Below are 121562 nucleotides of genomic sequence, written 5' to 3' on the forward strand. Positions count from 1 at the left end.
GGGGGCTTCCCCCGGCCTGGGGATCCCGCAGAGAAGACCGGGAGCTCCCAGAAGCGGCCGCGTGTGGCGCGTGGTCCGAGCCGGGGGCCGGAGGAAGCGTCTCCTCCGAGCTGTTGGGCTTTTATGCCTAAACCCGAAATAGCTCCGATGTGCGGGGGCCGGGCGCAGCGAGACGGCGGCTTGGGCACAGATGGGGGACGCACAAGCAGAGGCGCGCGGAGACAGACAGGGACGCGTGGAAATAGAAACAGACAGACAGGGACACAGACGCAGCTCCCGATGATGAGTGCGCTCTGCCGGCGGCGATCCTTGCCTGAAAGCCTGGAGGAGGGGGAGGCTGGTTCACTTCACCTTCGCACCCACGTGAGGCTATTGCTGTGTGGCCATGGGTCAATGACAAACTCTCTGAGCCTTGGTTTGTCCTCTATGAAATGGAATGATCATCCCTACAGGGTCCATGTGAGAATGAAAGGAGATCATACCACACTGAATTCTCACAGGACAGTGTCTGGCACCCAGTAAGTGCTTAATACCACCAATATCTGAACCTGAGAGAGTCTGTTAGAACCCAAGTCAGATCATGTCCCTCCTCTGGTCAGAGCCCTCCACGGCTTTTACTTTCCTCAGAGGAAAAGTCAGAGTCCTCGTGAGGAGGCCCATACAGTCCTGGCACAATGTGCCGGGTCACCTCGAAATCCACACCTCTCACTCCCTCTCAGCTTCTGTTTTATCCACACTGGTCTCACCTGTTTCTGGACACACCATGCACACTCTAGCCTCAGGGCCTTTGCACCTGCTGATCCTTCTGCCTGGAACTCTTCCCTTCAATATCCACAGGGTCCTCACATTCTTCGGGTCTTTGCTCACATCTCACCTTTTCAGGCATTTCTCCTGGAGTGTCTCTCCATCTCACCCCTGTTTAATTGCTAGCCCTTCAGGACTCCCAATCCCTCTTATCCTGCTCTATTTTTCACAGGTCTTATCACCTGATAGCATACTATGTAATTTATCTATTACACTTACTGTCTCTTCCCGCATTAGAATATCAACTGCAGGAGGGCAAGAATATTTTATATGTTTTATTCCTTACCATATCTCCAGGGTGCCTAGAACCGAATCCAGAACATAGCGGGCTCTTAGTATCTGTTCGATGTCTGGTTATTAATTTGAGGACATAATAGCATAATTATAAAGTTCCTAGCAAGGTTTGCTACTATTTTACCCCCTACTATGGCTTTCATTTTTTTTTTCTTGCCTTATTGCACTAACTAGCATTTCAGTTCTGTGTCAACCAATAGAAATGAATGTAAACATTATCTCACCAACCTCGGCAAGCGTTGGACAGACAGTTGTTGAACAAATGGATGAATGTATAAAGATAGCTTGAAGGTCACATCCACTTCTCAGCCAAACTGAGACAGTTCGTGTTCCGAGCTCCCACTGATGCTTATTTTGCCCCCATTAAAGCATTCCTCATTCTGAGTTGTAATTATCTGTATCAGTGGTACCCATTCATTATGGTCCCCCACACAGGGTCTCAACGGATGCTGAGTGAATGAAGGAATGAATAAGATAGACACGGGGGAAAGAGGCACCCCCTCTCTCTGTATGAAGTCAGATACATGCACTGACAGCCCATGACAGGCAAAGAAACGGCCATGTAATAAGGGCCAGGCTCAGACTCCAACATTACACCAACAGGGTTGCCTGGGTGGCTTAGTCAGGTTTGCGCCTGACTCTTGATTTTCACTCAGGTCATGATCTCAGGATCCTGAGATCGAGACCCACACTGAAAATGGAGCCTGCTTAAGATTCTCTCTCTCCCTCTTCCTCTCCTCCACCCCCAACCCCCACCTCCCCACGGCATGGATGCAAGCTCTCTCTCTCTCTCTCTCAAAAAAAAAAAAAAAAAAAAAATTACATTGACAGGCTTGCATTCAAATCCTAGCTCTGCCATTTATTAGCTGTATGTTCTTGGGCAAGTCACCCAGCCTCTCTGAGCCTCGGTTTCCTTATCTGTAAAGTAGGAATGATAACCATACTTATCTGAGGGCATTGTTGTGAGGATAACGCAAAGCAATGCCTGTGAGGTTCTAAGCACCATGCCTGGTTCATGGTGGGTGCTCACAAAACGGGAGCCACCATCCCAGTAATAATAGCAATTACCATCATTATTGACTCACAGACATGGAAGACAGCAACACATTCACAGAAACCTCACCTCTGCCCATTCTCCCCCTAGACTTACCAGCTGACTCACTGTTCTGCAGACTTCAAGCATATTCAGACCTCAGGGCCTTTGTACTTGACCCAAAATACCAGGCTTGGATATCCTGTGTTCCTCCCAACTCCTCCTGATTGCCTTGACTCTGCTTTCAGAGTTTCAGACTCTGCTTTTAGACTTATAACATTCTAGAGGCGCCTGGGTGGCTCAGTGGGTTAAAGCCTCTGCCTTCGGTTCAGGTCATGATCCCAGGGTCCTGGGATCGAGCCCTGCATTGGGGGGGGGTTTGCTCAGGAGGGAGCCTGCATTCCCCCCCGCCCCGGCCTGCCTCTCTGCCTACTTGTGATTTCTGTCAAATAAATAAATAAAATCTTTTAAAAAAAATAGACTTATGGGGCGCCTGGGTGGCTCAGTGGGTTAAAGTCTCTGCCTTCGGCTCAGGTCATGATCCCAGGGTCCTGGGATTGAGCCCCACATCGGGCTCTCTGCTCAGCGGGGAGCCTGCTTCCTCCTTTCTCTCTCTCTGCCTGCCTCTCTGCCTGCTTGTGATCTCTCTCTGTCAAATAAATAAATAAAATCTTTTTAAAAAATAGACTTATAACATTCTAATGAGATAAAGAATGTACCTATTTTTTTTCTTTTAAAGATTTTATTTATTTATTTGACAGACAGAGATCACAAGTAGGCAGAGAGGCAGGCAGAGAGAGAGAGGAGGAAGCAGGCTCCTTGCCGAGCAGAGAGCCCGATGTGGGGCTCGATCCCAGGACTCTGGGATCATGACCTGAGCCGAAGGCAGAGGCTTTAACCCACTGAGCCACCCAGGCGCCCCTGTGCCTACTATTTTTATCAGCTGTTGCCCACCCTTTAATTCGGACACTGAAGTCTGGATGTTGATCTGTTCTGTCTCCAGCTGGCTCTCAGATCCTAGGACAATGCTGGCATACAGTAGGCACTCAACCTATATCTCTTAAAAGAACGGATCAATCCAGTTGAAGCCCTTACCTCCTCAGGCCTCTGCTCAAAGCAGCTCATTCTGGAGGGTTCCCTGATATAGCTGCTTCCCTCCATCCCATTAGCCTCTCTCAGCTTTATCTTCCTCCTCAGCCATCATCATCCCTGACATAATGTACATTTACATCTCTGTCCACAGCCTGAGATCCACGAGGGGAGGGGATTTTTCAGTCTGGTTTTAGCTGTATCGAGAACCGGTTTCAAAGACCTGTGACCCGTACAGTCACTCACAAGCCCGTGCTTGGAAGGTTGAATGCACTGTCCTTGTTGTCTGAAATGCTTCCTTACTTTGACCAAGGGCCCTGCATTTTTCCCCTTGCCCTGGGCTCTTCGAATCCTGTAGCCAGATCCCCAGAGTCTGGAGCAGCCCTGGATTTGCAGAATAAAGGAAGGAATGGAGGAGTGGATGGCCAGCGGAGCCCTGCATTCCAGGGAAGAGGGGCAGAGACACACACACCGCCCACCACTGTCTGGACACCTGAGCACGTTTGCAGAAATCAGCCTTGGCAGAACCCCAGGCTTGGAAGGCAGGGCATCACGAACAGGCCTGAGTGCCCAAGGTAGCGGGGTGCCTCTAAGCCTGCCTTCCCCTCCCCTGGGCAGCAGGCAGGCTGGGGAGAGGGGGGTCCAGATGGCAGAGCACGCTGTTCTGGGCAACTGGTACCAGGCTCAGGCGAGAGAAGAGAGAGGGGCTGCTTTCCTTACCCCAGCTTGTCAGTGGGATCAGCTAGTGGCCCAGCCTGGGAGCCCTTGGCCTGGCTGGACAAGAAAGCACCAGCTTCACCCAAGCCCACCACCCTCAGAAGGATGCTGCCCTAGATGGCCAAAAAGAGGGAAGGAGGTGAGGATAAAGGCCCTTATTCACACTTTGGCCCTGAGCATTCAGGCCTGAGAAGGAATCGTTACTAACTAGCTCTATGCCTGGAGCTAAAGCAGGGCCAGGACGGCTCGCCAGAGACCCCAGGGCCTTTGTACTTGCAGTTCTCGTTGACCCAGTTCTCGTGGATATGCATGTATGTGCGCATGAGAGTATACACCGGTGTCCGTGTGTGTGCGGCCGAGCAGGTGGGACTTTGGGTGAGTCTGTGAGTGCCACACAGCTAAAACCAGACCACACCTGCAGGAGTATATAAATACATGGGACAGGGCGAAGCCACATCAGTCTATGAATGACACTGGACGTGCCTCTGTGTGATTACAGAACGTGTATGCAGGAAGAGAGGAGAACACATTCTTGTGGACACAGCAGGAGGCAGCATTTCACAGTAGTTAGGAATGCAGGTTCTGGGTTCAAATTTTTGCTAAGTCACTCACTAGCTCTGTGGCCTCAGGCATGTTATTCAGCTGTGCTGGCTCCCGCCCCCGTATGGTGTTTGTTTAGTATGATTATGTCCGTCTGGGTTTAAGGGCATGTGAGTGAGCTTACGTGTGTGTGTGTGTGTGTGTGTGTGTGTGTGTGTGTGTGTTGTATGTGAAGATGAATTCGACTCTTCCAGGAAGTCCTCCTGGATCCCAACTGGAAGTGGGCCCTTCCATTTTGCTCTTTCTACACAGCCTTCTATTTCGATCACAGATCACAGTCCTAATCATAATCTGTGGTTATATATTTATTTGTTCACGTTGTTTCTTTTTCTGTCTTCTCCATTAAATAGCACCTCTGTGGGAGCGGAGAGTTGTGTTCTGTTCCCGGCTGTGGCCCCAGCACCTGGCATATAGTAGTGGATACTGAATAAATGTTCATGGAGTAGCTATTCATCACAGTAGAGCTATGTCTGTGTGGTACAGACAGAGAGGCTGGAGCCGGCTGTGGATCATGGGTTCCTGGGGCGCCCTGTGCTCAAATCTGGTCTTGACTTTCTTCCTTTCCCCTTCCTTCAGTCACGCTCACTTGATGGGAACGATGATACTCCATCAACTCCCTGTATTGCCTTTGACAAGCTCTTTCCACTGTTCCAGGTCTCGAGGACTCACTTGCCCCATCTGTACAATGGGAGGGAGGATGGACTGGTTTATGATAAACCTCCTTCCTGGCTTAAAGTACTATGAAAATTGTCTTAATCTAATACCCTCTCTAATTCAGTCAACATTTATTAAGCATCTACTGTGTATCAGGCACTGTTCTGGCCCAGCCCATATATAACGAGCTGAATGAAGTAAATGAGTAAGGCAGATACCAACCAGAAATCTCCTTCCATCTGGCACACTCTTACCCCCAGTCACCCTCTACGCCCTAAGAGATTTTAGTCTCTACAGTCTGAATTCACCAGTGGGTTTTGCTCTCTTTACACCCGGATCTTGCTCCTGCACCCGCCTTAGGTACAACCACAGCAAACACTGGCTCTTTTTGCCGGTGGCTATAGTCCCATTCCCTGGCTGCAATGCTGAGGCATGTAGTAGGCGCTTGGAAATATGTGTGAAATGAGCTAGGAAATCAATGACAGAGCAAAGGCAGGCTTGCATGCATGACCTCAGGGAATCCTCGCTGTCGCTACCCACTTTGCAGATGAGGAAACTGAAGCTCAGGGAGTCAGAGCTGATGCCACTGGGGTCCCACCGCAGCTAAGTTATGTGTGGCTGTGGGATGCAGCAGAGAAAGCTTGGGTAGCCGCCCACCCTCACCTCACAGGTACCGGAGGCTTAGCAGAAGATGCCCTGATGATGGTGGTGTGAGAAGCCCAGGTCGGTGCAAAGCAACTCAGAGGGCTCTGTCTCAGCACCCAGCCGGACATGCTGTGCTGGCAGATTAGGAAAGTCTTGGCGCTGAGGGGGAAGCTTCCGGCGCCCTGTCCCCAATTTGGGGAGCTCGGGCTCCCAGGATCCCGGGCTCCCAGGATCCCGTTTCACTGGAGCCGATAGGCTCCAGTCTCGGAAGCCAGGGAAAGATCTCAGCGGAAACCCGGGAATTTCCGGCATCTGGGGTCCTCCCCGCACACCCACAGCCCGGAGGCTGCCCTGAAACCCTCAAAGGGCGTACTGGTGGGCCCCGGTTTTCTTGGGGGGCGGAGGAACCCCACAGCGTCCTGGTCCCCTCCCTCCGGGGTGCCAGGTCCCCGTCCCCAACCACAGCTCTCAGCCCGGAAGCTTACCTTGCAGAGGGGCTGGGGAGGGGATGCCCCGCCCTCTCCGGCCTGAGGGGCGGGAGGGGACAGGGGTGTCCAGACCCTTTGTTTGCTGTTATGTGTGTGTACGTGTGTGTGCGCGATTGTGAGACCCGCGGGGGTGTGGGTTCGTGCGCGCGCGTGCCCGGGGCCTTGACGGCCGCGGAGATGCTGTACTGCCCGGGCTGGAGGGGGAGGGGGAGGAGAGGGGACTTCCCCCGCCCCCGCCCGCCCACTCGCGGGTTTGAAAGATGCAGGAGAGGGAGGGGAGACAGCGGGCGGGCACTTTTGTCTGGATGGCCCCTCCTCTTCCCTGGACAGGGGAATCCCCCCATCTTGAGAACTTTAATCCGTCCCCTCCAGCCCCCTTTCTCCGAACACGCCCTCGGGGGTAGTCTGGGAAAAAGCGCCTCTCACCCAAGGGGTCGGAGCTCCTATCCCACCCGCCCCCACGGAACGCCCTTTAATCGGAGATAATCCTGGCCCTAGGCTGCAACATGGCCTTTTATCCCAGCATCAAAACGAGGACTGGGATGCACGCAAGTGTGCAGCTGGGGTCGCCCAAGCTCGCAGTAATGGAGTCTTTAGAGCCCCGGCCGCGTAAGGGGGCTCGAGACCAAAGAGGAGGGGCTACGAACGATTCTAGAGTACCACCACGAGGAAAGCTTCCATCCGCACCTCCAAGATCCCCTTCCCGTCCCCCGGCGGCGCTGGGCTGGAGCACAGGCCTTTGACTAGACATTAGCGACACCCAGCGGCCGCACGGGGAGACGCCGCGGACAAGAGCCCGAGATCCCCAGAAGAGTTGGGTGGCGGGGATGGGGGGTGGGGGTCCGGGTGAGTTTAGAGGGGGCGTATGTACGTGAATCCCCGCTCAGGAATGGCAGAGGATGGTGACGCGAGGGGGGAGGCTGTGGCCCGAGCCAGGGAAACACTAGCGCCCAAGGCAGGACCACATCGTCCCCACATCCGACCCCCCAAGGGCAGGGCCATATCCCTCCTCCATTTAGACCTTCCCAGGGCAGGGTGCTGTACCCCTAGGATTGGGAAAATGCTCTGATCAGACACCCCTCCCCAGCGTGGGGTTAGGTCCTCTTCTCCGGGTGCCCGGGGAGAGGTCTTCCCGCCCAAGCCCGCCCCTGCAGTCTGCTCGGGCTGACGTCACTGCGGCGTGGCTGGAGGGGACAATCCCTGGCTTCAGTCTCGCCACCTGCCCCGCCCCTCGCGGCCGCCGCAAACGCCCACCCGGGGTGCAACGGGAGATGAGGGGGGGGCTCGAAGTTGGAACGCCAGCCCGTATACCTCCAGGAGATGCCCCGCCGAGGCCCCGCGCCCCATGAGGCGGGGTCTTTGCGGGGACTCCCGGGGGCCTGAACACATGCGCCTGACCCTTTAAGGCAAGCCGGGTCGCCACTGCCGCCACCGCGGTTACTAGGGATATAACGTCATGCGCGGGCGGGGAACGTGCGCGCCAGGGCGGAAGCGGAAGGGGCGGGGCTCCGCAGGCCGAGTCTCCGGCGCTGCCACCGCCAGAGTCAGACCGGGGGCCCGAGCGGGCTGAGCCGCTGAGGCAAGATGGTGGACTATAGCGTGTGGGACCACATAGAGGTGTCTGACGATGAGGACGAGACGCACCCCAACATCGACACGGCCAGCCTCTTCCGCTGGCGGCACCAGGTAGAGTGCGCGCGTCCATCCCCTGCCTCCCTCCCCCGCCCCTCCCCCCAGCGCCCGGGACTCCGCTCCAGAGTTCTGACCCCTAGTAGTGCCAGGGACCCCGCCATTGACACCTGGGATTCCCAACGCACAGTCTGGACTTTCAGTATCGCTTGGGGTTCCTCGATTCAACTCCGGACCCCAGAACTGCCAGGGCGCCGAGTCCCTACTAGAGATCTCGGGCCTCCCCTTCGGTTTCTGCATGGAACTCCCACTTGACCCCTAGGGAACCTTTCTCCGAGTCTAAACTGTTAAGCTTTGGGGGTGCTCCTCAGTCCCCTCTGGGACTTTCCACTTGCACGCAGAACTCTGCCTCAGAGTCTGGATCCTGATCCTATTCTGGGAGGCATTTCTGATCTTGGATTTACCATCCGCCCCTCCCAAAATGGTAGAATGCTCAATACTTTGAATTCTTTCTGAGATCTTCTTTCCTAGTTCTTGACAGGGATTCCCCTTCAGATCCAGAGATCCTGCTCCTCCTCCCAACAGAACAAGGAACTGTGTTCTTCCCCGAGATTTCTGTTCCTGGCTTTGGAGTCCAACCCATAGCCAGGACCCCTTCCCTGGAATGCACATGGGTGCTACACCAGGGCCTTCAATCTCATTCAGGCCTGGAGTTTTGGAACCCGTTTCCCCTCCAGACCAAACAACCGGTTCCACTGTGATGGAGCCTTCCTAATACCAGCCACTCTTAGCGTCTCCTACTGTGGACCCCATTTCCCATTATACCAGGAAACCCTACCCCGCAGGGCTTCCGGCCGGTCTTTCCAGAGCCCCTGCCCCTCCTTGGTATTGCAGGCCCAGGCACCACCCACCCCCAACAGTTTCCTGTAGGAGCCTCTGGCAGCCTTGGAATGCCTTATACCAACTCCAGTCCAGCACCCAAACCCACCCGGCCTTCTTCCTGACCCCAGCTCAGTCTGCTGCTCTCAGACACCCAGACTGTACCTGCTCTCACTAGAGAACCGCCCAATTTGATTCCAAATTTACCATCCCTTCTTTTACCTATTTGCCCCCAAATCCAGATCCCAGAACCCTGTCTGGGTGTCCTCCTGCCTCTCTCCCTGCCCAGCAGTGCTCACAGGCCAACAAAACAGCTCTCATAAGTCCTAGTAGTCCAACCTCTTGGTCCCGCAAATCTGAGCTCCTACACCGACGTACTGGTGTATACTATACTCTCACACTGAGGACGAGGGATCTCTCAGAACCTTCCAGTTAGGAATTCCTCACCCCACCCTTGCATAAGGCAACTCCCAGTCAGAACCTCCTAGAACAGCCTTTCCCCATTCCGTGGTGTCTTTTGTCCCTACATCTGGTCTCTAGTCCCATTTCCAATCCTTACCCTACGGCAGCAGTCTCTAGGGGAGTGTACCTGCCAGGCAAGCCACGGAGTAAGAAGAAAGTTCTAGCACTTCCATTTCTTGCTGTGTGTAACATTTTATTACGAAATGCTTAAGATCTGCGCAGAGCTCTAATAAGTCTATTCTTGGGAACACCTACTTCTCTCACATAAAGAGGTTAATCTATACAGCTGTATTGAGAACATTTTGGTCCTGCTGGGTGGCAAGTCACCCTTTATCCACATGGGCAAAGTGAGATTCGGGATTGACTGTAGCAAGGGCATCCTCCCCACCATGCCTTCCTCCCTCCTGGCACAGGACCTTTTCCCGTCCTGCTGAGGACCCTGGAGCTGTAGTGGACCATCGTAGGGGGTGGGGGAGGGGGAGGGGAGATAAGCATCTCCAGCTGTGACAGGCAAGCTTGGGCTCTAATCCCAGCCCTACTGTTTACTGCTGTACTCTCCCTGCCTCCGGAGACCAACCTGAGAATGAAATGAGATTAGGTTCGACAAGAACTTGGCTCAGGGCCTGGGAGGGAGTAAGCAGATGGGACCCGGGAGGTGGGATTAGTGAGAAGGTAGCCTGGTGCGCTTCTGAGTATCAGCCTGCACGCCCGGGGTCCAATCCTGGCTCCGGAATCCAATCCGTTGGCTTACTGTGTGACCTCCGGCGGGTTGTTTGATCTTGTCTCTCAGTTTCCCCAAGCTGGGACTACTAAGGGTATCTGCCTGAAAGGGTCTTTAGGTAGGAGAGGTTACTTTATTTAACTTGTGTGATGTCCTTGGGATAGACATCATCTGGTGAGTGATAAACTCTCTGTAAACTTGAGCCGTTAGCATCATTGTTGTTATTCGGGTGATCCGTGCTCCTGGGAAAGAAAAATTCCAGAGGTATCCAGAAAGGGACAGGGGAGTCTCCCAGGCCCTGCCATGCCCCGCCCCCACCCCCCACCCCCAGCTGCTGTTACTGGTTTCTTGTGACTCCTTTCGTGGAACTGGATGGCACCAAGGTTCTGGGAGCCTCGGGTTTTCTATCTGTAGGGCAGATGGCTGGGGACACCTGCAGCCCCCCCCACCCCACCCCCCCGTCTGCCCTGCCCAGCCTGCTCCAGCCCCTCCCAGAGGTGTAAAGCCCAGGCTGGGCAAGCTGCCGCCCCCATCGGCTCTGAGAGACCTTTATTTAGCTTCAGTCTCCCTGGCGGCCACTCAGAGGACACCGAGAAGAGCTCGGTGGCGGCCCAGCAGGAGTCAGCAGGATGGTAGGTTCCTGCTGCCACCTGAGGCCAGCGATGATGCCAGCCTCTTGACGGCAGGGAGCCTCCTGGGCAACAAAGGCCCATCCCAGGAAGGGGAACGGGCAGGGCCCAGGGCTGCTTTCTCTGGTCCCTCCACAAGAAAAGGCCCTTCTCGGCCTTTATCCACATGGGCAAAGTGAGATTCGGGATTGACTGTAGCAGTCCTGTGGGGCGTGAGAGAAGGCTCCAGGCTTCCTGGTTCCCGCCCACCGCCCGCCTGGCTCCGTGCTAGAACCTGGGGATACGGCCTCCAAGAAGGCCCAGAAGTGAGTCGGGAGACCATTCTGGTGGCAGTGGCTGTGACGGCGGTAACATGGCTGTGACGGCGGTAACAGTGGAGCGTGTTCACTACTGAGTACTGGGTTGCCAGCAGTTTCCTGGGACTAACTCCCGAGGCCCCGTTTCCCAAAGAGGAACCCCAAGGCTTGGAGAGTTTTAAGTGTCTCAGCTAAGGTCACGTTGCCAGTAAGTGGTGGAGCTGGGCGACTGGACTGTGCGGCGCCGACCGCTCCCAGCTACTGAGCATTTACTCTGGGCTGGAAATGGACCTAAACGCTTCAAGTACATTTTCTTGTTTGAGGCCCAGAATGGCCCCCAGAGAGAGAGAGAGAGAAATTGTCCCCTTGGATGGTAGTGGCAGTCGCTAGCACGGGAAAGGGGCTTGCTGAGTATCTAGCACAGCTCTGGACTGTCGACTTGAGCTTCTTATCTCCTTTGCTTCTCCTAGTGCCATCCTGTGAGGTCGGGGCTGTTGTCACCTTTGACAGCTGAGGAAACGGAGGTCCCTAGAGGTTAAGGGATTGACCCAGGGACACCTGGCCTTTACTCGGTGGCTGTGGGTTATGACCCCACATTCGGGGCCCTGCACCTGTCGTCCAGCATCTTATCATGTCATCTGGGGATCATGAAGGGGCCTTGGGGGCACAATGATGTGGCATGGGGGCACTTGGACAAGGCTCTGTCGAAGCTGAGACCCGGGGGCAGAGTAAGTGGAGCAAAGGGAAGAGAGCTCCAGGTGGAAGGAACAGCCTGTGCAGAGGCCACGAGTCAAGAGCGAGCTGGGGCATTTGGGGAACCATGAGGGCCAGCATCTGCCTGGGACCCAGAGTTGGGAGAGGAGAGTGGGACCCAGGCCCCCGTGGGGCCTTGGTGCTATCTGAGCAGCTTGGGGCAAGGGTCAGGGTTCCTGTCTGAACCCAGGCACTCTAGGTGGGGGTGGCGGGAGGGCTGCAGACAGATGTGTGGATTTCAGCGCCTCGCAGCTTCTGAGTCCAGCTTCAGGGAGCAGTGACGGAAGGTAAGGGCGCCTCTCAGGGCTCAGGCAGTGGTTCGAGATTGAGCAGGTACTGCTGAGAGCCGGTGGGGGTGATGGAGCCCAGCTGGGCTGGGGACCAGACGGGGCCATGCTGTGTGACATGGGGTCCGCTGGGGACCTGAGCGAGAAGGGGAATGAAAAGGGACCATCTGAGCTTGGGGAACAGCCGAAGAGGCGGTCTGGGGAGCAACAGCTGGGGAAGGGGGACAGGAGGCTGGTGGTCCCCGAGCTAAGGCTGAAGGAGGTGTGCCGGCCTGGAGACAGAGTAGAAGGGGTCCTGGCAGCAGTCCAGCAGCAGTGCCCTGAGGGGAGCGAATTGGAGAGACATCTAGAAGTGGAAGTAGTCAGGACTGGGTAGCAGAGAGGGAGGGAAGGACAGGGCCAGTGAGCAGGCCTCAGCTGGGGGCAGAGGCGGCTGGAGGAGGTTGCTGGGCAAGGAAGGACACCCGAGTGTCCCTAAGGGCAGCTCTAGGGAGGAGGGGGAGCCTGAGACCCCCATCCAGTATTTCATCATTTTATTCATCCAACAAATGTTTCCCATGTGTGCGGTGTGTGTGAGATACAAGAGTGAGCAGATCCCCGCCACCATGGAGCCAGTATCCCCGGAGCGGGACAGCGTCGATAACACAATAAATAATTATCACCAGGCGTTAGTAGGTAATGAGTGCTGAGGAGGAAGGTGACACAGGGCGAGAGTAAGGGGAGGTTGCCAGCAGGGTGGTCAGGGGAGGGCCTCATCTGTAAAGTGACCTTTGAGCAAAGATGGTAAGGATATAAGGGAGTAAGTGGTATTGGGAGGTGGAATCTGAACAGAGAGCTTTCCAGGCTGAGGAAACAGCCAATGCAAAGGCCCTGAGGTTGGAAGTGGGTTGGAGAAAGGGTGAGGCAGCCAGTGTGACTGAGGGGAGGGGAAGACCGTCCAGGGCCTTGTGGGTGGGTCATGGGTAGGACTTGGGCTTTTGCTGAGTGTGGTAGATGGCCCGGAGGGTGCCTGGGTGGGGGGTATGACGACGTGCACAGACGCAGTTGTGTGCAGGTGTACTGGTGGGGGTGGAAGCCGGCCATCCGGGCCACAGAGGGTGGCGCATACATTCCCTGGGCCATCCCAGGTGCAGTGAGTAGAGCCCTGGGTGGGGTGGAGCTGAGGTCCAGGGACTAGCCCTTCCCCCCCAGTGACGGGCTGTGTATCTACCCCCAGGCCCGGGTGGAGCGCATGGAGCAGTTCCAGAAGGAGAAGGAGGAGCTGGACAGGGGCTGCCGCGAGTGCCGGCGCAAGGTGGCTGAGTGCCAGCGGAAGCTGAAGGAGCTGGAGGTGGCCGAGGGCGAGGGCAGCAAGGTGGAGCTCGAGCGGCTGCAGGCTGAGGCTCAGCAGCTGCGTAAGGAGGAGCGGAGCTGGGAGCAGAAGCTGGAGGAGATGCGCAAGAAGGAGAAGAACATGCCCTGGAACGTGGACACGCTCAGCAAGGACGGCTTCAGCAAGGTGGGGGGGGCGGGGCTTCCCCTCCCGCAGGGGCGGGGTGCTGCGTGCTGGTCAGGGGTAGGTGGTGGGCGGCAGGTCAAGGTGGGCACGGGCTGGTGGGGGTGGAGGGATAGGTGTGCGGGGCTGGGCGGATGAAGCACCCCACTGGTACCGCCCCTCTGATCTGCCCGAAGGCCCTAGTCCGAGGCCACACCTGCCATACCCTGGCTCCCGCCACACTGATGCTCATGACACCGGCACCGCCTCCGCCGTGGAAGGGATGGGCACTGCGGCCTCGGCCCGCCCGGCCGCGCTGGAGGTGCCCTGCGGCCTCGCCCCAGCCCACTCCCCCTCTCGCCCCACCACAGAGCATGGTCAATACCAAGCCAGAGCCGGCGGAGGAGGAGTCGGAGGAGGTGAGGGAGCAGAAACACAAAACCTTCGTGGAGAAGTACGAGAAACAGATCAAGCACTTTGGTGAGTTGGGCGCGGGGTGGAGGGGCCCGCTGCTGCTGGGGCGTGGGGTGCGCGTGGCAGGGGCCGGCCCTCTGCCTCCGGGGCCCTTCAGCACCTTGCCGACGCCTTCCCGTAGGCATGCTTCGCCGCTGGGATGACAGCCAAAAGTACCTGTCGGACAATGTCCACCTCGTGTGCGAGGAAACGGCCAACTACCTGGTCATCTGGTGCATTGACCTGGAGGTGGAGGAGGTGAGCAGAGGCTGCCCCGGGGCTGGGGAAGAGCCGTTGTCCCGAGACTGCCCCTCGGTGACCTGGTGCGTCTGTTCCCTCTCGCAGAAATGTGCGCTCATGGAGCAGGTGGCACACCAGACCATCGTCATGCAGTTCATCCTGGAGCTCGCCAAGAGCCTGAAGGTGGATCCCCGGGCCTGCTTCCGGCAGTTCTTCACTAAGATCAAGGTAGCGTGCCCAGGAGCCGGGCCGGGCTGGGGTGTGGCCCTCTGTGGCGCACCAGCCTCAGTCTGCAGCAGGGGTGTCCGCGCGTCCGCTCGGGCTCCCGGCCGCGGGATCGGAGCCTGCTGTAGCAGGGGAGGGCAGAGGTGTGGAGGGGCCGGTGGCCAGCTCCCAGGCAGTTTGAAAGACAGGGTTAAGGGACAGAGTCAAGGACGCCTCAGGGCTCCTCAGCTGAGCGCCTGGAAGAACAGGGCGGCCCATGCTGGGGCTGGGGGGACTGAGGCCAGGGCAGCCCGTGCGGAGTGGTCCAGAGTGCGAGCAAGCCATGTTGAGTTTGAGGTGCCTGCCGTCCCCACAGGCGGTCGTGGAGGAGGTGAGCGTCGCCGGTCTGTGGCTCGGGGGATGGGGTAGGCAGGTGGTTGTTAGCGCAGAGATGGCAGAGCCGGCAAGGAGACTGCACGGGCCTATGCGGGCTGATCTGGGCGCGGCCCCGTGAACAGCTCTCGGCCCCCGACCCTGCAGACCGCCGACCGCCAGTACATGGAGGGCTTCAACGATGAACTTGAGGCCTTCAAGGAGCGTGTGCGGGGCCGCGCCAAGCTGCGAATCGAGAAGGCCATGAAGGAGTACGAGGAGGAGGAGCGCAAGAAGCGGCTGGGCCCTGGCGGCTTGGACCCCGTTGAAGTCTATGAGTCTCTCCCTGAGGTGCGGCTCCCCTGTCCCCAGGTGGGGGGCTGGGGGGGCAGCAGGGAGGACCCCTGGGGACTTAGGCCCTGACCCCCAGCCCTTCTGCACCCGCAGGAACTTCAGAAATGCTTTGACGTGAAGGATGTGCAGATGCTCCAAGATGCCATCAGCAAGATGGACCCCACCGTGAGTAACGGCACCCCAGGGCCACACTCCAGCCCCACTCCCGGCTGCCCCGGGAGAGTCTGTCACCCTGTGGCCCGCACGGGAGGCAGCCAGGCTTCCTTTCACACACTTCTACTGTGTGACCACCCCCAGAGGTGAACACGGCGTTTTCAGCATGTCCCCTGCCGCCGAGTGTCACTGCCCCTGTGAGCCATTTACGAGCCTAGTGGTCCCGCCAGGTTGCCTCACCTTCATCCAAGGAAGGGGCGTTCCTCCCCAGCCTGGGTTACCCCATCAAACCACAGTTTCTTTGGAGACTGACCTGGAGAATGCTTGGGGGCGCTGAGCACGTGGTACACGTCACCTGTCACTGTACTTGCCCGGCGTGGGGCTTGAACTCATGACCCCAGATCAAGAGTCACGTGCTCTACTGATGGAGCCAGCCAGGCGTCCCCAGCTGCTGCTGCTTTTAGGAGCAGTGATGGTGCTGGTGGACGGGACTCTGTATCTTCATAGATCTCGGTTTGACCCGTGCCTGCTGCTTGCCTCACTGGTTGGCCACACTAGTTTCCTCATCTGTGAAATGGGTCTAGTTGCAGGACCTGGCCCAGGATTTCTAGAAGCTTCCATGAAAAAGGATCTCTAGACCGAGGCTCCATGTCTGTCTTTAAAAGTAAAGTTTTATTGGAACGCAACTCTCATTCTGGACGTACACTGTTTAAATTTGCGTTAATGTTAAATGAAACGGAAAGGTCTGTTCCTCACCGGCACTGGCTGTGGCTGAAGGACTTGGCAGGCACACGTGCAGATTGCAGACCATTCCCATCATTGCAGAATCCCCTAGACAGCTCTGGTCTAGAACAAGCAGTGAGCAGGTTGAAAGATGTGCAGGGGGTAGGGGGGTGCAGGGGGTGGGTGGGCAGCCCGGCCTCACTCGCCATCCTTCTCCCCACAGGATGCGAAGTACCACATGCAGCGCTGCATTGACTCCGGCCTCTGGGTCCCCAACTCCAAGTCCAGCGAGGCCAAGGATGGGGAGGAGGCGGGCCCCGGGGACCCCTTGCTGGAAGCCAGCCCCAAGCCAGGCGACAAGAAGGATGTCAGCGCCTAACTCGCCTCAGCTGCTGCCCACCTGCCTGCAGGCCCCCGTGTGCCCCTCTTCAGAAAACAGAAATAGATGCCGTCTCCCCAGCTCCTGGCTTCCTCCACTTTCGCCTCCTGCCCTGCCTGGGGCCGGGAGAGGGCCTGTCCCTGCCCCCACTGCCCCCACCTCCAGTGCTCATCCAAGTCTCTGCTTTGAGTCAAGGGGCTTCACTGCTTGCAGGAGGCTACCCCTCCCCCATCAGCATTATGCCAAAGGCCTAGGGGTCCAGGGAGGGGTGGAGGTCGCTAGGCTGGTTCCTGGGGTGGGGGTGGGGGTCTCCAGCCCAGAGGCCTGCTCTAGTCACTATGGGCTCTGTTTTCACTGTTCATCTGCTGTCGGAGTCTTCTATATGGTAAACAGCAATGATCTTCCAATAAAGGATTTCAGATGCTCAGGGGGGCGTCTCGAGGGCTGTGGACACAGCTCTTCTCGTGGAGTGGGGGGAAACCCAGTGAGTGTTGGAGGCCTGGCCTGCGGTGCCTCAGGCTTTATCCTCCAGCTGTCTGGGCAGCTCCCTCTGTTCGGATTCCAGGCCCTTGCACGTGCTGTTCCACTGCCTACAACATTCTTCCCCAGGGTTCCTTTACCTTGGAGTTCTCAGCCCCACCCCGCACTCTATGGCTTGGCCCCCAGGCCCCCTGCCCCATTCAGGAGCATCGTCCATCTCTGATCACTGCCCTTTGCATCCATGGCCTCCAGTTGGGTCCAGATCCCATCCCCTCTGGCCTGCAGCCCACCCCTGCCACTTCCACTATCCCCCCCCCACCCCAGTCCACATCAGACCCCAACAGGCAGTGGCTAGAGGGGAGCCAGGAGTCAAGTCCCATCCCTCCCTGAGAGCAGAAGCCTGAAGTCCTCTCTGCAGCGCTCTCTGCCCCAGTCTCTTCCTGTCCCCCCGCTCCACTCTCCCCCTCTCCTGCTCCCTCCTTGCAGGTCCTGAGCACTTTAAATTTCTGTATCAGTGTGACCTTGGGCAACTTACTCAGCCTCTGTATACCTCCCCCTCTGCACAATGAGTAATGTTAGTGCCTTTCTCCTGGGGACTTAGTGCTAAAATGAGATCATGCCACAGGCAAGCAGGGCGCCTGGCACTTAAATGCTCAAAATGTGGGCCTTGGCGTGTGCCTGTCCCTCTCCCCGGACACCCCTGCACCCCTCGTGAGGCTCCTTTAAAAAGTAATGAAATATTTGGGCCACGTGAAAGGGCTTAAAGAATAGTACAGTGAGCAAGGACACCATTTTAGGATGAAGCCCAGCAGGGAGGCTGTCTGCCTGCCCCTTCCAGGGGGTCGCACCCTGGCAGCTGCTTACCCCTCGGACCAGAGCTCGGTGCCGCTTCCTCCCCAGGGCCCTCCCTGGCCCACCTGAGTTGCCCCTCACGTGCAGTCAGGCAGGTTGTCTCACCTGCCATGTGCCAAGCTTTGCCGGTCTGTGTGCTGTCCTCTCCCTCGGGCTGGCCCTGAGATACAGTGCCCTGGATGGATCCGGCCTCAGTGGGCACTCGGTAAACCTCCGCTGAAGCGAAGAGCCAGTAGATGCTGTTGTGTGCAAGCTGATTGCCACCAGGGGGCAGTGGTGAGCTGCGGGCATCCCCTAAAACTTTTATACGGTGGGCATGGCGACCATCTGGAGGGCTTGGGGAGGAGGAAGGCATTCCTAAGGCCCTGGGGAAACCTTGGCCATCCAGGATAGGCGACTTCATTATTTACTGTGAAAACTTTCAAAGGTGGAATCCATATTACTGGTTTTTCCTTTTGCCTCAGGCTCTAATATAACTCAGTACTGTTAATGAATCTCTACTTAAAATTTCAGTATTTTGTTCATGGGTGTTCTTTTGTTCACATTAATTGTGCTTTTTAAAAAATACTTCATTAAAGTATTTATCTTGGTTACTGAGGTTTTGGGCGCCCTCTTTACTTTTCATGCCTCACCTCCTGCACCATAGTGTCGGCTCTCTTAAGAAAGGATTTAAAACATCAAATGCTATTAAGAGACACTCAAGGGGCGCCTGGGTGGCTCAGTGGGTTAAGCCTCTGCCTTTGGCTCAGGTCATGATCCCAGGTCCTGGGTTCAAGCCCCACATCGGGCTCTCTGCTCAGTAGGGAGCCTGCTTCCTCCTCTCTCTCTGCCTGCCTCTCTGCCTACTTGTGATTTCTCTCTGTCAAAACAGATAAATAAAATCTTTTAAAAAAAAAAAAAAGAGACACTCAAGAACTAGCTCTGTCTGTCCGCCCTCCACCCAGGTGGTTCCCCGCCCCCAGTCACAGGCGCCCAGGGGAACCAACTGTCCATGCTTTCTTGTGACTCTTTCCAAGATTTTCTTTTTACAAAATTGAATGCATTTTGTTCTTTAATTGAATGTGTTCTTATCCCCTCTCCTCTTCTTTACCTGAAACATAGCATGTTTCACTGTCTGAAATGCATCTTGCTTTTTTGACTGAACAGTTGACCTGCAGACCCACCTTTATCAGTCCATCACCACTTCCTCATTCTTTCTACCCTGTGTGGAAAGCTATAGGGTGTGTCTTTCTTGGGGTTGATTTCATTCAGGGCTTTCCAGTCTCTCTTTTTACAAGCAAGAAATACCCTTGTGCACCGTTTCCCGTAAGCACAGGCATCCTACCTATAGGAAAAATTCCCAGAAGCAGGATTGCTGGGTCTTAAGTGAGAGAAACAGAGTTCAACTCAAAAGGGTTTCACAGAACAAACTGTAATGAAGGGATTCGTGTCAGGGATGTCAGCGGGGTTGTGGAACCAACAAATTCATATGGAACGTATTCGTTTTCTATAGCTGGTGTGACATAACTGCAGACTTAGCGTCTTCAACACAAACGTACTGTCTTCCAGTTCTGTTGCTCAGAAGCCTGACATAAGCCTCACTGGGTTAAAATCGGGACATTGGCAGAGCAGCAATCCTTCCAGAAGCTCCGAGTAGGATCCATTTCCTTGCCTTGCCCAGCTTCTAGAAGCTGCTTCCATTCCTTGGCTCCTGGCCCTTCCTCTATCTACAAAGATGGCAAAGATAAGTCAGGGGGCGCCTGGGTGGCTCAGTGGGTTGGGGCCTCTGCCTTCAGCTCAGGTCATGATCCCAGGGTCCTGGGATCGAGCCCCGCATTGGGCTCTCTGCTCGGTGGGGAGCCTGCTTCCCTTCCTCTCTCTCTGCCTGCCTCTCTGCCTACTTGTGATCTCTGTCAAATAAATAATAAAATCTTAAAAAAAAAAAAAAAGTCAGGCCTTCATATCATATCACTCTGATTTCTTTTTCTGTCTCCCCCTTCCATTTTTTTTTTTAAGTTAAGATTTTTAATTTTATTTATTTGAGATAGAGTGGGAAGAGGGGCAGTGGGAAAGGGACAGAGAGAATCTGAAGCAGACTCCATGCTTAGTGCAGGCCTGACTCGGGCTGGATCTCATGACCGTGAGATCTCGACCTGAGCCAAGACTAAGAGTCAGTCACCCAACCGATTGAGCCACCCAGGTGTCCTCCCCACCCTCCAACCCCACCCCCGCCTCCTCCACCTTTGAGGATCCTTGTGATTACCTTGAGCCCAACAGGATAATCTTCTTACCTGAAGGCCATCTGATTAGCATTCTCAATTTCCATCTGCAATTTTGCTTATTTATTTTTTAAAATATTTAATTTATTTATTTGTCAGAGAGACAGAGAACACGAGCACGGGGAGGGGCAGAGGGAGAAGCAGGCTCCCTGATGACCAAACTGCCCGATGTGGGACTCGATCCCATGGCCCTGGGATCATGGCCTGAGAGGAAGGCATCTGCTTAACTGACTGATCCGCCCAGGCATCCCTCCATCTACAATTTTTTAAAAAGGATTTTATTTATATATTTGACAGAGAGAGAGAGATAGTGAGAAAGAGAGCACAAGCAGGGGGAACGGCAGGCAGGTAGGCAGGCAGGCAGAGGGAGAGGGAGAAGCAGTCTCCCTGCCGAGCAGGAAGCCCAATGTGGGGCTGGATCCCAGGACCCTGGGATCATGACCAGAGCCTAAAGCAGCCACTTAACTGACTGAGCCACCCAGGCGCCCCTCCATCCGCAAATTTAATTCTCCCTTTTTATGCTTCTCCCTAACGAAGCATAACCTATTCACAGATTCCAGGGATTAATTAGTTCCTAATGGGCTTTTTGGGGGGTCTGTTACTCTGCCTGCTACAGGGAGGCACCACATCCAGGGCTCGGGTGCAGGGGCAGGAAACAGAATTAGCAGAACTCATTGAGATCTGGAGCCACAAGGAAGGCACTCCTTGCAGAACATGTGGTCCCAGAGGTACAATCACTGCCCAAACTGTGCCCAGCAGGAAGGGAGCAGGGGACTAGATATCACTCCATGGTTCTCCCACTTCTGGTCTCTGGCCAGGCTTCCCCGTTGGCAGAACCCACCCGAAGCTGGGTGCAGCACTTTGACTACTTCTGGCCACAAGAGGAAGTCCTCAGTATCATAGGCAACAAATACCTAGACAACAACAAATAGCCTAGAACAAGTTCCTCCAGTCCTTGATACGCTTTATTTGGCTAACTTCTTCCCTCCCTACCACTTAGCACCTTGCAACATATCATAAAACCCACTTACTAGTATTTATATCGTTTACATCCACTCCCCGGAGGCAGGGATTCCTGTGTTTTGTTCATGGCTACATCGTCAGATCCTAGAGCACAGCACACAGTAGGCACTCCATAAGTGTGTGTTTTTAAATTGTGGTGAAATGTACATTCCATGAAATTAACCATTTTGGGATGTGCCATTCAGTGGCTTTAACTACAGGAAACTGTTGCCGTTAAACACTTAATCCCCCATTCATAAAATATCTGTAATTTTGTGGGACGCCTGGGTGGCTCAGTCAGTTAAATGTCTGCCTTCAGCCCAGGTCATGATTCCCCGGGGTTTTGGGATCGAGTCCTGCATCAGCTCTCTGCTCAGCGGGGAGCTTGTTTCTCCCTCTACCTCCACCTGCTGCTCTACCCACTTGTGCTCTCTCTCTCTAGCAAATGAATAAATGAAGTCTTTTTAAAGAATCTGTAATTTTGTGACTGGTTTATTTCAACTAGCATAACATTTTCAAGATTCATCCGTGGTGTAGCATGTACCAATTTCATTCCATTTTACAGCTGAATCATTTTGCATCGTAGGATACAATTTCTTTGCATATACAGCCCCAATGTGGAATTGCTGGATTACATGGTAATTCTACACTTAACTTTAGGAACCACCAAACCATAAACATATTCTGAATTCAGTAATTCAATGTCAGGGACCCAGAAGCAGAGTAAGAACTTGTCCTCAAAATCCTTTTCTGCCTTTTCAATTCAGAACCATGTGAGTGAATTACTTACTTAAAATAAGCAATTCTTTAAGAAAAGAAAGACGATGTAAGAACATTTCTTGGCACCACTTGGAAACCACATAACTGTCCATCCATGGGAGAAGAGACAGATAAACTGTAGCCTACTTTAAAAATTTTTTTTAAAACTTACTTATTTATTAGAGAGAGAGAGAGGGAGACAGAGCTTGTGTGGGGGAGGAGCAGAGAAAGAGGGAGAAGCAGACTCCCCGCTGAGCAGGGAGCCCAACTGGGGATTCGATCCCAGGACCCCGGGATCATGACCTGAACTGAAGGCAGACGCTTAACTGCCTGAGCCACGCAGGTGCCCCAACACAATGTTTTCCAGGTTCATCCAAGTTATGGCATGTGTCAGAGCTTCATTCCTTGTAATGACCAAAAGTTCCCCCGTATGGCTAGACCACATTTTGTTTATCCATTCATTGATTGATGGACACCTGAGTGGTTTCTGCCTGTCATCTAGCTGATGTTTTCATGTATTTCCAACCCCTCGTTGAGTGCCTGCGATATGTCCTAATCAAACAATTCTGCAAAATAGATCTATATGCAGGGGAAAGGAAAGATCACCAAAAACTATCATTAATTGAAAAAGGTAACGGCCCTCACTCTGTACTCCGGTTCCAAGATCTCACGTGTACTTCCCTGTTTGAGGTCTCTGACATATCTCAGAGTTTGCGACTCCAATTAGCCCCATTCTGCAGAGTAGGAGATGGGTATGAGCAGTTAAATGTTTGCCCAGGATCCCACAGTGGCTGAGCTGGGATACAAACCCAGAGTTTCTGGTTCCAGCCTTCGTGTGTGTAACTCTTGTTTCCTCCCAAGTAAGGAATGCCCAGTTTAAGGCTGCTCGTGGGAATTTCCTGGAGGCATGTATTCACATATGTACCCAACAGGGTATGGCACTTCCTTGGAAGGATTCCCAGGAAACTGACCAGCCTCATGGCTGTTTTGGGGGAAGGCGCTGACTGTTCCATGAACCCTCCAATTCAAAAGAACACAAAGGGGTTTTTTTTTAAATTCACCGACTGGACTCTTGGCTTTTGCCTGGGCTGGTGGGAGCTCTGGGAGGCCCCTCCCTGCAGGGTCAGGGGAATCCCCCAATTCTAGCTTCCTCCTAAACACCCGCGAGGGACTGGTGACCAATTGTTCTATTTTGCTCAGGACTGTCCCAGGACAACCCCGAAAGTCCCTAGTGGTAATCTCACTCAATCCTGGGCAAACCCTGATGGTTGGTGGGGTGACCCGGAGTGCCCCTGCTGGGCCTGGAAACGTCTGTGATGGAGGAGTTTGCAAAGGCGGCCTTGGGCCCTGGGGGCAGGACACTAGCCTTGCCCGCAGTCTCTGTAGTCTCCTTCTTCTTCAGCTGTCAGGTGGGTGTGCTGGTCCCACTTTAAGAGAAACTGAAAGAGCTTGGTGAATTCTAAGCACATGCAGTCTGGGACAGTGTGAGCCGGAATTATCTTCTTATTACTGGGGTTATTAGCATCATTATTATTATCAGTCATCATAGCCACCTGCCACTTCCTGTCCCCCTGGGATGCTGGACACCAGTGCCAGGCTCAGCCCGTGCTCTGTGGAGGCTGCCTCACTTCACCCAGCTGCCTGTTGAAGAATCTGGCAACTTCGACTTCCTGCTGCTGCGCTCTCAGGGGCAGAGAGGAAGCTGAGGCCGGAAGGCCATGGTCAGGCTTTCCACAGCAAGCAGGACAGCCGCTCAGGCCCAGAGGGCTCCCTAGATCATTCACCACCATCCCCCCCACATCTTTAAGACATCTCCTGGGTGCCAGGCATAATTCCAGATGCCGAGCATATAGTGGAGAACCACACAGACCCCTCCCTTGTGGAGCTGACATTTTAAAGTGGAAGACAGGCATTAAAATCAATGCTCACAGAAACTTCCAGAGAAATGTCATAAGGACTGCAGAGAAAAATACAGCAGGGGAAGAGACAGAAAGATGGGATTGTTGGTTTAGATCAAGGAGCTTCTGGGGAGGGCTGAGGGTTTATTTCTTGGCCTGGGTAGTGGGTTTATTACTGTTCTTTAAAACTGGGCCCACAGGTGAAGCCTGGGAAATCTTTCTTTAGTGCATGGTAAAGGAAAACTTTCTCTACTTGCAACACTTCTGATACCCAGTATGTGGGTTTTCCGCACCAAACAACTCTCCAATTTTCTGTGGCAACCAGCTGGGAGGAACTGAATCAGATACAAAAGATGGGGGATGACTTAAAAGGATTCTTTACTCGGACAGGACCAAGCAGGCAGAAGATAGGCTCAGGCCTAGGTCGAAAGCTGGTCGAGAAGAAAGCTCAGATGAGTGAGGTCAAGGAGGGCGTCGTTGTCACCTCTCCGTGCCTCCATTTCTTGCTCGGAGAAATGGGGACAACACAAGCCCCCAGAGGACTGCTGCCTTGATCAAATGAGATACTGCATGAGAACACTCAGCGCATAGCCTTCTCGGTAAATGACAGCGACTTGCCGCTGTGTGTTGGTTAGAACTCCGGTCAGGGGGGACTTCCAAGCTGCTACTTTGACAGCCTCAGAGAACGGGGCTGGAGGTGATCAGGCGGAGGATGTGAATAGGCGGGCCGGAGACACCGCCCGGGCGTGCGTGAGGGGGTGTCTCGGTCCAGCCAGGTGCAGCTGGCCCGGCGGAGACGAGGGAAGCGAGGCAAGATGGAATGGAGTCACACGGAAGGGGCCTGGAAGACGGAAGGGCGGCTGGCTGCAGCCTTGATCGCCAAAATGAGAACAAGAAGTTTACGCCAGTTCCGAAAGCCTCACTTGGGCCAACAGCCCGCGTAGGAAACCCACGCCGTTTGAACGCCTGCACTGTCGAACCCCGCACACCAGCCAGCGCTTCCGCATCTCCTCCGCTCCCCTCCAGCAGCCAATCACTGACTCCATGGTGCCATCCCAGCCAATCGCGGTTGAGGGTAAAAAAAAAGGTGAGGGTGAAGGCCAATAGAAGCGCCGCTATTGCAACGAAAGGACCAATGCCTACGTGCGACGGGTCACAACAGCAGCCAATGAATATGCCCATTTCAGGCGGCCAATGGGAGGCGGCGTCTCGGCGGCGATTTGGCGGTGGCTGCCGGCAGAGCGGGGCGGGGTCCCGGGTTCGAGCCAGAGTCCGGGGGGAAAGGGTGAGCCTGGAACCTCCGGGAGGTCCCCTGGAGGGCAGCGGCCGGCGGGAGGCGCGGTGGGAGGCGCGGCGGGAGGCTGCGCGTGGCGGAGGGTGGACGGAAACACCCGCTGCCTCGTGACCGGTCGATGCCTGGTGGGTGCGCATCGCGGCTCCTGCCCCAGCCAGCGAAGTTTTGGGGGGTGTGTTGGGGGGCGGTGCGGGTCTCCTGGGTGCAGACGTCACTCCTACCGCATCGGCAAAGCTGGTCTGCACTCAGTGGGGACGAGGACGAAGGAAATGGGCACCCCCCGAAACCCCATCCATATTTTCTCAAACGTTAACATATAGTAATAGCGAACATTTATCGAGTATGGACCGCATACCGAGCCCTGAGCTGAGCGCTTCCCCTCCCGCATCTCACTGAATCCTCCCGGCACCGCTCTGGGGGAAACACTGCTCTGTGCCCCTTTTCCAGACGAGGAAACGGGCTCACAGAGGAGCTGATTCCCGAGGAATCGGACATTGTGCTACGACGACACTCTCTTCTTCCCGTCACGGTTTATCTTAACCTGGAGGACTTGGCGGCCTGACCCTGGGCCTGGCTCTCGAGGAGTCCCCCAGCTGGACTGAGGGGCGACTGGAAACAACCCCTCCTAGGCTGGGGGGAGTCGGCAGGGCGTGGGGTCACTCGTGCGGGTAGGTGTGGGACGCATGAATCTTGGCCTGCTCGAGAGAGATCATCAGGACGATGAAATCAATAATAATGATTTTATTTTTGTTTTTGTCATATTTTGTTATTTTTTCATGCCTGCATTAAGGGCTAGGTGCTGTGGGGATGTCACAACCTTCTTTTCATGGCAATGCTCTCCGCATCTTCATTTTCTGATGGGAAAACTGAGGCCCGATGTGGCTAAGTGATTTGCCTGAGTTGACGCGGAGAGAGCCAAGATTCGTTCCCCGGTCTGTCTGACCTGCCTGCCTGGTGATTTGGGGAAGCGGGGGTGCAAAGCAGGTTTTTATATTAATGCAAGTTTGTCCAATAAAGGGGTTCATTGTTCATGGCAGATCTAACAGGTGTGAACGTGTACCCCAACTCCATCAAACAGATGTAGAAACAGGCTCAGGGAGGGGAATTGGATGCCTAAAGTCACACAGCGAGGGGGTTCTAGAATTTTCCCCTCAGGCCTAATGTTTGGGGGCTGATGGCCTATCTCTTTCTAGCCAAGCCAGCTGTCAAAAGCATGTCTCTGTGCCACTGGGGTGCCACCACCAGGGACAGCAGGCCTGATGGCAATGGAGCTCAGCCCATGGCCACCAGGGGAGGCCTGAAGGTCCTTCTGCACTGGGCTGGCCCTGGCGGCGGGGACCCCTGGGTCACCTTCAGCGAGGCCACACTGACCGCAGAGGAGGTCTGCATCCACATTGCACAAAAAGTCGGTGAGTCTGGGGCATCAGCCCTGTGGCAGGGGTGGAGGTGCTCAAGGTAGCTGGGCCCATCCGTCTGTCCATCTGTCTGCCCGTCTGCCCGTTCATTCAGCAGACATTAAGTGAGCAACTACAAGCCCCAAATCACTGTCTTCTTAGAGCTGATAAGAAGGAAAATCAGCAAGAAACTCAATGAATAAGAAAACCGTGTGGAAGGGGCGCCTGGATGGCTCAGTCAGTTAAGCGCCTGCCTTTGGCTCAGCTCACAATCTTGGGGTCCTGAGATCAAGCCCTGCACCAGGCTCCCTGCTAGGGAGAAGCCAGCTTCTCCCTCTCCCTCCCCCCGCCCCAATTATGCTCGTTTGCTCTCGCTCTCTCTCTCTCTCTCAAAGAAATAAATAAAATCTTTAAAAAAAAAAAAAAAACCTGTGGGAGAACAGAGATAGATGATGGAGAAAAATTAAAAATTCAGGAGAGGAGTACCTGGCTGGCTCGCTTGACAGGGTATCTGACTCTTTTTTTTTTTTTTTTTTAGATTTTATTTGTTTATTTGACAGAGATCACAAGTAGGCAGAGAGGCAGGCAGAGAGAGAGAAGAGGAAGCAGGCTCCCTGCAGAGCAGAGAGCCCAATGTGGGGCTCAATCCCAGGACCCTGGGATCATGACCTGAGCCGAAGGTAGAGGCTTTAACCCATTGAACCACCCAGGTGCCCCGTGGGTATGTTACTCTTGACTACAAGTGAGGTGGGAGCCACAGAGGACTGGGCGCAAAGGAGGGGCATGACTGGACTCAGGCGTCACAGGGGCTCTCTGGCTGCTGTGCGGGGAATAGACTGTGGCAGGTGAGGGTGGGAGCCAGGAGACCAGGGTGGCAGTGACCTCCAGGTAGGAGATAAGGGGGAGAGGTCAGCCAGGGCCAGATCTTACAGTGCCTTAAATGCCAGAGGGAGGCATTGAGAGTTTACACTTTCTCCTGAGAGCAGTAAGGAACTGCGGAATGCCTGAGAGAGCCCATAGCAGAGGCACCAGAAGTATCCTGTTTTCCTCCTGAGGAGGAGAAGGTCTGTCCAATTGGACCTTGCTTATATGCCCCTTCCTCTAGGAAGTCCTCTCTGATGCCCTTTGCCACAACCAGATGGGGGCCTCATGGTGGATTTCTGCCACCCTTTGTACTTTCCCATGGGTGGCTGATCCTTCATGAGCTCCAACGGGTGTGTTGGGTGGTGAGAAACATGCCCAGCAGAAGAAACAGCATGTGAAAAGCTCCCAGACAGCTTGATGTGTGTGAGGAAGCAAAAGATCTTAAGAGTAACGAGTGTCGCTTTCAAGAATTTGAAAAGGGAAGTAGTACTTGAAAGTGGATCATATTGTCAGACTCCAGGTCATAGTTATTATTATTATTTTTAAGATTGATTTATTTTAGGGAGGCGGGAGAGGGGCAGGAGGCGAGGGAGGAGAATCCCATGCGGACTCCCCGCTGAACGTGAAGTCCGACTTGGGGCTCCATCTTACATGCCTGAGATCATGACCTGAGCCTAAATGGAGAGTCAGACATGTAACCGACTAAGCCCCCCCAGGCACTCCCTGCCCAGGTCATGGTTAGTCTGTGCTGAGGGGATTGGACTTTCTTATGGGGGCAATGGGGAACCATGGAAGTTTTTAAGCCAGAGAGTGAAATAGATTGGTTCTTTAGGAAGTTGTCTCTCAAGGAGGCATCCTCCTGTGAGAGGCAGTGCGTATACTTGGACTCAGCAACTTTGGAAAGCTTGGTTCTTTAGGAAGTTGTCTCTCAAGGAGGCATCCTCCTGTGAGAGGCAGTGCGTATACTGGGACTCAGCAACTTTGGAAAGCCATTGGTATCATCCAACATTGTTGGAACATACGTTCCTTGAGGCCGCATAGTTCCACTTCTAGATAGGCCTGGTACAGACGCTCAGCTCATGTGTTCTAGGAGACACATACCAGAATGTTTGGAGCAGCTTCATTTATCGTGGTGAAAAATAGGAGACCATCTCAGGGTACCCTGTATGGGAGAGGACACAAACTAAGGTTGTAGGCTGGAAAGCTACACAATCAGGAAAAAGGAAATTTAACCAAAGTTACACCTAATCATATGTGAAGTTTTTTCTTAATTTAATTTTTTTTAAAGATTTTATTTATTTATTTGACAGACAGAGATCACAAGTAGGCAGAGAGGCAGGCAGAGAGAGAGGAAGGGAAGCAGGCTCCCCGCTGAGCAGAGAGCCCGATGCAGGACTCGATCCCAGGACCCTGGGATCATGACCTGAGCTGAAGGCAGAGGCTTTAACCCACTGAGCCACCCAGGCACCCCTTTAATTTATTTTTTAAAGTAATCTCTACACCTAACATGGAGCTTGAACTCATGACCCCAAGATCAAGAGTTCTATTGACTGAACTAGCCAGGCGCCCGTTGTGTGAGGTTTTTTGTTTTTTGTTTTTTGTTTTAAGAGATTTTATTTATTTATTTGACAGAAATCACAAGTAGGCAGAGAGGCAGGCAGAAAGGGGGTGGGAGGCAGGCTCCCTGCTGAGCAGAGATCCCGATGTGGGGCTTGATCCCAGGACCCTGAGATCAAGACCTGAGCTGAAGGCGGAGGCTTTAACCCACTGAGCCACCCAGGCGCCCCATGTGTGAGGTTTTAAAAGCTGTTGTGATTGGGCGCCTGGGTGGTTCAGATGGTTAAGCATCTGCATTTGGCTTGGGTCATGATCCCAGGGTCCTGGGATCGAGTCCTTCATTGGGCTCCCTGCTCCTTGGGGAGCCTGCTTTTTCTGCCTCTGCCTCTCTCTCTCTCTCTCATGAATAAATAAATAAAATCTTTAAAAAACAAAACAACAACCTGTTATAACATGAAGAAGTAAATTGTAGAAGGACATCTATAGTGTAATACTGCATTTATAGTTTATAACATTTGAGACTAGGTCATAGAGGATATGGGAATGATAAACTCTAGTTCAGGAGTGTGGTTAACCCTTTTTTTTTTTTTTTTTAAGATTTTATTTATTTGCCAGAGAGAGAGAGAGCAAGTGAGTACACACAAGCAGGCAGAGAGGCAGGCAGAGGCAGCGAGAGAAGCAGATTCCCTGCCGAGCAAGGAGCCCGATGCGGGACTCGATCCCAGGACCCTGGGATCATGACCTGAGCCGGAGGCAGCAGCTTAACCCACTGAGCCACCCAGGCATCCCAACCCTTTTTTTTTTTTTTTTAAGATTTTATTTATTTATTTGTCAGAGAGAGAGAGCATACAAGCAGGCAGAGAGGCAGGCAGAGGCAGAGAGAGAAGCAGGCTTCCTGTCGAACAAGGAGCCCAATGCAGGACTCGGTCTCAGGACCCTGGGATCATGACCTGAGCCGAAGGCAGCAGCTTAACTGGCTGAGCCACCCAGGCATCCCAGGAGTGTGGTTAACTCTTGGGGAGAAGAGGTGGATATAGGCAGAGGCAAGTTTTATGTCTTGTGGCTGTACTTTGGTGATGATAAATTATTCTCAACAGATTGTCTTAGATAACAGTTTCAAGTGATATGTATAAAAGGATGTCTCGGGTGGCTGGGGCAGGGAATGGCCGCGAGTCTGGAGTCTGGGGTTAGGGCTGGGCTTTGGATCTGAAGGATCCCAGAGATGGAGGATATGGAAAGAGCAGGTCTTGTGACCCATCTGATGTGGATTGCAGGCAAAGTTGAGGACAAGAACCAAGTCCTAGTTTAAAAGAACCAGCCAGAAAAGAGGCGAGCTTGGGGACCTGGCATGAGGTCCCTTTGGAACATGGCACATCTAAGGGGGCTTCATGTCCAGGAGGAGACATCCGGGAGGTGGTTGGGTGTCCCTGCAGGGCTGGAGCTCGGAGACCAGGCGACGTGCCAGCGGTTTGTAGTTGGGCCGGTCGGTCAAGGGTAGGTTCTTGCTGCAGTAACAAGCAGCCCCCCAAATTTCCCTGGGTCAAGACAATGAAGGTTTACCCAAAATCCAGTGCAGGTCAGATGATTTGCTTCTGTCTCGTAGCTTGGCACAAGGGGTCTCTACCATCCCTGAGCCAGAGGAGATGGTAAGAGTTTATTTCCAGGCCTAGAAATCTGCGGATCCCTTTCACCAGCATCCCATTGGCCAGAAACTGGTCCTGTGGCCCCATCCCAGCTGCAAAGGAGGATGGGAAATGTAGTCTCTGAAGCCACAGCTCGGTCACCATATTGTATTGTCCTCTGTGGGCAGAAGGAGGCCCAGGGAGGGAGGGCCTGTGATGGGAAACATCAGGTGTGGGGTCCACAAAGCAGCTGGCAGCAGATGCTGCCCCCTGACCCTCTTTCTCCCTTGTTCCAGGCATCACTCCATCCTGCCTCAATCTCTTTGCTCTCTTCGATGCCCAGGCCCAGGTCTGGCTGCCCCCAAACCATGTCTTGGAGATCCCCAGAGACATGAGCCTGACACTGTACTTTCGCATGAGGTGGGTGATGGGCCTTTGGGAGTCTTGTCCCCTTTGGTTCTGTCCCCTTGCTCCCCTGCACCACGCCTTCCTGGAGCTGCATCTGAGTCCATGCTAGGTCCCAGCTGTGACCTCTCCATCCTGTCTTGCAGGTTTTATTTCCGGAACTGGCATGGCACAAACCCCCAGGAGCCGGCTGTGTACCGCTGTGGGCCTCCAGGGCCCAAGTCTTCCTCTGAACAGGCAGAGCAGGGCATGCAACTACTGGACCCGGCCTCCTTTGAGTACCTCTTTGAGCAGGTGCATTGTAGGGCTGGGGAGGTGGGACTGTTCGTGAGGGACTTTGGTGCCATTGAGGATCCCCCCCAACCTCGCCCCAATTCACTAAGGCTAATAGATTTCAACTCATGCCACCTGGGATCCTTTGGCTGCCTGGACCGAAGGGTTCTGGGACAAAGGATTGCCTGGGAAAGGGGGCTGTGGTCAATTCGTGACGTCTACTGCGGGCCGAGGTTGGACAGAGGAGGCACACATGCTGTGTATTTGGCCTTTCCTGAAAACAGGGGTCCCCTCCCATCCCCAGAGTGGACAGAAGCTGGGGAGTAAACAGGCTCTTATGCCTCCCTTTCTGCCCAATCTGTCCCCCCACCCTCCCGCCCCAACTCCCAGGGCAAGCATGAGTTTGTGAATGACGTAGCATCGCTGTGGGAGCTGTCCAGCGAGGAGGAGATCCACCATTTTAAGAACGAGAGTCTGGGCATGGCCTTTCTGCACCTGTGCCACCTTGCCCTGTGCCGTGGCGTCCCCCTGGAGAAGGTGGCCAAGAAGATCAGGTGTCTGGGAATGTGGCGGGAACGGGTATCTGGGAGCCGCAAGAGACCTCGCCTACTGCCGTGTGTTCATTCAGCACTTATCTAGTACCTGCTGTGGTACCAGCGTTCGTTCTGGGTATTGAGGCCAAAAAGTGACCAAGTCAGACAGCGGTCACTGCCCTCCTGAGCGCACATCTGGTGAAGGAGGCATCAGTAAACAAAATACAAAAGGGGGAGGTCCGGTGTTTCCGACAGTGATAAATGCCGAGGGGAAATTCAGCAGGGAAGGAGGAAGAAGGAGCGAGAGGGAGAAGTGTAGGATTTCAGCTTGGAGGGTCCGGGACTCCCTCAGAGAATGTAGCATTCAAATTCTAAGGTGCGAAGGAAGGGAAGGCAGGAGGCTTGCGAGTGTCTGGGAGAGCATTCTAGACAGAGAGGACAGATAACTCTCTGTTTAGAGGACAAAGAGCTGCTGCAAAGATCCTGAGGCACGCCTGATGCATTGGAGGATGTGTGGCTGGAGCAGAGCGAGCTTGGAGAATTCCTTAGATTCTAGGGAAGGAAGGTCCCAGGAGTGTGGGGAGCTGGGAGCCAGATGTGGGCATGGCCATTGCTGTGAGGGCCCTGGTAATCAGGGTAGACTGCCTGGAGGAGGCAGTAGGAGACATGGTTCTTGGAGAACCGGTAGTCCCTCTTAAAGCACATATCTTTCTGTCCCTGTTGTATTATAACTCTGGAAGACTCTGGCTGGGACAGTAAAGTCCACAGTGCTGGGAAACCCAGAGGATATACCCTCTCTAGCCTGGACAGCAGAGAACGCTTCCTGGCGGGGAGGTGACATTTCTGCTAAGACCTGAAGGTTGAGTCAGCTTTATCCTGATGTGGAATACATTGGCAAAGCATTCCAGGCCGAGGGAAAAGCATATACAAAGGCCCAGAGGCAGAAGGCAGCAAAGGCCTGTTTCTTGGGGATCTGAACTTGGAATATGAGGGCCAGCTTGGCCAGCAACCCCGGACTCCTGACCAGCCCTTCCTGGTTGCCCCCCACCCAGCTTCAAGGACTGCATCCCACGCTCCTTCCAGCTGCAGATCCGGCGGCACAACGCGCTGACCCGACTGCGCCTGCGGAACATCTTCCGCAGGTTCGTGCGGGCCTTCCAGCCGGGCCACGTCTCGCAGCAGGTCATCATGGTCAAATACCTGGCCACGCTCGAGCAGCTGGCACCCCGTTTCGGCACGGAGCGCCTGCCCGTGTGCCACCTGGAGCTACTGGCCCAGGCCGTGGGGGAGCCCTACTACTTCCGGGACGCCGGGCAGGCTCCCCCAGAGCCTGGGCCGGAGTTGGCCACCGGACCACCCACTCACGAGGTGCTGGTGACGGGCACAGGTGGCATCCAGTGGCGGCCGGTGCGGGCAGAGGTGAGCAGGGTGCCTCTTCCGTCTAGTGGTCCAGGTCGGGCTGGGGCTGGTGCTCCTGCTCAGCCTTGGCCTTGGCCTTGGCCTCTGAGGGTGGCTGCAGGGAACCCTTTCCCCGTGTGGCTCTGGGATATGTCTGTTTATCCCCCGGGGTGGTTTTTTGGGGAATGTCCTCTGTCTGTGTCTCCCCCCTGGGGACCTCTGAGGAACCCCTGTCTGGTATTTGGGGGTGAGAGGGCCTGGCTCTTCCTCTCTTCCTCCCTGAGGTTCTGGCCTCTGGTGTGCGGCTCTCTAGGGGGAGGGTCCCCATCATCCAGTCTGTGACACAGACTCGAGTGCGGCTGCCTCAGGAGCATCCCCGGTCCCTCCAGCTCCCGCTTCTCTGCAAGGAGAATGTGCGGGAGACTGAACGGGTATAGCCCTGCGTCACGCACCTGCCCCATGTGCTGGCTTTCCAGGGTCCCAGAGGCGATGGCAGCAGCAGGAATCCCCATGCTGGCCCATTTGGGAAGAGAACCAAGGCCCCAGCAGCAGGCGACCAGCCAGCAGACAGGCCTCAGGAAGCACTGTGGACCTACTTCTGTGACTTCCAGGACATCACACACGTGGTGCTGAAGGAATGCCACGTCAGCATCCACTGTCAGGACAACAAGAGCCTGGTGGGGCCCAGGGTGGGGGCCTGGCAGGGGTGGGGGCTCCTGTGGGCTGGATGCCTGCCTGATGTCCCGTCCCCACCCTGTCCCGCCCTTGGCCTGCAGGAGCTGACCCTGCCTTCCCGGGCCATGGCCCTGTCCTTGGTGTCACTGGTGGATGGCTATTTCCGCCTGACCGCAGACTCGAGCCACTACCTGTGCCACGAGGTGGCTCCGCCACGGCTGGTGATGAGCATCCAGGACGGGATCCATGGACCCCTGCTGTGAGTGTGGGTGGGGCAGTGGGGGGAGCCGGGGGAGGAGTGGAGGGAGCAGGGGAGGGGCGGGCGGAGCAGGCAGGAGGAGGAAGGGCACGTGGGTGACACAGCCAGGTGGTGGCTGCCTAGAGCTCATGGTGAGGCTTGAATGAGGCATGTGCGTGTTTGTGTGTATTCACGTCTTTGCGTTCATGTTAGTGTGCACATGTTCACCCATGCGCGTGCACGTGTGGGAGTGCGTGCGGTCGTGTGTACATGCGTGCAGATTGGGCACGCCAGCGGTGTGGGGGAGAGGGGGCGCCTGCAGTAGTGTGGACATGTGGCACAAGGGACCGGGTTTGGGACAATCACCGCGCACGTCTGCAGGTCGAACAGCCCGCCTGGCGCGCAGCTGTGCTGCACGGTCGCCTGCCCAGTTGTCCTTGCCTGGTGTTGCGCAGCGCGATGGGCTGGTGATTTTCGTGGAGCCGTGTGTTGCGCAGATGCTGGCGGCCATTCACACGTTCGCGTGAGCATTCACATCCCTGCAGGCGTGTGTCTGTCTTGGTCACTGGCGGTCCCTGCGGTTCTCTACAGACTCGCGGGGCGGAAACTGTGCAGTGTCTGGCCATCAGGGGTCCTTCTGCGTGCCGCTGGGTCACGGGGCTGTGACTCTGAGCTCATGTGGTCATCATACCTGTGCGTGGCTGTCCCCCGGCCTACCTGTGACAGCGGGACTGGCCGTTAAGGTGTTTTAAGAGGTCCGACCCCTGGGAGCCTCCTCTCTACACTGGAGGAGGGTGGAGGGGCCATTCTGCCTCTTGAGGGCCGAGGTGGCACAAGGTCACTGCCTGGTGTGTGTCACCTGACAGGGGTCTCTGGGCCCCATCCACGGGCATCCTCGTGTGTTCAGGCGGCTGTAACGGTCCCGGTGACCCGGTGATGCCAAAACAGCGGACATCGATTTCTCACAGTTCTGGAGGCTGAAAGTCTCAGTGCAAGGTGCGGGCAGGTCCAGTGTTCGGCGGAGAAGCCTCCCGCACGGGTGCACAGAGAGCCAGCTTCCGGCTGGGTCCTCACATGGGGGAAGGGGCAGGAGCGCTCTCTGCGGTCCTTTTCATAAAAGGGCACGGATTCTATCCGTGGGCTTTCCACACTGGCGACCTACTCAGCCCCCAGAGGCTCTGCTTCCTCGAGCCGTCACGCTGGGGGGTAGGTTTCCACACGGGAGTTCTGGGGAGACGTGGATGTTGGGTCAACAATAGAATGGGAGCCCCAGTGTCCGGGGCGGGGAGGTATGTCTGGGCCCGGGTGGCAGTGTCACGGGTCCTGCCCATCTGTGTTCCTGGTGGTCGTCCCCTCTGGGTCTGGGATGTTGTGGCCCCTTATGCGCCCTGTCGCAGGGGTTGCGATTGTGCATGTGTGGCAGGCTGCCCACCCTGTGTCCGGGTGGCTGGCTGGGCATGTGCCCTCCGGTATCTGATCGATGTCTCCTGTCTCTGGGCACGTGTTACCGTGTCGGAGGTGCTGCCTGACCATCGCCCCGCATGCGGGTGCCTGTCCCACTACCTCTTTCATCCCGTGGGTATTTCTGGACGCGCTCAGACTCCACATCCACACAGAAGTGCCGACATTTGTCCCAGCCGGGAGTGCTCCCCTACGGGCAGATTCTCTGTATCCCTGTTGCCTGGCATGTGCCCCATGGTACCCCCCAGATTCTCTGACCGCGGTCCCCTGGTCCCCCCATAGGGAGCCATTTGTGCTGGCCAAGCTGCGGCCCGAGGACGGCCTCTACCTCATCCACTGGAGCACCAGCCACCTCAACCGCCTCATCCTCACGGTGGCGCAGAGAGAGCAAGTGAGCCTGGGGCAGGGGTCCTGGGCCGGGGCTGGATGCGCTTCTGGTCTGGACCCCTGCTCACCGCCCTGCCCCCTGGCCCCCACCGCAGGCCCCAGGCACACAGCACGTGCACCTGCGCAAATTCCCCATTGAGCTGCAGGCCGGGGTCTTCACACTAGAGGGCTGGGACCGGTCCTTCCCCAGCGTGCGGGAGCTGCGAGCCGCCCTGCAGGGTTGCTGCCTGCGGGCTGGCGATGACTGCTTCGCCCTGCGCCGCTGTTGCCTGCCACGGCCCGGAGGTACGATATGGGGGGCCCTGGACGGGGTGAGGGTGGGCGTTGGGGTCCCCATCCCCAACCCAGGCCAGCCCTCCGTGACGGCACCTCGACCCTCCAGAGATCTCCAACCTCATCATCATGCGGGGGTCTCGGGCCAGCACTGCTCCGCCCAACCTCAGCCAGCTCAGCTTCCACCGGATCAGCCAGGATGACATCACCCAGGTGTGTGGGGTCGGAGCTCCCTGGGGCCGGGGGGTGCTGCGGAGGGCAACCCTGGGTGCTGGTCATGGAGCTGCCCCGTGCCCTGTTCCCTCAGCTGTCCCACTTGGGCCAAGGCACGAGGACCAACGTGTACGAGGGCATCTTACGAGTGGGGGGCAGAGGCCCCAAGGAGGACACGGCAGACAATGAGGACCCCCCCACGCCCAGTGGGGACTGTGGGCAAGAGCTCCGAGTGATACTCAAGGTGCTGGACCCCAGTCACCACGACATCGCCCTGGTGAGTGAGCCTAGCCAGGGGGCCGTGGGGAGGGGTGTGGGGGTCAGGGTCTGTGGCTACCTGACCTGCCCTGTCCCCACAGGCCTTCTACGAGACAGCCAGTCTCATGAGCCAGGTCTCCCACGTGCACCTGGCCTTTGTACACGGCATCTGCGTACATGGCTCTGAGAGTGAGTGAGCCCCACGTGCCCTCTCGTGTCCCCGTCAGCAGGCCACCCCCCGCCTATGCCCGCTCCCTGGGTTGGACCCTGACCCTCAAGCCTGTGTCCTCCTTACCCTTAACTCTGTGCTCCACCTTGACCTGTACTGGGATCCCTGACTACACACCTCGATCTGTGACCACTTGACCTTCGACCTGTGCCCCAGCCGCAGACTATTTCCCCACAGTCCCCGACTACACCTGGACTCTTAGTTTCACCTTGATGCCTGGCTGCGCTCTGATCCCTCGCTCCGTCTGCCACCCAGCCTCTGTCTACCCTCTGACCCCACCGTGCGGGTGCCAGTGTTGTGGGGCGCCCTAGTCCTCCCAGATCTCAGTCCCTGCTCTACCCCCACCCCTGCACTTACCCTGCATGTACCTCAGAAGTCCTTGTCCAGCCAGTAGCCCCCAGATCCTCAACCCCATGTGTCTGTCTCTCTTGCTTTCCTTCTAACACTGGTCGACACCCCATGAGCACCCCAAGCCCGTGGGATCCTCTCATCACTTAAGCCCCAGCCCCATGCTCCATGCCTCCACTTCTCCACCTGCCCCCAGGTCCCCAGTCCCATCCTCCCCTTTGTCCCTTACATGGCAGCTTTGCCCACCCCCCACCCCCACCCCAGACTGAGATGCCAGCATTCACCTCTGCCTCACCCTGCACCCACATGGCCTACCCTCCCTCCTGTATCTCCTCTTGCCCCACAGTCACTCGTCGGTCACCCCCAGCATTTCTGCCCCAGCACCTTCCCTACCCACGGTCCCAGCCCCCATGTCCTGCCCCCACCGTGTCCAGGACGGGGGAGGCAGGTGGGCGGCCTGTGCAGTGGCTGGGACTTTACAGACATCATGGTGGCAGAGTACGTGGAGCACGGGCCCCTGGACGTGTGGCTGCGGCGAGAGAAGGGCCACGTGCCTGTGGCCTGGAAGGTGGTGGTGGCCCAGCAGCTGGCCAGTGCCCTCAGCTACCTGGTGCGTGGCCTATGGGCGGGGCCTGGGTTGGTGGGGCGCGCTGGGGCGGTCATGTACACACTGGCCCTAGGAGGTCTTTCCATGAGCCTCTTTTGCTCACACACCCCTGTGACTCCCATCTCCCCCAAGAGAAGAATGCCTCAACCTTCTATGTCCCATGGGGGCCTGAGCTCAGCAACTCTGTCACTCTCTCTTGGCATTGGTCCCAGCTCCTCCTGGTGCAGTCACCCCAGTTTCCAGAGCACCTCTGTGTGCCAGCCTCTGTCCTAGACCCTGAGGACATAGTAGAGAACAAAACCAAAGTCTCTGTCCTTAGGGAGCAGGTATTTTAGTTGGGAGGGGCAAACAAATGATTAACTAACTACTTTACACAGTATTTTAGAAAGCAGTGACAACCGTGGGAGAGTAGCAGGCATGGAGATAAGCAGTTGCTACAGGCGAGGGAAGAGGTGGAGTTTAAAATAGATGCTACGGTGACCCGGAGGTGAGGAAGGAGCCGTGGGGGCACTTCAGGAAGTGCATTCTAGGCAGCGGGAATAGCCAGTGCAAAGGCCCTGGGGCCGGACCTTGCCTGGCATGGTTGGAGGACAGCAGTTGGACCTGACCACGAGCTTTGACCACCAGCTCTGGGAAGACAGGAAGGACCTACTGGGTATCCAGTGCCAATGATGTACTTGTATCCCCATGATGGCTTTTGTTTTGTTTTGTTTAACCATGGTTATTTTCTTCACGTGGTCTGTCCCTGTGGAGACCACATGGGATGGGAGCGGGGGCAGCATCTATAGCACCCCCCCCAGTGGTCACACCCCCTTTTCACCCCCCCACAGGAAGACAAGAGCCTGGTTCATGGTAATGTGTGTGGCCGGAATATCCTACTGGCACGGCTGGGGCTGACGGAGGGCACCAGCCCCTTCATCAAGCTGAGCGACCCCGGTGTGGGCCTGGGTGCCCTTTCCAGGGAAGGTGAGGACCTGGGCTGGCTTGGGTTCAGGGATAGGCTTCCCCCCAACTCTTTTTCCATCCTCACTGACCTCTGACCCTGGCCCCCAGAGCGGGTGGAGCGGATCCCCTGGACAGCCCCTGAGTGCCTCTCTGGCGGAGCCAACAGTCTGACCACTGCGGCCGATAAATGGGGCTTTGGTGCCACCCTCCTGGAGATCTGCTTCGATGGGGAGGCCCCTCTGCAGGGCCGTGGCCCCTCCGAGGTATGTCTGGGGCATCTCTGGGCCCTTCCCACAGAGGGGATTGGTACCTCCAAGGAGTCTAGAGGGCATGTTCAGGGTCCTGGGCTGCCTCCCCTCTGGCTATGTGGCCTGGCATATATATGTGGCCTCATCTCTCTGGGGCTCCATCTGATTGTCTGTCAGCTGGGGCTGACAGTCTCTACCTCATCAGGTTGTTGTGACACACAGCAAGTAAGTGACATGCTTCAATTTTAAGCAGAGCAACTAAGGCCGTCATGGGAGAAGCCCTAGGCTGTGGGGGTGAGGGAGGACCAGAGGACCCCCCTGAACCAGCTGAGGGGTCAGGCAAGGCTTCCCAGAGGAGGTTTCAATCCAAGTACAGAAATGTTGCAGTGACCCAGGCTTGGAAGTGCAACCTAGGCAGAGGTCATGGCAGGTACAAAGGCCCTGAGGCATCAGATTGCGGTTTGAGCTTCCTGGAGGCAGAGTGAGGAGGAGGCAGGGCAGGAAGGGCCTCGTGCGGGCTGCCCCCGAGCTCTGCAGAGTCAGCTGGACTTGGGATTCAGCCCGGGCTCTGCAGTGGTGTCCAAGTCTGCTTCCCTCCACCAAGCCACAGTGGCATCGTCTGTAAAATGGGAATGACGGAACAAGGACCCAGCATGCTCTGGGGGCTTGGCTGTCTTTTGGAAAAGGGGTTTGGGGGCAGGGGATGGGCGGGGGTTACTGACTCCCGCGGGTCCCCTTCCTGGCAGAAAGAGTGCTTCTACCAGAAGCAGCACCAGCTTCCTCAGCCCTCCTGCCCGGAGCTCGCCACACTCACCAGCCAGTGCCTGACCTATGAACCAGCTCAGCGGCCCTCCTTCCGCACAATCCTGCGGGACCTCACTCAGCTGCAGCCCCAGAGTGAGCCCCACCCCATTGCTGGGATCCCTGCTGGTGCTGACCCCGGGCCCCTGAGGTTTCTACCCTATAACCCCTGTCAGGTGTGACGGTGTCTGACTCACTTCCGGGTGTGCGGACACCTGTGCTTGCCTTAATGGTTTATGTGGGGAGAACCACGGCTTCCTTGGACAGATCGGGCGCTTGCAGCTTTCTGGCTTTCGTTTTCTCTCATCTTGAAACACCCTTTAACCTATGTGAGGCCGTCCCGGGTGTCCTAGGCTGCAGCCACTTCTGCATTTTGGACACGAGGTAGAATTTTCCAACCGCTGAAAAAAAAAAAAAAAAAGTTTCCTTATATTTGAGATAGGATACTGGCAGAGCGGTGGCCCCCTTTCTGTGCCCCCGGGGGTGGGCCTGTCCGGGAAGAGGCAGGAGTCCAGTGACATCCACCGCGGCTCTTCTAGATCTTGCTGACGTCTTGGCTGTGAACCTTGACTCACCTGCGTCAGACCCCACCGTGTTCCACAAGCGCTATTTGAAAAAGATCCGAGATCTGGGCGAGGTGAGGGGCTCAAGGGGCTGGGGCGGGCCTGAGGTTAGTTTTGGAAATATAGGTGGGGCCTGGCCTAGAAGAGAGAGAGAGAGAGAGAGAGAGAGAGAGAGACATACATACATACATACATACATACATATATACATATATATCCCACCCCACCCACCCACCCCCGCCTCAAGGGAGTCCGAGTCCCGGCCCCCACAGAGGAGGTGGGGCCTGGGATTTTCCAAGCGCACCCAGCCAGGGGGTGGGGCCTGGGGAGCCGGGGCAGGGCCGACCCGCCTGCGCCTTCCCGGGCCAGGGCCATTTCGGCAAGGTCAGTCTGTACTGCTACGACCCCACGAACGACGGCACCGGCGAGATGGTGGCCGTGAAGGCCCTCAAGGCGGACTGCGACCCCCAGCTCCGCACCAGCTGGCGGCGGGAGATCGACATCCTGCGCACGCTGTACCACAAGCACATTGTCAAGTACAAGGGCTGCTGCGAGGACGCAGGTGGGCGGGGCCGGCGGGGCCCGGGGCCCATTGGAGCCGCGGGCTGGAGCCTCCGGCTGGAGAACGCGGGCAGGGGTGGCTGCGGCCCGGGGCTGCCTCCTTCCCACTTTGGCCCTCTGCGGGGCGCGATGGGTGAGAGGGACTCGGCGGCCCCCTCACCGGGGTTTTTAGGATGGGCTGGCCCGCCTGAGGGCTGGACCTAGTGTGGGCGAGTCAGGGCCCCACGCTGGGGAGGGCGAAGCTGCGGCGCTCGAAACGCGCGACGCCCAGCCCCTGTCTCTGTCGCCCATTGCCTGCACGGGCCACCACCCTGCCTTGCTTCAGGAGAGAAATCGGTACCGCTGGTCATGGAGTATGTGCCCCTGGGAAGCCTGCGAGACTACCTGCCCCGGCACAGCGTGGGGCTGGCTCAGCTGCTGCTCTTCGCCCAGCAGATCTGTGAGGTGGGCCCGCTGGCCCCCGGTCCCGGAGCCCGGCTCCCTCCTCCGTGGCCCCGGCCCGATGGCCCCACACCACCCGCTCACCTGTCCCCGCCCCTGCTGCCGGCCCTGCTCCCTTCTGCGGCTGCCGCCTGCCACCCTGCCCGTGCTGGCGTGGTCCCAGCAGTCCCGCCCCACTCCGCAGCCCCTTCCCATCCGGTCTGGCAAGCCTCAGGCTCTGCCCCCGACCACTGACCCTGACTCGCCCTTCCCCCAGGGCATGGCCTACCTCCACACACAGCACTACGTGCACCGAGACCTGGCGGCCCGCAACGTGCTGCTGGACAACGACAGGCTGGTCAAAATCGGGGACTTTGGCCTAGCCAAGGCTGTGCCCGAAGGCCATGAGTACTACCGCGTGCGCGAGGATGGGGACAGCCCCGTATTCTGGTGACGGGACAGGAACCCGCTGGAGTGGGGGGTCAGGGGTACCTGGAGCAGACAGGGTGAAGGAGGTAGATGCCGGGGTCTCAGACGACAGGGCCTGGTCTCAGTGAAACTGCTCCCCCCCACAAGGGTGGGGCCCTGACTGGTACCAGAGAGCCCCTAAGCCCCAGGTAAGGACTTCACCTGGTCTGGCCGGAGGCATGAGTGCCCCCCCCATTCCCCCACCCCCCAGGTATGCCCCAGAGTGCCTGAAGGAGTGTAAGTTCTACTATGCCTCCGATGTCTGGTCCTTCGGGGTCACCATGTACGAGCTGCTGACCTACTGTGACTCCAGCCAGAGCCCCCCCTCGGTGAGAGCCAGGCCCTCAGCCCCACCCCATACCAGAGGCGCTGGAAAGGAAGGCATTGAATTCCCAGCTCGCCCACTGTAGGGAGTGCTTAAGCCACGTGGGCCTCACAGTCCCACCGTGTAAAACGGGCCCCCTTGCCGCGTCGGGGGGCTCTGATTGTGACAGAAACCCAAATAGAAACAGCTTATTCAGGCGTTTGCAGCCGGGGAGGCACAGCTTGACTTAGATCCTCAGCTGTCCTCAGGAGACCCATTTTTCTCCATCTCCGCTCTGCTGCTCTCCGAGGAGGCATCTCTCAGGCAGCCCCCCCCATCCCCACCCCACCCCTGCCCCCTGCTCCGTTGTGGCAGCAGTGGCCCCCTAGCTCTGCAGGTGCAGCCTCCCAGCTGAGGGGACCAAAGGGTCTCCTCCCCACCGGCATCATTGAGGGCTTTCTGATTGGCCCAGCTTGGCCCCCCGAACCATGGTTATTGGCCAGACCTGGGCTAGGGGAGGAACCAAGGCTGTGCTCCGAGTTTATTCCCAAAGGCCATGGTCAGAGGGGTGGGCAAAGGATTCTGGACCGATGAAAACAGTTTGCTGAGAGGCTTAACAGCAACCCCCCCCCACCTCGACTTACTCCATGAGTGTTAGTTACCTACCTTCCACATAACCCAGTGGTAGATGTTATTGCCCCATTTTACAGATGAGTAAACTGAAGCCCAGAGAGATGAGGTCATAAATCTGAACCTGGGCACCACATCCTGGTGGAGGCGGGCGGGGACTGCTGAGCCGGCAGCTTCTGACGGCTGTCTAGGTGGCCCCGCCCCCTGAAAAGAGCTGCTTTTGTCTCTGTGTAGAAATTCATGGAGCTCATAGGCCTCACCCAGGGGCAGATGACGGTGCTGAGGCTCACTGAGCTGCTGGAACGCGGGGAGAGGCTGCCCCGGCCGGAGAGATGTCCTTGTGAGGTGAGACCCCCCCCCCAACTTTTCACCTCCCTGCCATCAGACCGCAGAGAGAGCAGCCCCCGCAGACCCACTTTCTTTCCTGCCCAGATCTATCTCCTCATGAAGAACTGCTGGGAGGCGGAGGCCTCATTCCGCCCCACCTTCCAGAACCTCATACCCATTCTCAAGACAGTCCAGGAGAAATACCAAGGCCAGGCCGCCTCAGTGTTCAATGTGTGCTGAAGCCTAGCAGTGTCTCTTGGGGGACCGGAGCAGGCGCCCACCCAGAGGGCCTTCCGGGCCCCAGAGGAACCCGACAAGGAGAGGCCTGCCTCACCGTTCCCAGTGCCTTACTCCTGACCGGAGCCGCCACGTCTGTGAATGGACTTTCCTTCTGTCTTACTCCCTTGGGTTGCTGTAGCAGTCTTACGGATGGGATGGCTTATAAACAGAAATTTATTTCTCACAGTTCTGGAGGTTGGGAAGTCCAAAACCAAGGTGCCAGCACGTTCACGTTTTGGTGAAGGCCCTCTTCTTGTTTCACAGCCAACACCTTCTGGCTGGGTCCCTACAGGGTCGGGGCGGTGGGGGGCGCTGGGGATCTCACTGGAGTCCCTCTTATAAGGACACTTAAGCCCAAGGACACCATCATGATTTAGCACCTGCCAGAGGCCCACCTCCTGATACCGTCATATCAGGCATTGGGATTTCAATGTGAGAATTTTGAGGGGACACAACCCTTCAAACTGTCACACCCTCCATGGTTATGAGCCTGGTGTAGGCCCCTGAGGGACCCAGGACAAGCAAGGACCTAATCAGGCCCTTGAATCCAATCTTCTGGCCTCCCCACTCCCAGCCTTAGTTAGGGCCCGGCATTTCCACTAGCTGGTAATAAACTCATATTTTCTCTGCTGGAGGCCGTGTTCCTTGGGCCCTTCTTCAGCCGGTGTTTGCTGTCCTGGGCTTTGCAGCTGGAGCAGGATGCTGCAGAGGAAGCCAGACATATCTCCGACCTTTGCTTCGACCGAATCCCCAGCTAGCAGGCCAGTGCCTGGAGCACAGAAGGCGCGTGGGAACTACTCTCATAGAGATCAACAAAGAATGCAGGGCTTGGAGGGGCTCTGCACCAGGTAGATAAGCCTTCCGGGTTCACGCTTTCCTCCCTGTGTGACTTCAGGCAAATGGCTCTCCCTCTCTGGGCCTTAGCTCTCAGCTCTGAACTGGGCATGGTCATGCTGGCTACCTCGGGGGACTCACAGAAATAGCTAATGGGGTTCTTTAAGTCAGACGCTTAGTGGACAGATATGCAAACAATGTACTTAATAAACATTTTATATTCTTGTTAATCTGGTGTTTGCCAAAGTGTTTCTTTTATTTTTTTTTTAAAGGAAATGATTAATTTTGCTTTTCTCCCCCTTAAGATGTATGTGTTAGAGCACGAGCGAGAGGGGCAGAGGGAGAAGGAGAGAGAATTTCAAGCAGACTCCATGTGTGTGGAACCCAGCACGGGGCTTTGATCTCATGATCCTGAGATCAGGACCCTGATATCACCACCTGAGCCGAAACAAAGTGTCTAACGGTTAACCCGTTGCGCCACCCAGGTGCCCCTGCTGAGGAGTTTCTACTGAGACAGGATGTGTGTCAGGCCACATTGTGAAAGGCCTGAAATATTTTTCTTTCTGCTTTGGTTTCTCAAGACCTTGTGGCCTGCAGCTCCCCTTTTCCAGATAATTCCATACGGATGTGTTGAGGTTTGCTTTTTATAACAGTTTTCTATTAAATATGCATTACAGTTATAAATGGGCACGAGGTAGGTGATACTAACCCATGCGGTGAACTGTCCCTCTACAAGCCACTACTGTCATCTCCCTGAAGGCAGCTAATGTCATCTGGTTTCCCGTTCTTGCTTCCAGAGACTATCTAGAAAAAGGAAATCTGTGCGCATACTAGGCTTTCTCAACTCTTGCAAAAATAGTAGCATGTGGTGGGCCCTGTGACTCTTGATCTTGGGGTTATGAGTTCAAGCTCCGCGTTGACGTGGAACCTACTTTAAAAAGACACATTTTTTTAAAAGGCATTTCGGATTTTATTTATTTATTTGAGAGAGAGTGAGAGAGAGCACGAGAGAGGAGAAGGTCAAAGGGAGAAGCAGACTCCCCGCGGAGCTGGGAGCCCGCTACGGGACTCGATCCCGGGTCTCCAGGATCATGACCTGAGCCAAAGGCAGCTGCTTAACCACCTGAACCACCCAGGTGCCCCCCCCAAAAAAAACATTTTTTAGGGGCACCTGGGTGGCTCAGTCGTTTAAGCATCTGACTCTTGGTTTCAGCTCATTCGTGGGATCAGGTCTAAGAGATATTATTTCGGGAGTCTGAGAAGGCTCAAGATTTTTTTCACTAGAAATTGATTGCTTCTTCACTTTCCATTTTTTAAAAAAGGATTTTATTTATTTATTTGAGAGAGGGAGAGAGCGCATGAGCAGGGGGAACAGCAGAAGGAGAGGGAAAAGCAGGCTGCTGGCTGAGTAGGGATCCTGATTCGGGGCTTGATCTCAGGACCCTGGGATCATGACCTGAGCTGAAAGCAGATGCTTAACCGACTAAGCCACCCAGGTGCCCTAAATAGCCTCTTTGAAGAAATGTCTGTTCAAGTCCTTTGCCCATTTTTATTTTTTTTTATTTTTTTTATTTTTATTTTTTTAAAGATTATTTATTTATTTATTTGACACAGAGAGAGAGATCACAAGTAGACAGAGAGGCAGGCAGAGAGAGAGAGAGAGAGAGAGGGAAGCAGGTTCCCTGCTGAGCAGAGAGCCCGATGCGGGACTCGATCCCAGGACCCTGAGATCATGACCTGAGCCAAAGGCAGCGGCTTAACCCACTGAGCCACCCAGGCGCCCCTTTGCCCATTTTTAAATGGGTTTTTTTGTTGTTGTTGAGTTGTGTTGTAGCTGCATCCCCCACCCCAAGAATATTGAGCCCTCATGCTAAGGCTTTTAGACCCTCCTAGAAGTCCCCCCATTGTCCTCTTGAAATGTTGCCTTGCAATCCCATTTTATCACCTCAAGGACAGTACCTGCCTGGAGATGCCCTGTTAACTTCCTCTGTAACCTGCAGGAATTTCTCTAATCTGGATATAATCCCTCACCAGATAACATAAGTTCCCCCAGCCATGCCAAAGTGATGCGTTCCTATGAAACCTTTTATAAGTCAAAAATGGCCTAAAGTGAAGAAGTAATTATCATGAATTTATGTGGAAAAAATTGTTAGTGTTCCCAGACCCAGAATAAATGGGGAGAAAGCCCCGATGCTCGCAGACGCAAGTCAGAGCTCCGGCGGCTCGCTGCTGGGATGCTGAGTGTCACCCCGGGAAAGGACTTGGGGCACCCCTCCCACTGCGTAGTTGGGCGCCGTCCTCTATAACGTCCACTACGAATCCAATGCTGAATACTATTTTCGCTTTTAATCTTTTCTCCTAAAAAGGAAAATTCTCTTCAGATTTCCTTTGGTTAAAAAAAACAGGTACTAATGTAAGTCTTTCGTAAAAGCCAAGTGGTGTAACGGAACTTTAGAAAAGGGAGGGAGACCAGGGTTACTTACAAATACTTTTGATTTTGGTTTTAGGCACCCTCTCAGGACTTTAGGGGAATGGACGGGGGTGTCCCCCCCACCTCCCTACCTCCCCACCCAGGGCAGGGCAGCAGGGGAGAGACCCAACTGGAGCGGGGAGATATTCCAGCTGAGAGAGCACGGGGTGTTGTCTCGGAATGGGGACAGTGGGTGGATGCTGGCTGCCCTCGAGGACCTCAGCAAGGTTCCTCTCTGGAGCTCAGATCAGAGGCACGAGACAAGGTCCGAAGCTCTGGAGATGGAGCAGATGGAAATGGGAGTGCCCACCTGGGCCCCCAGAACCTTTTCTTGGGGTAGAGAAAGCTGCTTCCCCCAGGGGAGGGGGTAAGGGGAGGCAGGGGGGGTTGTGAGGACGGAGGGAAGGGCCAGTTATAAGTAGCACCTTCGGCTGGATTCGGCCCAGGATTTGGCTGTACTCCAAACACCCCACCTCAGCATGACACACAGGAAGTGGGGGGATCCTCCAAGATCTTCCAAGTTAAAGCGCCCCCACAGTAGCCACTCAGACAAGTCAATGCAGAGCCAGGCACCCGGGCCCCTTCAACGTGGCTTCTGTCCATTTTCATGTCTTTACTCATCTTAGGGGACCCTCACTATCTCCCCCAAGTCTCTTATTTGCCTCATCCTGGGAATATCAGGTCCCCACGCTAATGCCTTTAGACCCTGCCTACAAGTCCCTCCACTGTCCTCGTGCAATCCCACCTCATCACCTCAAGGACATTGCCTACCTGGAGATCCCCTGTTAACTTCCTCTTTGGAAACCGAGCACCCCCTTCACCCAAGTTCAGCAGGAAGGAGGCGTCTCATCACCTCCTCCAACGCACCCCAGGCTTCCTAGTACTGAGCACAAAGGAAGCCAACTGTGTTAGCATTTCCTGTCGATCACGATCACGGGGGCCAGCGGTGTGAGTCAGGCCTGCCCCGTCCAAGACCCACCAGCAGCCTCTACCTCGCTGGGGTCCCCCCACTCCGGACCCCCTGCTCTTCTCCAGGGCTGGCCCGAAGAGCCGCCCCTGGACTTCTGCAGTTTTAACCCTGTGACTGGGCTTCCGTCCCGTGGGGGCCACACCCACTCCCCCACCCCACCCCCGGCTGCCCTGGACCGCATTAGGGCGACTTTCTCCTACAGGCTGGCCACCATGGTGCTCCCGGGGCTGCTGCCCGGGGCCTGCGGGACTCCACTCATCTCCCTGCTTCTCGTCTGCTGTCTGCTGCCCCCAGGTGAGGCAAGTCAGGCTGGGGAGGACTGGAGCTGGGGTACTGGCCCCGGGCCGGCAGGGTGGGGGTGGGAATTGATGAAGCAGAGCTTCCCTCACCCCGCTCCTGGCCCTGTAACACTTCCCTAAACTCGCATCCGAGAGGTACTCACCCAGCGGCCTCAACAGAATGGCTGTTGACCTCAGCCTTCAGGGCTCCCTGATGCCTCATCCCTGCAATGTGACTTGCCCCGGCCCCACCCCCCCATAGACTCCTTCCCTGGACCTTTGTCTCTACTTTCCCCTCTGCCGGGATCTCTTCCCTTTCACTCAGAACACTCCTACTTTCCCTTCAGAGCTGGCCCGATTTGCCTCCTCCTCCAGGAAGCTTTTGTTGGCTCACTTCCTCCTCCAGGCTGGATCAGGGTCTCCCCTAGCCTTCCTCAGGGCTTTCCCCAATTCCTGACCAATCATCCGTCTTCCCCACTGGACTGAAGCACCACAAACACAGGGAGGTGGTGTTGAGAGGTGGGGGCTGTCGGGGGCTGGGGAGAGGCACCGGCCAGTAGAGTGTCCCTCTGCTCCCACAGGTGCCCCAGGACAGCAGTTCCCGCTGAGGGTGGAGGTCCAGAGCCCCGTGGTGCCTGCTGGGGGGTCCTTCTTGGTCAACTGCAGTACGGATTGCCCCAATCCCAACCTCATCGCCCTAGAGACATCCCTATCCAAGGAACCTGTGGGCAATGGCCTGGGCTGGGCGGCCTTCCAGCTCTTCAATGTGACTGGTGACACCCAGGTCCTCTGCTCTGGCTTCTGCAATGATGTTCAGACGACAGGCTTCTTGATCATCACAGTGTACCGTGAGTGACGGAGCCTGGAGGTGGGACCGGCCTGGGGCAGTAGCTGGGAGGGGAGATGGCGAGGGGTGTGGGGGAGCAGGGAACCCTGAGTCTGCAGAGATGGACCAGGGCTCTGACCCAGAGTGTGGACCTGAGCGCGCGCGCGCGTGTGTGTGTGTGTGTGTGTGTGTGTGTGGAGAGAGAGAGGGGCACATCACAACCATATGCCAAGGCAACAGCTGTGGAATCAATTTACTTGGGTCCCATCAAGCACTTTTTTTGATGACATCTCCTTCTTTTCTTTCTCTATTTCTTATGGCAGGTAATAAGTCATGTATGTGGTTTCAAATCAAGAGTTATAAAAAGGCATTAAAGTCAGAACCTCCATTCTTCCTAGTGCTGGCTGCGATGTTTTCATGTGGACACTGGGCGCTCTTTCAGTCCGTAAGCAGCCCCAGGCTGGGGGAGGAACCCCGAGGAGCCTCATTCCGCAGATGAGGACAGAGGGCTCAGTGGGGTCAAGTCGCTTGTCAGGGCTTACAGCCCACAAGTGGAGAAGCTGGTCATCTGGCTCTCAGGTCCTTGCTCCTAACAGCTGAGTCTTCCCCAATCCCCGCCGTTACCAGTTTCTTTCTTTTTTTTTTTTTTTTAAGATTTTATTTATTTATTTGACAGAGAGAGATCACAAGTAGGCAGAGGCAGGCAGAGAGAGAGGAGGAAGCAGGCTCCCCATGGAGCAGAGAGCCCGATGCGGGGCTCGATCCAAGGACCCTGAGATCATGACCTGAGCCGAAGGTAGAGGCTTTAACCCACTGAGCCACCCAGGCGCTCCTGTTACTAGTTTCTTATGCTTCCTGCCAGAGTTTCTCTGCATTTAAAGGAATCCAACAGATCAGAAAAGAGAGCATGCCCCTCCTGGTCCCTGCCATTTGGCGGAGCCTTCATAGAGAAGTGTGGTATATGCATGGGATCGTGTGTGCGCCTGTGTCTGTGTCCCCATGTGCGTGTCTGTGCGTGTCCATACATACGTGTGTCATCATCTCTGCGGGTCTGTGTGGAGTGTACACAGGCGTTAGTGTCTGTCTGCATGTTTGTGTGTGCCTGTGGCGTGTGTGGGTGTGAATGTGAGTGTGGGTAAGTCTGGCTCAGGATCTGCGCCTGTGTGTGTCTGTGTGAGCGTGTGTTTCTGTGTCGATGTGTGTATCTGTGTGTGATGGGCGTGGAGGTCTGCGTCGGGACACGTCTGTGCTTTTATGTCTTTGTATCTGCATTTCCGTGTAAGGTGCAGATCTCTGTGTATCCCAGACACCTCTGTCCAGCGTTCTGTGGAAGCCTGTCAGTCCTGGCTCACAGGAGCCGAATGCACTCATCCCTTCGAGACCCTGCGTCACGTTGGGTAGCTTAAAAGCAGCCAGAGTGGGAGTATTTACACTGCAGAAATTGGCAAACGCTCCATGTTGGGGCTGTCCCACCCCACCCCAGCCCTGAGTTCCCAAGCGTTACTAGCATTAGCCCACATGCCACCATCTCTGACCCCTGGTGCCCGAGGTTGGATGGGGGCCCTTTTTATTAAATACTCTAAAATTGTAAATACAGGCTTCTCCTACTATTCCAAAGGAAAGCACTCCTGTGAAAACTTTTGTAGGTCAAAACGATGTAAAGTGGGTGGGCCTGGGGGCCTCAGTCCTTAAGTGTCTGACTTCAGCTCAGGTGATGATCCCAGAGTCCTGAGATAGAGCCCATCAGGCTCCCTGCTCAGCAGAGAGCCTGCTTCTCCCTCTCCCTCTGCTGCTCCCCTTGCTTGTGTGTATTCTCTTTCTCTCTCTCCCTCTCCAAAGTAAATAAATAAATAAATAAATAAATAAATACATAAAATCCTTTAAAAAAATGATGGAAAGTGAAGAAGCAATCAATTTCTATTGAAAAAAATCTTGAGCATTCTCAGATGCCAAAAATAACATCTCCTAGGCTTTTCTGATACATCTTACGGACACATTTTGCTCACAGGCTCACAAAATAAATGGGGAGAAAGCCCCGATGCTCGCAGACGCAGGTCGGAGCTCCAGCGGATCGCTGCTGGGATGCTGAGTGTCATCCCAGGGAAGGACCGTGGGCGCCCCTCTCACTGGACATGATACCTGCTGCCCTATAACCCCTCCCTGCAAAACCAACACTGAATGCTATCTTTGCTTTTCGCCAATTTTTTTTTAAAAGGTTGATTTATTTATTTGAGAGGGAGCACAAGCAGGAGGGGCAGAGGGAGAGGGAGAGGGAGAGAGAATTTCAAGCTGAATCTGCACTGAACACAGAGCCCAACGTGGGGCTCGATCTCATGACCCTGGGATCATGACTTGAGCCGAAACCCAGGGCTGGAGGCCTAACCGACTGTGCAGAGGCGCCCCTGGCCATTTTCCTTTCCTTTTCTTTTTTAAGAGATTTTATTTATGTGAGAGAGAGAGAGTGAGAGAGCACAAGCAGGTGGGAGGAGCAGAGGGAGAGGGAGAAGCAGGCTCTCTGATGAGCAGGGAGCCCGACATGGGGCTGGATCCCAGGACCTGGGATCACAACCTTAGAGGAAGGCAGAGACTTAACTGATGGAGGCACCCAGGCGCCCCCTGGCTATTTTTCTTAAAAGTGAAAATCCTCTTCCGATTTCTTCTGCTTAGCGAAAACAGGTGCTAATTAATGTTGGGCTTTCACCAAAGTGGAGTCATGAACTTTTGGAAAGCGGGGGACACCTGCAGGAAGATGTTAGCTATTTTTCACAGCAGCCTGTGCACTGGCCTCTGTGTGATAGCTGAGATCCAGGCTTGAGTTGTCGAGGGCCCAAGATGCTTCCTGAAGGGGGCCTGGGGTTTGGTCCGCATGCCTAGGAGGGGCACTGCAGCTGCCGCTGGGAGCAGACCCAGCCAGCCTGGGGCTGTGCAGTCCCTCAGGGCAGTGCCAGGTCACCCTGAGAGGCCGCCCCAGAAGAGCCTTGAGTGCCTGGGACTGACTGAGGAGGCCAAGGCCAGAGTCCAGGCCAGATGCTGGGAGGTGGGCTGTGGGAGTCCCAGGCTGTGACATCAAGGAGGCAGGGGAACACACAGGGGCCTGGAGTTTGGGTGACTCACCTTCTAACCCCAGCTGGGCCCCTTTCTGGCTCTGTGTCCTTGGGTAGATCACCTTACCCTCACCTCTCTGGGCCTCAGCTTCCCTATCCGTAAAAAAGAAGGATATAGAGATTTCGCTTGGTTGCTGTGTGCATGAAGGAGAATGACATTTGGAAAGTCTAAGGAAAACTAAATAAACAGGAACTTTTATAAGTACTAATAACATTGTAAGTGGTCATAACTTAGTCCCTTTTCTTCCCCCCCTTTTTTTCCTCAACTGTGAATTTCTCAGGAACAGAAAATCTGACTTCTATTTCAGTTCCTGGCAAGGGATCCCACAAAACAGGAAATAATAGTCATGATGTTAAGGACAATAGCAAACACTTCTGGCACAGTACTAAGCCCTCCCCATTTATTAACTCAAAGTTCAGTTCTGACCCGGGCCACCCTCAGCCTTCTCTCCGCTCCCTGGGGTGGGAGTTGTAGGGCCGGCTGGTGAGTACAACGCTCCCCCCTCCCAACCCCGCCCCAGGGTTCCCGGAGCGAGTGGAGCTGTTACCCCTGCCCCGCTGGCAGCCCGTGGGCGAAAACCTCACCCTGCGCTGCCAGGTGGCAGGCGGGGCGCCCCGGAGAAACCTCACCGTGGTGCTGCTCCGCGGGGAGGAGGAGCTGAGCCGGCAGCCGGCCGTCGGGGAGCCCGCCGAGGTCACGGCCGCGGTGCTGGCGGGCAGAGAGGACCATCTCGCCAATTTCTCCTGCCGCACGGAACTGGACCTGAGGCCCGGAGGGCTGGGATTGTTTCAGAACAGCTCGGCCCCCAGGCAGCTCCAAACCTTTGGTGAGGGAAGAGACTGCAGAGGGTGGGTGATGAGCTGAGCCAGAGAAGGGGTACCCTGGTCGGGAGGTTTCTTGCAAATGGAGGGGACTGGACCTCAGCGGCTTCTGGGAAGGGATGCCCTTGGCCACTGAGGACGGTGTAGCCTCAGTTGGGACACTCCAGGCCGCGGTAACTAACGAGAAGTCTAAGGGGGTGTGTCCTGGGAAGGGGGTGAGCCAGGCCGCAAGATATCCTGGGAAAGAAGGACCCTGGTTCGGGACAGTGAGCATTCCATGGGGAAAGGGACGCCCAGGGCTCTGGGAGACCCTCCTCCTGCTCACGTCCGCCCTCCTCCCCAGCACTGCCCGTGACCACTCCACAGCTCACTGTCCCTCGGTTCTTGGAGGTGGGAACGACTTGGTCCGTGAACTGCACCGTGGACGGGTTGTTCCCCGCCTCTGAGGTCCAGGTCCACCTGGCGCTGGGGAACCAGACGCTGAACTCTACAGTCGAGAACCATGGGAACACGATCACGGCCACAGCCACAGCCACAGCGAGCATGGAGCAGGAGGGTGCCCAGGAGATTGTCTGCAACATGACATTGGCGAACGTCAGCTGGGAGGCCCGGGAGAACACAACCATCTACAGTAAGAGGGGGCGGAGCCAAGACAGCAAGCCAGGGGAGACAAGGGGCGGGGCTTCGGTATCCGGAGTGGAGTGACATATATAGGGCGGAGACTAAACTGGAGAGGTGGGGTCTGAGCCCGCCGAGAGGAAGGCGTTGTCGTGTGGGCGGGGCCTAAATTACCCGAAGGGTGTATATATAGCAAGATTACCCCAAGCTGGACTGGGGCCGCGGGGGTGGCGGGGGGAAGGGGCGTCGCACCGAGTAGCATAAAGGCATGGCCTGGATACCCCAAGAAGAAAGAGTCAGGTGGAGGGCGGGGACAGATCTATGTGAGGGGCGTGGTCAGTAACCTACTGGGCAATGTCCCGTCTTTAGGCTTCCAGGGGCCCATCCTAAACCTGAGTGAGCCCAGCGCCCCCGAGGGGACCGCGGTGACTGTGACTTGCTTGGCCGGACCCCGAGTCCAGGTCACGCTGGAGGGAGTTCCAGCTCCGGCCCCTGGACAGCCTGTCCAGTTTCAGCTAAACGCCACCGAGACGGACGACAGGCGCATTTTCTTCTGCAGTGCGACCCTCCGGGTGGATGGGGAGATCTTACACAGAAACAGCAGCGTCCAGTTGCGTGTCCTGTGTGAGTAGGTCACTCTGATCTTTAAACCCTTGCTCTCCTGGTTTGGTGGGAAGTCTCTCCCTTGCCCCACTGTGCCTCGAGTGTGTCTTATCATTGGACTGATCCACAGACGGTCCCAAGATTGACCAAGCCAAATGTCCTCAACGCTTGACGTGGAAAGATAGGACTATCCATGTCCTGCAGTGCCAGGCTCGGGGCAACCCGGACCCCACGCTGCACTGTTTCCAGGAAGGCTCCCGGCTTGAGGTGCCCATCGGGATCCCATTCCTCGTCAGGTTAAACCATAATGGAGCGTACTCCTGCAAGGCGACCAGCTCACGAGGCACACAGACTATAACCGTGGTGATGAACGTTTGGGGTGAGCCAAGACGGGGCCGCGGGTATAGATGGGCAAGCCCGGGCGGGGGCGTGGGGCGGCAGAGCGTGTGTATTTATTTCTTGTTTCTCTGCATAGATCGGAACGCCCGCGCCGTCAGCATCGTCCTGGGGGTGTTAGCGGTCCTGGGCGTGGTGACGATCTGCGCTGCCTTACTGTACGTCTTCGGGGTCCACAGGCATAGTGACATCTACCATGTGAACCAGGGGAGCACTTCGTTGCCCCTGACGTCTAGGCAGCCCGAGGAGGCTGTGGGGGAGGATCCATCCTGAACTTCCAGCTGGGGGAACGCTGGACCAAAGACGATGAGGGGTTTGGCTGTATCCCCGGGTTCCGCACCAATAAAGCTCTCAAAATCCGGAGTCTGTGGCTTGATTCCACGTGTGCTGAGGAGCTCACCCACTGCGCTTGGCGTCCTTTGAGTGACATCTCTGTGGCAGCAAGGGGTGGAGCCTGTGGTGCCCAGACGCGGCTTGAACTCTGAGAGGCGGGCTGGGCCTTAGCCAATGGGCTGAGGGGGTGGGAAGGGAGGCGGGGCTTGTCCTGGCCAATCGCCGGGCGTGCCCTCGTTGCCGCTCTATGCCGCTCCGCCCAGGCTCGCTGGTCCCAGAAGGCGCCGGGTTTCCCAAGATGGCGGCCGACGTGTCCGTTACTCACCGGCCCCTGCTGAGCCCGGAGGTTGGGGCCGAGGCTGAAGCTGATGATGCCGCGGAGCGCCGGGCGCCCGAAGAAGAATTGCCGCCGCTAGATCCAGAGGAGATCCGGAAACGCCTAGAACATACCGAGCGCCAGTTCCGTAACCGCCGCAAGATACTGATCCGGGGCCTCCCGGGGGACGTGACCAACCAGGTATGGGGGGGGGGAGGGAGCGTGGCGGGAAATACCACCGTGCGCGTGCGCGGGGGGGACCGGGCGACACCAACGCTGGCCTGCGCTGGGGGGCGTCGGCGGGAGAGTCCAAGCGCGGGATCAGTGCGGGATCGGGAGAAACCAAGAGCAGGATATGGGGGTGGGGGTGGGCAGTGATGGAGGGAGAAACCAACTTTGGACTGAGGGAGGACGTTGCTAGGGGCGACCACAGGCTTGGACGAAACCAAGTAATTGAAGGGGGGCGGGGAACTGGAAGGGGGCCGGGCAACTTTGGCCTGGTTGGGGGATTGTGAATGAGCTGCTATATTGGGACTGTGGAAGTAGGGATGGCAGTTGCTCCCTGCTCTGATCGTGTATTGCCCCACCCCCTCTACCATGGGTAGGCGGGATGTATCCAGAAGTTTCAGGGTTCACTGGAGTATGCCTTTCCATAGCACGCATTTATCGACCCCTCTGCGTCATCCGGAAGTTGTAGTAGCTCCTGGGGTCTTTTTTCCCCTAAAGCTTCTGGATTAATTTGGAAAAATAGAGTCTAGTTCCCCCAGCTCACAGACCTGCAGGCCTCCCCCACTGTTCTCTGACCCCTCCCTTGACTGGTCTGGCCAGGGCTGCCCTTCTTTTGGGGCCTACATGGGGTAGGGCTTCCCAGTGCTCTTTGGACCCAAGGAGATTGCATCTAGTCGGCCCTGCCCTGCCACAGTGGGATGGGTTCTTTCTCCCTACTGCTGAGAAATCTCTGCTCTCTGACCCACGTGCACATCTGCCACTGACTCTCCCTAACCACGAGTAGGCGCATGGCTGGTGGGGTCTCAGAGTGTGGTGAGGAGCAGACTTGAGGACAGACCTGGGGCAGGTGCCACTAAGCATGGTCTGTTTTTTTCCTAGAGCTGGCTCTCCTAATGCCTACCATCTCTCAGCTGGGAACACTCTATCTCCTTCAGGGTGCATGGTGTGTGTCTGGCAGTAGCAGGCCCCAGAGTCTGCCCACGAAGCTAGCTTACCAGAAGGCCAGCCCTGTCAGCAGGAGGGAGTTGGGAGGCATGTGAAGCTATGCACTGTGGTCTTATTAAGTACACAGGGTCCCCAGTTAGGTACCCCCTGGCTGGCATTCTCTCTGCTGCCCTGACCAGCTGCATGACCTATGACATGTTTCTTTGCATCCCTGAGCCTCAGTTTCTTCATCTACAAAATGGGTTAATGCCCAATTTGTTGGGATGTTGGAAAGAGTCAGACTTGCAAACCGAGGTTGAGATGGATTGAAGTTACTTCCCTAAGGACATACAGCAGACCTGGGACTTGAACTCAGACCCGTCTGACTCTTCAGTTGTGTTGTGTTAGTTCAAAGCATGGAGTCTGCAGCTAGGCTCTGAATCCTGGCTGTGAGTGTTCCCTCGTTTGTGAGATGGGGATGCTGATTGATCTGCTTTCATAGCTGGTCCATGTGGAGGTGGCTCTGGGTGGGTGCCTTCAGCCCCTGGTGACTCTATCCTTTGGCTTCTGTCTCCACAGGAAGTGCACGATCTGCTCAGCAACTATGAGCTCAAGTACTGTTTTGTGGACAAATACAAAGGGACAGGTTTGTGGGGCTGTGGGTTGGGCTAGTGGCAGGAGGTGACAGTCCCTGAAACTGGGAGGGTCTAGGCCCAACATTTCCTGTCCTGAACCTCAGGCCCAACATTGTCCCCTAGGCCATACAGGACAGACTGTTGTCCCACTCTGGCTCTCATCCTGGGTGCCCATTGTGGGGCAGCCTTGGCCTTCCTCCCCTGGGCTGCCTAGCCAGATACCTGAACACTGGGCTCCCCACTTGCCCACGCCATTCCCCCCAGCCAGCCAGTCACCCAGGCCTAGTCTGGCTTTCTCCTTCACGTCCTCCAGAACAGTTGGCATCCCTTAATTCCCTCAATTTCCATCTGACCCATGCCCCCTCGATCTCTGCCAAAAAGGCAGCTTCCCTCTGATCCGTCCGCCTCTATGATTTCATGCCTTCCCCCCAGTGGCCAGCCCTGATCCAGTTGAAAATCTGACCAAATCCAGGCCTAACCTTCATTGTTCTTCTCTCTCTTCAACATCTCTGAGGCTCCTGCTGACACTACGGTGCAGGGATGGGCCCCAGCCTCACCGTCCCCCTGGGCACCCATCATGTTCCCGGCTGTTCCCTCTGCCAGTGCTCTTAGCTGTCCACTGTGCCATCCGGGCGGCATCGGGCAGCTCCGCGTTGTGCCCCGAACGCCCCGCCCACCATAGCACTGTCACGCTGGGCTCTTGTCGCTCTCTCACTCACCTGCCTCCTACACTTCGTGGCTGGCTCCATGAGAACAAGGAGGGGTCTTGTCAGCCTTGGCGCTCCCTCTCCCCCCCGCCCACCAGGCATGGGAGGCTCTCTGTGGGTGTCTGTGCCTGCCAGGTATTGTGCCAGTATTAAATCTTCTGGGGCCTTTTCTTGCAGTGTGTAAGATGGGTGAGGAGCTGAGGACAGGTAACTCCTTGCGACCCACCTGGCAGGCTAGGAAGGTTGTTCAGATCTTGGGTGCAGGAGGCAAACGGACCTGGGTTCAGGTCCTGGTCTGGCCACCCTCTGTGGCCCCAGGCAAGTGATTTACCCTCTGGAGCCTCGGTTTTCTCACCTGCAAATTGGGCATGACCTGCTTGGGTTAGCCATGAGGCCAAACCTGTTAAAATACCTAAAAAGCTGGGGTGCCTGGCACCTAATGGGTGCTTATTAATATTGCTAGAGGCAGTGCATCAAAAGTATTCACTGAGCACCTAGTATGTGTGTGTGCCGGGCATCAGGGATCCAGAGGTTAACTGACATTCTCATTGATAGAGTCTTCCAGCAGTGGTCACTGAATGTTGTATGCCAGGTACCGGGTACATAACTGTTAACCGAGCGGAGAACAATCTAGTCTGCAGACAAGGGTGTTATTCAAACAGCTGCAAACATGGAGGTTTGCACGCGTGCATGCATACACACACACATGCACACACACACACACGACCAGAAGCTCCGAATGTGCAACAGGAGAAGTCAGGCTAGGCTTTGTGGGGAAGTGATGTTTGAAGGGCAGGTCGGGTTAACCAGGCAAAGCAGCATGGAGGTCCGGCTTCCAGGCTCAGGGTAAGCGGGAGCAAAGGTCCGCGGCCGAGTGGGCGTGGCACAGTCCAGGAAGTAGCAGTGAAGAGATGGGAGAGGAGGTCAGCAAGGCCAGTGGGCCAGGCCACACAGGATCCACTGGTCCCTGTAATGAGAAACCAACCCCTAGACAAGGACGCGATGCCATCTGATTATCCTTTTGAAAGGCTCCCTGTCGCTGCTGGGTGGAGAGCAAATGAGGCATGGCCGTGGGACCGGATATGAGAGGTGTTGGTGGCCTAGAAAGGTGATAAAGGAAGGGTGCAGAGCAGGGCACTGGGGCTTGCCTGCCTGGGTTCAAGTCCAGGCTCCTCGATGGGGGCAGGGGGCACTGCTCTGGACCTGTTTCCTTGCTGGCCCAACGGGGGTGGTCAGGAGTAAGTTCTCTCGTTTCCCATGAAGAAACTGAGACCCCAGAGCTCCCCTGAGCCATTCAGGGGCTGGACTGGAAGCCCAGGCCCCAGCGACTACATCCTGAACCACTGCTACACAGCCCCCGAGTTAGACGCGTAGGACCCAGCAAGGCACACAGTGGGTGAACCCTGCTGTGGGTGGGGATTGGGGACAGAGCAGGGAGCAGGGCTCAGGGAGGCAGGAGGCCCCTGCAGCCGGGCCTCAAGGCTGCCAGCCATTCCCTCGGCCGGTCTCTGACACATCCTGGTTGTTAGGTATTCTGAGGTCAACACAAGGTATAGAGGGAGGTGGGGGGGGGGCTTGCCCCTCAGGGTGCCTCCTGAGCCTGCACTCCCTTCCGCTGCAGCCTTCGTGACCCTGCTGAACGGGGAGCAGGCAGAGGCTGCCATCAGCGCCTTCCACCAGAGCCGCCTGCGGGAGCGCGAGCTGTCGGTGCAGCTGCAGCCCACGGACGCGCTGCTGTGCGTGGCCAACCTGCCCCCCAGCTTCACGCAGCAGCAGTTCGAGGAGCTGGTGCGGCCCTTCGGCAGCCTGGAGCGCTGCTTCCTGGTCTACAGCGAGCGCACTGGCCACTCCAAGGGCTACGGCTTCGCGGAGTACATGAAGAAGGACTCGGCCGCCCGCGCCAAGTCGGACCTGCTGGGCAAGCCTCTGGGCCCGCGCACCCTCTACGTGCACTGGACGGACGCCGGGCAGCTGACCCCCGTGCTGCTGCACTCCCGCTGCCTCTGTGTCGACCGCCTGCCCCCCGGTTTCAGTGACGTGGACGCCCTGCGCCGGGCGCTGTCGGCGGTCCACACGCCCACCTTCTGCCAGGTGAGCCCTGGGCCTGGTGCAGGGGCCTGGGGGGTCGGGGCCAGGGACAGAGCGCCTCGGAGGGGCCCTTTGGAGTCACCTGCCTTTTCTAATCTCCTGGGTCCCTTTTCAGTAAAGCAGCGGCGGTGCCACCTTGAATGGGGTTCTTGTTAGAAAGGCCACGTGGTGTAGTGGGTGACAGCCCAGCCCGGAGCCAGATGGCTGGGGTTCAGATCCCTGGGCACCCTTTAGTGACTTGCTGAACCTTGGTGGCCTTGAACCTCCTATCAAGTGCAGGTGAGGCCGCCTTTGAGAAAGCTGGGTGCGAGGCCGGTCACCTCTCTCTCCCATTCCTGTGTTCCTCAGACGTTTGCAGAGGGGCCTCGTGGCTCCCAGGTCTGGCCTTGGGGAGGCTATCCGGAGACAGCCACAGTCCCGTGTGAGCCTGGAAGTCAGGACGTCAGGCTTGGCTGAATTCCAGACCTGCCCTGTGGCTTTGAGCAAGTCAGTCACTCTCTGAGTCACAGTTTCCCTCCATAAAAAGGGATTCGGCACTCACGTCAGGTCGGCAGAACAGTGTCTGTTTCATCCAAGTGGCATGTGTCATGCACTCCGGTGTGTGTGCCTGGCCCTGTGACAGGCACGGTGGCGTGAGAGCAGGCCAGACCCACTCCTCTTACCCACAGAGCCCCGCGTAGGCACTCCTTCAGTACCCGCTGAGCGCGTTGCTGAGAATCCCTTCATCCTAGAACAGCCCACGGAGGCAGATAATAACCCCGTTTTCAGGCAGCACAAGTTCAAGAGCCCTGCCGGGGGCTGTACAGCCAGGGAGGGCGTGGCAGGGCCAGGATTGGAAGGCCGCAGCCTGGTTCCAGGGGCCCCCAGGCAGCCTGATGGAGCTGCCGTACAGGCTCTAACCCCAGATCCCCCCAGTTCTGTGGCCAGGGGCGGCTCCCGCTTCCCTCGTGTAAATGGAATGTTGGGGCCTAGGGACTCCACTGTCTTAGGAAGCCCGCTCCTCGCTCACTCGGCATTTGGTCACGCTGCTGCCTTCCGTGGCGTACCTGCCACATGCTCGGTCCGGGTCGGGGGCTCAGGACACAGATGACTTAGGTTGGCAGCTCTGTCCTGTCTTGAGGGGGTGGGACAACAGGGCCGTGACCAACGATCAGTTCTCATTCCGAGCCTCAGTTTCCCCATCTGGAAATGGGGCTAGCAGTGCTTTGTGATTGGGTTATTGTAAATGGCTCCTTGTTCATGGTTCCACTTAGAGTACATGTCCTGGTTGAATGGAGGCCGGGCTCAGGAGTGGGGCACGTTGAGGTTTGAGCCTTACTCTCCCTCTTTAGGAACCGTGAAGCCTCGCTTGCCCTTTGACCCCTCCCTCTCTTCCCCTGCAAGACGGCACGTGTTGTTAGAAGATGTGCGTCTGGGCCTTGGTCAGAGGCGAAGCTAAAGTGCTCAGTAGAGGCAGGCTGACGGCCGGAACCCCCTACCTGGGCACCCAGAGCGGGGGCATGCTGAGAGCACCGCCCTTCCTTGCCCCTGGGGAGGACTGTCTCCTTGAATCCCCACAACCACCCTTAGAGGTGGGTTTGCTTGGCCCCAGGTCACAGATGAGGAGAGCAAGGCCCAGGGCTGGGCATGTGCAGTGATGTGCCCACACCAGCCTGCCAGTAAGAGGGGCCTGGGTCGAGGTCCAGCAGCTGACCCCGGGGTCCCCCAATCCTGAGCGCGGCACCCTCACCTTTCAAGAAGGCGGGACGCAGAACTGGGAACTGGCCGTCCTGGTGGGGAGCGTCATTCTCAGCATCGCCAAGCTGAGCCCATCAGGCAGCGCCCTAGCAGCCCGCTCTGCGCGCTCTGCCAGCCCCTCACGGGCCGGTCTCCAGCAGTGCTGTAGATGCGAATAAAGCAGGTATCCCAAGGCTCTGGGTGTTGTCAGAAGCCTCCTCCGTTTTATTTATTTTTGCGAATGGGCAGGCCAGTCCTGTTTGGAAATTCAGCAGGTGCAGAAAGGTCAGTGGCAAAGGCGGCTTTGCCCGCAGCCCCTGCTCAGAGCCGGTTGTGGTGTCTCCTTCTGGCGAGATTCTACCACGCATTTCAAGCAGATGCGTGCGGATGTCCTTGCGCTGCCCTCTGCCTGACCCAGATACGGCCGGGCCTGCTTCGGTTTGGTTCTTCCGCTTGGTCTCGGGCATATTTTCATGCTCAGACACGAGAGAGCTTTCTTACTGCTGTCAGGGATGCCCCATATTCGTTTCGTGGGGCCTGCTGTCCTCTGTGGATGGACGTGCATCGCTGGGGACCAAGGAGCATCGCTGTTTCTTGAAATGGCCAGAGGCGCCCAGAGGTGGTTTCTTGAGGGCAGCAGCATGACCTTGTCCGCTCCCAGCTCCGGCTCTGTGGCCCCGGGCCAGGGACTGCCCTTGTCCGAACCCATTTCCTACCCTGCAGAGTGGGAGTGTGGCCCGTGCCAGGCTCTGCGACGTGCTGGGACAGTCCCCGTGGCACCCAGCCTGTGGCGGGCACAGTCTGACCGGGTGCTCGCCTGGGATCTGCCTGCCCTGGGACAGCACCCACTGTGCCCATTCGTTCCCTGAGCAGGTGGCAGGCTCACATGGTGGCACAGCTGACCTGACCTGAGGGGGGCTGGAGCGGGGGCACCCGTGGCCTTTATCTTTGTGTCTTGCTGCAGAGACAGACCCGGGTGGTGGGGGAACGGACACGTGACACACAGCACATGCGGCATCCTCCCTGTCTCCAAAAACGTCTCCATCCCGGGACACATCTGACCCAGAGTCTGCATAAGGGGCTGTGGGCCTAACCCACAGGCTGTTGTCAGGAGCGGTGGGGGGCCCTGACTGGCTGTATGACTTCCCTCTCAACTGGCACATCTGGTCTTGAACCTGAGCTTGGAGGCCACGTGTTTCACCCCCAAGCTGTGTCCTTCCTCTCCAGCCCTGGCTGTGTGTCTTCAACCTGAGGCTCAGTGGAGCGGTGTCAGAGCCACCCATCTCTCCTCCCCTCAGCACCCCTTCACAGCTCTGTAACTCCGCCTCCCTGCGCCTTCGTGTGCTTCACGGTCCCCATCAGAGTCCCCAGGTGGCGCTGGTCTGAGGCCCAGGGGACTTGACCCATGTGAGGTGGATCCCAGCTTTGCGCTCTTACCAGCTGCGTGACCTTGGGCATGTCGACCTCTGAACTTCAGTTGTCCGCTCTGAAAAATGGGTAGGATGCAGCCTCCTAGGACCATCCAGAAGATTCGATGAGCTGTTGCAAGAACAGGGCTCAGAAGAGTATAGGGCTAAAAATCCACCCCGTCTGGGGAGGTTCACTGTCACGAGGAGCCAAGTCTGGTCACTGTTGTCACTTCACATGAGGGCAGCCACTGCCACTTGGGTGCTCACGTCTTCCTCCCCCCCCCCCCCCCCCCGCCAGCTGGCATACGGCCAGGATGGGCAGCTGAAGGGCTTCGCTGTGCTGGAGTACGAGACGGCAGAGATGGCCGAAGAGGCACAGCAGCGGGCGGACGGCCTGGCGCTGGGGGGCAGCCACTTGCGCGTCTCCTTCTGTGCCCCCGGGCCCCCCGGCCGCAGCATGCTGGCTGCGCTCATCGCTGCGCAGGCCACGGTGAGTGCGTGCCTGGGAGGTGCGCCCCCGGGGGTGGGGGTGGGGCACCCAGGGGCCAGACCCTCCTCTCTGGAAATGTCAGGGTGTCAGCTGGACTCAGGACGAGAGGGACAGGTGAGCCCGCGTCCCTGCGGCCAGGCGGGGCTCTAAGCCGCTCTCTCTCTCTCTGCAGGCCCTCAATCGGGGCAAAGGGCTCCTGCCCGAGCCCAACCTCCTGCAGCTGCTCAACAACCTGGGGCCCTCCGCCTCCCTCCAGCTGCTGTTGAACCCCCTGCTCCATGGCAGTGCAGGGGGCAAACAGGGTAAGGTGGGGTCAGGCAAAGTGGCAGCCAGGGTCCCCAGCTGTCTTGGAACCCGGCACCTCTGTGGACTGTTTTCCCATCCAACCGCTAAGTGACTCGAGCCTGTGAGCAGGGGCTGGAGGAGAGCACCACAGAGGGAGCAGGTGCCCCGAGCCCCTCCTGGGGGAAGCAGAGCTAGCTGCAGAGAGGATGGCTAGTGAAAGGGCCATCCCTCCCTGCGGCACACTCTCCTTCTGGCCCTCTTTTGGGGGACGTCGGTTGCTTTCAGGGAGCTTCAAGCCCGGGGCTGTGCTTCACTGGGGCAGGCGTTTCCATCCTGGGTTTGCTGCTCACTTCCCGATCTCCCCAGGCCTCCTGGGTGCACCTCCGGCCATGCCGCTGCTCAACGGGCCCGCCCTGTCCACGGCACTGCTGCAGCTCGCCCTGCAGACCCAGAGTCAGAAGGTAACTGCACGGCCCGGGGCCCTGGGCCCTGGGCCCTCCGTATCCATACACACGCTCCGGCCCCATGTTGGTCCACGTCACACCCCGGTCACATCTGCCAGTGGCTTGTCATCGGTGGGGTGAAGACAGGTGCTCAGGACTCCGGCGATGACTCAGTCTGAGAGAGAAAGTCCAGGCTTCACAGGAGTCGCTTGCTGGTGTCTCACTCCCACCTTCTCAACGCACAGACACAGAGACCCGTACAGACCAAGATACACACACACACACCCGTACACACACATCCACACACACGCTGCTGACCTACCCGGTTTGGTTCATTAGGGTCAAGTCAGTGACGTGGGGGTGTCTGACCATCACTGACGGCCTCAGGGGCTTGTGGGGCTGAAAGTGGCTCCACGTGTGGCTGTTACCCTGTGTTGGATACTGTGCTTCCTTGATAATCAGCAAGGGGACCGGGTGTGGGACAGTGTGTGCCTGGGAAGGACCGTCATCTTATGTGTGTCTGACGGTGTCTAGCAGTGCGGGGTGATGGGCCCTGACACCCTGAGCGTAAGGTGCATGTCCCTGGGGTCTTCCCAGGGCCTGGTGTGCCGGAGGCCCTCTGTCACCACTGGGTGGCTGGAAGGGTGATGGCTGGGATGTGGGAGCCCATGTCCGTGTGTGCCTGTGACTGGCTGGGCCTGGAGTCTGGGTGTGCTGGGTGTGGTGACCCCTGCCTCCTGCCTGGGCCATGATAGTCCATCTCCAGCTGATTGTGCTCTGTCTCCAGAAGCCTGGGATCCTGGGAGACTCTCCCCTGGGCACCCTTCAGCCTGGGGCCCAGCCGGCCAACCCCCTCCTCGGGGAACTGCCTGCAGGTAACACAGATCCTGCCCCTCCTCATCTTTCTGGACCCGTTCCCTCTCCCCCTTTCCGAGCCCCTTTCCTTACCGGGTATGGGTGGATGACCCCATCTCTCTCTGGGTCTCAGTGGCCCCAGCCGTCAGTTGGGCCCCCGCCTCCCAGGGTGGCTGGAAGGATCCTGGGAGGTGACACGCTTAGAGGGCTCTCCGCAGTGCTCACCTCATACCTGCTAGTCCCAGTCCTAGCGGAGGCCCAGGACCCCCAGAAGATGGGTCCTTTCCGGTTGGGCGCCAATACCTCCTTCTCCCTGTAGGGGGGGCCCTGCCCCCAGAGCTGCCGCCCCGGCGAGGGAAGCCACCACCTCTGCTGCCACCACTCCTTGGCCCCTCTACCGGTGACCGGGAAGCCATAGGCCTGGGTCCCCCAGCAGCCCAGCTCACTCCACCCCCGGCCCCAGTGGGACTCCGAGGCGCCGGCCTTAGGAGCCTCCAGAAAGACAGTGGACCTCTGCCAGCACCCCCTGGGGTAAGGCCCCACCCTGTACCCAGTACCAATCCGGCCTCCTGCCCTGCTAGACCCCGCCTGCCAGGGGCCCTCACGAATCCAGCTCTTCCACCACAGGTCTCGCTGCTGGGGGAACCCCCAAAGGACTTCCGGATCCCCCTGAATCCCTACCTGAACCTACACAGCCTACTCCCGGCCAGCAACCTGGCGGGTAAGGAGGCCCGGGGCTGGGGAGGCACAGGGAGAAGCCGCCGCCCGGCTGAGGGCCACCTGCCTAACCCCCCAGCCCCTGGAGGTGGCGGCGGCGGCAGCAAAGCCTTCCAGCTCAAGTCCCGCCTGCTCAGCCCTCTGGCCAGCACCCGTCTGCCCCCTGAACCAGGGCTGCCTGACAGCTGTGGTTTCGACTACCCCTCGGTGAGTACCTAGCCGCCGTGTGGTCAGCCCTCCCGGGGGCCGCTGCTGTGGCCCTTTGTCCCCTTAGAGCAGGTCATTCTTCAGACCATTATTTCTCGAGTGCTGATGGCCAGGAGAGCTCTAGGGAGATTGTGGGAAAGGTGCCACACACAGTCCCTGCCCCGAGTCACAGGTCTGTCTCTGCACATCAGACCTGCTTCCTGTCTGTCTCTCCTGAGAGGCGTTAGGCTGTGCTTCTGGCTCTTAGAGACAAGGCGCGGTGTCCTGTTGGTTTCTTTGTCCTCTCCCTTCTCCGACTCCTGTCCCTGTCCCTGGAGAGCTGCTCCTTCCGTGATCCCAGCCCCCCATCCCGGTCAGCCATTGGAGCCTGGCCACTGGCAGGCCCCCTGTGTTGTTTGGCCCACGCTGGGTTAGAAACAAATAACAACTGAGATAAATTTCGACACCAACGTAGAAAAGACCTCACACACCCCAGATGGGCAGCTGCTCCTGAAACACTGTGAACACCTTCCCGCACGGGGGCCATACGCCTTCACAGCAGCTGCCTCCAGGGCCGATGTGGAAGCCCTCCCTGCTGTGGGGCGCACACCCTGTTTCCTTCCAGCTGCCCAGCCTGCACTTGGAAGTTGCCCACACACAGTTGAGTGTGCCTCCTGCTGGAGGGGGCCAGACTTCCCCGGGAGCAGCAGTGCCCTGGAACTCAGCCAGGGGTGAGGCTGGCGCGGACTCCGACCCAACATGCTTCTCCCCCTTTCCTTCAGGATGTGGGACCTCGGCGGCTCTTCTCCCATCCACGGGAGCCCACACTAGGGCCTCACAGACCCAGCCGACACAAAGTAAGGGCTGCCCTGGCCAGCTTGCCTCCTGGGTGTATCAGTTAGCTCTTGCCGCATAACAAGCAGCCCCACCACTTGGTGGCTCAGAACAGCAGATACTTGATTTCTCCGTCGCGGAGGCCAGCGGGTGGTTCCCTGGCGGCTCAGCTGGGGCTTGGTCATCTGCATTGGTTTTAGTCACATACCTAGCAGTTACTGGGCGGGGTGCTGGGGGGCTCAGCTGGGACGATGACCAGCCCCCGGAGCTCGTTCTCCAGCATACCACCCTGTGAGGGCAGCCCACGTATGGTGGTGGTGGCCCCGGGGCTCCCCAGAGGAAGCAGGGAGGCCAGGCCCCTCTGCCTTTACCGTCATGCTGCTCGTCCCAGTGGCCAAAGCTAGTCACTGGTGCAGGGGGCATTTTGGTGTCCAGGGAGCGGGTGGGGGGGGCATTTCGGAGGGTCTGCAAAAGCAGGTGGAACTTCAGTCCTCTCTCTCATTCGGCCCGCCCCCTCTCTGCAGATGTCCCCCCCACCCAGTGGTTTCGGAGAACGGAGCAGCGGGGGCGGCGGGGGACCCCTCTCCCACTTCTATTCGGGCTCGCCCACTTCCTACTTCACCAGTGGCCTGCAGGCTGGCCTCAAGCAGAGCCACCTTAACAAGGTGAGGAGCTTCCCCAGCCACCGGTTTCCCCAGGGACAGCCAGAATGCAGGGGCTTCTGTGACCTTTGGTGCTTGGGCCCTGGCTGAGGTGGTGGCAGAGTGGGGTTCTGAGCAGGGCTGAGCTCAAACAGGCCATCCTCCCCACACCTGCGTTGTCTTGTCCCTAATATCCAGCCTTCCTGGTCACCTTTCACTCCCTCTCCAGTGGCCTATGGTGTGGGCGATATTAGCCCCAGTAGACAGAGGACGAAACAGGCTCACAAAAAAACTCCTCCTCCCCTAGTCTCCTAGCTGATGAGTGGCAGAGGCAGGATTTGAGCCCCAAACCCCTTCCCTTGGCCCTTGGGGACCGCTTCCTCTCCCATTCCATCTTTCTCCCATGTCTCCCAGGCGGTCGGCTCCTCTCCACTGGGCTCCGGAGAAGGGCTCCTGGGACTCGGTCCCGGGCCCAATGGCCACAGCCACCTGCTGAAGGTACGGGTCATGAGGTGGGGTGGGGTGGCAGCGAGGACATGCCAGGCTGGGGAGCAGTGGCCCCTGGATGGCACCTGACTTGCCACCCCCTCCCCTCTGTCTCTAGACCCCACTGGGTGGCCAGAAACGCAGCTTTGCCCACCTGTTGCCCTCACCCGAGCCCAGCCCCGAAGGCAGCTACGTGGGCCAGCACTCCCAGGGCCTCGGGGGCCACTACGCAGATTCCTACCTGAAGCGCAAGAGGATTTTCTAGGGGGCCAGTGCCAGAGATGCTCAAGGGCCTGCACCAAATCACTTTTGGGTTTTCTGGTGTTCTGTTTGTGTTTTTTCTTTCCCCCTTTCAGTAATAGAAAAATCTCTGAAAGACTTTGTTGACCAACCAGCCGGAACCCAAGGAGTGTGGGGGAGTCTGGGGGCCGCTGTGCACCTCTGGCCTTCTCCCGGCATGGAAACTCTACAGCCTTAAGAGAGAGGGGCCCTTGCCTGCTCTCTGTCCCCTCCCCCATATCCACCTGTGTCTGTGTCTGTCTCTCTGGGAGTCCTCTCCTGCCTTGTCACTCCTGTATTTTGGCCTTTCGAGTGCCTTGGAGGTTCCCCTGACCTCCCGTGAGGATCAGAGACTATCCCCCTTTTTTAACTTTGACAATTGACTTTTGTTTCCTTTTCTAATTTGTATTATTTTTTAAAGAATCCAGGACGACCCCCAGCTCTGATTCCTTCAAGGTCCAGCATGTCTGGGCCTTCATTCCACTCTTTTCGGTTTGAAATGGCTCAGCCCTCTTTTTCTCATGTCTGCTGCAGGCATGGCTGTGTCCTGCCCCTGCCTGCCCACTCTGGCCTGTATTCCAGCTGGGGGGCCCTAGGCCCCTGCCACTGTTCCCTTGCCTTCTGATGCCTTAAAGCCGGGTCCCAGGCCCTGCGGTCAGAGCCTCTTAGATGCCGAGCTCCAGGAGCTTGACTCAGGACCAAATGGCTCTGGCCTGGGGATTGGGCCCCTCTACCCAGGGTCCCCACTCTGAGGACAGTAGAAGGCCAAAGCCTTGGTCTTGGCAAAACAACCCTATCATCCTTCCTGCCCAGGCCTAGGTGCAGAGACAGGTTTTCTCTGCCAGCTTAAACCAGTCTTGCTGTCAGTCTGTGGGAGTCGGGTATTGTGCATCTCACTGAGCCTCTGCTGTCTACCCCCTCCCCCACTACCCCCATGTTGAAGATGAGCTCCGCCTCTCCATCCCCAGGCTAGATCACCTGGAGCTGGCCTCCTGGCCTTCTGTTGGCCCAGTGCCCAGTCCAGCAACTTCATGCAGATAAGCTCTGCCCCTGCCCACCAGCAGGACCTGTCCGCCTGGACCCTCCTTCTGGCCTGCTGGGCCACCAGCTTTCCTCCCCTGACTCTGGGGGGTCCACATCCACTCCAGGGGGGTGTCGTCTCCCCAGTCCTCCCTCACAGACCTTCCTTTGCTGAATTAAAGTTTGTAAGTAAATGGTTTTAAAGAAAGCAGAGCTGGCTGGTTCTTGGGACAAACAGTGGGCCTGGGTGGGTAGTCGGGGATGGCCCCGCAGGTCTTTTGTGGGGGCGAGCCTGCCTGGCTCTCTCGCACTCTGGCAGTCCCTTCCTGGAGTCCTTCCTGGCACGCGTCCCACTCAAACGACAGTGCTTGTATTCGGGCAATTACGGGCCTCTTGGGTTGCGGGGCTGCCACTGGGCATGCCCAGTCCCGGGTCACGTGATGCCTGTCATGGCCGCCTCCGTGGCCCGGGGAGGCGTGAGTGCTGGATTTCTGCTGCGGGCGGCCAGGGGAGCCTGGTGGAGCCGGCCTGGGGGCTCCTGGGGGTCTGGGGAGGCAGCGGCGCCAGTGACAGCCAGAAGATTCCGAGCGACAGGTACCTGGGGCGTTTTGGGGGACAGCGTTAATCCGCCAGACGCCTGCGAGGCGCGCCGCGGCCGCTCACCCAACTGTGTTTTCCAGGCTCGCGCCCGGCGGGGGAAGAAGAAGCTGGCGGCCCCGACCGGCCCGGGGACGTGTGAGTGTAGGGGGCCAAGTCCCCTGTTCTTTATCCCACGAGGCTCCTCTGGTCCCCACCTTGCCCTGCAGCCTCATCTCTGTGTCCCCCCTCTTCCTCGTCCTATTCCCCTGGCAGTCAAGGGGAGGGGAACCAAAGCTAGACGTTACCTGCTCACCGCGCCCACCATCAGGTTTGGTATCTGCACCCCCATCTGTCCCCAGGGTGAACGTGGTGTTCGTAGACCGGTCAGGCCAGCGGATTCCAGTGAGCGGCAGAGTGGGGGACAATGTGCTCCACCTGGCCCAGCGCCATGGAGTGGACCTGGAAGGTGGGAACCCGGCACTGGGAATTGGGGAGGTCCTTACCCATTGTTTTAAAAACCCTGCAAATCAGATATTGTTCTCCGTTACTTAACCCTCCCGTGGCTTCCCATGAAACGTGGCTAAAATCTAGACTCTTCACCATGGCTCAAACCCTGACCAGCTCTGACCCTTCACTCTCTCAGCAGCAATTTATTGAGCATTTCTTAGAGGTCAGTAAAATTCCTGCTCTCCAGGAGCTTGTATTCTCTCCTTCCTCTTTCTAATCTAGGCAAACTGGCTTTCTTGCTTGTTGCTCAAACGAAAAAGCCAAGTTCATTCCTGCCTCGGGGCTTTTGCATTTCCTGCTCCAGACATCTGAAGTGCTTTCCCACCAGAACTTCTGGCTCCACCTCATCCATTGGGTCTCATTCCTGACAATCTCATCCCCTCAGCCCAGCTGAAACCCTCAGCCCCAGCCCCTCCATCACCTCAGTGTGCTTTATTGTCTTCCTAGCACTTCTCAGTGTCTTGTTTCATTTTTGTCACCTATCCTCAGAATGAGATCAGAAACCATGGTGCTACTTACCGGTTGCCAGTCATGTTATTTAGACATAACCGGTATTAAATCTGTATTTGCTGAATAAAAGATAATCATAGCAGACATTACGTTAAGCGCATTAAATGCCTACTGACTGGCTGAATCTTCATGACAAGGTTATGTGATAAGGGAGACTGTTATCTCATTTTATAGGTGAGGAAGCAGCCCCAGGTTAAGTTGACATGCTTCAAGGTCAAGTAAGTGGCAAAACTAGATTCAAAGCCCGCTTATTTTAGCCACTGATCGGTGCCGCTCTTCTGTGTATATTGAACACCTACTGTGTGTTAGGCAGCAATGTACAAAACAGACAAGACCCCTGTCATTTCACGTCAGTTTCAACTTCACAGGGACCATAATCCCAGGAGTAAACATGTAATTACATCGTGAGCAGCTGGAAAGGGCAGTCTGGAAGAAGGAAAAAAAAAAGGAAAGGGTTATTTTTGAGGTGACTGTAATACAGAGCCTGATTTAATATCATCGGGGGTGGGGATGTTGGGGGCTGGCCGTGGCAGGCCTACCTCAAGTTCTGTTCTGGAATCCAATCCTAGGAGCCCACAACAGAGATTGGAACGTGTGTTTCAGAGGCAAGTGGCCTGTGTTCAGGTTTTGCCTCTTACCAGCTCTGTGACTCTGAGCAAGGTCCTTGACCTCTCTGGGCCTCTGAGGCCTCATCTATGAAAGGGGACAGTTCATTTGCTGTCTCACTGGGCTGCTCTTGTACTTAGTGCTGAATGCCCGGCCCCTGGTTAGTGTGCTGTTGCCTCGTTGGGACTCTTGTATTCGATAATCTCTCATTGATGAGGACGCCACTGAGGTGGGAAACGGGGCTGGGGACGAGATTCCTTGGGGACTGCCTGGAGCTGCAGGGTTCAGACATTTTATCTCCAGAGGGCAGGGAGGGTGGGCCAAGTCACCAGGTCCCCCCTGGGTGGTTCTTCTGGGTTAGGAGACTGCCTTGCAGCTTCATCCTCATTATCCAGCAAGTTGTGGAAGAGACAGAAATCTGTCCCATTCGCTTATAACATGTCTCGAGCTTCCACCTGCCAGGCTCAGTGCCAAGTAACAAGAAAGCAGGCCAGATAGATGGGACACAGGTACACCCAGAGATTCAGATGGTGACCTGAGATCGTGGTAAACGCTGTGCAGAAATTAGAGTCCCCACGGCCAGGCAGGGATGGAGGGTGGTGTGGGGAGAGGATAAGAAACAGGAGATGTGTGGGGGCGCCTGGGTGGTTCGGTGGGTTGAGGCCTCTGCCTTCAGCTTGGGTCTTGGTCCCAGTGTCCTGGGATCGAGCCCCGCATCAGGCTCTCTGCTCGGCAGGGAGCCTGCTTCCTCCTCTCTCTCTGCCTGCCTCTCTGCCTACTTGTGATCTCTGTCTGTCAAATAAATAAATAAAATCTTTAAAAAAAAAAAGAAAAAAAGAAACAGGAGATGGAACAGTTGAGTCCCTGAAGGCAAGAAGGTTCTAGCCATGGTAAAGGAGTGGAGAGAAGAACATTCTAGGGCAAGGGGACAGCAAGGGCAGAGTCCCTGTGGTGGGGATGAGTTTGGTGCGTTGGAACTGAGCAGGGGGGCCAGCGTGGCTGAAGTGAAATGAGTGAGGGGTCGGGAGGATCTCAAGGAATGAGCTGAAGAGTTTGGTTTTATTCTGGCTGCGAAAAGGCCTTGGAAGGTTTTGTTTTATTTATTCTTAAGATTTTATTTATTTATTTGACAGAGACAGCAAGAGAGGGTGGGTGGGAGAGGGAGAAGCGGGCTTCCCATAGAGCAGGGAGCCCGATGCGGGGCTGGACCCCAGGACCCGGATCATGACCTGAGCTGAAGGCAGACATTCAACAACTGAGCCACCCAGGTGCCCCAAGGCCTTGGGAGATTTTAGACCCGGAGGGACATTATCCTCAAGCACAGTTCTTAGCGACCAGTCCAAAGGGTGGGAATGCGTCCGGGGTGAAAAGCCGGAAACCCCAGCTTCTGTATCTTTCAACCCTTATTTTCTGGTCTCTTCCCCTGCCACAATGGGTGTTGAGGAAGGGGGTCCCATCGTCAGGAGCAAGAAGGAGAAGGAAGCCCGTCTGCCCAGCACAGTGACAGGGTCCCGGCTAGGGCTTACATGCTGCGGGGACCCTGCCTGACCATTCCCCTCTCAGCCACACTGAAGTCAAGTCCACGCTCATTTACAGTTCTGTGTGCACCGTCTGGTCCACAGCCTGCTGGGGGGTACTTGGGAGATGAGACACCCTAGACAGCCCTTTGCAAAACGTACACCCAGCTTGGGAACAGCTACTCGAATCAGTGGGGGCGGGGGTTGTCCTCAGTGCGGGCCCCTGAAGGACAAGGGGCCAGCGGGGAAACAAAGGGCCTCTTCCCTCTTCTGTCTGTGCCGCAAGGTGCCTCCGTGACCCTGCCCCTCACTGGCACCTCATCTGTCCCCTGCAGGGGCCTGTGAAGCTTCCCTGGCCTGCTCTACCTGCCACGTGTATGTGAGCGAGGACCACCTGGACCTTCTGCCTCCTCCCGATGAGAGGTGAGCGGGGCCCACCCCTCCCTGCTGTCCCAAGGCCCTCCAGTGGCCCCAGCCTCTCTCCTCCCTGCCCTGTGGGGCCCCCCGCCAGCTAGACAACGCGCCCCCCCCCATGACTGCTCTTCTCGCTCCAGGGAGGACGACATGCTGGACATGGCCCCCCTTCTTCAGGAGAACTCCCGGCTGGGCTGCCAAATCGTGCTGACTCCTGAGCTGGAAGGGGCTGAATTCACGCTGCCAAAGATCACCAGGAACTTCTACGTGGATGGCCACGTCCCCAAGCCCCACTGACACCGGCAGCCACGTGGCTCTGGGGAGCCCGGACCAGAGAAAAAACCAAGTTGCCAGCCCAGCCCAGAGCATGGACAGGCTGGAGAGAGATGCTGGAAGCAACCAGAAGGCTGGAGCCCCTGCCTCAGAGAGATCCCATGTCCAGGCTCTGGTTTTGGGCGCCGCAGGGAGACCCAGCCCTGCTGGGGAGGCCTCCCCCCAACTCATGAGAATCAGTGTGGAGATAGGGTGAGGTCTGACCGGAGCAACAGTAAAACCGTCTCACGGACCTCCAGTGTCTTGAGTGTCCTTGGGGGGGGCAGGCCCTGGGGGGGTCTCTGGCCGCATCTTCTGGAGCCCCACATCTCCCCCCCACACACACACAGTAGCGCTGGGGCCATAGGGGTGGAGGCGGGGGGGACGATTGAGGCAGAGACCTGGAAGCTTCCGTCCCGGAGAGCTCGGGAGCGGAGCGCACGTGCAGCCGCGTGGAAAGGCCCCGCCCCCGCAGCCGCAGAGGGATTTGGAGGGACCCAGGCTGGTCTGGAGGGGTGTAAAGACCACCCGAGCAGAGCTGCAGGGGTGGGACCAGGGCAGGCCGGAGGGGTGGGGGTGGGGGTGCTTGGAACCGAGTGCCTGGCGCTGCCTGCCAGCCCCACCCCACCCTCCGCTCGCCCCGCCCCCCTCCCAGGTGGGGCTCATCGCAGCCTCTGCTAGAAGCGCCCCCACCAGGCACGTTCTGTTCCACTCAGGTGGGGCTCATCGAGTGGGCTCGGGGTGGGCGGGGCCGGGCGTGACTAGGGAAGTGGGACTGGGCCGGAGCGTGATGGAGGCCGAACCCGTCCCAGACTTCTCGAAGCTGCAAGAGCTGCTGGCGCCGCCGTGTCTGGACCCTAAGCCGCACCGGGCGTCCCCTGCTCAGCAGGCACCAAGGACCCCAGGATGCCCCAGACCCAATGGCAGGTGCGTTCAGGAGCGGCCCCTTCCCCGAACCTGATCCAGTGGTCAAAGGGTCATGACCTTTGGTTCCTGGGGTTATCCAGGGGTCACAGTGTTAGTTACTGGCACTTAAAAAAGAAGTTCTGGTCCCGAGGGATCCTTGGGGTCATGTAGGGGTCACATGGGGGTCAGAGGCCACGCAATTCCCCCATGTCTCTGAGGGCTACATAGGTGCTGCCCAGGGCTGGGGGTGACCACCCTGTCCCTTGTCCCCAGGTCCTTCTGGCCTGCACGCCAGGACTCGGTCACCGCCCTGCGTTTTGTCCAAGAAACAGCAGAGGGGCTGGTGCAGCCCCCTGCCCGGGACACCCAAGCCCTCGGGCCCTGCTGGGAGCCAAAGGCCTTGGAGATTCTGGGACCCTCGCCTCTGGCAAGGGATGCCAAGAACATGCAGGCCCCAGTCAGTCAGCCATGCTGCAGCTCGGGGCCCACCGAGACTCCCCCAGCCCCCTCAGCCCTACCCCAGAGGAGGCCCCGGAAGCAGTCAAAGCCCCACCCAGGCGCTGAGAAAGTGGACCCCCGCTTCGAGGGGGTGACCCTGAAGTTTCAGTTAAAGCCGGATTCCAGCCTACAGATCACACCCAGCTACAGGTAGGGGCTGGCCCAGAGGAGGGCGCCCTTTTGCAAGTTATAGTGATAATAGTGGGGGCGGGGGCCTCTGGGCGTCGGCTCTCAGGGGCGCCCCACACCAGCCCTACATTACAAACGGCCCAGTCTCTGAGCCAGAGCTCAGGCTGCGACCAGTCTGGGCCCCTGCTACAGCGAGCCCACAACGTCCCGGTCCAAGCATAGGTCCCGTCTATGAGACGGGCCTGACCATCCCAAGGGCTGCTGCTACTGTTTTCTCCAGTAACGATCATGACCACCACCTGTCAGGAACAACAACGAGGAGAGGTAACAGGTGGCCCTTGAGGTGTCTATTGGCTCTCTGAAGCCTTGTGAAGCCCATTTTGCAGATTTGGGGACTGAGGTGCAGACAATGCGATCGCTTATCCGGAGTTACCCATTGAGGTCTCTAGAGAAATGGGGTCTCAAGCCGGCAGGCTGGCCCCAGACTTCCTACCTGTTCACATAATTATCATTATTATTACTGATGAGGGGGCAAGACCAGACCTTTCAGACAGCAGGTGCCTCCCTGGGGATGCTCCAAATCCCTCCAAATCCGAGGGGCCACTGCTTGGTACAAGGTTCAGGTCCCCCCAATGCTAACTCCTATGTACTCTCCAGCCTGGCCTGCAGTAGCCGCTCTCAGGGTCCCTCTGCAGGCCCTGCCGGAGGTCCTGAGGCCAACTCGGGAGGCGGCGAGGCCCTCGGTGAGTCCTGGTGACTTAAGAGCTATAAATATGGGGGGGGTGGCTAGTTTCCCATCCTCTCCTTCTTCCCATCCTGCTTCCCCATTTAGACCCATCCAGAAGGAGTCATGGTGCACCTCCCTCTGCTCAGGCTGAGTCACCCCCACCCCCGGTTTCCTCCTCTGCTTAGCTTTGCCATCTGTCTCCCTTCCTGGCTTTCCCTCTGTCTTCGATCTGGTAATACCCAGGGCTGGCCCAGGGCCAGGTGGGGCCATCGCAGCGACTAACAAAATGCCCCACCTGCACAGGCCTCGTGAGCCCAGATTCTTGGCTTCTGGCCCTTACCCTTGGACCTCTGCCCCTTCAGGGCCCCGGTGCTGTGCTTCCTGTAGGACCCAAAGGACCCCCCTCTGGAGAGATGCCGAAGATGGGACCCCTCTCTGCAATGCCTGTGGTATCAGGTCCTCAGGGTGGAGGGAGTTTGGGTGCTTAGCCGGTGTGGGGCTCTGGGAGGGGAAACCCTCAGCCGTGGGGAAAGTGGTTCCTGTGCGGCAGTTTCTGGGCCCCTGCTGCGTTCTGATGGTGGTTTCTCCAACCCCCGCCCCAGGTACAAGAAATACGGCACCCGCTGCTCCAGCTGCTGGCTGGTGCCCAGGAAAAGTGTGCAGCCCAAGAAGTTATGTGGCAGATGCGGGCTGTCCCTGGGCCCCCACCAAGGTCCCACTCAGGAAGGGTAAGCCTTTCCTCACCCAGCTGAGCCCATCTTGACTCAGTTTCTCCAGGGTGGGGGGGATGGGCAGAAGCCCTCCTGGGAGGAGTGGGGGAAAAGACTTGGGTCTTCAGGGGCCCAGCCTACCTCTTCTCTGTCCCCTCCCATTCAGGGATCCCAGGTGGAAGACCCAGGCCTCGGGCTCCAAAGTCCCTGTCTCGGGGGGCCACTGTCCCCCTCTCTGGCCCCTGGTCCCATCAGGTTGGGCTGAGCCTCCCCTCCGAAAATGTTCTCAGCAGTGACACTCCAACTGTAGACAGCAACAGCAATAAAGAACCAAATGACTCTGAGAAAGGGCGCTGTGACTTGGGGATCCCACCTCATGCACATTTCCCTCCCTCCCCCGTGCCAGCAATGTGGGGGCATGTTTTCTCATTAGGATTCTGAGGGACACACACACCCATGTACACAGAGACCAGCCCCCCCACCCCGAGAATTAGCCACATTCACCACAACATCCCACATAGGGCACCAGCTACCCCTTGCAGAGACAAAGAACACTTGCAGAAAGACAGACACGCATGGTGCCTGGCTGGCTCGGTCGGTGGAGTGTACAACTCTTGAGCTTGGGGTTGTGGGTTTGAGCCCCAGGTTGGGTGTAGAGATGACTTAAAAAAAAAAATCTTAAAAAAATAAAGGCAAGACAGATACGTGTGTGTGGGCTGACACACATTCACATACGAGCCACACACACCCACATGTGCTGACACGTACGTGAGACACATAGACCACACGCTAGGCAGAAACCCACATTGACACAGACACATCTGATAGACACGTGTCAGTGGACACATGAGATACATATGACAACACGGAAGATACACCCGGGTGACACACACATTGGCACACAGTGATACACGCACGGTGGTACCTTCGGTGGCCCCCTCTTCCTCTTCCAAGAGCTCTCTAACCCCACCAAAGGGTGTCCCTAGCCTGAAGCCAGAAGCCATGTAGGAGAAGGCGGCCCTGGCCAGAGCTCAGTCTTGTGGCTGTCCCCAGAACACACAGGGTACCAGTGCTCACTGGGAGGACTGGCGGGATACAGCCAGGGTGGGGGGTGGTTCTCCGTGGCTGCAAGTGAGACCTGCCTGGCCACACACCCCAGGAAGGGGAGCCCTTGTGAAACCCTCTTTGTCTCTCTTGGGTGAGCCTGTGGGGCCCAGTTCCTCAGTACTCGGATCCCTGACTCCTTCCGTCCCACCATTCCTTGGCTCAGAACACCCTCCCCTGTGTCTCCCATAGCTGCTGTCCTCTCCTTACTGGGAGGGTGGGCAGCATTCCTTGACCACCCAATCTAAAATGTATACCCCACTCCCACACTGTGTCGGGCTCTAGTTCAGCTCCTCACTGGTCTCCCTCTTAGAACCTACCAGAATCTTCAGTTCTCTACTGCTTTGGGCTTATTTCATTCGCCTTCATCTTCCCACCAGGACCATGACTGCAGGGGTCCCAGGCCACAATCAGCCACCCCACGGCCCAGCATGGGAGTTCTCTGGGGATACACATTGAACACACGAAGGTCTCAGACCGTGTCCCTGTGAACTCACGGCTGTTTTCACCCACTTATTCATCATTTATTGAGAAAGTACTGTGCACCAGGCCCCAATGGGGACACTTTGTGGTGACTAGAAAAAACATCCCTGCTCTAGTGAAGCCAATATTCTAAAACGGCAGTAAACAAGTACTCAATTAAATATCTAAAATATGAAAATAAAATCTATAAGGAGATAAGGGGTTGGAGGGCTACCTCAGTGAGGCTTCTCTGAGGGGAGACAGCCAAGGCCTCTCTGACATTTGTATAGAAACTTGAGGATCAGGAAGTAGCTGTGGGACTTTGAGGGGAGGACAGTCTAGGCAGAGGGAATGGCAAAAGCAAAGGCCCTGTGGCAGGCTGGACTTGGTGGGACTCAAGGAACCTCAAAGAGGCTGGTGGGAGTGGAGGGTGGTTAAGCGTGTGTGTGACAGGAGGGAGCCACACCATCCTTGTGCTGTTGCTTGGCCTTTAGTTCCTCCCACCCCCCAGTCCCCCAGCATCCCCCATTTCCTGTTCTTACCTTTGCTCAGGAAATGTTTGCCTAGGGCAGCTGACAGAGTGGGAGATGTCCGGGACTGCTTCTTTCTCTCAGGCTCTGTTCCTGCTTTTGAGGGAGGCAGAGACTGCCAGAGTGGGGGGAGGCCAGCTGTTCTCTCCTTATGCTGCAGGGGGTGAGTGAGACGGTGGTGTGCAGAGGGGGTTGCATGCATCTCCTCTGAATTGTGACAGGCAGTCAAAAGGCAGGTTGGGGTAAACTGAGGCACAGTGGATGGACACAGGGTGGAGGTGGCATTGAGGGTGGGGCGGGGAGGCACTCTCTAACATGAGGAACCCTTTAATGGGAGGGACATCTCACTCATAGTGCAGTCACTGTCCGCATTTCCTCATCCTGGCAAGACCTCAGGATAGGAGCCCACTGCCCAGACCCCTGGGAGGGGCTCCACCCATCCTGGGAAGACAGCCTCTGCTCTGCCAGGAACCAGGCCTGGGGGAATCACCTAGCTCCCACCCCACGAGTTAGCGGGGTTAGAGGGCAGTGCTGGGCGGAAGAGATAAGGGGCAGGGAGCTGGAGGAAGGAGTGCGGTCCCCACCCCAGCCCAAGGTTGGCTGAGAGCAGGAAAATGGACACGGAGGTAACACGCTCCAGCTCACATCGCATGAAGGCGCCTCGGACTGTCCCTGACACACAGTAGGTCCTCAGAAACAAAAGAGTCCATGTATGAATAACCCTCGGGGTTGGGACTGGAGCCTCTGGCTGCTTTCTCACGGCAGAGACTGAAGTGGACGGACCCAGAGTCCTTTATAAAAACTTTATTGGGGGGGGGGGAAGAAAATGGGCGTGATGCCCCTGGAATTGAATAAATAAATGAATAAATAAATAAATACATAAATAAATAGAACAATAAATAAGCCCCCGTGTGCCTCTGGGGGGCATCCCCCGGCCTGCGGGGAGAGGGGAACCGGCTCACGCCGACGTCAGCTGGATGGCGAAGACCTCGCCCCCCGCCTGCGCCTCTGCGGTGTCCGCAGCCTCGGTTCCACCTTCAGCGCCGGTGCCCCCGCCAGTGCCGCCGCCTGCGCCGTTGAGACACACAGCCTCACCGGAGCTTTCGGCCTCCTGCACGTTATACTCGCCCTTCTTACAAGCGGTGGACTGAACGTAGAAGGCCAGGCCGGCCCCGGCGGCCAGCAGGGCCGCGCCCCCCGCCGCGCCGCCCACGGCGACCCACAGCCACGGACCTGCGGGAGGAGACCCTCAAAGACAGTGGACCAGCTCAAGGCTCCCAAGCCCGGCCACCTCTGTTCCCTCCCCATGGGCGAGGTCAGTCCTCACCGGCCTGGCAGGGAACCCCAGGAAACTCACAGCGTGGGATGGGGGAAAGGAAAAAGCCCCCAAAGGCTACCCTGAGCGCTAGTATGACCCCAGACGGCGTTTTACGCATCACTTCAGCACATGAGGCTAGAAGTCCCCAGCCTCAGGGACACCTCCAAGTCAACCAACTCTCTTCACCCCCAAGAGGATGAGGGCAGGGGTGACCGGGTCATTCCTTCACCCCGGAAAGCCCAAGACACACGAAGTGGGAGGGAGGGGATCTGGGTGGGATCCTCCCACCCCCGTCACCCCCATCTTCCCCGTCACCCCTTTCCTCTGCCCTAGGTCCTCTCCAACAGTTCTCCACAGCGGCACAGTGAGGGGTGAATTGGCTGGTCTTTACACACAGGACCTACCCCAAGTTAATAAGCCCATCCCACAGCCGTCACAGCCCTAGAGGTCCCTCCCCCTGAGCTGCAGTCCGTTTCCTCTTCCTCCACCTTCCACCCAAAACACGCCATCAAAGCCCCCATTCGTCAGGGTGCCCCTGCCTTCTGCCCTGCCCCATCATCTACCGGGAAGGAGAGGGAAGCAAGGACCGGGGTGGGGGGGCGGGGAGCCCAAGGCGCAGGCCACGCCCCCTGCAGATCCCTCGTCCCGCCCCCAGCTGCCACTTACCGGCCACGCGCACTGTGATGCGTCGCGCGTGGCGCCCATGTGCGTTGGTGGCTGCGCACTCGTACTCGCCACCGTGGCTGCCCATGGCGCCCGCCACGCTCAGCGTGCTGTTGTTGCTCGACAGGCCGATGTTGAGCGCCCCCGGGGGTGCGCGCCAGCTGATCTGGGCTGGGGGCCAGGCCTCCGCGCGGCAGGTCAACGTGAAGTTCCCGCCCGGCCGCACCCCTCCGGGAGGCGAGGCTGCCAACTCGGCCACCACTGGCCGGTCTGCAGAGGACATGGAGGAGCCCCTCAGAGCCGGTCCAGGCACTGACCAGGGGCCCTTCCGCCCACCGCAATCGGAAAGTCCTGCTCAGATGGGTGGGCAGGGATCCGGCCTTCCGTCCCAGCCACCACCTCCGCCTACTGTGCGGCCATAGTCAGCACTAAAATCCTCTGCCCAGCTTTAATGAAGGAGAGGAAGTGGGAACCTGCACCAGTGCCCTTCTGACCTAGAATTTGAGGGGGCGCGGGCGCCTGTTCCCTGGAGTTTTCATTACCCTCAGGTTTAGACCGGGAATCCTTGTCCCCAGGAGGGGGAGGCCTGAAGGAGTTACCCTTGAACTGCCCTGGGCAATCCCACTGCTGCAAGTCACCGTTTTGGGAACCGAGGGTCCTCTAAGCGGTGCTGCTCCCACTTACATTCCACGCCCAAGGTGACCGTCCGGACGTCCGTGCCATGCATGTTGGTGGCCAAGCAACGGTAGGTACCCGCATCCTCTCGGGACACGCGCAGTCGCTGAGGCCGGGGCACGCCTTCCCGGGAGCAGCGCACTCGTGGGGACGGGCGACCCCGGGCGGTGCAGGCCAGCCCTGCTGCCTCGGCCCCTTCCAGCCACGTCTGGTGACTTGGGCAGGTGGACTCATCCATTTGCGGCGGCGCTGCAAAGCAGCCATGGGGGACGTCAGGGAGGGTCCCCGACCCTGGGCCACCCCTACTTCCCCACCAGCCTCGGCCCCGCTCACACTCCGTGCTCACGGCGACAGTCTTGACCATGGAGCCATGCCGGTTGGTGGCGTTGCAAATATAGATACCAGGTGCCAGTCCACTTGCGATGCTGGGGACTCCAGGAGGAGAGTCTGGGGAGGCCAGCGGCAGCAGCAACCCCTCACTGGCACCCTCTGAGCCGATGCACTCCACACTTGGCTCTGGCTTTCCATCCACCTCACAAGAAAACAGCTGCCCAGATCCTTCCACCCACGTCCAATTGCTCGGGCAGCTCTGCTCCTCGAAACTGGGGCCATCTGGGGAGCAGAAGGTCACACAGGGACTGGAAGTCAGGCCAGGGTTATCCTGACATACCCCATCTTGCCCCGTGTTGTCCTCACTCACATTCCACTGTGACGGCCACAGTTTTGGCCACAGAGCCTTGAGCATTAGTGGCTTCGCAGCGGTAGGTTCCTGCATGCTGCCGCACCACACGCAGCAGGCCCTCGACGACCCCGGCCTCCCCAGAGTGCACACAGCTCACGTTGGGCGGCGGGACCCCGTGTGCCATACAGCTGAGGGAGACCTCTGTTCCTTCCAGCCATGTCATGTGTTCCGGGCAGCCCATGCTGTCCAGCGATGGGGCGTCTGGAGAAGAAAGTGTTGTTGGGTTGGAGGTTTGGGGACTGGCCTAATGTCCCTAGAGCTTCTTTCCCTATGAGGGAGGCCACAAAGGGTTGGGCAGGCTGTGCCCTGCCCAGAGACACTAAACCGAAGAGATTTTAGCCTGGTAGGGTGGTGAGCTGTTTTGAGTCCTTTTTTCTGATTCCTACAAAGTACCCACAGGCTCGTCCCCAAGTCTTTGGCCTAGAAACTCTTAAACGCCTTGCAAAGCCCACCTTCCCAAGATTCTGCCCACACGCCAAACCGCAGACCCTTAGGGACACATCTGCCTCTCCCCCTCCTTCCTTCTGCAAGACCTTCCCTTAATCCCGCTCACCAGCCTCTTCCGTTTTTCAAAATCCTGCCCAAAGACACATTTCGGACCCACTCTTCCCTGTAGGCTAGGTACCCCTAGACCCTGAGAAACAGAAATGCGCCTGTGCACCCGGACTCACACTCCACCGTCACCGTCACTTCCTTGACTGCCTCGCCCTGGCGGTTGACCGCAGTGCAGCGGTAAGTGCCGGCGAGAGCGCGAGTGACCGGACCTTGCAGGCCCAGCGCCAGCACCGCCCCGCTGTCAGGCCGCTCGCAGTGCACGGAGGGCGCGGGGTTTCCGCGGGCTTCGCAGCGCAGCGTCTGCTCCGGGCCCTCTGGCCACGTCCAGCTCCTGGGACAGTCCGAATCATCCAGCCGAGGGGCGTCTGCGGGCAGGGGTGTGGGCCACTGAGAAGCTAGACGCGGTCCTTGAGGAAAAGCCCCACTTCCACAGCAGGGCCAGGGAGCGGACAGGCCGCTGGAAATCACGAGGAGGGAGGCGAGAGGTTAAAGACCAACTCACATAGGACGCGGAGTTCGGCGCTCTTGTTCTTGCTTAGGGTCTGCCCGACCACCTCGAGGCTGGCGTCGCAGAAGAAGCTGCGCTTGTCGTCGTCCTCGGTGGCATTTAGCTGAAGCTGGGCGGGCTGCCCCGGGACCACGGCTGAAATTCCGTCCAGTGTGACCAGGGCTTCGGGTCCAGCTGCGCAAGTTACTGTCACCACCTTCCCCTCGGGGGTGCTGGGCTCGCTCAGGGTCAGGACCGGCGCGGGGAAGCCTGGGGACGGGGCATTGGCCGGGAGTCCACCGACCACGCCTCTCCTTGCGGGTCAAGGCTGCCCCTCCTCTGCCCGAACTCTCCCGGCAGTGCCGCCCACCCGTAGGCACCGCGCCCCGCCTCTCCGGATGCTTAGGCTCCGCCCCTTTCCCCCGCCCTCTTGAGGTCGTCTGGCCACAACTTTACAGGGTCCTCGTCGGGTTTGCGATGTTTCCCTTCGGCGGCGGCTCAGACTCTCCCTCTACAACTGTTCAGTCTCAGTCCTTCAACCTTCCCACCCGTTAGGGACTTGGAACCACGGCTATTCCTATACTAAGGCCCCGCCCATCACTTGCCCCGCCTTCCAGTTCCTCTGGCTCCACCCCTGAGCCGCGGCCGTTCCGCTTCACTCCCTCTTACTGTAGATGGTCACGTTCTCCCGGGTCTCGCGGCTCTCGCCCCCCAGGGTCACGTTGCAGACCAACTGCCTGGCGCCCTCCTGTTCTGCATTAGCTGTGGCTGTGGCAGTGACCACGAGCGCGTCCCCCTCCAGGGTGATATCGGGACTCAGCCTGTGGTCCCCCAGCGCCAGGTAGACCTCAGCCTCTGAGGCTGGAAACAGCTCGTCCAAGGTGCAGCGCACGGGTCTTTCTGAGCCCACTTCCAAGAGCCGGGAAACAGCGAGGCGCGGGGGGTCCGGAGACAGGGCTGAGGGTCGAAGAACAGAGCTTGAAGATCATGTATCAAACACTCGATATGTACTAAGCGCTTTACATGCCCTATCTTACCCTATCATCCTCAACGCACAGGGAGGAAAACAACTTACACCTTGTGTATTTTGGAGTAAGGATTGGAATTCAGATTTCTTTGCCTCCAGATTCTTAAACACTCGCCCGACTCCTTTTCGTCCCCTTTGGCTCCCTACACCCACTCACCGAAAGTTCGGAGTTGTCTGGGGGCGGAGCTGTTTGAAAACAGCCCCAAGCCATGCGGCCGCAGGTCCAGCTCAGCGCGGCAGGAGAAATTGGCCCCATGGTCCTCCCTTCGCGCCAGTACTGTAGCCGTGAGCACCGCGCCCCGCGCTCGGGGTGGCTCCCCGGCGAAGCTGCGACGGATGAGCTCCTGCGCGCCCCGCAACAAGGTCAATGTGAGGCTCCCACGAGGCCCAGCGCCTGGGACCCTACAGCTCAGGGTGAAGTTCTCGCCCACAGGCTGCCAGGCAGGCAGCGGTACCAGCTCTACGCGATCCGGTCGCTCTGCAACGGGAGAACCACTGCTCTTGGAAACGCCGGGGCTCAGAGGCACGTGGCGTGGAACCCAGGGTCCCAGAGGCAGAGAGCTTGGGGACCCAGGGGGTGGAGCCTGAAGGGGAGGACCCTGGGGCCCAGGGGGCGGGGCTTGGAAGGAAGGGAAAATACTAGTAGAGTGGAGCGTGGCCGCTGAGAACTCACGGAAAGTGCGAATGAGCCCACGCGCCTGCAGCGTGCGCCGGGCGCAGCGGAAGAAGCAGACGGGCTGGGTCTCCGGCTCGCGGATGTCCACCAGCTGCCGCGCCAGCCAGCGCAAGCCCCTCTGGGTCCCATTCCGGCGCAGCGAGGTTTCCAGGCCACCGCGCTCAGGTCGTGGGCAGTTGGTGCTGCAATTCAGCCACAAAGATCCCCCGCGCTCCACGAGCGCCACGCGGGGCTGCAGGTCCGCCCAAAAGGGCTCCTGCGCGACCGCTGACCAAGGAAACGTGGGCTCAGCCTGGGGAGCCACCCTCCTGGTATCTTTGTGCCCCTATGTCGAATCAGGGATTCCCGGGGAATTAGCAGAGGCCACAGCCAAGGAGGAACTCAGGAGACCCGCGTCCTGCCCTGGCCTCGGGTTTGGAGGCGCACTCCCAGGGTTCAAACCTCGAGGGCGTCTCTGGGACATGGCAGCAGAGAGCCCTGGTCTCCAAGGAGCCGATGGAGTGATGGGAAAGCATGGGGGGGGCAGGGGTGATGAGATGAAAGACGGGGTCTTTGACGCACACAGCAATGATGGGAAGAGGGGACCTCGTGTGGAGGAAGGAAAACGAACTGGTTCTCAGGGTTCTTGCCGGAGAGGGGGAGACAGGTTGAGGCGAGGGCAAAAGAGAGATGAGGCTGAGTCAAGGCTAAGTGAGGACCCCAAACCCGGGAGAACACAGAACACTGAGGCTGGGCTCATGGAAGGAACCGCGGAACAGAGGAGGGACTCCGTTGCCAGGGCTCGGGATGGAGCGGGAATAGCGCCTCTGAGTCACAGCAGTTGGGGAAATCGGGTCTTTCTGGACCACGACTGAGAAGGATGTCAGTCCGTGAACCACGGAGCATAACAGAGCGTGGAGAGGTACCCCGGAAAGGGACACGGGAGACCCGGGGTTTCCAGGGCATGAGATGGGTGCGGAAGAGCACCCAGGATCTCCAAGAGGGCAGGGTAGAGACCTGGGCGAGCGAGGAGTCTGGGAGCTGGGTCTCCACTGCGTGTTGGTGGGGAGAGGGATGGAGGGAGAGGCCCGGGCTCAAGGTGGGACAGAAGCGTGGGAGTAGAGCGAGACGAGGGCGGAGCTGGGAGGGGCTTGTGGCCGCTTCTCTGGTCCCGGAACTCCGCCCCCGCCCTGTCCACCCTGAGCCACGACCGGGCTCTTACCTGAGAGGCCGAAGAGCCCCGGGCCCAGGGCAGCCCAGAGGCCGAGCAACGCCCGGCACAGCCCCGGCGAAGGCCCCGGCATCGCCGCCGCGGGGGAAGCGCAGGAGGCGAGGAGAGCGCGAGCGCTGAGCTGGGCGAGAGGACCGCGCGGCGGGTGGGTTGTGGAGGAGGCAGAGTTGCGTTCCGGGATTGGTTTAACGTTGGTAACTTGGTTTCCAAGGAGGGGGCGGCGGCAGAGGCGGCTGGGGGGCGGGAGGGCGAGCGTGCTCCAGGCTCCCGGCATCGGCGAAGGCGTGCTGGCAGGAGCAAGCGACCCCCGGGGTCTACGTGGAGGCCCGCCCCATCGCCCGGAGCCTTCTGGGGGCGACCGCGCGCTCCCGCGTCATCCTCGGCGGCGAAGCCGAGGTCGGGGGTTGCTGGGTTGCCCTTCTCAACCGCCCCCCACCCCTAGCTTGGATGCTGTGGTAATGAGCTGGACTCAGAGCTCCGCCCCCATAGTTAGTTTCCCCACCCAACCCCCGCGGTCCTTGGGCAGGGGATTGGTGTGAGGGTTGGGAGAGATCCGCGGAGCAGAATGGGGTAAGGCACAATTCTAGGAAAGGGTGTGGGGATTGCCTCCCTCACCGATCCTTTTCCTTAAGACCGGGGAGCTGAGGGCTATAGCCACGCCCCTAGTCCCCCTCCGGCTCCGCCCCCGCACGCGACAGAGGGGGTGGGGAAGAAAGTGCCAGCGAGTCGGGAACACGTGTGCGTGCGCGCAGCGTTCGCGGGCGTCTAAATTAGGGTCGGCTCTGCTCTGGGTCTGTATTTACCCAGCGTGCAGCGGGCACGTGTCTACGCGGCGTGTGTGAGCGCAAGCCGCGGAGGAGCGCCCCCGAATCCGCTTTTGGCGCGGTGGGCGGGGCCCCGGACCGCACCGGCCCTTCCAGACATCCAGTGCGAGCCCGGCTTGTGTGTCCACGCGAGACCGAGAGACCAAGTATGACACTTCGACCCTGCATCCGGGCCCCAAGCTTTGACGCCCCCCTGCGTGTGCCCCCGAGGCCAGGTGATCATCAAGACGTTGCCAGGACGCGAGTCTGTGACACCCCACGTGGGCCATCCGAATTTTCCTTCCCCGCAGTCACAACATGGGTACCTTTTCTTCGTATCTTCGTCCCTCAACGTGTCATGTGACCCCGTCCATTTGCTCTCTCACCGCCAGCGCTAACGGTGAACTGTGTGGGTCAGTTCTCGCTCCACCCCTGTCCTCCAGTAAAGTGCTGGGTCTGAAGGGGAGGGGCGGGAGGGGGATGGGAAAGGAAACTTAACATCCAATCGGAGCTGCTGCTTTGCAGCGGCGGAGCCAATGCGGGGCGGGGGAGGGGGACCATACTGTGAGCCAACCCTCCCACAGCCCAAGCCCTCCAGTGCCCAAGCTTAGCCCATTTGCACCGCACTGATAATGCCCGCAAGGGAGGTATATTACCACACTCGTCTGGGAATGGAGGGGCTGGTGCGCCCGGGTCCCCAGCTGGATGGGAATGAGGAAACCTCGGGGCCCTCAGAGAGACAAGGAACTTGGAGAAAGTGACGGAGGCAAGGGCAAACCAGAACGCCACTTCCTCGGAGGTGGTACCCTAAGTGGGGGACCTTTAGGCCGCGAGACAGAGGGTGACGGAGGAGGGCTTTATTGAATCAGCGTTCCCCAAATTGTCCCAGATGCCTTTTTCCTCCGGCTCAGCCGGCAGAGACCCTGTTCTCTTTACTCTGGTTGTGCACCAATGGCCAGTGTCGCAGGTAGACGGCCCCCACGACGAGAAGGATCCCCACAAGGGCCGCGATGGAGCTGGAGGCCAGGGCTTTGGACGCGGGGCGCCAAGCTGGGGACGGGAGGTATGAGTGAGGAACGGAGCACAGGGAGGTAGGCCCACCCGCCGGGAGCTCCCCCCGGACTCGCTCAGCTACCGGCGCGGTGCCCCGCCCGTCCCCTCCTCCAGTGCCCCGGATCGCAGAGGTGCCTCACCGAGGCCACTCAGCGTTATGGGTGCCGAGCTGCTGCGGACCACCAGGCCATCAAGATTGAGGCGTGCGTGGCAGGTCACCGGTTTCCAGAAGTCGCGGAGCCTGGCGGGCGCCGTGTAAGTCAGCGTCACGTTGGCCAGATCAGAGCCGTTGTAGCGCCTCAGGTTCTCAGAGTAGATGACCCGGCCGCCGCGCCTCAGAGTCACCACCAGGAAGCCCACGGGGAACACGTGCGTCACGTGGCAGCGCAGAGTGTACTCGCTGCCCACCAAGAGCGGAGGCTCCAGGATCACGCTTCGCGGCCGCTCTAAAGCAAGGGGCGGGGGGGCGCTCTAAGCCAGGTCCGCGTGCGCCCCCTAGCGCTACTGCTAAATACCCACTTCCGTCCCCCTCCCCTCACCCCGGCAAGGCCTGAACCCCCGTCCCTCACTGTAGGCGGTGATCTTGGCCGTGGCCCACCGTGTTTCTCCTGCGCAGGTGACGAAGCAGCGCACCTCGGAGCTCCAGGCTCTCACGTCCAACAGCTGGTAGGATACCCAGCCGGGCCCACTGTGCGTTTGGCCCCGCGGCAGCTGAGTGCTGAGGCTGGAGTACTCCGGCAGGGGGCAGCTAGTGCTGCAGTTGAGCCACACGGAGCCCCCCGGCTGCACCTCCTTGAACTCCGGCCTTAGGCGCACCCAGAACCTAGTTGGGGTCTCCGAGGGCGCCGGGGAGCTTCCTCCCGGGCCCTGCACCCGCGCTCTCCGGCGCGGGTGCGCCCTTCCGCCTCCCGGATAGGCGGCCGCCAGCAAAAGCAGCAGCGAGAGGGGGAGCAGAGACCCCATGGCAAAGGGCCCAGACTGAGGGGCCAGAGCGCCCGGGAGCCAAGGCTGGCTCTGGAGATAAGGAGGCCGGCAGCCCCGCCTCCGCAGCCCCACCCAGAGGGACAGAGGCCCCCAGAGGGCCGAGGATCCTGCAGGGTGCAAGCCCCTCAGGCCCTCCCTCAGCTCAAGAAGAAATTCCAGACCTATGTAAAGCAAGGCTCAGAGACTTTGCTGAAGAGGTATCTTTAATTTTCACTTGAGTCTCCCAAGGTCCTAACAAGCCCCAGATTTGGATTTGAGCCTGAGGGGTGGGCCTTGAGCCGGCAGCTTTTTCTTGGGGGAAGTGAGAGGACCAGGCTGGAAAGGGCTTCAGCTGGATGGGACAGCTCCCCTCAACCCACACAAGGCAAGTGTTTATGAAAAAGCTTAATTAGCATGAGAGAGAGGCTTCTGGAACGGGGAGGGGATCTTCCCAGGCCTCTCCTCCCTACTGCCTGCAGGGTCCTCATCTCTGCAGGAACCTGGGGCTGCCAGAGTGCTCTGGTCTTGCATGGTCCCACTGAGATGGAAACAGGACAAGGCAGGGACACACAGGGGTTGGGAATAGTTTCATAGGACTCCATGCTTTAGCTGCCAATGCGTGGGCATTCATGTTTAGGCATGCCACATTGTGAGCACTATGCAGAGATGCATATGGGCAGAGAGGGGGCTAACAGAGGTCAGTGTCAAAGATGGGGGGAGGGCTCAGTGGGTTGCCCCTAGGCATGGCACCAACTAAACTGTATCACCATAGTCAGTCCCCTTCTGGAGGAAAGCAGCTTAGCCAATGGAATGGGAAATTCCAGCCCCACTTGATCTTTTTGGCCAGGTGCTCCTGTGCAGTACACAACTAGCACACCCATACCTGGCAACCCTGAATGAGGTTAGATTGAGAGCTCCTTGAGGACAGGAACTCACATTCCTCTTCTTTACCATTCTAGCCCACATAAAAGGCACCCAATAAATAGCTGGTAAAAGAACAAATTAATAAATATGTCATCATTAAAAGTTGGGGACAGTCCATGGACTGCAGGGCTGGAGCTGGCATTTGTCAGAGGAAGTATGGGGGTATGTGTTTCCATGCTGTTTGTGTTTGCGCAGGCTACTGCTCTCTTAGGACTAGAGCATCTCAGTACACGCAGTAGGGGTGTTTCACTGTTTCCCAGTTGGGGGTCCCATGTTGTGTCCCACCACACCCACCCTAGACAGGTCAGGCCCTGACATCCCTCAGTCATGCCCCATGTCCTGCCCCCTCCTTGTGGCTCAGTCCTGTGGCTCCAGGTCAGGCATGAGGCTTGGGGATCCTAAGTGTGCCCGTGACAGGACCCCAAATCCTGCCTGTATCCTGAGGCCTCTATCCTGTCCTCAGGCATCCTGGGAAGATGGGTGGAGCTCCATGGCTTGTGACCACCCTTGTTCAATGTGGCACTGCTGCCACCGTGTGGGGGGCTGAGGGGGAGGCTGGTTCCTGGCCCAGGTTCAGGGCGGTGTGGCCGGTGTGTTCAGCTTCATGGCAGCTGCCTCCTGGGCCTTCTGTAGCTTGTATTTCTGGATCTTTCGCTGACGGTTATAGAGGTAAGCGGCTCCGCTCACAGTTCCCAAGAGGACAGCAACTGCCACCACGATGATGATGGCCATGTTATTCTGGTGGTCTGTGGGGAGGATACAGGGCTGATGAGGGTTGAGTCAGGCTCATTATCCCTGCCCTGCCCAGCTCCAAACCCCAGCACACTCACAGGTCACGTTCAGGACCACTTCGCGCCTGGTCACCCCGCGGGGGCTCCGGGCTTCACAAAGGTAAGTGCCCGCAACCTCTCGCTTGACGGGTCTCAGGTCCCCGATGGGCAGCAAAGCACTGTCCCCCTTCCGGTGACATTTCAGTTCAGGAACTGGGTTCCCCCAAGCTTGGCACTGCAGGGTCTGCTGGGAGCCTTCCTCCCATGTCCAGTTTCCCGGACAATCCCTCTCGTCTAGTCGGGGACCATCTGGAGAAACACAGCAAGATGAGGAAGGGGTGAGGAACCAAGAGGACACCCTCACCACCTAGGAATCTGGGGAGAGGGCTGGAGGGTGCCCTCAGAGGGCAGGAGCTCATGGGATCTTAGGGGCTGGGTCCTCGGGGTTATGGGTCACTGGCCAGTGGCCCCACTCACACAGGACTCGGAGTTCCCGGATCTGGTTCTTGTGCAACAGCTGTCCAGCCACGATCAGGGTAGCAGAGCAGGAGAAGCTGCGTCCGTGGTCTGCGGCGCTGGCGTTTAATCGGATTTCTGCTCTGTGTGCTGGAGACTCAGATGACAGGCCTTCCAGCAACACCGTGGTTCCAGCCTGAGCCTCACACTCCACAGTCACCACAGTCCCTTCTGAGACCTCTGGCTCACTTAGGGTCAGGTTAGGCGCGGGGAAGCCTGGGAGGGGGTGGGCGCACAGTGAGCACCGCCCCCCTAGCATTGGGCTGGCCCCTGGGAGGCCCCACCCCATCCTGACTTACTGTAGAGGACCACGTTCTCCTCCCTCTTCTGGTCTCGACCTCCTAGGGTCACCACACATGCCAGATGCTGGATCCCCTCCTTTTGTGAGTTCGCCTTGACATTGGCCATGGCCAAGACAGAGTCTTTGCTGTACTGGGATGTAGAGTCCAGTTTCTTTTCTGCTAGCGTCAGGATGACTTTGGCCTCCGCAGCTGGGAACAGCCCATCCAGAGTGCAGTTCACAGTCCACTGTGTGCCCACTTCCACAATTGTGGGGGTAGCAAGGTGTGGTTGGGTCTCTGGCAGGACTGGCGAGAGAGGGTGGGTGTGAACAGAGAGGCGACCGGCAACCTGAAACCCCTTTCTGGGGCATTTTCATTCCCCCATCTGGGACATTCTCTGGTTCCCAGAGACTTTGCGGCTCGGGTCACCCCTGTCCCAGAACCCAAGCCGGATTACAGCCTTTTCAGAAGGTCCTTAAACTGGGGCACCCCATCCCAGACCACCCCACACCAATGCTCAAGAACATGCTCTTTCCTGAAGCCTTAGCACCCCGACCAGAGGCCTCTCTCCCCTGGCTCCCCAAGCAGGAACAAAGCCCTGAGCCCATCCTCTCTGGCGGCTCCCCAGTGCCTTACCAAAGGTTTGGAGCTGCCTGGGGGCCGAGCTGTTCTGGAACAATCCCAGCCCTCCGGGCCTCAGGTCCAATTCCGTGCGGCAGGAGAAATTGGCGAGATGGTCCTCTCTGCCCGCCAGCACTGGGGCCGTGACCTCGGCGGGCTCCCCGACGGCCGGCTGCCGGCTCAGCTCCTCCTCCCCGCGGAGCAGCACCACGGTGAGGTTTCTCCGGGGCTCCCCGCCTGCCACCTGGCAGCGCAGGGTGAAGTTTTCGCCCACGGGCTGCCAGCGGGGCAGGGGTAACAGCTCCACTCGCTCCGGGAACCCTGGGTTGTTAAGGGGGCGGGGGTGGTGGTGTGTGAGCAGGACAGCTGCCTGCAGGGGGCGCCGGGGCGCCGGCTGCACCTGTCCCAGGAGCCCTGCCACTCTCCACTCTTGACAAACACTCCCCAAACCACCCGAGCCAGACAGGAATTTTAAGAGCTTCAGGATAAACCGGTGGGAAATCCCCAGGTGGTTGTGAACCGGGCAAAAGCAATTCTTTAGTTTCAGCGTCTGAGAGTGAAATGTGGAAAAGAAGCTCAAAATCTATCACCAGGTAATTTAAGCTGCCCGGTCCAGTAGAGATTGTTTTTTAAAAGCCCCCCCTCCCCCCGCTCCCCCTTCTCCTCTTCTTGGCCTCAGTTTTCTCCCAAGCAGCCCTCACTGTGTGGCATCCGAAGATGACATCCATCCACTCAGTTAACTTGTCTCTACTCTATGTACCCCCTCCCCCACCACGGGAGGTCAGGCCGGGAGGGCAGGGGTCTTTGCTTTGTCTCCTGACCCATGCGGCTCACAGTAGGCTCTCTATATTCGTAGAATGAATAAGGGTGAGCCACCCACACTGACTCGAGGCCTTTCAGAAGCCCCCTTTTAAGGGAAAGAAGTTCCCAAAATGCAAGAACCACCTGCAGACACTGAAAACGAGACTCTGAACATCCCCTGAAAACACAACACGGTGGGCTTATTGCCAGGGTCTCCACTTCAAGCACTTCAAGCCCGGGCTGCTCATGAAAATTGACAGCAGCCGTGACTCAGCCCTGAGACGAGACCCCCAGCCTTCCCAGGGAGGGGTCTTAAGGACTGCGGTTCACTACACCTGTCCCAAGAGCCCCTGAAGTGTCTGTTAACGTCTCAGGGGCTGACACCTAGCTTCGGGGCTTCACTGCTACCTGCTGTATGCGAGTGACTTTGCCTCTGGAAAAGGGGTAGAAATTGAGCCTCAGTTTCCTGAGCCATAAAATGGGTTATCAGAGGTAAGACTTCTATGAGTCCATTTAAGAGGTAGAGAGAATGACTGTTAAACAGGGGCAGGAAGGTTCTTTTTAGGGTGATGGGGATGTTCTAAAATTAGATTGTGGTGATGGTTGTACGACTCTATAAATACGTGAAAAGGTGTTGAATTGTACACTTCAAAGGGGTGTCTTTGACGGTGTGTACCTCACACCATATAGCAGTAAAGCTGTTTTAAGAAATAAAAGGGCAAGAAACCCCTCCACCTGCTGTGAGCATGAACTTGCAGAGCTGGTGTAAACCTCAAAACCTCAGCCCCCCCCACCGCTCCGAAATGGAACTCACAGCTCTGAGCCCAGCTCCTTGACCTTCAGGTGAGACTGGGGGAGGAGGTCTGTGTTGCTTGGCCCTCTCTCTGAGCCCCAACCTCCAGTCCTGGTTACTTCACTCTTCAAATATTTGTCTGCCCTCCCTTCCTGTACCCAGCCACTGCCCACACATGTGGTCTGGACGAGGTCCATGCCCAGCTGCTCTCTGGCTTCCCATAAGCCTGCCGTCATCTAGAACCCTGGCCTGCTCACACACCTGCTATGGCTCCCTATCACTCTGAGGAGAAGGTCCCAGCTCATCCACCTGGCATTTGAGGCCCTGCCCACCTCAGCTCTAGCCACACGGCTCTGTCTGTATTCAGTCCCTCCTAACGCCCTGCCTCTATCCACATGTTTTCCCACTCAAACCCTTGTCTAGGCTGTTCCCTCTGTCCTGAGTGTCTGTGAACTCCTACTCACCCTTCAAGGCCCAGTTAGGGGTCACCTCCTATAGGAGTTAACACCCTTATTCTTTCTAGAGAAATCTCAGCCACCCAGGGATCCTGCCTCAGCTTTACACTGGGGGTGGGGCAGGACCGAACTGGACAGAATGTCTTCTAGGGGACCCTTCTACTGTGTGCCAGTTCTGTTCCATTTCACAGAGCTGGAAATGAAGGCAAAGTCTGGTGCCCGAAGGCACAGAGAGAGAAACGTCACAGAGCCGGGACTCAGACTTGGGAGCACTGGGCTCTCAGCTATCAGGCTGAAATGCAGAAGTCTTTGGGGAGGTTTGCCGGGGGTTTCACAGGCCACCGGGAATGTTCGGGGACTCCCCTCACCTGGCTAGAATCTGTTCAGAATCTGAAGGCTTCCTTCAGCCACGCACCATGAAGGTGGAAGGTCTTTTATGCCTCACGGCCTCATTATACCTCTGCAAGGAGAGCTCACGGGGAGACAAGCCATGTCCCCCGCCGTTGCCCAGTTGGCAGGGCTGTGCTGGGACCGGAACCCGAGGCTGGCTGATCCAAGACCAGTCGGCCCATTCTCTTCCTTTTCTTTCTTCCTTTTTGTTTTGTTTAGTTTGGAGTAGCGTTTTATTTCTTTATGGCCTCTGGTAACAGAAATTCTCACGATGCAAAATGCCCAAAGTAAAACAAGGCACGAGACACATCACCCCCTGCCCTCTCCCAGAGCAGCCCTCCCCCAGCTTCTGTCCTCACAGCTAATGCGGTCACTTCTTGCATTTCCTTTCATGCCTCCTTCATGTGACAACACAGGCGTCCCTCACCCCGCCACGCTGCTCCTTAACACCAAAGTTGGATGCCACTCATTCTGAGTATACCTCCTTCCCTTAAACTTGACAGTACACTTGGGAGCTCATTTCTCCTTTCTGGACACATGCCCTTCCTCCCTGTTTTTTTCTTTTTTTGCACAGCTGTAGACTATTCCCCCCACCCCACCCCAACCCCCTATGCCTGCCCACGTCTGCCCTTCCAAAGCCAAGGGAATAAGCCCATCCCGCGCCCCACCCCGATCAGTTCCCCTGGTGGGTGGAGCCCCAGGGAAGCCCGATTCCCAGCAGTGGGATTTCTCTGTCCAAGCACATGTGCCTGTGTCTCCGAGAACTAACACTCCCTTTCCCCCCGTTCAGGGCTGTGCTCCTGATGCTCCCACTCTGTCAACAATGTCCCAGGACGGCCTGCTCCCCCCCTCCCAAGTCTTGCCAGCACGGTTCTGAGCAATTCTATTGACTGTTGCCAATATGTAAAAAATGCCATCACCGGGCTGCTTTGAAATTGCCTCTTCTTTTCAAGAGTCGCATCTAGGACCTGTCACATGTTTAAAGAGACCTAGAATATTTGAAGGTACTGACCGAATCTCTGTACTGCGCTAAAGGCACCCCAGAAAATTCAAGAAGGGGTTTCAAAGGACAATGATGCTCTCCAAGGAGGTCCCCCCAGCCCTTCAGTGAGTCAGCTCTGGCCCCATCAGCAAGCCACCAGGGCTGTCCTGGCCTGCGGGGACCCCCAAGCACCCACCTCTCCCACCCAGCCCTCCTAGTCCAGCCCCTGGGCCCAGCCACTCACAGTACACGGTAAGGGACATTCGAGCCATCATCTGATAGCCACAGTTGACAAAGCATATGGGATGGCTGTCTTCTTGTACGTCACTCAGTTCAAAGACCTTCCAGTGGGACCCATGGGCCACTTCCTTCTTCGTCAACTGAGTCTCCAGGCCCAGCGTGGGGGTCTGGTCACAGGAAGTACTACAGTTCACCTGTATGGTGCCTCCTCGGGGTATGGTGGCTTCTGGGGGGTGCACTGATATTTGGGCACCTCCAAGTCCTAGAACAAGAGACGGAGGAGGGGACAGGCATTACAAACGGGGTTCAACCACAATTACCGTGGACCCAGCCCGTGCTGGGTGCCAGGGACATCGCCTTGAACGAGACAAAACTCTGCCTTCAGTGTTTGAGACAGAAAAATTCACAAACAAGATAATTAATAACTGATGTTAATCCGAGCTTTGACGGAAACAAAACAGGGTGATAGAATGGACAGTTCCTTGGCAACAGGTGATGTGTGAATGATGAGAAGGGGCTGGCCATTCAGAGGACAGAGACATTAATTCCGGGGAAAAGGAACAAGTGCAAAGGCCCTGCGGCAGGGTAGCTGGAGGAGAGCGAGTGAGGGGGAAGAGCTGGGAGCAAGCAGGGTGGGAAGATCCTGTGGGCGGTGCAGGCCATGCCAAGGTCTTGTTCTTCATCCCAAGGGCAATGGGAAACCACGGAGGATTTTGGCAGAGGATGGCATGATGTCAGTGTTCTTCTTCCTCCCAACGTGTGAGGTGGAGAGGACTAGCCCTCTGGGAATGGAGAGGCTCTGATTAAGCTGGCTCCCTACTCCCTCTGACAAGTGGTCTCCCCTCTCCAGGCCTCAATTTCCCCATCTGTAAGGTGGGTGAATATAGCCATCCCAGTCCCTGCTAATGCAGTGGGCTCACAGCACAGCGCAGGGGAGAAGAAGGTGGGTTGTAGCGGTTAGCTTCCTCAGAGCCCCCACACCTCCGAAGTGGAAAAAAGTGTCTGTCTGGGCCCACCCCTTCTCTCTCTCCTCCAAAGATCCCTGGCTTCAGTTTTCGGTCTACTCTCTCTGGGGTGGAGGTGTGGGAAAACAGCAGCTCTGTAATTTCTCCTAGAGTAATGGGATGGTTCCCGTTTCATGGAATGAAATGGCGAGGCTAGGAGAGGTGACGTTGCTCACCTAAAAAGCCACAGAATCCACACCAGCGTCTGGACTAGAACCCTTCATTGACCTCATAAGCACAGTTGTCCCTTTCCCACCAATGCGCTTCCCAGCACCCACCACTATGTGTGACCCACGGTGTCCCCTTCTCCCCTCCCTCTGGTCTGGAGTTAGCAGAGGGGTGCTGGGACATACCACTCTCAGCCTCTGGGCCCTGGGCAAGTCAGCCCTGGAATTCCCCAGAGCAGAAGCAGTCCCGGACTTCCCCAGAGGTAGGGGATGAGGAACAGAATGTACGTGTGTGTTGGGGGGGGGTCCCCAGTCTACTCAGCTTGGCGCGGGACCCATTCTCATATGGTCTGACCGGGTCCTGGAGCCAGGCGTGGCATTGGGCCAGGACACAACCATTTCGAAGTGGCGGCTCTTGCGTTCTCCATTTTACAGCTGAGAAACTGAGGCTCCGGGAGGCTCAACCTGTAGCTTGAGGCCACCCATGGAGATCATGCAGGTCTGAATTCGAACCCAGTGCTGTTGTCTTCGGCTCTAGCCCCAACTTCCCATAAAGAGCTACCTAAGTACGATTGGGGCTTTATCCCCAGCTGGCCGGGAGTCGGTCCTCCCGGTGCATTCAGGGCGCAGCCTGGATTCCGGGAGTTTGGCGCGACGGCAGCCCCCACCCGTGACTCACCTGGGGGCAGAACTCCTATCAGGGCGAGGAGCGCTGGCAGCGCGAGACGGGCGGCGCCGGGAGCCATAGCGGGCCGGAGGAGGGCGGAGAGCGCGCGGCAGGAGCGCAGAGGCATGCGGCGCGGACTGGGCTCCTGGAGCGCGCGGGAGCTCTTATAGTGGCCGGGCACGGGGGGACAGAGGGGCGGGGCTGCTTTCCCGGAAACCTCGCGCCTTCCCCTCCGGAAGGAGGGCTCCGGCATTTCCGGATCGAGAGGGTACCGAGCCCAAGTAGTGTTGACCCTCCTAATGAGCGCTGGAATTTCCGAGTTGAATTAACGAGGGCCGCAGCGGCCCGGCTGGCCCCGGGAGCCGCTCCTGGCGCTGGGGGTCGGGTCCCGGGCTCGGGTGACCGTGGTTCAGCGTTTATGCTGCGCGAAACGCTTTCCTGAATACTGCCCACTGCCCTGGACGGTGGGGACTGCTATTGTGTCCGTTCCACGGAGGGGTAAACCGAGGCTCCGAGCTGCGAGGGGATTCGGGCTCAAGTGTGACGTCTCAGCGCAGGCGGGCCTCTTTAACTGAGTGGAGGGTCCCTCGCTTGGACGGGGGCCCAGGAATCCCTTCGGGGCGTCCTCTATCAAGGGCGCCCCTCCCCAAGGAGCATGGCCCTGCCCAGCCGACTGATTTCCCTAAAAGCGGCAGGAGCAGGCCCGGGCACATTCTGGCGTCCGCGAAAGCTGGGGGTAAGGACCGGCGGCGTCATCACGTCCGGGGCCCTACATCCCCCCCTCCGATGGGCGCTTCCACCCCCGCGGCCTCGCTTCCCCTTTCGGCCTCCGCAGCGGGGACATCTTCACAGCTTCCAGAAAAGGGAAGGAAGCCGCGTGGTCCTGACGCGCCGAGTCCCCCGCTGCCGTTCCCAGGGGAAACTGAGGCAGCAAACCTGGAAGGGAGGGGGGCGCTCGGACCCTTCCGTTCCGCGGAGAAACAGCTCCCTAAGTGGGGCGGGGAGAGGAGGCGGTCAAATTCCAAGGGCTCCGCGCGGCTCCTGCAACTTGAGCGCTGGGCGCGCTCGCTGTGTACGTGCAGATGTTTGCACCGGCTGATTCCATTAGGGCGGGGCGGGGGGCGTTGTCTCTGGGCCGCCTGCACGCCCCCCACGCCAGGGCCTCGGCCCGCGAGTGTGACCCCAAGACTTGGCATCTACCACGACGACGGTGGGGACCCTGGAGTCTCCCAGCGCCAGTCAGCGCCGCCCGAGGCTTCCTGTTGTGGGGCGCGCGCCACGTCGCCATGGAGAACTCCGAGGGGCCAGGGAGGTCGCTCAGCAGAAGGGGAAGGGAGGGGGGCCCCGGGGACGTTCGGGCCCTTCCTCCGGAGGATGGGCCTGCGAGTCACTCATCAGCAAGAAACGTGTCCCTTCCCCCGCCCCGATCCTTCCCAAGGAATTTCCACGGGGATCTTTCTACGCGGGGTGTGGTGGGTGCTGAATTCCCGGCCAGAACCGCCTAACAAAGGTGCAGAGTGGGAACGGGGACGCGCTGCCCCTCGAAGGGCAAATCCCGTACGCGATGGGGTCGGGGAGGGGGGGAGTATTTTCCGGCGGATTTTCCTTTTTCTCTAAATTGTTTGTTTATTTGAGAGCAATAAAGATTACATTTATTTCTTTGAGAGCGAGAGCACGAGCAAGGGGAAGGAAAGGGAGAAAGCAGACTTCCCGCCGAGCGGGGAGCCCGAGGAGGGTCTCGATTCCACGACCCTGAGATCACTACCCGAGCGGAAGCCAGACGCTGTACCCACTGAGCCACCCAGGTGCCCCGGGCGGATTTTTCTCGGGCTCTTCTTGGGTCCCTTGACCTTAGTCCTAGGTGCGCAGGCCGCGAGCTCCCCCGCGCGGCCCAAATCTTCCTTGCAGCCATAAAAGCGCCAATCTTTTTCCCATCTCCTGACCTGCTGTGCCCTATTTATTGAGCGCCTGTTGTATACCAAGAATCCTTCCAAGGGGTGCTAACGACAGAGCAGTGATCAGAAAAGACAAAAGTTTCGTCATTGTGCAGAGGTGGTTTTAGTGGGGGGGGGCAGACAAACAAAAATAAAATATGTGGGCTGTTACTTGTGATTAGTGCTGAGAAGAAGTAAAATGGGAGGGAATAGACAATGTGGGATTGATGAGCTTTTTAATAGAGTACTCTGAGACAGACTGAGAAGGTGACATTTGAGCAAAGACCACGGGAGGTGAGGGGGGAGGTGACAATATCAGGGAGGGAGTGTACCAGGCAGAGTACTGAACGTGCAAAGGCCCTGTGGTAGGGACAGCCAGGAGGCAATGGTGGCTGGAGTGCAGTAAGGAAGGGAGGAGGAAAGGAGGGCAGGGAGGAGATGGTGCAGAGCATGCTTGTTGGCCTGCAGGGGACTTTGGCTTTCCTCCCAGTGAAGTGGGAGCCATGGAAGGTTCTGAGCAGAGGAGAGACAGCCCTGACTCAGGTGTTTATAGGCACCCTCCTGAGACTGCAGGAGCTATGCTCTGGGCGCAGGGAGGACAGTCTGGAAGCCAGGAAGCCAGAGGAGGTGACTCCTCTAGTCCAGGTGAGTAATGATGGGGCCTGCACTGGCCGGTGGCATTTGGAAACGTGGTCAGATTTGGCCTCCGTTTCGGTGGCAGGGTCAACTGCACTTGCTGGGCCTCGAGGACAAAATGGAGTCAGGGAGGGCTTGTTGGTCCTGAGCCCCTGGGAGGATGGGGAGCTATTTTCTGAGATGGAGATGGGGCGGTAACGGGGCACAGGTTGGCAAGAGGAGCCTCCACTCTTGGTCTTCCACTCCCTTTGTGTTTCCTTGAGGAAAAGGAAAACAGAGGCTCCCCAGCCCTTCACTGAAGCTTCCAGGAAGGGCAGGGCTTCCTTCAGGGTGCCAGGCAGTCTCAGGCAGGCCAACAAATGTCCCCACTGCAGACCAGAGGCCGTGGACACAGGGCAAAGTGGCCACAACCCACTTTGTGGTTTCGTGCCTGCTTCTCCCTTCAGTCCAAGCTCTCGCATGGCTACCCTGCCTTTCCTGGCAGCTTCCACGAGCTGCTTTTGGCTCTGAGCATTCGGACCGTGCTGTTCCTCTAGCCCAGAATTCCCTTCCACCATTTCTACAAAAGGTTCTCAGAGCATCGCATCCCCAACGTTGTAACAGGATGAGGAGCAGCTGGGGGTTTGAATCCAGGCTCCCATACCTACCAGCTATTTGAGCGTAAGCTCTCCGCAAAAGTGAACCTTGAAACAAAACTTGGTGTCCAGGCAGTTTGTCTGGGAGGTGATCTCAAGAAACACCTGGGGTGGGGGAGTCCGGGAAGGCAGGCAGTAAAGGTGTGTTAATGGAGGTATCCATTGGGGTCACTGAGGTTCAGTCTTATGGAGGAACTCTTGGAGGTGGGGAGACTCTGTGCCAGTCCTGTGCCTCGCTTGGTGGAAGCCGTTCTGGGACTGTCAGCTCCCCAACACTTTATTACTAGATATATATTTTAATTTAAAAATTGTAATAGGTTTTATTTATTTATTTGACAGAGAATACAAAAAGGCAGAGTAGCAGAGGTAGAGGGAAAAGCAGGCTCCCCATGGAGCAGGGAGCCCGCTGTGGGACTCGATCCCAGGACCGTGGGATCGCGACCTGAGCTGAAGACAGACGCTTAACCGACTGAGCCATACAGTCGCCCCTTAAAAATTTTTTAGTCACCAGGCTGTCCATTACATCCCCAGAACCTATTTATCTTATAACTGGAAGTTTGCGCCTTTGATCCCCTTTACCCATTTCCCCACCCCCTGCCTCTAGCAAGCACCAGTCTGTTCTCTGTAACTACAAATTCAGGTGTTGTTTTTTTAAGATTCCACATGTGAGTGAGATCACACAGTATTTGTCGCTGTCTGTCTGATTTATTTCACTTAGCATAATGACCTCAAGGTCCATCTACATTGTAGCAAATGGCAAAATGTCCTTTTTTTTTTTTTTAAGTAGGCTCCACGCCTACAACATGGGGCGTGAGACTGAGACCCGAGCTGAGATTAAGAGTTGGATGCCTAACCGACTGAGCCACGCCGGGACCCCACGCTTTCCTTCTTTTTTTTATGGCCAAATAGCATTCCACTGTATATATATGTCCATCCATCCACCGATGGACGGTTAGGCTCTTTCCCTGTCTTGAGTATTGTAAACAATGCTGCAGTAGCATGGGGGTGTAGAGGCCTTTTCAAGATAGTGACTCTGTTCCCCTCCAACTGATGCAGAAGCAAAATTGCTGGGCCATATGGTAGTAACTGATTTTAATTTGGGGGGAGCCACAATCCTGGTTTTCAAAGTGACTATGCCAGTTTACATTCACATATATGTGTCTAATTGAGACAAGTTCACATAATATAAAGTTTACATTTTTAAAAGATTTTATGTATTTATTTGTCAGAGAGAGAGAGAGCACAAGCAGGGGCAGCCGGCGGGGGGTGGGGGGGAGCAGGCTCCCCGCTGAGCAGAGAGCCCAACGCGGGGCTCGATCCCAGGACCCTGAGATCATGACCTGAACTGAAGGCGGACGCTTAACCCACTGAGTCACCCAGATGCCCCTATAAAGTTTACATTTTTGCCCTTCAACAACTTTCTAGAATATTCACAATCTTGTACCACCATCACCACGATTCGATTCCAGACTATTTCCTCACCCTCCCCCAAAACCTGGCGCCTTCCGATTCCCTCTTCCCTCAGCCCCTGGAAACCCCTACTCCACTGTCTGTCTCTGTGGGTCTGGCTATTCTGGACATTTCCCAAAAACGGAATCACACACTCTGTGGCGTTTTGTGTCCGGCTTCTTTCCCTCTGCATCACGTTCAGGATGTCTCGCGTAAAGGTTCATCCCTGTTGTAGCATCCCACGGCCCTTTTTCCTCTCTCTGGCCAAACAGTGGCAACGATATATCCCATTTCGTTCATCCATTCATCAACAGGTGGGTCATGCGAGTTGTTGCCACCGCGGGCTGTTGTGAATCAGGCCACCACGAACGCTGGCTTACAAGTGTCTGCTGCAGTCCCTGTTTTCAGTTCTGGGCGTACCTCATTTCTTGTTACAGCTGGAGAATATTGCCTTGTATGTAGACATGACACTTTGTTGATCCGTCCATCAATCGACGGACATCTAGGTTGTTTCTCCCTTTTGGCCCTGGGGAACCACGCTGCTTTGTACATTCATGTGCAGGCATCGGTATGAACATTTTTTCAATTCCTTTGGGAATATGGTTAGAATTGCTGGTCATATGGTAATTCCAAGTGGAGTTTTGGAGAAACTGCTAGACTGTTTTCTTTTTCTTTTCTTTTCTTTTTAAGATTTTATTTATTTATTTGACAGAGAGAGAGAGAGAGCACTCAAACAGGGGGAGCAGCAGGTAGAGGGAGAGGGAGAAGGAGGCTCTCCACCAAGCAAGGAGCCCAATGCGGAGCTCGATCCCAGGACCCTGGGATCACGACCTGAGCCGAAGGCAGACGCTTAACCGACTGAGCCACCCAGGCGCCCTGAGACTGTTTTCCACAGCAGCTGTACCATTTACATTCCCACCAGCAACATACAAGGATGCAAGTCTTCCAATTTCTCCACATCCTCTTCAATACCAATTTTCTGTTTGATGATTACTACCATAATTGCCATCCTAGCGGGTGGTATGTTGTCCTAGTCCCCCTCCTCACCAGCTCCCATCTCACTATCCTTCTGACCTGCCCAGCAGACAAGCCCAGCAGAGGGCTGGGGAGTCGGGGGAGGCCGGCATGCCGGACAGCAGGTGTCAAGGATGCTGAGAGCCCCTGCTGTGAACTGTGACCTTGAGCAAACCACTTCCCCCCACTGCGGGGGGTATCTTGCTGGCCTCAGCTGAAGAATGAGATGGTAACACAGACCTTGAAGGCTGATGTGAGGTGTCACTAATCTAGTTTGGATGCGATGATTGGCCAGCAAAGAGCAAGGGCAATTAGCGGTCGTCACAATTTGTCTGTTTCACGAGGAACCAGTGTGGAGAAACTCCCCCTTAAACTTCCTCGGTGGAAACACAGGCTTCCTCTGCGTTCCCACAGATCTGGTTCATGCCGGTATCACAGTTCATCCTAGCCACCCTAGGGCGTAAAGGCAGAAGTTCACGTTTATGAGTCAGTCAAAACAGAACTTTGCTTCTCCCTGCACCCCTTGACTCTGTGCTGGAGTCTCTCCCCACTCCTGGCTGAGAAGTCTGCCCGGGACTCAGGCCCAACTCAGTATCCTATTCAAGTCTCTGAACTTGACTTGATGTTGGAGGGGAGCCCCAGGTCAGGCCTCGCTAGGCTGGAGGCCTCAGTGAGGAAGAAGGGCCTGGTCTCCCTGCTGGTGACCTTTCTGTCTGCCTCACTCCCTCTCACTAGCCTGGGGGGGGGGCTCCTTGCTCAGGTGCAGGAAGGAGGAGACAGGGGACAGGGCAGTTCCTCCCGGGCTGAGAGCTCTGGACGGCCCAGCAGCACATAAATGAGGCACCCTTCGGGGATTTGGTGGGTATGTGTTTTGAGGGGCTCTGAGGCTTTCTTTCCTAGAGATCCCTTGGTTAGGGTGGGAGCATCTTTGGTTTGGGTAAATAAGCAGTAAGCAGACCCCTGGCCCCACCTTCAGAGCTGCCTGCCTCTCGCCCTTCGCCCTCCGAGTGGGGTCCCAGCTCTAGCTTTGGCTTTCACTTTCTTAAGCCAGATTCAGCCTGAGTCCTGGGTGTCTGGTCTTGGAATGGGTAACTGCAAAGTGCCCTCCCTCTCTGGGCTCTGTCTGGGTCAGTCCATGTCCCCAGAGGGTGGGAGGACTTAAGGGTAGCAACAGCTCCGACGAAATGTCTCCACTCATTTCTTCTTAAAAAGGCTCCTTATAGAGAATTCCCAACACAGACAACAGCAGAGGATACGCGGTAAAGCCGCATGTGCCAGCTTCCATGGTCCTCACGGCTGATCTGGTTCCATTTCTCCCCTTACACCCCTTCATGGGATCAATTCCCCCCCCCCCCCACCTTACCCTGCAAGAAAAAAATAAAAGTGCTAACTAACCCCCAGGACCTGCAAATGAGTAAGAGGTTGGTTATTGAGGCCGGGTGGCGGCAGGGGAAGCAGGGCACTAACCCAACATGACCGGGGTCCTTATAAAAAGGGGGAATCTGGACACAGGCACATCCACAGGGACACTGCCATTCAAAGACGAGGACAGACCTTGGGGTGACCATGAGCCCAGTAACAGCAAGGATCGCCAGCAAACCACCAGAAGCCGGGGAAGAGGGATGGGACAGAGTCTCACTCGCAGCTTCAGAAGGAACCCCCTGGCCGACAGTGTGATCTTCGATTTCCAGCTTCTTGGACCACGAGACAGTATGTTTCTGTTACTTCAGCCCCCCAGGCTGTGGTACTTGGTTCAGGCAAGCCCTAGCAGACCAACACACACGCTGCCTCCCAATTATTTGAAAGCACATTCTAGTATCAGATCATCTTTTTTTTCTTTTCTTAAGGTTATTTATTTGCCAGAGAGAAACACAGCAAGAGGGAACACAAGCAGGGAGAGGGAGAGGGAGAAGCAGGCTTCCCACAGGGAGCCTGTTGGGAGGCTCGATCCTAGGACCCTGGGATCATGACCTGAGCCAAAGGCAGACGCCAACAATTGGCGTCCCAGGCATCCGCTCCCCCCAACCCCGTCCGATTTATTTGAGAGAGAGAGAGAAAGCCCGCACATGCTCCTGAGTGGGGGGGGGGGACAGAGATTTTCCAACTCCCCGCGTGGAGCTGACACAGGACTTAATCCCATGGCTCTGAGATCTGCCCTGAGCCGACACCAAGAGTCGGATGCTTAACCGACTGAGCCACCCAGATCATTCTTCTCTAATGCCTTTTTTCACCCTTGGTCTGAAAGGGGTGGGTTGGCCTTGCTGTTTCCTGACCGCCGTGAGGTGGACGACTAAGCAGCCTGCCTTCTAGCTACGATGATCTAGACTGGTCTGGGCGCTGTCAGCACAGCTGGGTCTTACTCCAAGCCTCACATCCCCACGTGGCCAGTGAGAGGCACAGGGAGAGGTAGGGACCAGTTTGGCTTCAGCCCAAGGGACATTTCCCACCCGCCCTCCGCACCCATTCTTACACAGGCTCCAAATGGCTTTTTTACTTTGTCAAGTCTGGTGCTTTAAGGATCAAAGTTTTTATCCATGAGGATTTTCAAAGAATGTGCTGCGAGCTCTGAAGGCACTCCCCAGAGACGCATTCCAGAGATGTTTTTGGCAAGGGGCTGCCTAGCCCATGGGTGGTCCCTGCCCCCCCCTCCCTTGGCTAGACAGACGAGCAGATGTCCGCTCTGGCTGACTTTAAGGAAACTGACCACATGGTCGTCTGTGTTAGGACTATTACAAGAAAATTAGCTTGGGGAGCAGATATCAGCAGACCCCACAATTAGGATGCTAGTTCGGTGTTTAAAAAGTGTGTTTATTTGCTCATTTACTGAGCACAGGGATTCAAACGCTGCTTGTGGGAAATCATGAGAAAAGCTTCAGGTTTACGCTTCCTTTTTGTAGAATCACCCCCCCTGCTTGGCCTGCAGGACCACGACCAAAGGCAGCACGAGCCCCATCGGGGATGTGAATTCTTGGGGGCAGCCCTGAGCAGCGGGGAGGCAGCGGGAGCGGGTTCCTAGGGACAGCGGTGGCACGACTCCCCTGCACAGTCCTGTAACCTGACTCCTCCTGGGGAGGCAGACGGCGGGTCATCGCTATGAACAGCCCTGAGGTTGCCCCTTGGAGAGAGGTACCCAGCGGCACCCAGCACTGAGGAAAGAGCCAGACTTGCCAAGTGGAAGTATTTACAAAATGGCAATGAGCCGTTCTGTTTCTGATTCAAAAACAAAAAAAAACCCAGAGTCAATGTTAAAAATGAAAGAGAAAATTGGGGCCAGAGGCCGGTGGGGCTCATGTGCCGAGCGGCCCCTCTCTGGTGGTGACGCCCACTCGGCCACTCTGCGCACGGCTGCACAGGGATGAGGGGATTCGGGCGGTGCGGCCCTGCTCTCACAGGGTGGGCACGAGGCTCCCAGGCCTACTGGGGGTTCGGCCTGGCTCGGGGCAAGCACCCGGCACGAAGGGGTCCAGGAAGAGGGAGGCTGAGGGGCCCCCAAGGGCAGAGGACCAGGGCTCAGGGGAAGTCACGGTAGGGCAGGCGGAAGGGGTAGAGAGGCGTGTAGCGTGAGTCGTGCCAGAGCAGCTTCTCCTCCAGGAAGGCGACGGTCTGCAGGGTCAGGACCAGGGTCTGGTGCTTGAGCATGCTGTACACGTTCAGACCTGGGGGTGTGGGAGCGGAGATGCGGTCCAGGCTGGGCTGCCTACCACCTCTGGGCGCCCATGTCCTCCTCGAGGAAGCAAGCCCTCCCAGTATTGCCCCTTGTGGTCCGACACGGGCTCACAGATCTTGCAGGCTAGGCTCGGGCCCTGGCTCAGCTGCTCACTGATGGCAAGACCCTGGGCAAGGGACGGTCCTTAGCTCAGCTTCTGATCGAGAGCCTCCTGCGTGCCTGGCTCTGCTCTGCGATGGGGCTGTGATCCTCGCCGCCCTCTCCAGCGGGGGCAGAGGCATGAATGTACGGCAGGAGGCCTGTGGCTGCAGTGAGCGAGCGAGCGGGACAAGTGGGGGAGGCGAGGAGTGCAGGGAGAGGATGGGGCAGGCTGTGGAGGATCCTGTGGGCCTCAGGATGAACTTGGGCCTTGACCCAGAAGGGAGTGGGAAACAGCAGAGGAGGGAGGGGCGGGGCCCGGGTGCTCACGGGCGTCCTCTGGTGGCTGTGGTGGGGAGACCAGGCTGCGGAGGAGAGCAGGAGCCAGGGCCAGGAGGGAGATGGGGGTACTGGGGGGAAGAAGTGGAATGCCCGATATGTTTAAAGTCACACCCAACAGAGTGAGCTAAGAGATGAGTGGAGGGTGAGAGCATGGTCTGGGGTCTGAGCCACAGGAAGCAAGGAGTTCAAGGAGCCAAGGTGAGACCCCCAGAGGCAACTGTCCGGGAGGAAGTCGGTCATGCAATCAGGAGACGGAGAAAGAGCTCTAGGGACTAGTCAGTGTGGTGATGGGTGTGACATGCCCAAGCCAGACTGGATCCCACCTCCCAGGCTCTCGGAGGGAGGAGCCAGATGAGGGCAACAAGCGGCCAGTCCACTCACTCGACGCCCAGCACTATGACCCCAGCCTGGACAGAGCCTTTTTCAAGGATGGCATTTTCCCGATGCTCTGTCTGGGGAAGGTAAGGGCTGGGCTGAGGAGGTGGCAGGTACAGAATCTGAACTGGCCCACGCACTGCTGGGGACCTAGAGGCCGGGAGAATGGGGGCCCTCTGCTCACCGACAGCTGGGATCAGGTTGAAGGTCTTGAGGCTGGAGGTGGCTGCCACGACATTCTGGGGCATGTCCTCATAGGCTCTGAAACAGAGGTCAGGAGGTGAACCCCGCAGAGGATGGCACCCAGCGCCCCCACCCCTGCCCTGCCCCGCGCCCTCACAAGTCCACAAGGAGCACGGAGTCCCCCCAGCGACGGTATCGGGCCAGCTCGGTCAGGTACTGGGGGTCGGAGGTCGGCAGCTCCAGGGAGTCTACGACGTGCAAGTCATCCTAGTAGGAAGAATGGACGGGTTGAGCCCCCGACAGCCCCCCAGAAGCTGCCTGAGCTCTCCAGCCCCCAAAGCCTCCCCCCTCACCAGGCCAGCAGCTCCTGCTGGGATCAGGCCCGTACCTGGGCCAGCTTGACGGTGAGCGCCACCTTGAGGCCCTGCACCCGCACCTTCATGGGCAGCATGTAGTAGTAGCTCGTGGGGCCCCGGGGGCCGTGGGCAATGCCTCCTGTAGGGACAGAGACGTGTGGACAGGTGAGGACCCCAGCTGGGTGTAGAGTACAGAAATTTCTCACAGTAGCTGGTGTAGGGAGGCTGCCAGGAGGCAAACTGAATCAGCAAAGGGGACCGGGCCTCGGGGAGGGACAGAGAGGAGGCAGTGGATCCAGCGTTGACTGGGACAGGTGACTTTATCACACTGGGCCTCGATTTCCTCAGTGTCAAACCTTAAGTGAGGCCCATCTACCTGTGCGTCCTCCCTCTGCTGGGCCCTGGGGGGGTGGGGGGGTTCATCAGGGAAGAAGATGGGCAGGATCCCCGGCCTCATGTCATTCACCTTCAGACAGAGGTTCAACTATATAGGACATCAGGGCTCCTTTGGGTGGCACCAGGAGTTGTTGGGGGTGGGGGACCCAAAGGAGGTCAGGAAAAGCTTTCTGGAAGAGGCACAGCCCAAACACATGAGAAGAGTTGGCCAGGCAAATGGGAGAGGACCCTGACATCAGCTGTCCGATCAGGGAGGATGTGGAGGAACAAGGGCAGTGGGGGGTGGGGGTGGTCTGCAGGCACCACTGCCTGGAATGCCAAGGAAAGGAGCTCAGACTTACCAAAAAGGCTGCAAGAGCCACCGGGAGGCTTAGGAAAAGCACTCTGGGTGCTGTGTGAAGGGTGGCCCAGGAGAGGTAAGACAGTAGTCAGGGCCAAAGGGAGCTATGGCCATAGTCTGGTGAGAGAGGCTAAGGCCAGAGCTGGTGGGGGCTGGGAAAATGGACGACTCTCTGATCTCTGACCCGCACACGGGCAGTGAGGTCTGAGGGCCAGAGTCCTACTGCCCCTGCCTAGATGAAAGGAATGGGACCGACAAGCTATCCCACCAGATGGGTGTGAAGACACCCCCAGGGTCCCTCCCTCCCTGCCCGCTCACCTCCTCGCCAGATCGGGGAGCGGATGCTGCCTTGCCTAGAACGCCCACTGCCTTTCTGCGGCCAAGGCTTCCGGCCTCCGCCCCGCACCTCGGCCCTAGTCTTGGTCTTGGCATAGCTCTGCGGGTGCAAAGGGAGGAGGTGGACGGTCAGGTTCCCGGGGCAAACACTGTCATGGCTGAAAGGGCCCAGACCTGGGAACAAAGCAGTGAGCTGGGCAGTGGGGGTTCGCCATTGGGGAGCCCTACAACAGGAGGGACAGAGATTAGGGCTCCATCGGGACAAGCACACAGCACTTGGGGAGAGAGACGATAAAGAAATCGACAGTTCCCTCATCCGCTCCAGAATGTCAGCCTCAGAAAGGCAGGGACTCTGCTGCCTGGCACACGGTATAGTCACTCTGCAGTTTTTGAATGATTTTAATGTGGTGGCCACTAAAAGGAAGGTGTGGTGTGGGGAAACGTGTGTAGAGGCTAGAGAAAAGTCAGGGAGAGGTATGGGGTGGGGAGATAATGAGAGACTTCCATGCTAAGCTAAAGACTTCATTCCTAGGACTATGGGGAGCCAGGGAGGGTGTGGGTAGGGAAAGGACTCACTGGACTTCTGAGATAAGCAGATAGAAAGCAGAGAGACCCTGATTGATAATGGCTTCTTCAATGTACTTGGCAAAAAAAACTAATCCAAACTACTCACCACTGCTCCTGCTGACCTCTGTGGCCACACCAGGCTCCCTGTTGTCTCTGCCGCAGGACCTTTGCACATACTGTTCCCACTACCTCTACCCTAGCGCCACTGCCCCCTTTACCTAGTTAGCACCTACTACACACCTGAGGTTAAATGTCTCTTTTTCTCCGGGAAAAACCTCCCTTGTCATATATTTACAAGCTTGCCTACTTGATTCATGTTCACCTCTCTGACGAGACTATGAGCTTCCTCAGGGCAGGGATCTTGTCTGTCTTGTCCGCTAGCACAAAGCCTAATGCACGGTGGGTGTTCAGAAAACACCTGGCAAGTCACCTATCAGTGAATGGTTCAGAAGAGCCTAGCAGTCCAGAGAAGACAAACTGAGGAACTTCCTCTGCCTCCTTCTGCCAACCTCACCCCACTCGGCCACTCACAATTCTCTTAAAGTTCCTCTGCCAGATGGCAACCTGGTGCAAGATATCCAACCTACGGAGAAAGAAGAGCCCGTGAAAGGCCCGCCTCCAGTTAAAGCCCTCCCCCACCTCTCCAGACAAAAACAGGGGCTCCTACCATCCAACTCCAGGGCCCTGTGCAATCTGCCCCCACCCCTCTCTGCCCCATCTCACACCACCTCCAGGCCAACTCCATTTCCATTCTGTGAAATGGGGTCCAGCCTCCATGCCTTGTGCTCACTGCTCCCTCTGCCTGAAACGCTCTTCCTCTGGCTGGTTCCTCCTTAGCCAGTAAGTCTCAGCCCAGATATCTCCGAGAGGAGCCTCCTTGCTAAGAAGAGAGCCACCTCTTCCTCCTCCTCACAGTACCTTACTCTTTTCCTATTGTTACAACTTACTCCTTGTGACCTTCTTTAGGGACTGATTTGCCTCTCTAGCCCTGCACACTGGCCACTGTGGCTACCGACCCCCTGAAACATGGCCAGGGCCTCATGTTGAAATACACTGTTTTAGATATACCAGGTTAAATTAAATAGATTGTTTCTTCCCTTTTTTTTTTTAAATGTGGCTACCAGCAAAATGTAAATTACACACATGACTCATATTATGGGGCTACATTGGACATGACCGCTGGGGAAGCTTGCCAGGGCTTGGCAAGCTACTATGGCTAGTAGGCCAAATCTGGCCTACTGCCTGTTTCTGTAAATATGTGCTTTTGCTTACAAACTGCCTATTGCCACTTTGTACTACATCAGCAGAGAGGAGTCGTTGTCATGGCAACAGGAGAGCCTACAAAGTCTAAAATGTTTACTATCTGGCCCTTTCGAGAAGAGGTTCACGGAGCCCCGTTTTGCACTGTAAGCAACATCAGCAACCTTGGTGCTCACTCCCTGAATTCCCAACACCCAGAATGGAATGCGGCACGTAGCAGATGCTTTGTAAGTATTTACAGAATACACGAAATATGTTGTTTTTAATTTCTTTTGTCACTCTCTACTAGATTGGGACTCTAAAAGCAAGGGGCAAACCATACCAATATCAGTAACAATAATAAACTAACAGCACTTATTACGTGCCCAATACGAAGCAACTGAGGGGCAACATACACCTTGGCAAGCGATAAACCAGCCCAAGGAGCTGGCCCACATAAGGCTGAGATCCCAGTTCTAAAGCTTCCAAGCTGTGTGAGCTTGGGCAAATTTCTTACCCTGTCTGTGCTCAGTTTCTCTGTCCACAAAGCAAGAGTAACTGAACCCTATCCTAGGATTGCTCTAAGGACCTACTTAACCAAAATGCAAAGAGGCTATGCCAGGGCATAACCATTGTTAGTGCTTATTTTTGCAAAATTCAGTAACAGCGACCATAGTCAACACAGCTACATGACTTATTAGGTGCCAGAATTAACTCATTTCATCATCACAGAAACCTCTTCAGGTCTGACAGAATGGGGACACTGGAATACAAGAGGGAAGGCAGGATTCGAACTCAGTCACTCGGGCTCCAGAATTCTGCGACCTTAACTTCCAGGACGTTAACTCTTAGACCTCAACCTCACATAACTCTTTGGCAGGGAAAACCATCGTCCCCTTTTGGCACGTGAAGACGCTGAGGCTCAAGCCCCGCTCCTTCTCCCTCTGGAACTCAGTTCACCGTTTCACTCCCACCCACCTGGGCGCTGTGGAGAAAACTTCGGGGTGCAGCTCGGCCAGACCCACGCGCTCCTGCTCGTAGCCCCGCAGGGACTCCACCCAGGCCTGCACCGGACGCCGGGACGCGGGTACCGGGAGCTCGCACCTGCGCAGCACGGGCGCCTGGGGACCTGAAGCGATGGGGAGGTCACGGGTCAGGGCCGAGCGTCGGGACTCTCGGTTGCCGCCCCTCCTAGAGCGACCCTGGCAACCTCACCCGCGCTAGCTACCGACTCTGGCTTCGCCGCCTGGGGTGCTGCCTCTTCCGCCAGCGCGTTCAAGCCCTGTAAACGGGGGACGAGTGTGAGAAACGACCCCCGGAACCTCCAACCTTTGTCCTCCGGCCCGTCTCCAGTCCCCTGCCTCACCCGGCAGCCCGCGGGCCGAGCCCAGGCGCGCGCCCCAGCCCGTAGTAGCTGCAGCATTGTCGCGCAGCCCCCAACACGAGGTCAAGGCTCCTTCTGGCGGCGCGCGGCGCCTAGCGATGACATCACGCCGTCGACACCATGCACCCCGCTCGGATCGGCGCTGGAAAGCTGAGTATGCAAGAGCGACGTAGGCGGAGCCTGGCCCAGCGTGCCTCTATCTTCGCCCCAAAACTAACCCCCAGGTTCCAATTTTCACGCCTGGCCTAAAGGACCACCCTGCAACGCCTGGAAACACGTGACCTTACATCGAGAAGCCGCGCCCCTTCCGTAGGCCCTACGCTTTTTTTTCTGGGTCCCGCCCCCAAAGGGCCTGTGCAGGAATCCAGCCAATGAAACCTCCCTGCCGGAAAAGGTTCGCTCCTCGTTTAGCCAATGAGCGTTAAGTCTGGAAAAATGGCCCGCCTATGGCTGGGCGGTCCTGGGGCGGGCACTAAGAGAATATGACCAATACCTGTTACGCTTTTAGTGTCGGTCAAGCCCTCCACGCTCCGCTCCCGCTCCATCTAGCTTCCCGGACCCTCCTCGGTGGTTTTTCGGTTTTCGATAGAGTGGTTTTGTGTGTTTGTTTACGTGTAGGACCTCGTCTGTCGCTGAAAACCCTAAGTACGGAGGCTGTGGGACCGTGCCTCTCAGATCCCCCCAAGGTAGAGGGGTATCTTTCCCCTCAAAACACAAATTAGGTCTGTGTCTTCACCTCCTAGACAGGGTCCTGTCCCCTCTCAGACCTCTCCCCCCAAACAGAGCAAGGTGAGGAGCCCGCAGACCCCGGATGGCCTCCCTCGTTGCGCACCCTTACAACCGAAATTCAAATATTCATTTTTAGGTTCTTTGCCACGTTCCCCGGGCGGCCTCCAGGGGGCGTCATGAACCCATAGCAGCCTTAGCTGCCTCGCGGAGCCTGGCGTGACCTAGAACGAGGTCTGGGAGCCCTCAGTTTCCTCATCTGGAAAATGGAGAGGTCGTGAGATTTCATTCAATAAAGTCATGCCTACCACAAAGCGAACACTTAATGGTATTACTACTACTACTGAAGATGAATTTTGTCATCAAAACAAGTCAAGAGCCAAGGCAGGAATGGGGTGGACCTAGCAGACTCGAATACCTACTAAAGACGTGAGTGGGCGTTTTGTTTTGTTTGTGTCTGATATATAACATGGATATTTTTGTGTAGTATTAATAAAATTTACAATGCATTTCATTGTGTGTTCTATTCCTGCTAGAATAATTGTGAATGCATATTTAAAACTCCGCCCACTCTGCAATTTAGAAAGCTCTTTCAATCCTTTATGTTGTAGAATTTTATTTATTCATTTTATGTTTGCGTAGGTAATTCACACACCGGGTAAAGACAATTTCAACAACTACAGGAGTATAAACTAGAGTGAAGTGTCTCCTGCAATCTATGATCCTGCCCCTCCCTGTTCCCCTCCCAAAAGCCACCACCACAACCAGCTGTGTATCTCCTCCCAGAACCAGTTTAGGATTTTATAAGCAGATTTACTAGTCTGTCCTGTGGGAGGAAGTTTGGATACTATGTAGCAAATGATGGAACAGCACTTACTTAATGATTTATTAGGCACCTACTGGTACTGCATAGGTAAATCCCGCAGACAACACTGAGATACTCACAGCACAGTGCAGAAGGTTGAAAAATCAGAATAGGGGAAAGGGGATGCCTGGGTGGCTCACTCTTAAGCATCTGCCTTTCCAGTGCCCTGGGATAGAGTCCCGCTTTGGACTATTTACCCAGCTGGGAGTCTGCTTCTCTCTCTACCTGCTGGTCCCCAGTTTCTCCCTCTGCCTGCTGCTCCCCCTGTTTATGCTTGCTAGCATGCACTCTCTCTCTGACAAATAGATAAATAAAATCTTGGGGGGGTGGGGAAGAATGGGAAAGGGAAGCCTATAGTGTATGCAGAAGCCCAGGGGAAGAACTCTTAAACTCTGGGGGCAGGGGTCTTAGAGGTGACTTCTCTGAAGCTGTAACTTGAGAGCTAAGATTTGAGGGTCTATCAGGAGTTTGTCCAGAGGAGAAAACGTGTTTTGAAAGAACAAAGTTGCAAAGACCAGAAGTGGGGAGAGAGCGGCAGGAGCCAGGGGTGACTGGACCTTCCTGATGGCAACTCAATCATTTAAGTTGAACCCACCTCACGGCCTTTGCACTGGTGTTTCTTTTGCCTGGAACATACTTCTCCCAGAGTTCCACATGGCTTTATCTCTCACCTCCTTCAATTATTTGTTCAAATGTCACCTCCTCCAAGAAGCCTGTCCTGACCACCCCATTCAAAATTGCAATCCCCACTCCTGGCCCTTCAGACCCCCTTATCCTGTCCCCCCCCCCATCAGTATTTCTCTTCTAACATCCTATGTAATTTCCTGGTTTTTGATGCTTTTTGTCTGTCTCCCGCATTAGAACGTAAACTCCCCCAGGACAGAAGTTTTGCTCAGTGTCCTTCCCTGCTGTAGCTCCAACACCCAGGATAGTAGCTGTAACGCAGTAGGGGCTCAATACATGTTTCTTGAGTGAATTCCTTTGCTCAAAATCCTGTTGCAGGGGTATTACCAGAAACACAGAAAGTCCTCCCTTTGTCTCCTGGGTCTCAAGATCTCTACCGCCCCCCTTGCCCCCGATGTCACAGGAACATAAGATACCAAAAAAAAAAAAAAAAGAAAGAAAAAGAAAAGAAAAAGATTATTTACCCAATGACGCTGTAGTCACAGAGACACACGTTCACATCTAGAGGGTGCCACTAAGTGGCTGAGTACCCCTAGACAACTTGTTAGCTGTTTCAGAGTCTGGTCTGCTTAGCCGTGTAAGTGGGACACCCGCAAACCCTCTCCTCCTGAGCTGAGTGAACAATCAGAATTCTCTTTTCCTTCCACGTCCACTCCCCACAGTGTTTTTCCCTCCTCCGAAGGAGCCTGTAAACACGAGTTAGATCACATCCCTCCTCTGCTCAGAACCCTCGTGCCTCTCGTTTTACTCTGAGCAAAAGCCAAAGTCCTTGCTGCAGCCCACAAGGCCTTGCAGGACCTGTCCTCATCTCCTCCCACCTTCCCCCTTTATTACTCTGTGGTTTAGGACACACTGGTCTTCTCACCAGAACTGGTCAATCCCATGTCAACCTCAGGGCCTTTGCACTGGTGCTTCTCTCTGCCTGGACCTCTCTTCCTTAAATATCTGCATGACTCACTCCCTCACCTACTTCAGGTCTTTACTCAAATAATTACCTCAGGTGACACTGGGTCTAAAGTCACTGTTCCCTTCCTACCCCACATTCTTCATACATCAGTATGCTTACCCCATTCTAACAGATGATGTCATTCTTGTTTATCTTGATTCTTGACTGCCTCTTCCACAAGAACACCAGCTTCTGGAGGATGGGGTCTTTGTTTCCTGCTGGGTCTCCTTGCTAAGAAGAGTGCCAGGCATCCAGTAGGTTCTCAGTACCTAGTAACTGAACAATGGGATGTAGAGAAAGAAGTTTGCATAGGACTCCTCTACCAGCATATATTGATTGTGAGTGAGCCTTAATGAAAGGGAGGTAAAGACCTGGAGACCTGCATACTGAAAAGCTCAAAGTTTGGCCATTTTGGCCCAAGCCAGGATGGAGGTCAAAGGTTGATGTGTCTGGCCCTCTCCTGTGGATCAAAGGCTCAATTGCAGGTGACCTCTGTCCCCAGTGGTGCGTGGCCAATGTCAGCCTTGCCCCTCAGAGAAGATCCCTGCTGACTGTGGGCATGATAGCAATTTAGAGAGCAGACATTGGAAGGTGGAGGACCCCCCCAACATCTGGTCTTTTCTAGTCCCCCATCATGGTGCAATGGTTTTCACAAAGGCCAGAGGTCAAGGATAGAGTATGGGGGGCAGCCTTCGGAGAGGAGGTACGGGGCGTGGGTGCAGGCTTGACCAGGGACCTTGACCTACTGGGGAGAGCCGCTCCCTCATCACTGACAAAACATCTGTGTGTTCGTTTGCGGCTCTGTTTGTGGGTGACCGCCAAGCATGAAGACCAGGAGTCTCCCATTACAGCAGCCCCCAGAGGCCCCAGGGGTGGGCCTGATTTGCATAGACATTTCCATTCCCTTTAGTTCCCTTCAGTTGAGGTCAGATGGGAAGTAGTGCAGAAAAAAAGGCCTTGAACCCCTTGGGGCAGGGTACGTGGGCTCCCCAGGCCTCAGTTTCCTCCTCTGTAAAATGGGAGTATAATTACCCCACCCTCGCATGTTTTGTGTTCACCTAGGGCCTAGGTACCTTCAGCCCATCCATTCCCTGCTCCGCCCTGCCCCATGGCGAGGGGCTGACCCTGGCATAGGCCATCCCCTTGCCCATGGGCTCCTGCCCACGTTTAGCCAATGGCAGATCCTGGAGGACGACTGGAGGGCAGAAGACTAGGGAGAGTCATGATATTTCTCTCCACCTGCACTGGCAGTGGCTCCCACTGGGCACAGCCTCCCTATTTGCTTATTTCTTTTTTTTTCTTTTTTTTTTTTAAGATTTTATTTATTTTTTTTGACAGAGAGAGAGAGATCACAAGTAGGCAAAGAGGCAGCAGAGAGAGAGGAAGGGAAGCAGGCTCGCAGCTGAGCAGATAGCCCGATACGGGGCTTGATCCAAGGACCCTGGGATCATGACCTGAGCCGAAGGCAGAGGCTTTAACCCACTGAGCCACCCAGGCGCCCCTATTTGCTTATTTCTAAGTAGTCTATGCAACCCCTTCCCCAACTTGGGTTTCCTATCTATATAACCAACCCCTGTGCTAAATCCCCTCTGTCCATCGAGGTCCCTGTGTAGACCTTGACTGATGTAAGGCAGTTGGGAGGCATTTGTGTTTTGTTTGTTTTCAGATACAGTTTTTTTTTTTTTTTAAGATACCATTGAAGTAACATAAAGTCTTCCCTTTTTAGGGTACAGTTCTGCAAGCTCGCACAAAGACATAGAGTCACGTAACCACGACCACAAGCAAGAGAGGGAATTATTTCGTCACTGAAAATCTACTCCCTGCTGAGCCCTTCCTAGGCAGTTCCTCCCACTGTCCTCAGCTCCCTGCAAACCACCAGTCTGTTCCCCATCCCTCTAGTTTGGCCTTTTCTAGAATGTCATAGAAACGGAATCATCCAGTACATAGCCTTTTGTGTCTGGCTACTTTCCCTCCTTAGAAGGCTTTGGAGGGAGTGCCTGGGTGGCTTGGTCGTTAAGTGTCTGCCTTCAGCTCAGGTCATGATCCTGGGGATCGAGCCCCGCCTCGGGCTCCCTGCTTAGTGGGGAGTCTGCTTCTCCCTCTCCCACACCCATTGCTTGTGTTCCCTCTATGGCTGTCTCTCTGTCAAATAAATAAAGAAAAGTCCTTAAAAAAAAAAAAAAGAATGCACTGGAGAGTCACCTATTTTGTTCTATGTCACTAGCTCCTTACTTTTGGAACTCAAAGTCACCGATACTCCGTCCTTGAGTGGTCTTCTATGTAAGGGTGCCCTGTGGTTTGTCTAGCCATTCTCTAGTTGAGGGAGCTGCTGCGAGCTTTTGACAGGAACCGGCACATTATATATAAGTGCTGGGGTAGGGGGGCTTGCTGCAAAGTTGGCCTCTGACGTGCCCAGCTCCCCTAACTACTGCCTCCCTCATCCAGAGAAAGCTCTGGAAGGCCCAAGACTGTATCTGCTGCAGATGTGCAGGGACTGGCCTCCACCGGCAGGCTTCCCGCCCCATCCCCGAAGCGGAGAGTGGGCCCCGAGCCCAAGGAGGAGGCCAGGCGGCCGCAGCCTCACTGCCTGCCAAAATCAGCATCTGGAAAGCTTCTCTACAGTTGGGGCTCCTTCCCCCAGTGCTGCGATGATGACGAGAAACTTGGGACCTGTCTCTGACACTTCATGCAGTTCCTCCTGCCAAAAACCAAGAGCTGGGGGCTGGGGAGGAGAGGGGAAGCCCAGGGAGGACAGAAGGATTAAGGAGAAGAATGTTCCCCATCTTACCAGCGATGGATGCGGTCCTGACTGGTAAGCACCGCCCTTCTGTTCTGACCCACTGGGACAGGGATGGGGGGGTGGGTCACCGCCTTAGGACTAGGACAGGGGCTCGGGACGGGCAGAAGAGCAGAGAGTTCTAGTTCTGCTGGGTTCCCCCAATAACGGGTCCGTGATTGAAGGAGCGAGACTGATACAAAGCGAAGGTCAAGCAAAGCTTTATTTCGCGCCAAGCATCAAGAATTAAACCGAACGTTTGGGGCCACACCTCTTACAGAGAGGGCGACCTCTCTGTTTCAGAGACTAGCTTTTATAGAGCAAAGGCCATGTAGTTGGGCCTGGCCACACACAGATGGCCAATGAGATTGTAACACACAGAGAAAGCTTCACAGCCATGCTAGGTGACCAATCGAATTACAATTTACCCTAGTAGACTTTTGAACCAGCCTATCACCTTGGTCAGAATTGGCGCCCAAAAGGTGCCCAAAGGGCGAGGCCCATACTCCTTGGTAACTAGGAAGACAGTATGTGCCCCCACTGATTGAATACCTCCACTTGGCCTGACCCACCCTTGTACCTGGTCTTTGTTACCTGGAACTGGTTTCCGGGCCTTGATTTTAAGTAAGTTCCCCCGGAGGGTGGGGTGGGGTGGGGCAGAGTCAATTTAAGTTTTACAACAAAATGGCAGTTCAACTGGGGGTGGGACCGCTCTGGCTGAATAGGCCCTTACAGTTCAAGTCTCACCACTGCTGTGTGCTTTGGTTTCTTCATCTTTAAAATGGAGTGATGAGGAAAAAGCAAAACTTTGGAGACAGTAAAAAGAGGAATGGTGCCAGGGGCTGGTGCGGGGGGAGGCGAGGCGGGAGGGATGATCTGGTGGAGCACAGAGCACCTTCCAGGCGGTGAAACTACTCAGTGTGCAACGATAATGGCAGGTCATTGGCCATACATTCATCCAAACCCATAGAATATATGCCAGGAGTGAACTCCAACGCAAACTACGGGCTCTGGGTGCCTCCACATGTAAGCACTGTAACAAATGCAGCCCCTGGGTGGAAATTTGGTAGTGGGAGCCTGTGCCTGTGAGGGGGCAGAAGGTATATGGGAAATCTCTGTACTTTCTGCTCCGTTTTGCTGTGAACCTAAAACTGTTCTAAACACTGAGGTCTATTAAAAATAATGGGATGATGACAATAATAATGCCCCCCCCCAGCTGTGAGGACTTGTAGAGCCGCGCCCAGCCCCGTCCGTCTGCGTTGTGGGAGCGTTAGCCATTATTGTCGGCGGCCCTGTAATTAAGGGAGGCTGCTCCAAGCCTCTTCCTTCTCTTCTTTTCCCCTGCCTGGGAGCTCCCCAAGAAAAGGGCCTCGTTTCCTTCCTCTTCCACTGTTCTCTGATTCAAGCCCCCCACCCCCCTCAGGGCTCAGCTTTCCCCTTGACCTCCCAGACCATCAGGAAGTCTAGGATTGCAGTGTTTTCCAGTTCTTTTTCCAGCCCATTCCCTCAGCTGACCGCCAAGACCTGGGGTTGACCCAGAAGTAGGAGGTGGAGGAGTGGGGGGAGGCGGAAGTCGTCTGTTGGTGTATCTGTGTGTCTCTGGGGACATCACCTTTGTCTAGGAGCCATAGTCCCCTGACAGACGGCCCGGATATGTCTGTGGCCTTGATATCACCCCACCCCCAGGTCCCTTGGGGGGGTGGCAAACTGCTGAGCCAGCCAGGGCTGAGTGAGGGGGGGCACTTCCTCCCCAGCCTTTGGGTCCCCACAGAGAGCTGAGATTTCCGCTCCGATAGCTCCCTGGTGAGAGGAGGACCCAGTTTGCTTTGTGCTTTGTACCCCGTGGGTTGAACACCTGGTTTCTAGAGGTTGTCCAGGCAACACACTCACTTGGCAGACGTTTCAGTGAGTTTTTGCTGAGGTCTGATCGGACCCCAAGATCTGGCCTGGAACTGAGTGGAAATCTGGCTCAGGAAAAGGAACAAAGTCATCGTCTGACTTTTCTTTATCTCCCCATCAAGGTCCTACTACCTGTGTTAGAACGATCTCATTTCTTCTCTGTCTCCTCCATCGGACTGTCAGTTTTGGATGGCAGATACCAGTGAGGCATAACCAGAGGCAGCATCAAGTACTATATGAATATATAGGCTGTGTACATACATGTGGCATTAATATTTTCTTTCTTTCTTTCTTTCTTTCTTTCTTTCTATCTTTCTTTCTTTTTTAGCTAAGCTCTGTGCCCAGTGCCCAACGTGGGGCTTGAACTCATGACCCTGAGATCAAGAGTTGTATGCTCTTACCCACTGAGCCAGCCAGGTCTGCCAATATATTGATTTTCAACCTACCTTCCTTCCTTCCTTCCTTCCTTCCTTTCTTTATCTCTCTCTTTTTTCTTTTTTTAATTTTATTCATTTATTTGACACAGAGAGAGTACAAGCAGGGGGAGCAGCAGGCAGAGGGAGAGAGAGAAGCAGGCTCCCCCTGAGCAGGGAGCTTGATGCGGGGCTCGACCCCAGAACCCTGGGATCATGACCCGAGCTGAAGGCAGATGCTTAACCCACGGAGCCACCCAGCTGCTCATTGTTTCTTTTTATTCTTTTTTGTTTAAATGTTTATTCTTTTGGGGCGCCTGGGTGGCTCCATTGGTTAAGCGGCTGCCTTTGGCTCAGGTCAAGATCCTGGGGTCCTGGGATTGAGCCCCGCATCCAGCTCTCTGCTTGGTGGAGATCCTGCTTCTCCCTCTCCCTTTGCCTGCCGCTCTGCCTACTTGTGCTCTCTCTATCTCTCTGTCAAATAAATAAATAATAAATATTTAAAAAGTTTATTCTTTTTTAAGAGTGTGTTTATTGGGGCGCCTGGGTGGCTCAGTGGGTTAAAGCATCTGCCCAGGGTCCTGGGATTGAGCCCCACATCGGGCTCTCTGCTCAGCAGAAAGCCTGCTCCTCCCACCCCGCCTGCCTCTCTGCCTACTTGTGTTCTCTGTCTGTCAAATAAATAAATAAATAAATCTTTTTTAAAAAGTGTGTTTATTATTAATATAAATTTATTCTTTTTAGACATGTTTCTTCTTTTTAAATACCATTCTTTTAAAAATATGTTAATTATTAATATAAATTAATTTAATAGCAATATGTTACATACTATCATCGGTATGTTTATTAGGCATGTTATTGTTTATATTATTGATAATAGTCATTATTTTTATGATAAGAACTATTTTATGACTAGAAGTCTGGTGATTTGTGACCTATTATTTGATTTTTCATGTCTTTGTCAATTTTTAAAATTGATAATGTGAGCTGAAAATTTCCAACAGTTCCCCCAGGGTACACCATAAAGATCTGGCCTCCTCTCACCTGTTACCCTGCCCCCAGTTCCTCTGCCAAAGGGTAACCACCGTGACTGGTGTCTTGTGCCTTTTCCCAGAGGTGGCCGGTGAGCAGACAGGCAAATGTGTGTGTATTTATACAACCCTTATAAATACACTGCGGGCAAGCAGTGCAAACCAATGTGCATTGTGCTTATTTTCAACTTAACACGTTGAAGAGAGTTTCATGCCAAGACGAATCCATTTTCACTTTTTAATAGGCCTAAATGTATCAATTTTAATT

General features: G+C 56.6%; 10 protein-coding genes across 16 annotated transcripts; 6 read left to right on the top strand and 4 right to left on the bottom strand.

The window, feature by feature from the left end:
* Nucleotides 1-7823: 7823 nt before the first annotated feature.
* On the top strand, nt 7824-16759 carry LOC111162447 (cell division cycle 37). Its single transcript, XM_022526878.1, has 8 exons — nt 7824-8010; nt 13197-13478; nt 13826-13934; nt 14050-14165; nt 14253-14375; nt 14892-15074; nt 15171-15242; nt 16177-16759. Exons 1-8 carry the CDS (start codon nt 7909-7911, stop codon nt 16330-16332), a joined length of 1143 nt encoding a protein of 380 aa, XP_022382586.1. The 5' UTR covers nt 7824-7908; the 3' UTR covers nt 16333-16759.
* An 8248-nt stretch (nt 16760-25007) lies between these two features.
* On the top strand, nt 25008-44220 carry LOC111162402 (tyrosine kinase 2). 6 transcript variants are annotated; one of them, XM_022526801.1, is made up of 23 exons: nt 25008-26284; nt 30609-30732; nt 30864-31011; nt 31381-31544; nt 32576-32951; nt 33398-33598; nt 33698-33855; nt 35578-35686; nt 35778-35967; nt 36065-36168; nt 36263-36445; nt 36528-36615; nt 37486-37613; nt 38441-38576; nt 38664-38818; nt 39550-39700; nt 40144-40241; nt 40537-40729; nt 41054-41172; nt 41426-41598; nt 41828-41945; nt 42785-42895; nt 42983-44220. In XM_022526801.1, exons 1-23 carry the CDS (start codon nt 26050-26052, stop codon nt 43115-43117), a joined length of 3597 nt encoding a protein of 1198 aa, XP_022382509.1. In that variant the 5' UTR covers nt 25008-26049; the 3' UTR covers nt 43118-44220. The 6 variants fall into 6 exon arrangements, with proteins under 6 accessions (XP_022382509.1, XP_022382508.1, XP_022382510.1 ...); XM_022526800.1 differs by having other exon boundaries at nt 32576-32942; XM_022526802.1 differs by having other exon boundaries at nt 32576-32942; nt 37501-37613.
* A 3174-nt stretch (nt 44221-47394) lies between these two features.
* LOC111162539 (intercellular adhesion molecule 3) lies at nt 47395-54440 on the top strand. 2 transcript variants are annotated; one of them, XM_022527027.1, is made up of 7 exons: nt 47395-47724; nt 48290-48556; nt 52160-52465; nt 52804-53091; nt 53448-53702; nt 53812-54060; nt 54157-54440. In XM_022527027.1, the coding sequence occupies exons 1-7, from the start codon at nt 47643-47645 to the stop codon at nt 54348-54350; spliced, it is 1641 nt and encodes a 546-aa protein (XP_022382735.1). In that variant the 5' UTR covers nt 47395-47642; the 3' UTR covers nt 54351-54440. The 2 variants fall into 2 exon arrangements, with proteins under 2 accessions (XP_022382735.1, XP_022382736.1); XM_022527028.1 differs by lacking the exon at nt 52804-53091.
* Nucleotides 54441-54515: 75 nt separating this feature from the next.
* On the top strand, nt 54516-68900 carry LOC111162537 (ribonucleoprotein, PTB binding 1). Its single transcript, XM_022527026.1, has 13 exons — nt 54516-54927; nt 56458-56524; nt 58842-59311; nt 62732-62923; nt 63096-63225; nt 63575-63669; nt 64439-64526; nt 64826-65037; nt 65134-65430; nt 66192-66266; nt 66768-66908; nt 67299-67382; nt 67489-68900. The coding sequence occupies exons 1-13, from the start codon at nt 54658-54660 to the stop codon at nt 67633-67635; spliced, it is 2268 nt and encodes a 755-aa protein (XP_022382734.1). The 5' UTR covers nt 54516-54657; the 3' UTR covers nt 67636-68900.
* Nucleotides 68901-68945: 45 nt separating this feature from the next.
* Nucleotides 68946-73367, top strand: LOC111162540 (ferredoxin 1 like). The gene is made up of 5 exons (XM_022527029.1): nt 68946-69263; nt 69350-69404; nt 69608-69714; nt 72724-72811; nt 72943-73367. Exons 1-5 carry the CDS (start codon nt 69110-69112, stop codon nt 73097-73099), a joined length of 561 nt encoding a protein of 186 aa, XP_022382737.1. The 5' UTR covers nt 68946-69109; the 3' UTR covers nt 73100-73367.
* Nucleotides 73368-73812: 445 nt separating this feature from the next.
* Nucleotides 73813-76416, top strand: LOC111162528 (zinc finger, GATA-like protein 1). The gene is made up of 6 exons (XM_022527015.1): nt 73813-74041; nt 74294-74668; nt 75305-75390; nt 75737-75830; nt 75977-76102; nt 76251-76416. The coding sequence occupies exons 1-6, from the start codon at nt 73905-73907 to the stop codon at nt 76378-76380; spliced, it is 948 nt and encodes a 315-aa protein (XP_022382723.1). The 5' UTR covers nt 73813-73904; the 3' UTR covers nt 76381-76416.
* Nucleotides 76417-79138: 2722 nt separating this feature from the next.
* On the bottom strand, nt 79139-85606 carry LOC111162513 (intercellular adhesion molecule 5). The gene is made up of 11 exons (XM_022526979.1): nt 85525-85606; nt 84321-84590; nt 83805-84125; nt 83290-83577; nt 82636-82890; nt 82250-82498; nt 81537-81779; nt 81170-81448; nt 80846-81085; nt 80165-80431; nt 79139-79413 (listed from the first exon to the last, which is right to left on the bottom strand). Exons 1-11 carry the CDS (start codon nt 85604-85606, stop codon nt 79139-79141), a joined length of 2769 nt encoding a protein of 922 aa, XP_022382687.1.
* A 1637-nt stretch (nt 85607-87243) lies between these two features.
* LOC111162568 (intercellular adhesion molecule 4 (Landsteiner-Wiener blood group)) lies at nt 87244-88352 on the bottom strand. The gene is made up of 3 exons (XM_022527066.1): nt 87959-88352; nt 87530-87835; nt 87244-87386 (listed from the first exon to the last, which is right to left on the bottom strand). Exons 1-3 carry the CDS (start codon nt 88350-88352, stop codon nt 87244-87246), a joined length of 843 nt encoding a protein of 280 aa, XP_022382774.1.
* A 211-nt stretch (nt 88353-88563) lies between these two features.
* On the bottom strand, nt 88564-97088 carry LOC111162530 (intercellular adhesion molecule 1). The gene is made up of 7 exons (XM_022527017.1): nt 96976-97088; nt 95130-95387; nt 91480-91785; nt 90862-91149; nt 90524-90778; nt 90107-90355; nt 88564-90022 (listed from the first exon to the last, which is right to left on the bottom strand). The coding sequence occupies exons 1-7, from the start codon at nt 97040-97042 to the stop codon at nt 89850-89852; spliced, it is 1596 nt and encodes a 531-aa protein (XP_022382725.1). The 5' UTR covers nt 97043-97088; the 3' UTR covers nt 88564-89849.
* Nucleotides 97089-104576: 7488 nt separating this feature from the next.
* LOC111162534 (mitochondrial ribosomal protein L4) lies at nt 104577-112169 on the bottom strand. Its single transcript, XM_022527022.1, has 9 exons — nt 111937-112169; nt 111786-111852; nt 111549-111699; nt 109863-109914; nt 108747-108864; nt 107725-107831; nt 107494-107603; nt 107338-107414; nt 104577-106287 (listed from the first exon to the last, which is right to left on the bottom strand). Exons 1-9 carry the CDS (start codon nt 111991-111993, stop codon nt 106142-106144), a joined length of 885 nt encoding a protein of 294 aa, XP_022382730.1. The 5' UTR covers nt 111994-112169; the 3' UTR covers nt 104577-106141.
* Between the last annotated feature and the right edge of the window lie 9393 nt (nt 112170-121562).

Source organism: Enhydra lutris, unplaced genomic scaffold (genome assembly GCF_002288905.1).
Source record: "Enhydra lutris kenyoni isolate GAN:26980312 unplaced genomic scaffold, ASM228890v2 scaffoldscaffold92, whole genome shotgun sequence".
In the NCBI taxonomy this organism is placed as follows: Eukaryota; Metazoa; Chordata; class Mammalia; order Carnivora; family Mustelidae; genus Enhydra; species Enhydra lutris.

Coding starts and splice junctions, on each gene's coding strand:
- LOC111162447 (XM_022526878.1), top strand. CDS start 7,909: ATGGTGGACTATAGCGTGTGGGACCACATAGAGGTGTCTGACGATGAG. Junction 13,479..13,825: donor GCAAGGACGGCTTCAGCAAG/GTGGGGGGGGCG, acceptor GCCCCACCACAG/AGCATGGTCAATACCAAGCC. Junction 15,243..16,176: donor TCAGCAAGATGGACCCCACC/GTGAGTAACGGC, acceptor TTCTCCCCACAG/GATGCGAAGTACCACATGCA.
- LOC111162402 (XM_022526801.1), top strand. CDS start 26,050: ATGGCCTATCTCTTTCTAGCCAAGCCAGCTGTCAAAAGCATGTCTCTG. Junction 30,733..30,863: donor ACACTGTACTTTCGCATGAG/GTGGGTGATGGG, acceptor CCTGTCTTGCAG/GTTTTATTTCCGGAACTGGC. Junction 36,169..36,262: donor GCCAGGATGACATCACCCAG/GTGTGTGGGGTC, acceptor CTGTTCCCTCAG/CTGTCCCACTTGGGCCAAGG.
- LOC111162539 (XM_022527027.1), top strand. CDS start 47,643: ATGGTGCTCCCGGGGCTGCTGCCCGGGGCCTGCGGGACTCCACTCATC. Junction 53,092..53,447: donor GGAGAACACAACCATCTACA/GTAAGAGGGGGC, acceptor TCCCGTCTTTAG/GCTTCCAGGGGCCCATCCTA. Junction 53,703..53,811: donor CGTCCAGTTGCGTGTCCTGT/GTGAGTAGGTCA, acceptor ACTGATCCACAG/ACGGTCCCAAGATTGACCAA.
- LOC111162537 (XM_022527026.1), top strand. CDS start 54,658: ATGCCGCTCCGCCCAGGCTCGCTGGTCCCAGAAGGCGCCGGGTTTCCC. Junction 56,525..58,841: donor GGACAAATACAAAGGGACAG/GTTTGTGGGGCT, acceptor CTTCCGCTGCAG/CCTTCGTGACCCTGCTGAAC. Junction 62,924..63,095: donor TCATCGCTGCGCAGGCCACG/GTGAGTGCGTGC, acceptor CTCTCTCTGCAG/GCCCTCAATCGGGGCAAAGG.
- LOC111162540 (XM_022527029.1), top strand. CDS start 69,110: ATGCCTGTCATGGCCGCCTCCGTGGCCCGGGGAGGCGTGAGTGCTGGA. Junction 69,405..69,607: donor CCCGACCGGCCCGGGGACGT/GTGAGTGTAGGG, acceptor ATCTGTCCCCAG/GGTGAACGTGGTGTTCGTAG. Junction 72,812..72,942: donor CTGCCTCCTCCCGATGAGAG/GTGAGCGGGGCC, acceptor TTCTCGCTCCAG/GGAGGACGACATGCTGGACA.
- LOC111162528 (XM_022527015.1), top strand. CDS start 73,905: ATGGAGGCCGAACCCGTCCCAGACTTCTCGAAGCTGCAAGAGCTGCTG. Junction 74,669..75,304: donor CAGATCACACCCAGCTACAG/GTAGGGGCTGGC, acceptor TGTACTCTCCAG/CCTGGCCTGCAGTAGCCGCT. Junction 75,391..75,736: donor GGGAGGCGGCGAGGCCCTCG/GTGAGTCCTGGT, acceptor CTGCCCCTTCAG/GGCCCCGGTGCTGTGCTTCC.
- LOC111162513 (XM_022526979.1), bottom strand. CDS start 85,606: ATGCCGGGGCCTTCGCCGGGGCTGTGCCGGGCGTTGCTCGGCCTCTGG. Junction 81,449..81,536: donor TGTGGCCGTCACAGTGGAAT/GTGAGTGAGGAC, acceptor TCTGCTCCCCAG/ATGGCCCCAGTTTCGAGGAG. Junction 80,432..80,845: donor GGTCACCTTGGGCGTGGAAT/GTAAGTGGGAGC, acceptor TGTCCTCTGCAG/ACCGGCCAGTGGTGGCCGAG.
- LOC111162568 (XM_022527066.1), bottom strand. CDS start 88,352: ATGGGGTCTCTGCTCCCCCTCTCGCTGCTGCTTTTGCTGGCGGCCGCC. Junction 87,836..87,958: donor GGCCAAGATCACCGCCTACA/GTGAGGGACGGG, acceptor CCCTTGCTTTAG/AGCGGCCGCGAAGCGTGATC. Junction 87,387..87,529: donor CATAACGCTGAGTGGCCTCG/GTGAGGCACCTC, acceptor TCCCGTCCCCAG/CTTGGCGCCCCGCGTCCAAA.
- LOC111162530 (XM_022527017.1), bottom strand. CDS start 97,042: ATGGCTCCCGGCGCCGCCCGTCTCGCGCTGCCAGCGCTCCTCGCCCTG. Junction 90,356..90,523: donor CCGGGAACTCCGAGTCCTGT/GTGAGTGGGGCC, acceptor GTGTTTCTCCAG/ATGGTCCCCGACTAGACGAG. Junction 90,023..90,106: donor AGTGGTCCTGAACGTGACCT/GTGAGTGTGCTG, acceptor TCCTCCCCACAG/ACCACCAGAATAACATGGCC.
- LOC111162534 (XM_022527022.1), bottom strand. CDS start 111,993: ATGCTGCAGCTACTACGGGCTGGGGCGCGCGCCTGGGCTCGGCCCGCG. Junction 111,700..111,785: donor AGAGTCGGTAGCTAGCGCGG/GTGAGGTTGCCA, acceptor CCATCGCTTCAG/GTCCCCAGGCGCCCGTGCTG. Junction 107,415..107,493: donor TCCGTGCTCCTTGTGGACTT/GTGAGGGCGCGG, acceptor CCTCTGTTTCAG/AGCCTATGAGGACATGCCCC.